The sequence below is a fragment of the Pelophylax lessonae genome (assembly GCF_965119305.1).
Source record: "Pelophylax lessonae genome assembly, chromosome: 1".
Classification (NCBI taxonomy): Eukaryota; Metazoa; Chordata; class Amphibia; order Anura; family Ranidae; genus Pelophylax; species Pelophylax lessonae.
Window position 1 is genome coordinate 210,730,250 of NC_138768.1, and position 141,924 is coordinate 210,872,173.

Below are 141,924 nucleotides of genomic sequence, written 5' to 3' on the forward strand. Positions count from 1 at the left end.
AGTTGAGCACCCCACCCCCCACACACACCTGTACTCTATCAGTGTCCACTATCAAGTAGATATAGGAGGAGTCCCTTGTAGTGCAGTTGCACATCTCTCCCAGCAAGGAGTATTATCTCCAAGGGTTAGAAAGGCTGGATTCATCCTTTTTTATGGATAGTGTAGGACCCACTGACAATGGGGTACTTTGATGTAGTGGTGGGCTTGAGCACGATATGGCCATATGGTGGGACCAAATCCTTATTATTATTTATGGATTGTCTCCATATTTGATAGTCATTTCTTTTGCATATTCTTTTTTAATGTATATGTGTATATATATATATATATACGTATATATATATATATATATATATATATATATATATATATATATATATATATACGTATATATATATAAAAAGTACAGTAAAACTGCAGGAAAGGGCACTGGGGGGCAATGTAATGTGAATTTATTTTATTTTGAATGGTATCAGTGTGTTTGGTGTGTTTTACATTTGAATTTGCCGCCGGTTCCCCCCCTGCGATCGTCACATCGCAGGAGACGGAAGTCGGGGCACGGAGAGGATCGGGAGGAAGATCCGCCTCCGCATACCGCGGAGATACATCGCTGGATCCCGGTGACAAGGTAAGAAACCTTTTTTACAGGATCCAGCGATGCTTTTGGCGGTACCCCGAGTGTGGCTCGGGGTTACTGCTTTTGGCTTTGAAATGTAACCCCGAGCCACACTCGGGAATACCGCTAGGAAGGTTAATACTTACCTGAGCCTCATTAGCTCCCGCTGCTGTCAGTCAGTCAGTTGGCCAATCAGGAGAGAGAGAGGGCAGGGCAGGGCCCCAGCTCTATGTCTGAATGGACACAGGGAGCTGTTACTCAGCTTGGGTACCCCCATAGCAAGCTGCTTGCTGTGGGGGCACTTGACAACAAGGAGGAGTCAGGAGAGCCGAAAAGGGCCCAGAGAAGAGGAGGATCTGGGCTGCTCTGTGCAAAACCAACTGCAACAGAGCAGGTAAGTATAACATGTTTGTTATTTTTATCAAAGTATACAAAATTAGACTTTATAATCACTTTAAATATGGCATAATAGTTAAAGTAGAACTATAGGCAAAACGTTTTCACTTTGGATAGATTAAGGAAGAGTTATAACCCCTGTCAGATTGTTTGCCATCTGTGTCCCATCGTGGAGATTTACCTTCACTTCCTGCCTCATAGCAATAACAGGAAGCAAAAGGAAATCCCTGCAATTTAACCACTTTAAGACCTGAAGGATTTGCTCCCTTAATGACCAGGCCCTATTTTGCGATTCGGCACTGCGTTATTTTAACGGACAATTGTTGCGGTTGTGCGGCGCTGTACCCAAACAAAATTTACGCCCTTTTTTTTCTCAAATAGAGCTTTCTTTTGGTGGTATTTGATCACCTATGCGATTTTTATTTTTTGTGCTATAAACAAAAAAAGAGCAACAATTTTGAAAAAGAAACAATATTTTTCACATTCTGCTATATGACATTCTCAAAAAAATTTGGGCTTTCTGCTACATATTTTTGGTAAAAAAAAAAAAATCGCAATAAGCGTATTTTGATTGGTTTGCTCAAAAGATATCGCATCTACTAACTATGGGAAAGATTTATGTCACTTTTATTGTTTTTTTTTTCTTTACTAGTAATAGCGGCAATCTGCGTTTTTTTGCGGGACGGAGACATTGCGGCAGACAGGTCAGACCCTTGATTGACAATTTTGAAACTTTTGGGGGGACCAGTGACATTACTACAGTAATCAGTGCTAAAAATATGCACTGTTACTGTAATAATGACACTGGCAGGGAAGGGGTTAACACTATGGGTTATCAAGGGGTTAAATGTGAGCCTAGGGGAGTGATTCTAACTGTGGGGGGAGTGGCTTATGAAATGACCATAGAGACATGTGATCCTATATAGAAGGATCACATGATCTCTATGATCATTTCAGGGAGAAGGACGGTCGGCTGTGTTTACAACACCCGACTGTCCTTCTTTCTCAGTAGGCAACGATCAAGAGTGTCAGGCGGCAATTAGAGCTGCCTGACACACGCATCGGCTTTCCTGCTGACGAGCCCCCTAGCCTTCTTAGAGTGAGCGACGTAGCCCTACGTCGTTCTGCCTGTAGGAGCCAGCTTGCCGCTGTAAATATATCGTAAGCGGTCGGCAACTTGTTAAGAGAATCCCTTGCCCCCCAGCCCCCCAAAGGTTACTAGAACTAGTGGCCTCCTTGGAAAAGTTTCCCTTTATTATTTTTCTAGGGACAACCCAAAATTTGGGAATTTCTTTTACTTTCCATGATAATGTTAAACAGGACAAAAAGAGGCAGTGAATCTCCCTAATGGGGGCACAGAAAGCAGTGACAACCCAAGAGGTGTTCTAAACCATCTCCACTCTGTCTAAAACTGCCTTTAGTTATAATTTAAAATGTATCTAAAGGTAATATATGTTTTGTTAAAGTTGAGCTCCAGCCTTGCCTTCAGTTTTGCACAGTTGGACAGGCTCCTCTGATGTACTGAAATGGCTTACTGATTTCACTGCATACAGCAAGCTTCTCACAGTATGCACAAGAAGTTGCAGCAAGTCAGTTAGAGCCTGTCTCATTTCTTGGCTGAAGGACATCCAGCATAATGTAGCACCCTCCTAGGTAGGTGCTAGAGAGAAAGTATAGTTTTGAATCCTGTCTAGTTACCAAAGGGATTGCCGGTAAATCTATATTGTTCTCTGCCTACAAGATAGCAGGATCTGCTAGTGAGGTCTGCTCAATGTGCTCAGGTGCAACTCAGTCTGTCTGTAGAGAGTTTTACACTGGTCCAATAGGGAGGCATATTGGACAGTGGGAGGAAACCGGGCAAATGAGTGCACAGGCTTTTAATACAGCCCTGGTGATTTGGCGGAGGAAAATTCCTCGATGCATGCTGGGATACTGTATAAAATCCCGGTGCACATGTGCTCGGAGTCTTTCGTCTGGATAGCGGAGTCCCGGATGAAAGGATGGCTGCAGAGGTGCCATGCGGCCTCAGGTAGTCGACCTGAGGGCCTAGAGAGCTAGAGAGGAACTGAACCCGGAGGACCTGTGGAGCTGACTTAGTGTGGAGACACTGGAGGACCCGATTCTGCAGTGCAGTGGGTACAGATCTGTACAAAGGGGCCTTACTTGAGGGGGCACCCCTGCAGCTAGAAGAGTCAGTGGATGGGTGTCAGTAAAGGGGATGCTAGAGAGTATCCTGAAGATAATATAGTTTACCAAGTCTGTTGCTGGAGAGAAAAAAGAGCAAGGAGACGTAACCCTTTCCATACATGTGGCAGCATGGATTAAGCAGTGAGACTACTTCCACAAGCAACCTGGTGAGGCCAAGTGAGAGTTGTCCTTATCCAATGTACATAGTTCCAGTCGGAGTATCCCACTATTCCCTTCTCTCATCCAAGTTCCACAATATATACTAAAAACCAATATCCCTGGACTGTTTATTGAGCAACAAGTCATTGGGAGTAGGGATGAATGCGTGATCTGTACCCTAAGTGACTGTGTGCTGGTAACCAGAGGAGGCCCAACAAGTCATCATACAGCAAGCCCTACGGGGACAGTGCTACAATAATTGAACCCTTTATCTTCCCAGACTGACTTCCCTCACCCACTCCTTACATTCTTTAGATTTTAGTTCTTTCAACCAAGTGGGCTCAGCATCACATGTGACCACTACATGGAGCAGTCTGCATGCAAATACAGCTTGCCTAGAAGGCCGACTCCTTCATACTGATTTTCACCCACCACAGCATTTTCATTTTTGCACAGCTTCTCCCAAAAGCCAGCCCACTGCTTACATCAGGAGAGGAGTACTGAGGCAGGGTGTTAGAAGACGCTAATTGGCTAATACGCATGCGCGAATTAGCGCCTGGCTAATACGCATTAGCCAATGCGCATGCGCATTCGCTAACGTGCGTGACCCCACGCACATTATGCGTTTTCACATGTTGACCCGGACGTTTGGCGCCAAAGGAGGCCTATTTAAAGGCAGCTGGTGCATTTGTACTTTGCTGTGTTGTCTTCAGCTCTCCTGTGTTCCGAACCTGCTTCCTGTTGATTCCTGTCTGACACCTGTTGACCTTTGGCTCATCCCTGACCTCGCTTGTTTGCTGCCCGTCCTGATCCCGGCTCGTTTTGACTACTCTTCTGGATTCTCCTTGTCGGCTCATCCATCTTCGGACCTTGACCGGTTACCCTTTGGTGGGGCGACCCTGGGGACCGCGACCTGGTATCCACCTGCAGCCAAATCCATCCTCACCATCAGAGGCTCTGGTGAAGACCGTTGGATGCTTAGACCTCGCACCTCAGGCTAGCCTGCGCTACTCACCTCTGGTTTCCATCCAAGCTCCGCCCACCAGCAACGGTAAGACTTCTCTGCACGACAGGCTTCCACCTGCCTCATAACACAGGGTGCTGTGATGTTTACAGCACCCTGCCTGTCCCTACCCCCAGCCATGGTCTGTCTGAATTGCATAGAAAAGAACAATGATTCAGTAATGACAAGGTAAAAAGGCATGTAATGAAAATTAAAAGATATTATTTAATAATGTTTGTTACCGGGGGCGGAGCTTGCAGTCGACAGAGATGACCGCAGCCTGAGCGAGCTCCGAGGACACCAACAGCCTGGGGAGCTATTACAGCGACGGAAGTTAACTCCACAGCCAGAGCCTTCACAGTTAGAGCAGGCACAGCGGAACACAATGGGGAAGAGGAAAACCTCCTCCTGTCTGTGGAGACTTACTGATTTCTTCCCCGCGGCCAGAGGCACACAGAGCCAAGATGGCGATAGCGGCCCTCATCCTCCCATGTGCACTATCAGGGCAGAGGATGGAGGAAGCAAACACGGCACTACAGGTCCCTGGGGGCGCCCCCAAAGCCCTTCTTATAGTGGATCCCCTCTAAATAGCCCACAGAAAGCTAAAAAAAAGAGTTCCCCTGCACCAGGGGAGAAACATGGGGAGGACATACCCCCAAGTCTAGATGACACTAGGGATCTGGTGGACGCGCTAGAGGAATTCCCCACATTGGGCCACCCTATCAATGATACTACTATGTAAGACATGCTTCTGTCGCTTAAAGGCTCATTACATAAAGAAATGATCTCATTTATGGCCCGTATTAACGTAGATGTTACAGAATTGGGAGATAGGGTGGATCAGATGGAACGCAAAATGGACAAATTTGCGGGAGCGCATTATGAGCTAGTAGATGCTCATAACGACAGGGAGGAAGATATGGATTCACTTAAAGGACCGCTCTCAGAGGAATAATGTGAAGTTCAGGGGATTATCGGAGACGTTTTTTACCTCAGATCTTTGCCGCTATATACAACAAATGATAACCACTCTCCTGCCGGAGACCCCAGATAGGGAAGTGGTAGTCAACAGAGCTCGTAGACTTCCTAAACCCTCCCATCTACCGGATAATGTCCCTCATGATGTTATCGCTAGAATCCTCTTTTACCACGTGAAAGATGATCTTATGCAATTCTCAAAACGCAATTTCCCCTTGCCAAATCCATATGCACATATACAACTATATTCAGACCTGTCGCAGCACACTATCCAAGTGTGGAAAAAATTACACTCCAATATTGTGTACAAATGGGGGTTCCCAGCAAAAGTGATCATCACAAAAGATAGGAAATCGTTCACTATCCCCTTGATAGAGGACGGTATTAAACTGACAAAGAAATGGGGCCCTTTACCACCCTCTGATGATCAGCCCACCTCTAGCAGATCCCCAAGCTGAGTAGAGCAGGAGTGGCAGTCCATCCCAGGATGAAACGCTGTCTGTTGACTTCCTTCATACTGTACAGATTCTACTGCCAGATAGAGGGAATACCCCAGGAAGTTGTCAAAGTCCTTTATCTGCAGAACTCCCTACTGTAGAACTCGGTCCAGGCCACCCGTTGAGCTGGTGCTCAACTTTTCTTACGAGCGTTATGTCTCTTTTATTGACTTTTCTGTTGGTTTGTGTTTGTTTATCTTACCCCAGGAAGTTCTGAGGGTTTGCAAACCATCAATCCGAATATCCGTTGGAGACTACCATAATTCTTACACCCTGATACCTCCCTCTTCCGGCCAGAAGACCACCTACACTTTGTAAGTCACATACCTACCTGAGCCTCTTCAATCCAATAGTAAGTCTCCACTACTGCCATCTGACATATATCCTGTACAATGACACTTAAAATAATCTCATTAAATGCCCACGGACTGAATAGTTCCTATAAACGCAGGACCTTGTGGACAGATGCAAAAAAAACTGTGGGGAGATGTATTGTGTGTCCAGGAATCTCACTTTCAGCAAAAAAAAAAAAGTTGTTTTTTGTTGCCATTGGAAGCTCTGTAGCATTCACCCTGCATAACTCTGTCGGTCACCCTAAATGCAATATCAACAATACCACATACACTAACATAAAGGTGTACACCCCCCAACACTGGCCAACTCAAGTTCCTGCGGAAGGTCGAAGGCGTGTTGAACTTCTACAAAGAGGCCTGGTGTTGTGGTGCGGAGACTTCCGCTCTTTAATGGACCCCAAATTGGACACCACAGCTAGTAAACCAACATCTCAGTGTCATCTTAAGTCTTTGTGTCAGAATCTAGATTATATGATATGTGGAGGTGCCTAAACTCTAATGGACATGATTACTCATTTTTCTCTGCAGCGCATAAATCTTTCTCGAGGATTGATTACTTTCTCTCTGACCTCCATTTGCTACAAAATGTTATATTTTCAACTTAATGCTTTACCCTCTATGGATGTTTTTATGACTTGTTGTATCCATAAAGCGGTGGCTAGGGGCTTGCTGATCCAGTAGGCCTCTAGGTCATGGGGGCAGAGGACACAGGCTTTAACTGACCCATTGGATACATTTCAAAACTTAGAGAGAAGCACTAAGACGTTCCCTGAGAATGGAGGCCTTACTACGAGCTGGCAGGAACTGCTCCTGTTGCTAATGTCAGGACAGGAAAAGATTTTGAAATCATTAAACGCTAAATATTACTCCCAAAGCAATAGAGCAGGGAAATTTTGGGCTAGGAAACTGCAGAAACAGCGAACAAAAACTAACCTGACATCTATTCAAAACCCACTAGATGGCAGTGTAGTATATCATCCCACTGAAATAGCTAAAGCATTTAAACATTTCTACCATTCCCTATACAATCTGCACGAGTACCCCACTACACCCCAACCCACAGAGGAGACCATAGTGGCTTACCTATCCTCTATACACCTGCCACAAGTAGAATCAGACGTCCTAGAATTGTTAAATGCCCCTATGTCTACTGCTGAAACAACCAAAGTTATTAAAGGAAAAATAACAAGGCATCCGGAGCCGATGGCTTCTCAGCAGAATACTATAAAGCCATGAGCGATGTCATCGCTCCTCATTTGACCTTGGTGTTTAATGAAGCAGCATCCTCTGGTTCCTTTCCACAACAAATGTTAAAAGTGATTGTGATTACACTGCCTAAGCCAGGAAAAGACCCCAATCATTGCAAGAATTTTAGACCCATATCGCAGACTTAAAGATATATGCCAAAATATTAGCAAATAGGTTGGCCACAGTTACTCCTTCCCGTATAAAGTCAGACTAAGTGGGTTTAGTGATGGGACGTCAGGCCCAGGTGGTACCAGACTTATGTTCAATTTGTTAAAGAACCTAGATGGCAGAGGTGAACCATCAATCTTTCTGAACCTAGATGCCAAAAAGGCTTTCGACAGGGTTTGCTAGGAATTTCTGAGAGCAGTTCTTACTAAGCTTGGACTTATGGGATTGATACAATCTGGGATAATGGCATTATACTCCAAACCATCGGCATGTATCTACACCTCAAATGTCCTATCTGAGGCGTTCCCAATAACCAATGGCACCCGCCAAGGATGCCCTCTATCGCCCTTTATATTTACAATGATTATGGAACCACTGGCCTCTGCAATCAGAATGAACCCCCTGATTTTTGGGGTGAAGGTTGGAGGAACTTAAATAAAAAAAAATAATTTTGTGGATAATGTTATGTTAACCCTAAAAATTCCCAAATGTCCTTATGGGAAGTCCAAAAAGTGATCTACGAATTTAGTAAGGTATCCTACTATAAAATCAATGTCACTAAATCATCTATACTCCCAATACAGGTAAATAAAACCGCTCTCCATCACTTAAAATCACGGTTCAACTGCACACTTCAAACCAGCCTCTCATCCCTTTGTTACTTCATGGTCACACACAATATTTTGATATTTCCTTGACCATTTGACAAATGATCTATATGATATAGGAATAGAGGGGGAATGATGATGTTTGATTGATTTTATCCATGTGTGTCCTGTATGTGTTGGTTTGTCTTGTGGTTGGGTGTGGTTTTTTTCATCACGCCAGAATTTTTTGACATGAGTTTTGTGATTTTTATGAGTTTTTTTTCTTTTTTCAATAAATAAATTATTTCTATTCCAGTGAATTTTTTTATTTGGATTGGGTGGTTGTAGTATACAAATCCAGTTTCCTTTTACTTAGTTTTCCTCATTACTATGTACTGGTTTACTCCCCTCCTTTCCTCTTTTGTCTTACTTTAGACACTTGATATGCCTAACTCTTACTGATGATACAAGAACATCCTTGAGTGCCCATCATCTATTTTTTCACAGTTCAACTACCAGTGGGAAACACATTCCTTAAAATACTTAGGGATAACTCTCTACTACCCCACCGCTAAAACTTATGACCTAATTTTATACCTCTTCTGGAGGAGATGAGGGAGGACTTACACTCCCTATTGCTTCATGAGATGTTCTGGATAGGAAGAGTGGCGGCATTTAAAATTATGACGTTGTGCAAAATACTTTATCTTTTTCAAACTATACCCTTCCCCCATACCTAGTAAATTTTTCAGAGATTCCGATATTATGCTAAGAAAATATATAATTAATTAAATTAAACATAAATCCAATGGAGGGGTAAACCTACCAGTGTTGAAATATTACCAACACTCCGCACTTCTTGACCAAATGAAGGCCTGGTTTCATCCTGCCTCTGACAAATGATGGGTCTCCTTAGAGAAATCGCTCCTTAAAGATAGGGACTTTCCCTCTCTCCTTCAAGCTACAGCCTTTGACCCGAACCTCCAAATTACTGATATCCCTAGCATACAAGCCTCTCTAGAGGCCTGGCGAGCCCTCTTAACCATAAAGTCCCCCGACTCTGACTCATTCCAAAATCCCTTATCGCTAAGGATATCTGAATACCTTATCCCCTCCTTGGATGCGATTCATTGGTTAAAACTAGAGATCAGGGACTTGTCTGAGATTCCGGAAAACCAGTGGGACAGTGAATTTGCAAAAATGCAAATCCATTACTTCCACTCCAAGTTCCTTGCTATATCTGTGACGCTAAACCAGATGATTTGGAAGTACTTAGGCGCTAAAAAAACAGTGAAAGGAGGGATCTCTTGGTTTTATCGGGCAATCCAATACCCAGATCCGACCCAAAAAAGTCCAATATTGATTTGTTGGGATAAGCAACTGGGTGAATCTTTCCCTTTACAAACTTGGCTGTTAGCAGTCCAACAAAACTTTACTGCTTCCAGATGCATGGATCATTGGGATAGATACCTAAAGATCTTACATAAGGGCTATCGTACGCTGTATAAATTGTCGAAAATGTATCCAGACTACTCTCCCCTCTTCTGGTGCCACTGTGGGAGCATAGGGAACCTTAGCCATATCCTGTGGGAATGTCCTAACTTACGTAGTTTCTGGAATAGAGTATTCGCAATGATCTCTCAACTCACAGGTATTCTGACTAAACCTTCCCCAGGCATGGCACTACTGTACCTTCAGATTTCTAGCTTCCCAGAACAATTCAGAACTAGTGACCCATATTCTTATAGCACCCAGATTGATTATCACCAAAAAATGGAAGACCGACTTTGCCCCAGAACTTTCAGAAGTTATCCACAGGGTAAATCTCCCTTTTTTTATATGAAAGAACAATAGCTTGTAACCACGACTCCTTACGTACTTTCCATCACCAGTGGCCCCAGTGGATCCAAACATTCTTAAAATAAAGAGCTCTAAGAACCAATAATAAAACCCAGGTGTTGCTCCTTACTCTCAGAAGCAACACTTCTAAAGTCCTAAGTACCGATAACCACTTAAAGAAGGATCCTCCTTCCTAGAGAAGATACCTCATACTTCCTGGAATACCCCTCACCTTTCCCTATGTTGATTGTTTGTTTATGTTTATTCCTGCGTTATGTTTGGCTACGCTATAAGCCAGTGGTCGGTGAAAGTATACTTTGCTGGCCCTTGACCTATTCTGACAAACAAGTAAGTGTATGCACCAATATAATGGTTTCATCCTGCTGAGAATTGGATGAATCTGTTAACTGATTAAACTGTTTGATTGCGTTTGTCGATGAGTGCATAACTTATGTTAAAACTGCCTCATTTTCTGTAAAAATGTAAATTCTGCTGTTGATTGTTTATTCTAAAAGCTGTTCATAATAAAAAATATTGAAACATAAAAATGTTTGTTACCATGAAAGGAAGAGAAAGGAACCAGGAAAGGCAAAATATATGTAACGGGGTTTTGAGGGCGCCCACTAGTGTCTTTGGGGTCCCTAAACCTAGTTAACTCACTATGCCTGACAGGCGGATCCTGAGCCTCCGCTATCTGGGAGCTGGGGTACATGTCTGCGGCAGTGCCTCCACCCAGTGGGGCATCCAGGGTAGGGATGTGGGGTCCCACTGGGAACATACTTGGTGCAACGAGACTGACACAGCCTAACTGGAACTAACTTTATATAGTAAGTAGCAAATGAATCAACATACATGGGAAAATACAATAGAGTAACACGGATAACAATGCAATGTGGATTTTCCTCACCCACCCACTAGAACACCTGCGTCCCAACCCCTTATCTTCACCCTAATGGCCGTTGGTGCACAAGGAGAGTTGGGGCCCTTATAAGTCCTGCTCCGCAGGGTCACTGAAGCAGCCTGAGCTGTGCAATGTCCACTCTGGACCTCAGAGTCTTTACTGAGAGTGAGGAGACAGGTGCCCTGGGGTGATACAGGGAGAGGCTTGGCTTACCCTCAGAAACGCAATTAACCAGGTCAGTCCACTGCAGTCTCCTCTCACTGGATTCACCAGACGTCTGGACTCAGTGCGTGTCTTTGAAAGCAGGTCCCTCTCTCAGCTGGTGTGGTCTGAGTGAAGTAAGTTCTCTCAGCAGGGTTCTATCTCTGTGCAGCAGTCTTTCACAGCTAGTCACATGTCCTTTCTCTGGCTGAGCATGTGGTAACTTCTAGAAGTCTTCCATGACCTCCTTCCTCAGAGCTGTGCAGGAAGTCCTCCCAGGACATTAATAGGTGAAAATCCTGAGCAGAAGGATAAGAAGAAAATCCAGAGCTGGTGTCTATCTCCCTCAGTCTTTCCTCACACACCACTTCCTGGTCACACTGTGATGATGCCACAATCATGTGACTGAAAAAGCCAAGTCCTGTGATCAATGCTCAATGTTTATAGCAGGGGGGGAGTACCGCGCTTTAAAGGTGCTTAGTGCCTAGTGCTTAGTGAATATTATTCATATAAATACATTTGCTTTCAGTGCTATTCAGATATTAATAATATAAATTCCTATGTGCTTAAACAAATTTTTTTTCTTCCAGATCCCTGGAAGAAGCTGTGTGGGCACGCAGCGTAACGCGTAGGACGCCAAACCGGAAGTGACGTAGCGGCAATAAGAATGTTATGCATTTGGAAAGACGGAGTATAATGTGAGTCTGTTATTTAAGTCTATTTTTAATAAATTACCAAACTGTACTTCACTATTGTGGCCCATTTATTTTGGAGATACAACGGCTCCACATATGCCCCTTGGAATATCGATCTATAGAGGAGAATTTGGGGTATTAATAACCGGACCTCCACGCCATAGAGAAGGAGGAAATACCATACATGAGCAAAATAACACAAGGCTTTTTGTAAAGGCAATTGAGGTGAGTGCTTAGGACACCTAGTGGCCACTGCATGGAAGAGCACCTGCATGAGATTTTGGGAAAGAAGAGTCGTTTGAACACACACAGCTTTATTTATTTATTTATTTATTGAACTTAATTTAAGGACACTTTGGCACTTTACCACCTTTTGAATGATATATTTATTGATGGTTTAAAAGCACATAACTTTATCACTGGCACTTTATTTATAATAACTTTTATATAAATTTTTTGGATTGTATGAAGCACTAATTTTTACATCACTTATAAGAAATATTTATATATTGGAGAGATATTAATTTATTATCAATTATTTATACACTGGAGAAATTTATATATTAGATAGGGAAAAAATTTTGTTTAAGCACATAGGAATTTATATTATTAATATCTGAATAGCACTGAAAGCAAATGTATTTATATGAATAATATGCACTAAGCACTAGGCACTAAGCACCTTTAAAGCGCGGTTCTCCCCCCCTGCTATAGATATCTGTATTGTGTAGGTTACCAATAATAGTACCTGCAGCATTAAAGGAGATAAGGATTTATATAGAGTGACAGCGCGAGAATTTCACCAACCCATTATATAATGCTCAATGTTTAATTAACAGCATACTGAGTCCATCTGCCATCTACTGGGCATTTCAGATAATACAGCCTGTGCAACTCTACAGGGCTACATGCTCCCCCTTGAAAATACTTGCCTTCCACTGGCAAGTCCTAGCCAGGGGGCTTAACAAAAATTCAACAGAAAAAGGTTTAGCATACATATAGTACAGTTAGCACAGTAACATCCTAGCTAGCTAGTTATCTAGGGTAAAGAGTCACTAACATTTACCACTTCAGCTAGTGCATGTAGGAAAGTGGCCATTTTGGATGCCGCTTGTGTCAGCGGGGCATAACTGGGCTTTCCTATATTATCATAAACTAGGGCCCTAGGGGGTTGCCGCACTCTGGTGCTGTGTCTCAGTTCTCGCTGTGGGAGAGGATCTTGGGACATCAACTGTGGAACTTCGACTCCTGCCCTCGAACTAGAGTCTCTAAGGGAAGTTCCAGGCACAAAACATGGACTTTCTGGATTCAACCTTGGAGAACTTTGTGAAACCACAGGAGTTAAAGGAGGCAATTGCTGTGTTTCTTCAGCGGGTGATGACCACCACTGATCCTCTGCACTGGGAGTTCCTGGGGTCTCCTCTGCCCCATTTCCAGGACTCTCTGCTGGGTTTTCCCTCAGTTCTTCACTACTCTCCTCCTCTTCATCAGCATACACAACTGGAAGCAGATGGTTTCTATGCCAAGCCTTTATTCGGCCCTCCGGGCCCCTAATGTTGTACACTGGCAGCCCTTCCAGCTTGGACACAACCTCAAACAGGGTATCTTTCCATCTGTCAGCCAGTTTGTGTTTTCCAGGCACACCTAGATTCCGGAGAAGAACTTTATCCCCTGCTTGAATCTCCCGATATCTCACCTTAGCATCATACCTTCTTTTGTTCCGTTCTTCAATTTTTGCTGCAGCTTGGGTGGCCAACTCATAGGCCCGATGAAGGTTTTGTTTGAGGTTCCTCACATATTGAAAGTGTGAAGTTGAATCTGTTCCATCAGGAGACACTCCCAAACGGACATCTATCGGCAATCGAGCTTCTCTTCCGAACATTAGGAAATAGGGTGAGAACCCTGTAGATTCATGCCTTGTACAGTTGTATGCGTGGACCATGGCTTCCACATGTTTACTCCAAGACCGCTTCTCGACTTGCTTTAGAGTACCGTTCTGGCTGTGCATTGCCCTCCGGATGATAAGGTGTGGTTCTGGACTTCTGCACCTGCAACATGTCCAACAGCTCCTTGATCAACTTACTCTCAAAGTCTCTACCTTGATCAGAGTGTATCCGATTGGGTAGTCCATAGTGAATGAAATACTTCCGCCAAAGGACTTTGGCTACAGTCACAGCCTTTTGATCTTTAGTGGGGAAGGCTTGAGCATATCTGGTGAAATGGTCCGTTACCACCAGCACATTTCCAATTCCCGCTGTATCGTTCTCAATGCAGAGATAGTCCATGCACACAAGATCCATGGGTCCCGTACTTTTCAGATGACCCATAGGGGCAGCTCTCACAGGCAGGGTCTTCCTCTGGATACACCTCCTGCATGTCTGTACATGTTGCTCGACATGTTCCCTCATGCGAGGCCAATAGAACCGATCTTGTACTAGGCCATAGGTCTTGTCCACCCCGAGATGCCCATGTTGATCATGGAGAGCTCTCAGGACCATGCCACGGTATCTGTGCGGTAGTACCAATTGTTTTCTGTCAGGGTGATCATGATACTTCACGACCCTATAGAGTACTCCATCTTCGAGATGTAGTCGGCTCCATTCTCTTCGGTATAATTCTCTTTGACTCACAGGTAGAGAAGTCAGCAATTTAGGATTCTTAGTCTTTATTGCTCTGATAACTATCCCAATATACCAGTCCTGCGCTTGAGCCTTCCTCTTGTCTTCTGTGGTTATACTGGACCACTGTTGAAGCATGACTGGAGCATGGAACACCTCAGGCACAGCTTCCGGAGAGTGGCTAATGGAGTCTATCCCTCTTAGCTCGGCAAATTCTTCTTGACTCTCGGCCACCACATACATCTGACAAAAGGCTCCTACCCCCGACCCAGGGATCTCTTCCCACTCCTCTTCTTCTCGGTGAGGAGGGAGTCTAGGTCTGCGGGACAGGGCATCTGCGCTGACATTCTTGGGCCCAGGCTTGTACTTCAGGCTGAAACTGTAGCTCGACAAGGCAGCCAACCACCTATGTCCTGTGGCATCCAGCTGTAACGTTCATGCGTTTTTGGTTGTGGATGGATTTACAGCTGCAGAATTATTACACTCAGTATCCTTGTAGAGAATCTGTTGAACAGCATATCCAACTCTCAGGACTTCATCACCGTGTACAGCCTGTTATATACTATATATGTATTAATAGATGTTTAATGGAGGGATAGAGTATATGAGGATATATAGATGAGAGACAGGCTATTGTATGGTGAGCACTAGAAGTAGTATTAGGAGAGTTGCAGGTGATGGTAAAGCAGATAGGTTCTGATGTCAAGTATAGTGCAGATGGTAAGAGGACACAGATGGAGTATACTTAGATAGAGTAACCTAGTGCAAGGATAGTTCAAGGTAGTCCCAAGAGCTAACAGTCTTATGCAGATGATAGTGAATAGATAGGTACAGATAGTCTTGGTAATTGCAGTAGATGACAGTAGGAGATTGGTTAGCAAGAATCCCCTGCGGGGTACTTATCACTTAGATAGGTTTAGGAATAACAGTGTCCATTGGAGAGGGGTGATCCCGTAGCGAGATACGGATCACCAGCGAGGTTTCCGGCTTCAGTTCAGCAAGGAAGGTATGTCAGCAGCTCCGACTTCTCAGGCGTAGGTGCGATGAACATGTGGGTGAAGGTGAAGACAGCATGCCAGGAGTGATCGGGTGGCGAGACACAGGATCCGAAAACAGGTTTAGGTAGCGAGATACAGGAACGTGTCGAACTGGTATGCTGACTTCAGACAGCGGGACGCTCCAACCATGGCGGTTGAACGAGCGATGAGTGAGAGCAAACCGGCAATTGAAATAGCCGCTCATAGCGGCGCTCGGCAGTGATGTCATCCGGTCTTAAAGGTATATGCATCCTTTGTTATACAAGATGGGACGCAATTAAGAGAGGAGAAATATGGAAACAAGGGTACCAGAGGTACCGGAACATTACAGTACCCCCCCCCCCCCTTAAGGCCGGCTCCGGAAGGCCTCTAGAACTGGTTTTTCCGGATATTTCGAGTGGAAATTGCGAATCAGTCTAGGGGCATGTATATCGGAGGTATCCAGCCAGGTGTCATCTTGGGGCCCATAATTCTTCCATCGTACAAGATACTGAAGTCTTCTTCTATTGAAACGGGAATCCAAAATTTCTTTTATCTCAAATTCTTCTCCACCTTCCACTTGTACAGGAGGTGGAGGTGAGATAGTAGGCCTTATTCCTTGGTTAGGAACATGGGGCTTCAGTAGAGACACATGGAAGACAGGATGTATCTTGAGGTCTACTGGCAATGTGAGTTGTACTGCAGCTTTTCCAATAAGCTTCTCTATTGGAAAAGGTCCCAGAAATAGAGGTCCAAGTTTTTTACTAGGGATCTTTAGTCTCAGATTTTTTGTAGAAAGCCAAACAAGATCCCAAATGGCATATTGGGGAGAGGGTTTCCTACGGAGGTCGTAGTACTTTTTTTGTTGGCTATGAGCATGAGATATGGTATTGTTGAGTAATCCCAGAGAATCCTTTATCTGGGCAAGATAATCAGATGCTACTGGATTACTTGATGGCAAGATACGTGGAGGAAGGAGTGTGGGATGAAACCCATAATTCAGGTAAAACGGACTTTGCTTAGTAGTGCTATGAGTAGCGTTGTTATAGGCGAATTCCGCCAGTGGGAGGAGATCTGCCCAATCGTCCTGTAGATACGAAGTATAGCAACGCAGGTACTGTTCAATGCACTGGTTAACTCTCTGTCTGTCCGTTGGTCTGAGGGTGATAGGGAGAAGTAAGTTTACGCTCTATTCGTAGTATCTGACTTAGAGTTAGCCAAAACTTTGAGATGAATTGTGAACCACGGTCAGACAGCAGTGTTTTTGGAATACCATGTAACTTAAAGACATGTTTCACAAGTAATTCCGCTGTTTGTTTGGATGAAGGTAGTTTTCGGATAGGGGTGAAATGTGCAATCTTGGTCAGATGGTCCACTGATACCAAGATGGTGTTGAATCCTTTAGAAGGTGGTAATTCCACTATGAAGTCTAAGGATACCACTTCCCACGGAACCTGGGGTATCGGTAAACTACAAAGTAATCCTGATGGTTTCGTGTTGTCAATTTTTGACCTTGCACAGATATCACAAGATGAAACGAACTTTTTTACGGTTGTCTTCATGTCTGGCCACCAAAATTGCCTAGTGAGTAGATTGAGAGTTTTAGTCATACCCATATGTCCTGCCATAGGTACATCATGCGACAATTCTAAGATCTTGGTTCGCATAATAGGGGGTATGTATAATTTATCGTTGTAGTAGAGGAAGCCTTCTGCGTCAGTAGTTAGTTGTGGTGGAGGTGAATCCAACCCTATGCTGTGCAAAATCTCCTCCTTCAGTGAGCGAACGACTCCGATAATGCGTTCAAGTGGTATTATAGGAACTGAGGGAACCTCAGTGCAATCTTTCTCGGCTAGTCGTGAGAGTGCATCCGCTTTTTTATTTTTGTCTGCGGGCGTGTAAGTTACTAAAAAATTAAATCTCAGAAAGAATAACGACCACCGTACCTGCCGGTGGGAAAGAGTTCTATTAGTCTGAAGGTATTGGAGGTTTTTGTGATCAGTATATATCAGAATTGGCAATTGAGTGCCCTCGAGTAAATGTCTCCAATTCTCTAATGCCAGTTTTATGGCTAATAACTCCTTCTCACCTACTGGGTAGTTCACCTCGGGGCTACTGTCACGGAACCATGAACCAGACGTACAACAACAGATAAGTGAAAATAAGAAGGCTTTATTGAAAATCAAGCAGTAAAGCAAAAGTCCAAACGGATGGCAAAACCGAAGCAGAGTCTTTGTGAAGCCAGAGGTCAGGAGCCAGGAGGGTAGTCAGACGAAGCCAGGATCAGGAACCAGCAGGGTAGTCAGATGAAGCCAGGATCAGGAACCAGCAGGGTAATCAGACGAAGCCAGGATCAGGAACCAGAAGCAGCAGCAGTCTTAGAAGCATGTGAACACAGGAGGACCAAGCAGGGAACTGAAGCCACAGACCTCCTATATATATGAGCTAGGCATCCAGCTCCTCCCAGTGGGAAGGAGGAGCCGCAGAGTGGGAGGCTACAAGAAACCCAGAAACCAAGATGGCCGCCAGCACATGTCAAACGAAGGAGAACAGCAAGAAGGTAAGACCATGACAGTACCTCCCCCTCAAGGGCCCCTCCTCCGCAGAGTAAAGAACGGTTTCTGAGGGAAGCGTGCGTGGAAGGCACGGAGCAAGGCAGGAGCATGGACATCTGCGGAGGGAACCCAGGAACGCTCCTCTGGACCATAACCACGCCAATGAACCAAAAACTGCACCCGACCGCGGACCAGGCGTGAGTCCAGGATATTGCTCACCTCATACTCCTCACGATTGCCCACTTGGACCGGACGAGGCCGAGGAACCGAGGAAGTGAAACGATTACACACCAGTGGCTTCAACAGGGAGACATGAAACACGTTGGAGATCCGCATGCCAGGAGGAAGCGCAAGGGCATAGGCTACCGGGTTTACCCTGCGAAGCACTCGGAAGGGACCAACAAAGCGAGGCGCCAGCTTGGGAGTGGGCACTCGAAGGTTGAGGTTGCGGGTGGACAACCATACACGGTCTCCGGCCTGGTAGGAAGGAGCAGGCGCTCGTCTGCGATCAGCCTGGAGTCTCTGGCGCTGCGCAGAGACCTCAAGGGACTTCTGGATCTGTACCCAAGAAGCACGTAGGACGGAAAGGTGATCCTCCACAGCCGGAATATCCTGGGGAGAGAATACCTCCGGTAACACGGCAGGTTGGAACCCATAATTGGCCATGAAGGGAGACGTCCCAGAGGAAGATTTCACCGCCGTGTTCCTGGCAAACTCAGCCCAAGGCAGGAGGTCAGCCCAATTGTCTTGGTGATCGGAGACATAGCAACGAAGGAATTGCTCCAAGGCCTGATTGGATCGTTCTGCGGCCCCATTGGACTAAGGGTGGTAGGCCGAGGAGAAGGAGAGATGAATCCCCAACTGGGAGCAAAAGGCGCGCCAGAACCTGGACACAAACTGACTCCCCCGATCCGACACAATCTCCTTGGGCAAACCGTGCAACCGGAAAACCTCCCTGGCAAAAATCGTGGCCAACTCCTGTGCAGAGGGTAACTTCTTGAGAGGAACACAGTGGCACATTTTGGAAAACCGATCCACAATCATGAGAATGACCGTATGGCCTCGGGATGCAGGGAGGTCCACAATGAAATCCATCCCCAGGTGTGACCATGGGCGCTCCCCGGTGGCTATGGGTTGCAGAAGGCCCAACGGAAGGTGCCGAGGGGACTTACTCTGGGCACAAACGGAGCATGCCGCTACATATGCGGCGATGTCGGAACGTAGGGAAGGCCACCAGAACAGACGTGAAACAGCCCAGGACAGCTGATTCTTTCCAGGATGCCCCGCGGTCTTGGAGTTATGGTAGGTTCGCAACAACCAAATGCGCAACTCCTCAGGCACAAAACATCTGCCGTTGGGTCTCCCAGAGGGAGCACCAGATTGAGCCGCCAAAATCTGCTCACCCAGGGGAGAGGTCAGGCTGGTGCGAATGGCGGCCAGGATCTGATTCGGAGGTATGACCGAAGTCGGAATCGACTCCTCCCTGGACAGGTCGGAGTACTGCCGTGATAAGGCATCCGTCCTGATGTTCTTGGAACCGGGTAGGTAGGAGACCACGTAATTAAAACGTGACAAGAACAGAGCCCATCTGGCCTGACGTGGTGTCAATCTCTTGGCCTCAGAAAGGTAGGTCAGATTCTTGTGGTCCGTCAGGATGAGGACCGGAACCACCGAACCCTCGAGCAAGTGCCTCCATTCTTTAAGGGCCTGCACGATAGCCAATAACTCCCTGTCACCAATCTGATAGTTGCACTCCGCGGAAGACAGTTTCCGGGAGTAAAACCCACAAGGAAGCAGAGGACCCTCTGGTGTTCTACGCTGAGACAGAAGGGCGCCTACTCCCGTCTCAGACGCGTCCACCTCGAGGACAAAGGGCAACCCAGGGTTGGGATGCGACAGAATTGGAGCCGACACAAAGGCGGACTTTAGAGCCTCAAAAGCTCGGATGGCCTCGAGCGGCCAGACCTGGGAATTACTGCCCTTCCTGGTCAGATCCGTGAGAGGCTTGGCTAGCATGGAAAAGTCCCTGATGAACCTCCGATAATAATTGGCGAAGCCCAAAAAGCGCTGCAGGGAGCGAAGACCACTGGGCTGGGGCCACTGTAAGACAGCCGAAACCTTCTCAGGATCCATGGAGAACCCCTCAGCGGAAATGATGTAACCTAAGAAGGTTACCTGGGATCGGTGAAATTCGCATTTCTCAAGCTTACCGAACAGCTACGTATTCAGCTACGGATCGTGAACCCTGTCTGATGGACATAAGGAGCTTCGCAGCAGAGGCAGCACGAGCCGGCACATCGAATACCCTCCGAAGAGAAGCAACAAAACCGGAAAACTCGGCAACCACCGGATTGTTGTTCTCCCATAAAGGGCTGGCCCAGGCCAAGGCCTTGTCCGAGAGCAGCGAAATTAAGAAGCCCACCTTTGATCTCTCAGTAGGAAAGGCATGTGGCAGCAACTCGAAATAAATGCCCACCTGGTTAAGGAAACCTCGGCACTGAGTTGGCTCTCCCCCAAAGCGCTGTGGAAGGGAGGCAGAACCGGACATACCCCGAAACACCGCAGGCGCAACAACAGGTGTCGGGGTAGACTCCGGCGCAACAACCGGAGCGGCAGTAGGAGCGGGCCCAGGAGCGATAACCGACCCATCGGCAACGGGAGCGAAATGAGCCGTGCGTTCAAGCAGGATTTGCAACGCCACGGCGAACTGACCCAACAGGTGATCCTGCTGATCAAGTCTGGCAACCAGTGTGGGTAGCGAGGATGGCCCTGTACCGTCAGAATTCATGGCTTGGTCCTAATGTCACGGAACCATGAACCAGACGTACAACAACAGATAAGTGAAAATAAGAAGGCTTTATTGAAAATCAAGCAGTAAAGCAAAAGTCCAAACGGATGGCAAAACCGAAGCAGAGTCTTTGCGAAGCCAGAGGTCAGGAGCCAGGAGGGTAGTCAGACGAAGCCAGGATCAGGAACCAGCAGGGTAGTCAGACGAAGCCAGGATCAGGAACCAGCAGGGTAATCAGACGAAGCCAGGATCAGGAACCAGAAGCAGCAGCAGTCTTAGAAGCATGTGAACACAGGAGGACCAAGCAGGGAACTGAAGCCACAGACCTCCTATATATATGAGCTAGGCATCCAGCTCCTCCCAGTGGGAAGGAGGAGCCGCAGAGTGGGAGGCTACAAGAAACCCAGAAACCAAGATGGCCGCCAGCACATGTCAAACGAAGGAGAACAGCAAGAAGGTAAGACCATGACAGCTACTTAATGACTTTGAAAAGAAAGCAACTGGGTGAAGAGGTGAGGTGTTTGTTGGTCGTTGTGAGAGAACTACTCCTACTGCCATATTAGACGCATCTACCTCCAAGATGTATTGAAGGGATGGGTCTGGATGGCATAGTATGGGGGCAGTAGTAAAGCTTGATTTCAGCAGAGAGAATGCTCCATTTGCTTCTTTTGTCCAATTAAATGGTCTCTTCGTGCTTGTAAGTTGTGTGAGAGGTTTCACAATCGCAGAGAAGTTTTTAATGAATTTCCTATAGTAATTAGAGAATCCTAGGAACCTTTGTAATGCTTTGCGAGTGGTTGGCACAGGCCAATCCAGAATGCAGGATATTTTGCTCATGTCCATTTTGATTCCACTTTTAGATATAATATATCCCAGGAATAGTACCTCCTCTTTATGAAACAAACATTTCTTCGATTTAACATATAAGTTATGTGCAAGTAGTCTTGACAACACAAGTCTCACATGTTTTATGTGCTCAGGTAAGGAATGAGAATAGATAAGTATATCGTCCAAATAAACTACCACACAAACATCAAGCAAGTCTCGGAATATCTCGTTTATAAACCGTTGGAAGGCTGCGGGGGCATTACATAGCCCAAATGGCATTACAAGGTACTCAAACAGTCCGTATCTGGTTCTGAATGCCGTCTTTCATTCATCCCCTTTACGGATTCGAATTAAATTGTATGCCCCTTTTAGGTCCAATTTTGAAAAGAAAGAAGCCCCACGCACCTGTTCGATAAGTTCAGGAATAAGAGGTAAAGGATAACGATCCTTTATTGTGATGGCATTTATTTGTCTGAAATCAATGATAGGCCTAAGGCTAGAGTCCTTATTGCAGACGAAGAAGAGACCAGCAGCAGTGGAGGAAGTAGAAGGTCGGATGAATCCTTTTGCCAAGTTTCCATCCAGATACTCCTTAAGGTGAGAGAGTTCATCCTGTGAGAGAGGATATACATGTCCGTAAGGCAACTTGCTATTAGGGAGCAGATCGATACAACAATCATAGTCCCTATGAGGAGGTAGCATTTGAGCGTTTTTCTCAAGGAAAACCTCCGATAAATCTTGATAACACTTGGGAATAATGTCATCCGGCAGTACAGACAGGATCCTATCATGTGTGGGGAGGTTACATGTCGTCTCACAATAGTGAGAAGAGAAGGCTAACATTTTTGTTTTCCAATCGATGATTGGTTGATGTATGTGTAACCAGGGAAGTCCCAAAATGATTGGAAAATGTGGTGAAGTTAATACATCAAAGGTGGTGGTCTCCACATGAGACTCGTCAGCAGTTACAAGAAGTGCCTGGGTCTGACTGGTGATAGGACCAGAGGATAAAGGGGTACCGTTAATAAAACTAACGGAGACAGGTTTGGGTTTTGAAACAATAGGTATTTTATTAAGGGAGACAAAACAAATGTCAATGTAGTTTCCACAAGATCCTGTGTCAATCATAGCCTTGGTGGTGATCCTAGTTTGGTCCCACTGCAATGTTAATTGAACAAAAAGATAAGGATTAGAGAAGGAAGTTGTGAGTCCCCCTAGCAAGACATTTGAACACTCACCCTCTTTTCTGCGGACAAGAGGACAGTCGTTTACCAAATGATTCGGGGATGCGCAGTACATGCAAAGATGTTCGGTTTTCCTCCTGGCACGTTCAGAAAGGGTCAGAGGTGGACGTATCATTCCTATTTCCATAGGAGTAGGGTCAGCAGGCAACATCCGAGAAGGACTGGAAAATGGTAAGCCCATCTTCTTAGCCTTTCTTTCTCGTAGTCGTCTGTCAATATTGATACTGGTCTGGATCAGTCCCTCTAGAGTGCCAGGTAAATCCGCTCGGGCGAGCTCGTCTTTAACGGCCTCAGATAGGCCGAGTCTAAACTGCGTTCGCAAAGATGTGTCGTTCCACCCTGAATCAGGGGACCATCTTTTAAAATTCGCCACGAAATCTAAATCTTCAACAGGTCTCCTTCCTTGTTTTAAGGCCCGTAATTGGGTGTCAGCGGTACTCTGCTTGTTGGGGTCTTCATATAAAGTAGCAAGTTGTGCTAGAAATAAGGAATAAGAATTAAGGAGTGGATCATCCTTTTCAAAGAGAGCATCTGCCCAGGCCCGGGGTTCACCCGTTAAATAGGAGATGATGGTACAAACCTTAATTTGGTCAGTGGTGTAGGTTAGAGGTTTTAACAAAAAAAACAATTGACATGCGTTTTTAAATTCACGGAATTTGCTCCGATCACCAGAAAACACTATAGGAGGGTTTATCTTAGGCTCACGGGGCTGAGCAGCAGGAGGCTGTGTGAGACGGCCAAGCTGCTGTCTCAAGGTTTGATTGTCATTTTTTACCTCTGTAAGCTCATGGATCCATGCGTCTACTTGCTGTTTTAATTGTAGTACATGAGTGGATAATTCTGCTGAATCCATATTTTTTTTTAATGGCTCGTTCAATCTGTAACGTTCATGCGTTTTTGGTTGTGGATGGATTTACAGCTGCAGAATTATTACACTCAGTATCCTTGTAGAGAATCTGTTGAACAGCATATCCAACTCTCAGGATTTCATCACCGTGTACAGCCTGTTATATACTATATATGTATTAATAGATGTTTAATGGAGGGATAGAGTATATGAGGATATATAGATGAGAGACAGGCTATTGTATGGCGAGCACTAGAAGTAGTATTAGGAGAGTTGCAGGTGATGGTAAAGCAGATAGGTTCTGATGTCAAGTATAGTGCAGATGGTAAGAGGACACAGATGGAGTATACTTAGATAGAGTAACCTAGTGCAAGGATAGTTCAAGGTAGTCCCAAGAGCTAACCGTCTTATGCAGATGATAGTGAATAGATAGGTACAGATAGTCTTGGTAATTGCAGTAGATGACAGTAGGAGATTGGTTAGCAAGAATCCCCTGCGGGGTACTTATCACTTAGATAAGTTTAGGAATAACAGTGTCCATTGGAGAGGGGTGATCCCGTAGCGAGATACGGATCACCAGCGAGGTTTCCGGCTTCAGTTCAGCAAGAAAGGTATGTCAGCAGCTCCGACTTCTCAGGCGTAGGTGCGATGAACATGTGGGTAAAGGTGAAGACAGCATGCCAGGAGTGATCGGGTGGCGAGACACAGGATCCGAAAACAGGTTCAGGTAGCGAGATACAGGAACGTGTCGAACTGGTATGCTGACTTCAGACAGCGGGACGCTCCAACCATGGCGGTTGAACGAGCGATGAGTGAGAGCAAACCGGCGATTGAAATAGCCGCTCATAGCGGCGCTCGGCAGTGATGTCATCCGGTCTTAAAGGTATATGCGTCCTTTGTTATACAAGATGGGACGCAATTAAGAGAGGAGAAATATGGAAACAAGGGTACCAGAGGTACCGGAACATTACACCAGCTTAGCTGTAGTCTGTATGTAGGTAAGTGGATTGTTGTCAGTCCTTACTTCGAATGTTGCTCCATACAAATCATGCAGCTTATCCACGATGGCCCACTTGAGTGCCAGAAATTCCAATTTATGAACTGGATAGTTCTTCTCTGTACCTGTAAGACTTCTGCTTATGTAAGCCACCGGCCTCAATCCTTCTGGATAACTTGCAGTACACCCCCTAGGCCTTCCATACTGGCATCCACATGGAGGATATATGGTTTCTCAGGGTCTGCATAGGCTAAGACAGGAGCTTCTGTAAGTCTCTTCTTCAATGTCAGAAAGGCGTCTTCACATCCTGAAGTCCATTTTTCTCCAAAGGGGTCTTTAGGATATGGTGCCTTAGCACCCCTTACGTCAGGGGTAATCTTCAGCAGGTCATGTAACTCTCGAGCAATCTTTGAGTAGTCTTTCACGAACCTTCGGTAGTAACCACAGAATCCGAGAAAGGACCGCAACTCACTGATGTTATTTGGTCTTGGCCAATTCAACACTGCTTCAATTTTAGCAGGATCTGTGGCTACTCCTTCAGCGGAGACTATGTGCCCCACATAAGTGACAGAGTTTTGGGCAAATCGGCATTTGTCCACTGATAGCTTCAGGCCTTCAGCTTGAAGTCGATCCAACACCTTTAGCAACCCTTTGTTCATGCTCCTCTGGCGTCTTCCCGAAAACAATTAGGTCATCTAGATACACTAGACACTCTTTGGGATTCATATCCCCCACAGTTTTCTCCATCAGCCTCTGAAAAGTAGCAGGAGCTCCTGTGACTCCCTGTGGCATTCTGGTAAACTGGAAGAACCCCAAAGGGCAGATGAAAGCTGTCTTTTCCTGATCCTCCTTCTTCATGGGTACCTGATAATATCCAGACCTCAAGTCAAGCACACTGAACCACTGGCTGCCAGATAGGGCGTTCAGGAGATCCTCTATCCGGGGCAAAGTGTACTGATCTGGCACAGTCCTCTTGTTCAGAGTACAGTAGTCCACACATAGCCGAACTGAACCATTCTTTTTCCTCACTACCACAATAGGTGAGGCATAGGGGCTCCGGGACTCTGCGATGATGCCTGCTCCTTTCATCTGCTGAAGTATGTCCCGGACATCTTCCACATCTCGAGGGGGTATCCTTCTTGACCTTTCTCTGAAAGGAGTAGAATCAGCAAGTCTTATAGCATGGGTGGCACTCTTAGAACACCCCACGTCCACCTCTGCTCTGGAGAACACTCCCTCTCGGGTGGCCAGTTTTGAACGAAGGCTGTCTTTCCACTGCTGTGGTAGAGGAGAATCTTCTAGATCAAAATCTAAAGGTGTTTTCACATGATCCTTCTGTTCTGCACTCACAGACATGATGGACAAAACTTGATCTAAAAGGTGTATCACACCAATCTTCTGATGACGATCAATCCGGATTTCTGTGGGGGTTAAATTCTGTACCATCACAGGAAAGCTCCGACACCACCTTTTTCGCCAATCTTTTACCTCAGGTATGAGAGTCCAGCCCTTCTTCTGATCCTCTTCAGGCAGAGACTCAATAAGGTATTGTCCAGTTCCCCCCAACATTTCATGGTGCATTGAGGCTATGGCTCGTAAAGTTTTGGTCTCACCAGGCTTCACAAATGCAGGTTCTGTTCCTGAATAGTGGCACGACCCTGGTTTTGTTTCAAGGGCTAGTCGTTGACACTCTTTTCCTAGGACAGGGCTGACCTCCATCAATCTGTCTAAAGAGACATCTCCCACTTCTGTCAGATAGGCCCTGAATACATCCTGTACCATCTTTGCATTAGTACCCAATATTATTGGGGCACACACTTTCTTGGCTGCAGGGCATATCAAAGCTTCCAGCTCCATAGGATATATCATCCCGGTGTTTAACTGGGGAATAGTTATGGTCACTTTTATGCATCCCTCCACAGGTTGAGCTTGAGACCCAACGCCCCATAGCTGAAACTCTCCTGCAGGTTCCATAGGAATGTGTTTCAAATGACGTTCATAGAAGTCTCTGTAGATAATGGTGACTTAAGAACCTGTATCTAGCAACGCTGAAGCATGAATTCCTTCTACTTGCACGTGTATCAAAGATTTAGGCCCAATCTTGGCCCCAACAGATAGACTATATGTAGGCCGGGTCTTCCTCCGCTTTTAAGACCTGGTCATTTGAGTCTCCTCGAGCTCGGTTGCCAGGTCCTCCACATTCACCTCCATGGAATTCACAGGGCACTCCCGCTGAAAATGCCCTGACTTTCCGCACTTAAAGCAGTCCCCTCGGCGGGGTGAATCCTCAGGAAACAGCTTTTTCTGAGTCTTTCGGTGTTGCCCCCCACTTCCAGGGGGAGGATCTGCTCTCTCTGGTGGTGATTTGCATAAGCCAATTCAGCCACCTTCTTCCTAAGAGCTGACAGTTCTGTATCCTCTTTCTCCTTCTGTAGGGGTGGACACATCTGGTCTTCTAATCTCCTGGCTGTATTTATTAATGTGGAATAAGGCAGAACTTTATCATCCAACTTGTCTCTCAGCAGAATCATAACTGGATTATTGGTCAAACCACCTCTCTGAATTTGTTTAGATAGCCGAGCATCCAACTCAGAGGCAGTGACTGCTCCTTTATGGAATAACTTTCCTAGCGATAGCTTTAACCGGTTGATATAGTCAGTGGCTTTTTCATGCTCCTTCTGCTTAGTGGCTAGGAACTTAACCAACAGATCATCCAAATCTTCTGATTTCCCATAAGCATCCTGTAAGACTCGTAGATAGTCGTGCACAGTAGCTTGCCCATTTACTCCCTTGTACAGTCTTATGTCTGTAGCGGGAAAACCAAGACTCTCTACCAACCGCTGTTTCTTTATGGTATCCGTACAAGACCATTCCTCCAACAACTGCATAGCATTATCCTTCCAGACCTCAAAAGGCTCTTCTCCTGCAGGAACAGGCTGATTCCCAGAAAACACCTTTAGTTTGCGGTAACTATGGGTGTGGTTTGCCGTCACTATGGCTTCTGAGAGTTTCTGTAGTATGTCCGATACATCACTACCTCCTGTAGGCAGGGTGCATACTTCAGGGTTGTCTGGTTTCAGTAATGCTGCAGATGGATGAAATTCTGCTTTAGGAGTAATCATCCCCTGTCCTGTAATAGGATGGGCAGCTTGTTTAGCTCCGGCCTTTCCGGAGATGGGAGTCAGGTGCTTAGAATAATTTTCTGTGACATAGTCTTTCTGTTTTAATTTAAAGGGTGGTTGCAGTGAGACCCTTTCTTCCTTATCAAGGAGAGAGTACACTAAGGAGCATCCTTCATCCGGGGCTCCATATAAATGAACGTTGGTAGGCATCTCATGGTCTCCCAAGTCCGTATGACAATATATTAACATGTAAGTTTGGCCTTCAGAATCCTGCAGGATATCCCTGATGGTCGCCATTTCTATTCCCAGTCGAATTTCTATACACAAGATGACGTGATTCATCTCACAGCAGGAGGGGACTTTGCATAACATCACAGCTTGCTGTAATGGTACATTTCTTTGCTGGGCCCACTGTTTTGCAAAGGAGGGAGTGGCCTGAGGACTTAACCTATTCTCACTGGTTGTACCCCAATAGATCTCAGCAGTGCCTCCATATGTAACGGGGTTTTGAGGGCGCCCCCTAGTGTCTTTGGGGTCCCTAAACCTAGTTAACTCACTATGCCTGACAGGCGGATCCTGAGCCTCCGCTATCTGGGAGCTGGGGTACATGTCTGCGGCAGTGCCTCCACCCAGTGGGGCATCCAGGGTAGGGATGTGGGGTCCCACTGGGAACATACTTGGTGCAACGAGACTGACACAGCCTAACTGGAACTAACTTTATATAGTAAGTAGCAAATGAATCAACATACATGGGAAAATACAATAGAGTAACACGGATAACAATGCAATGTGGATTTTCCTCACCCACCCACTAGCACACCTGCGTCCCAACCCCTTATCTTCACAATAATGGCCGTTGGTGCACAAGGAGAGTTGGGGCCCTTATAAGTCCTGCTCCGCAGGGTCACTTAAGCAGCCTGAGCTGTGCAATGTCCACTCTGGACCTCCGAGTCTTTACTGAGAGTGAGGAGACAGGTGCCCTGGGGTGATATAGGGAGAGGCTTGGCTTACCCTCAGAAACGCAATTAACCAGGTCAGTCCACTGCAGTCTGCTCTCACTGGATTCACCAGACATCTGGACTCAGTGCGTGTCTTTGAAAGCAGGTCCCTCTCTCAGCTGGTGTGGTCTGAGTGAAGTAAGTTCTCTCAGCAGGGTTCTATCTCTGTGCAGCAGTCTTTCACAGCTAGTCACATGTCCTTTCTCTGGCTGAGCATGTGGTAACTTCTAGAAGTCTTCCATGACCTCCTTCCTCAGAGCTGTGCAGGAAGTCCTCCCAGGACATTAATAGGTGAAAGTCCTGAGCAGAAGGATAAGAAGAAAATCCAGAGCTGGTGTCTATCTCCCTCAGTCTTTCCTCACACACCACTTCCTGGTCACACTGTGATGATGCCACAATCATGTGACTGAAAAAGCCAAGTCCTGTGATCAATGCTCAATGTTTAATTAACAGCATACTGAGTCCATCTGCCATCTACTGGGCATTTCAGATAATACAGCCTGTGCAACTCTACAGGGCTACATATAGAATATAGATTAAGCTTTAACATTTGAAAGCTTTACATTTTTAAGTAGGTAATGGTTAAAACCTCTGTCAGGTGTTGATTGCAGTCTGCGTCGCTGCTGGGAAGGTATATCATCTCTAATTTTCTGTTGTGGGTGATAGGAAATCTAAAATATTACAGGCATCTCAGGAACGGGAAACAAGAAAAAAATCCTCCAGTACCAGGGAATACCTGTTCTGGTGATGAAATTCTTAGGTTTTCTTCTTTTTCTCATTTTAAACCCAGTAGGATTAGAGCAGGGCATGATGATCCAAGTGGTGGACGTTGCAACTTCTTATCATAGTTGGTCAGCATCTGGCCAAACGTAGCTCTGCACACTGACTTGTGCTCACCAGCAATTTAGTGCAGTGATCATGGGAAGTGTAGGAGCTTCTAAATGAAATAGTGTGTAAACTCTGCTGTAGCCCACCTATCTTTTGCTCCATCATCTGGCAGTAGATGCGTGTTAGTCATCCAGTGGCTATTTTAAAGCTTTAAAGCAAATGCTAATAATTCGACTAAGTATTCCTAATCTTTCAAGAAAGTGTGGAGTGTTTTCTTGAGAATTTTGGGATACTTTGCATTCTCATGGATCTCACTGGAAGAATAGTGTTATCACCCTCTGCTGTGCAGAAGCCAGGGGTATGGTAAGTATATTACTGTAGTAATGTCACGGGTCCCCCCCCAAAAGTGTAAAAAATGTCAGTTAGGTGTCTGATCTGTCTGCCACAATGTTGCAGTCCCGCTAAAAATCGCTGATTGTCCACATTACTAGTATAAAAAAAAAAGACATAAATCCTTCCCCTAGATTGTAGACGCAAACCAGTCAATATACACTTATTGGGATTTCTTTGCCAAAAATATGTAGCCAAATACATATTGGCCTAAAATGGTGAAAAAAATTGATTTTAAATTTTTTTTATTGGTAATGTTTTATAGCAGAATGTGAAAAACATTGTTTTTCAGAATTGTCACTCTTTTTTTGTTTATAGCGCAAAAAAAATTAAAAAATCGCAGAGGTGATGAAATACCACCAAAAGAAAGCTCTATTTGCGGGAAAAAAAGGACATCAATTTTATTTCAGTACAGCGTCGCATGACCATGCAATTGTCAGTTAAAATAATGCAGTGCTGTATCGCAAAAAATGGTCTGGTCATCAAGGGGGTAAAACCTTTACGATCCAGAAGTGGTTAATGTAATATGGCAATTTATTATGGTGTAATAAGTGGACCTTACTTTTTTTTAATGCAGGGCTTGCTTTAACCTAAAATTATTGATGCAAATGTTGGCATGAATGCATGCACAGCACAGGGGCAATTTAATACCTAAAGTGATTGTAAATTCTTGTGTTTTTGTTAAATACCAAACATGTTATACTTACCTCCTCTGTGCAGTTGGTTTTGCACAGGGCAGCCAAGATCCTCCTCTTCTCGGGTCCCTCTTCGCTGCTCCTGGCCCCTCCCTTCAGGCAGCATGCTATGGGGGCACCCGAGCCGAGCTGCAGCTTGGTGTATCCATTCAGAGGATACTGAAGCTGCCGTTCGGCCCACCCCCTCTCCTGATTGGCCAACTGACTTTGATTGACAGCAGCAGGAGCCAATGGCACTGCTGCTGTGTCTTTGCCAATTATGAAGGAGAGTCCCGGACGGCCGAGGGACTCGTGGACATCGCTGGATAGAGATGGGAGTCAGGTAAGTACTGGGGGGGGGGGCTGAGGGGGACTCCTGCACACAGAAGGCTTTTTATCTTATTACATAGAATGCATTAAGATAAAAAAACTTCTGATTTTACAACTCCTTTAAAGTTGTGCTAAAGGCTAAATAAAAAAATGACATATGTAATGTAGTCTGTCATTAACCTTAACAAAGCAGTATTTGTTTTTGGAGCTGCCACTATAGCCTAGTTTTTTTTTTTTTTTTAATTTGTTTATTGAACATAAGAAAAATACAAAATGCGTATAAACAGAATCCAAGCACATCAAAAATAGCCAGGATAAAGTGCATTAACGAAGTTCAAGCAATTGAAGATTCATAACACAGGTATACTCATCACATATAAAAAAAAAGAACCCAGGTGCGAGTCGTCAAAGACTTAAAACACCTTACGAAAACTGTGGGTAATTTAGACAGTAATGCCAACATAACTTAAAAGAGCATGCTCTAGGAACCTGATCCATTGAGTTCATACGCTGATAGTATGGGTAAAGAGATTAGTTATGCATGTAGGGGGTAAATGGGGGAAAGGAAGATCAGGAAAGACAGGGATGGAAGGAAAGGTGGGGAAGCAGGATAGGAGCGGGGAGCATCAATAGTTTCAAAAAACTATTAGATGGGCACCTTAAAGACAACAACGTACAGGGGAATATAATGTACGGTTAACAGCAAACACACACACACATCATAGGTTGAACTGGATGGACTGATGTATTTTTTCAACCTCACTAACTATGTAACTATCAAGTGGCAAAGCAGTAAGAAAAGCACATGGAGATGGGGAATAGGTCTGAAGGAAGTGGTGGAGGAGAAGGGGTACGTTCATCCGGCGCAGAGGCGTACCTAGGGTCTCCAGCACCCTTGGCGAGGAGCTGTATTGCCCCCCCCCCCATGAAAAAGTAAAAAATTAAATTTTTCTTGTTTAGATCTATTTCAATCCTTCTTTACATTTTTAAAGGCGATGTTCCTACATAAGTTCTACACCATGTAAAGGGAAACTAAAAAAAAATATGTAGCATTACATTTTGATTCCTAATCCTCCCTATCCCATAACAAAAATGTATAAAAGTGAATTGAAGGTTTCTCAGGTGTCCCTTGTTGGCCCAGTGTAGAACTCTCTAGTGGGCAAACATTGTGTCAGGTGTGAACAACAAGAGAGGGGGGAGAGAGAGAGGGAGGAGAGAGGGGAGGGAGGCAGAGAGGGGAGGGAGACAGAGAGGAGGGAGGGAGAGGGGAGAGAGAGAGGGTGAGGGAGAGAGTGGGGGATGGAGAGAGAGAGGGAGAGAGAGGGGGAGAGAGAGGGGGAGAGAGAGAGGGGGAGGAGAGAGAGAGGGGGAGGAGAGAGAGAGGGGATGGAGAGAGAGAGGGGGAGAGAGAGGGGGAGAGAGAGAGAGAGGGGGAGGAGAGAGAGGGGGGAGGAGAGAGAGAGGGGGAGGAGAGAGAGAGGGGGAGAGAAGGCGAGAAAGAGAGAGAGGAGGGAGAGAGAGAGAGGGGGGGAGAGGAGGGGGGGAGAAAAAGGAGCAGTTTGACAGAGAGAGAGAAAGAGAGGGGGTGACAGAGAGAGGGAGAGAGGTGAGTGACAGAGACAGAGAGGGAGGGGTGACAGAGAGAGAGAGGGGGGTGAAAGAGAGAGATAGAGAGAGGGGGGTGATAGAGAGTGAGGGGGTTAACAGAGAGAGAGAGAGAGAGAGAGAGAGAGAGGGGGGGAGGGTGACAAAGAAAGAGAGAGGGGTGACAGAGAGAGAGAGAGGGAGAGAGGGGGTGACAGAGAGAGAGAAAGGGGTGACAGAGAGAGAGAGAGAAGGGGGTGACAGAGAGAGAGGTGACAAAGAAAGAGAGGGGTGACAGAGAGAGAGGGGGTGACAGAGAGGGAGAGAGGAGGTAACAAAGAGAGAGAGAGAGGGGGTGACAGAGAGAGAGGTGTGAGAGAGAGAGGGGGTGACAGAGAAAGAGAGAGGGTTGGGGTGTGACAGAGAGGGGTATGACAGACAGAGAGGGGGTGACAGACAGAGAGGGGGGGTGACAGACAGAGAGGGGTGAGGAAAGAGAGGGGTGACAGAGAGAAAGAGAGAGAGAGGGTGAGAGAGAGAGGGGGTGACAGAGAGAGAGAGGGGGGTGACAGAGAGGGGGTCCCGCCAGTCAGCCTGTCCTTCGGGCCTGGGAGTGGAGAGGTGGTTGAGAGAGTCTAACCGTGCTGAGCGGCGGTACTGGCTCCTGTGACAGTCCCAGTGCAGTCACCATCCCCTCCCCAGCCTGTCGCCGAGCTGGAGCCGATTGATGATGTCACGGTCATGTGACCGCTGACTGGCTGCATATGTGGGCGGACAGAACTCCAGAGAGCCTGTCACTGCAACCACCTGGAGTGGATACAGAGCTCCGGGATAGGAGCAGCATGCTGCCTGGGGGCGCCGGGGGCACAGGCTGAGCGGAGGGTGCAAAAATCACTGCTAACACTGCCAATTTTTTTGCGCCCCCCCCTCAGCCTGCGCCCCTGGTGGGTGCCAATCTCACCAACAACTTGGTACGCCCCTGATCCCGCGCGGGTGACCCCGCCACCAGTCATGCAGTAGGTAGTGTAGGGGAAGCGCTCAGAGCCTGTCCCTCAACTGATAGAATAAACGTGTTCCAGCATGCCCATGTTTTAGCATACTGTTCTCTTCTACCCTGTGCGGTGAGTACCAAGTCGTTAATCCATTTCACTCTGCGCAACCAGAGGGAAGTCTTCGGAGGAGTCATGCTTTTCCAGCAGAGGCTAATACATGACTTTGACGCATCTGTGAGGTGTCGGATCACAGAGCGTTTGTACCGTTTCAGAGCCATCCCCGAGCAATGTAGTAAGTCATCTGGGATAGCATAGTCCGTCATCATTTGGGTAATCCTGCACACCTAAGTCCAAGAGTCCCTAAGCAGAGGGCAGTTCCAGAAGATGTGGGACAGAGTATCCCTCTCTTGTTGACAACGCTAACACCTATCAGACGTCTCCAGGAAGATATGACTAAGTCTAGCCAGAGACTAGTACCAGTGAGTAAGGATCTTGTAGTTAGATTCCTGGATGCGCGTGCATATAGAGGATTTAAGGGAGAACCTAATGATGTTGCATCAGCCTAGTTTTATTTTACCTGTTTATTCTGCTGCTATGTTTGAACTTCCCTTAACAGACCAAGCTGTCCAGCAACAGTGCAAGTTAGAGGGTTGAGACAACCCATTTACAATAACAAGGGGGCTTTCCATGGGGTCAGTATTTATTAATTTATGTTAAACCTTTATCCCAAAAGTAAAAAAGTGTTTCTGAAACTGCTTAAAAGGTTATCTGAAGTTCAGCATTAATTTGTTAGTCACCTATGTAAAGTCCATCTAGCAATATCCCCTTCAGACAGTGCTGAAAAAAGTCTAACAGAAAACCAATGCAACCACTACATCTAAGGTTTGGTAAGTTGCAATATATTACATTTTTGTTTTTGTGCTTATATGTGCACTGATATACCGTATTTATTTTGTTCTTATTTTTTTTTTTTTTTTGGTTGAGGCCTTCTTGGTAAAAAAAAATATGTTTTCTTGGATCCTAGTATGTTAACATTTTTCTTATTTGGATCCTCAGATTAAAAAGCTTTTGGATAGACCAAGGGAGGGTTATAACCCCTATCTTTTTTATGCCATTGTGGAGATGTTCCTTCACTCTCCTATCCCATAGTCAAAACAAATGAGAGAAACCCCCTCCAAAGTGATGGAATTCTGGGTGTCCCAAGGGTCACCAGAACTTGTGTCACCATTCAAAGATTTCCACTCTATTTCTATTCCGGTGCAGGCCAAAATTTGGGATTTTCTTTTACTTTCAATAAATGGTAAACAGGATAAATAGAGAGGGTCAATCTTCCCAACTGGGACACAACGTGTTCTAAAGCTTCTCCACTCTATCCAAAAGTTTTCCTTTAGTTACACTTTAATCAGTCCTGTTGAAATTCTGAAATGCCTATTAGCATGCAGCTTCTTTTATAGTTTTTACCCTCCAGTGGTTAAATTGTAGCATTGCACCTGTTTAAAGCATGGTTTCCACCTTATCCACTCCTGCTTGAAATGAAAAAAATATAGTATATATATATATATATATATATATATATATATATATATATATATATATGGTAAATCTGATGCACAAACAAACACCTCACAAGGGAAATCTCAGAAAGCAGTAATCCTTTTCCTGGAAACATAAAATTAAGCCTCCCTTGAACCTGATCAGGTATACACATGCTCTAAAGCACACAGGTGCCTGCTAAAAAAAGACTAATTCTTCAGTGCTAAGCATTCAATATGCATTTATCCTGTTGAAGTAATTATTCTGACTGATATCCAGGGCTTTTTTTTTCAGCTGGAACTTGGTGAAACTCAGTTCCACCACCTCTGGCTCAGGCCCTCTGCTCCTCGCTCACCACTTTCACTTGTAAATACAGAAGTACAGCTTGTCTCCCAACAGCTCCTACAAATCTGATCTCCTGAACAGCCCCTACTGAGTGCAGGATGGGGACAAGGGGGGTGCAGGTGCCCAGGGTACAGTGCAGATGCCTGCACCCCTAATGGATGATCTCCCTACAAATGAGGTGGAGCCCCCTACAGTGTAGGGAGAGGTAATAGAGCCAGCTGAGTGCTTCAGCTTAATAAAGAAACAAAAGTAAGACGTTGTTGAGGAAGATGGTGAAGCTTTTAAAGCGGAGTTCCAGCCACAAAATCGACATAATCTATTTTGAGCCATCCGCTTGCTATTGGTCACCTGAAAAATAAATGGATAGTTACGATTTTTTTTTTGTTTACTTACCTTGTTATTGAAGAAAAATATACTCACCTTTCTTCCATTTCCTCCCTCTGCGGCCGCGGCCCGCGCCGTCACTTCCTCTTTGCATTGATTCCTGGGAGCTGAACATCATCGCTCCCAGGAATCAATGCGCCTGCACCAGCCCCGCTCGTCACTTCCGATGCGGGTGCCTCGTTCCCTGCTAAACAGCTTCTGGGCATGCCCAGAAGCTGTGGAGGGATGACGCGCCCGCACCGGAAGTGACAAGCGGGGCCTGTGCAGGCGCATTCTGGGAGAAGAGGACACGTAAGAGGACGCAGAAGAGAACGCGCTGGCTTGGCAGCGCTGGAGAAGAAATTTTCAAGGTAAGTATTTCTTCTAAATGGTAAGTGCGACCTGGGACAGTACAGAGGCTATCCATTGTGGAATGTACTAGCCCTGACTGTCCCGGGGGTATTTTTAGCTAAATTTCACCCCTGTGGCCGGAACTCCACTTTAAGGAGGAGGGGTGGAGAAGATGGGACAGTGGAGGTGGGGGTTGCATGCAGAGGTCACAGTTGAAGAGGGGTGAAAGTGAGATGTGGATATGGGATGAAGTTGTGGAAGAAGGCTGAACTCTGCAGTCTGTATGCAGTGCACTACTGAACTCTACACTATGTAGATAACGCACCCCCAAATTCTGCATGTAGCACACCCCTGAACTCTGCACTCTGTGTGTAACCCCCACCCCAACTCTGCACTTGGTATCTAATGCACTCCTGCCATTTAGCACCCCTTTAAGATCCTCCTACTGTTAGTGAAATTTGACCACAGCCACTATTTTATACAGTTTGGAGGGTGTGTGTGTTGGGGGGGTCGTAGGTTTGAGTTCCTGCACCTATTTTCAGAGAAAAAAAACCCAGCTGCTATCTATACTTAAAAAAATAAAAATAAAATAAAAAAAAACACAATAGCACTACCTAAAAAATTAGACCTTTTATGATAACCTGTACCACTGACAATTCTTCTCATCTTGGCTGTGTTACAGAGCTACAGCCTCCTGCAGAATATTCACTGCAGAATATTCACATCTGTCACTTCCAAAAGCCTGGTTCACTGCAGTTTGTGGTGGTTCCCTATGCCAGCCTGATGGCAGGTTGAAATATGTTGCTTCCCGTGAGTTAGAGGCTGGCCCAGGCCAGGGGAAAGGGTTAACTGCTGTAAGCTCAGTTCCCAGGCTTTTTAGTCTTAGCCAGCGCAGTATGAAAAGGGGGAAGGCTGAGACCAATTTGGTTGGTTCTAATCCACTTACAGTGGGAGATACCGGGGCTGCTGCGCCTTGCAGTCCACTGAAGGCACAGGGACTTTTGGAGACATCCAAGCCATGGAAAATGCTAAGATGAACTCTCACCTCACGGAGGTATGCCTTGGCAGCCAAATAGTTGTAGATATGGTCAGGATAAGGACGTTGCTTATATTCAACTGTTATGCTGCAACTTGTTCAGTAAATTTACATTAACCGTTTTGACCCTGGTATGAAATGTTTCAAAGGGGTGCATGTTGGTTCTGGGGTATCCAAAAAAACAGGATCTGTAAAGCACTATGGGGTATAAAGTTACACCACTAAAGAAGGTTTAATTAGCAAGAGAAAAAAAGGAGTTTAGTTGCAAAGAGTAACCAAGCACAAGTTCAAAACACAAGGCAACCAGTCAGGCATGGTACCTGGTAAGGTGACAGGTCCTCCAGTAGCGAGGGGATCGACATTCTGGCTCCCTCCCTAGCGGTCGGTATCCAATAGCAACCAGATCCGTACCTACGTTATGGAGATCTATGGCCTGGTCACGAGGTACGAGAAGAAAGGAAGTAATAAGTGCATGAGGTCCGCCCTAGATGCACAGCGGGACCCCATTCTGTTACTGGGACTGATGTAACAAAGGTGTAGTGGATTTGGCGCAGGCTCAGCATGTCCCTCCTAATGCAAAATAATTAAGTGACAGGGTGTAGTGACATAGGGCAATACACTTTTCAGAGGAACTCTGCATTTTACTGCACACAGTGAGGGCTCATCTCTAAGTGTGGGAACTGCCTTTATGTTTTTACATGACCGCAGTCTCCAACTGGTCCCGGACATTGATGCGTGTGGTCCACGTGAAAGGTGCCCCACCTGCAGGTGGAAGTAGGCCCCACCCACAAACCTCTATGCCACTACTGTGTCCTGTAGTGCCTTAGGTTCTGGATGTGAAAAGGCAAATACTCTATAGGATTGATTCAAAAATCATCAGGATATCATCAGGATGAGTAAAGTAAAAAGGTCTTCTTTTGCAGGTTGTGTTTTAAATTATTATTTAAAAAAAAACAAAAAAAATAAAACAATAATTTAAATACTACCATTTAAAGCCTTATTCCACTTTTGTTGAAAAAAAAAAACAAAAAAACATTACCCTCTGGGTGATCTATGTACATTACAAGGATTATAACAAACTTAGTTGCAGATTCCTACCTTTTGTTATTCTGAAGAAATCACTGTTTGTTCCTCTGTTCGCCTGTGGTGAGTGGGTCGAATGGGAGTGGTTTCATAATTTACTGTACCTATCAGCTGTGCAGCTGCAGAGCACTAATGAGGAAATCTGCTGGGTCAGCATCCCTTTAGACGTGTTCCTATTGAGCGTATCTCTCCAAAAATTATATTTTTGTTGCAGGGGATGCCAGAAATCTGACTTGTATCTTAGTGCAGACTTCCGGGTAAACCAGTGAGCCAATCACACAAGCAGGAAATTATGTTTCTGGGGTGTGGTCAGTACACATTCTGTGTACAGAACAATCCAGGTAGCCATATTGCATTGCATTTTCTGAAAATGACAGCGGCTGCAGATTGAAAAGCAAAGGTATTTAATAACATTCAATTACAATATGACTTGTGTCTCAATTGGCAATTGTATACATTATATTATATTTTCTTAATTTGCTATTTTTTTTCACCCATGAAAGGGGGAGTTACCATTTAAGAATGAATACTCTATTGAACCAAGCTGCCTATTCACAATTGCCAAACATTCAGTGCGTGTTCAATCTGAAATATGTTGTGGGAAACCTGTGTTCGGCGCACGTTTACTGCACCACGCTCCAAACTTGATGGGTGTGCGAACTGCTGCGGGTGTCAATAGATTCCTAACGACACCTCAAATGCAGATCGCAAATGCAGTGCATTTGCTTACACCGGATTTCATGGTACCACCGTACCATGTAATCCAGTTGCAGTGCGTTTTTTAAGGTAGTGCATGCACTAGTTTTGGTGCAATCCAGTGCAATATCAGCCTCTTCATTTGAATGGGCCAAAAATCACATTTCACTGAATCACACATGGATGTGGCGCGCGTTCCTGTGTGATTCTGGTGTGAAGTGGCAATCACATGAAAAAGGAACTGAATCTTGGAATTAATATGGTCTGTGGTCTTCCTGCAGCTGATCATTTTCCATTACTGATATACTGTGCCTTGTCTTTTACTGTGTCTTGGTTTGGAGGTGGCCATCTTGGTAGAGACAAGGTTTTGCTTTTCTTTGTCTCCAGCTGAAAAGTAGGCAGCAGGGACATTACGAATCTCATGAGACTAGCAGTCAGAGGCAGCAGTACCTGAGATCTCACATTGCAGATAGACAGCTTTTAGGCTGTAGATACCCCCACATATCTGAAATTCAAGACAAAAAGGTAAATCTTTCAGGGTACTAATTAGGCTCCATTAACATTTGTAGATGTTCGCTATAAAACAAATCTTTACTTTTGGATTTCAGTTTCAATTAAGATTAATAAAAACAATGTAGAATGCTTGTATTCTTCAGAATGGCAAATTTATTCAGTTTTGTAAATGTAGTAATTACAGTTTAAATAATACTATGTTAAAAAGCATTAGTCCAGTCATTAGGTCTGTGCTATACATTTTTCAGAGCTTTGATTTTCAGTGCACACTTCAGCTGTTATGGTCATTCTCAATGTTGTCAGAAGCCTACATATGGGAGAACCACTACTGGATGGAGCAGTCCTTATGTAAATCAACGTCCTGAAACGATAGCATCCGCTTAGAAGGAAAGGTTCTTTATCAGACACAAAGAGCAGCATTGATGTGAGTCCAGTTGATGCACTTTGATTGATTGGCTTGATAATGCTTGCACATTGGCTCATTAAATAAGGACTATATGTGTTTTGTTCAGATAAGGTCATCATTATGACTAAATGGAACCAACTTCCTTTCCGGAACAGTTCATAATTTCACTACAAACCCAATCTACTTATCTTTCATGGTTAAAAATCAAGATAGTTATTAAAAGTAAATGGCTAAAATGGTTTCTGTAAGTAACACTGCTGTTCTTCTGTTAGTGTGTTCATAAATCTGTATTTTGCAGCTTCAGGGCTCTGCAAATTACACATTTTTTTAATTGAATCAAGCCCATTAATTAATACTGTTTAAACTATTAGAGTGCTGATCCAATGCATATCTGTGTTGTTTATCAAAAGGTATTTGGCACATACTGAAGGAAATCTAAAATTCTAAAAAGTGAGACCAGTTTCCCTCAAATCTGATGACAACAGGTCATTCTAGTGGTCTTTGCTGCTTCCTATTGGGAGTTAAGACGCAGGATGATCTTCTCTCTGTCTGCAGGCTTATAGTCAGCAATGCCTAAAAAACAGAAGATAAAAAAAAGGCAGCAAAATAAACTCACACAATCAGCAGCTTATTATTGTTTTTCATAATAATGATTTATGTAAAATACATCGAGTACAAGAGTGGAGACTTTGCGGGTAGCATATTACACGTGTCAGTTTACTAGCACAAGCTATAAAATGATGGAGTGACTGCTGTAGTGATATAGTGGTGGACAGATCATAATTATTATTCTAGTTATTCCTGCAGCATTTCTATTCTACCAGAAAGATGCATTTATTGAGTCCCAGCACAGAACAAAGTTCACAAGATACTTGCTACAGATTACAAAATCCAACAGAGTTATTTCAATGAACAGTAGCCTTCAGAGTCCCATTCGTCCTAGCATATATTAGCAAGCATAGAGACACTACAATACAGCATATGTCCCATCTATAATATGCACCTATAAAGCTTCAATGCATGCAAGAATATGTATTATAATATAGACTTGTGCTCTCATCTTGATGAAGAAAGAATTGGTGTGAAAGAATGAATGCCTTCTTACCAAAATTGCAGTAACCACCCCCATGGACATTTTTACTATTCTACTATTATTCATATTGTACTATTCTTTTCAAGTCTGATTTACATTTTACAGTCCCCTGTAAGTAACTCTTCTGGCCCTTGCCTGCCAGCTGTGTTAGGCCATAAATCATAGCCTACAGTACACACCTATGTACACATTAAAAAAAAAAACTGTATGTGTGTAGATATAGAATATCCTACATAAATCAGCCAACAACTGGTCACTATGGATGAATAATAGGGCTAAACAGTACTATGCCTGCGCAAAATGGACAAAAACTTGTGAAAACAAAAATAGTGTTAAACAATTGTACCATACACGCCCCCTGAAGACGTCATATCTCTGACGAAACCGGTAGGGGATCGGGCACCGCACTTGCTTCGCGCATCCCTATTGACTTACCGATCGAGGATGGAAGTATTAGCTACCCACGGCCCTACCCTCTGAAAGGAAGACCTCCGCAGGACATTATCTATGCTTTCAATGATTAGTGACATGTGAGTGGAATACTTTCTGTTTTACTACTATTAAAGTGTCCGTACATATTTCACGTTGTGGAGCTTCCTTTTATTTTCTTTATTACATATCCCATGATCTGTCTGGTGTGGGGCGACCACTACTGTGAGTGTGTACCTCTGGAAAATCCCTGGAAATATTGAAGCTTCTGGAGCCAATTCCTTTTATGAGCATTGTGCTTTGAGGATATCTATTTTGGAGTTGGTGTTGGTCTCTGTTATGGGGATCAACACATTCCGGTAAGGGGCCACACTGTATGGTGTTTGGTGGAGGTCTCTTTAACCAGCACATGGTGGATGGAATTTCCTATGAGGGTCTATCTATGAAGATTTTATATGGACTTTTAAACATTTGTTTTTATGTCAATATTCAGTCTGTGTAAGATCCCAGGATTTTTTTTAGCTTTTTTGTTGGGTTTTCTGAGCACTGCACCCCTTGTTTCTAATTGTACCATACAGTGTACTAAAAAAATTGTGTATTTTAAATGTAATAATTAAAACTAAAATTAGGAGCTGCTCATTATATGGCTAACTTTAGCCTAAAGAGCGTGGAAAGATAATTATTAAACGCGCTCTGAATTTCACAAAAAATATTCATATATAAAAACTGTGTTGCTGTGCATGTTAGTGCTCAAGCCGCAGTGAATGTTCCAAATCTGTCACCATCTACCGTGAACAATCAGAAATTGTCCATTAATTACAACGGTTGAGAAAAAAGTCCAAAGTGAATCCAAATAAAACCACGATGATTTAACACGAAAGTGACTAATTGTGTATCCTCTCCACCAGCATCCGTGCACACAGCTCACTCCTTCCTGACCCCAATTACAGGAAGTCAAGAACACAATTTGGTATCTAGTTGATGAATAGTGGGTTCAGAACATTCTTCTAATATCCATTTGCATCAATCCAAAGATCTGAATGTTAGGAGGGTGTTCCAAGCCAGACCAGCAATAACGGTGCTCCGTTATTTTAAACTCTCAGTGCAGGGCTTGCATAAAGAGGGGGGCAAAAGAGGAACCTCTCATGGAGTTGTATTTGGAAAATGTATTAAAGTAAAGGTAAATTTACACTTACAATATTAAGAAAAAATTCCAGCATTAAAAACAGTGTGGAAACGCCAGTTTGGGTTCCACCTGCGTTCCAAGGGGCCCTGATGACATCAGACGTGCACTGACACAATGCATTGGGCAGGACTTCCAGGACATGTCACTTCCTCCATCTTGGAGCGCAGGTGGAGTGCAAACAGGCGTTTCCACCCTGTTTTTAATGCTGGAATTTCTTCTCAATATTGTAAGTGTGATTTTACCTTTACTTTAATACATTTTACAAATACTACACCATGAGAGTTTCCTCTTTTGCCTCCCTCTTTATGCAAGCCCTACAAAGAGCCTAAAGGTGCAGGAGCACCGTTATTGCTGGTCTGGCTTGGGACGCCCTCCTAACACTCAAATCTTTGGCTTGATGCAAGTGGGTAATAGAAGAATGTTCGGAAAACACTATATATCAACTATGTACCAAATGCTGTTCTTGACTTCCTTTAATAGGGGGTCAAGAAGTTCTAGTGAGTAAGCTGTGTAAATGCATGCTGGTGGAGAGGATACACAGTCAGTCACTTTGAATCATTGTGGTTTTATTTAGATTTACGTTGGACTTTTTTCTCAATCCTTGCAATTATTGGACATTATTAATTACTGTTCAGCATAGATGGTGACAGATTTGGTACATTCACCATTTGTGGTTTGAGCACTCAAATGCATAATAACTCAGTTTATATACGAATATTGTTTGTAAAATTGAGATGGCAGTTTAGTTATATTCTCTCCACTGGTCCTACTGGTCACTATGTGCCTTCTTACAACTTCTACATACAACAAAAAATAAATAAATACAGTAAATGTGGTAGTGTAGTTAGAATTTACTATACACTATAGTATGTACATGTGTGCACAGCCTACATTGTACCTATAATTATAGAAAAAAATGTGGTTTACAATGCATTGTACACTCCAGCACCTAAGCTTTTGTTGGCTAAGCGTTGACATGCCTAAAATAAAAGTTGGATCTTCTCTAGTGCTAAGATGCTCTTCAACTCACACACTTTGGTAACAACCTTATTTAATCAATTACAATGTAACTGCGATCATTACTGCTGAACTACACACAACCACACACTGTACCACACAACTAGAACTTAGTATTAGCCATAATCAATATAGTATTATCCAGTTGCCTTTCAGCGAACCCATTATGAGGAGTACATTTACACAGTAGCCCTATATTCACACCTATGCTTTTTTAGTGCATTCCGCAGTTTGCAGAAATGCACTACAGTCTATTTAACGCAGTTTCCTCTAGTACTCATTCACATCTATGCGTTTTACAGTTTGGAAAGGGTCGGGTACTTTTTTCCCCCACATTTTATGTGTAATAAACTTAAATGGAATCACACCAGAAGCACAAGTGTTGCGTTTGTGATGCGATTTTTGATGCATTTTGCAATTCTTTTTTTCCCTTTAAAAATATCCTATATAGCTGGTTGCTAAGGGAAGCCACCTGCTGCATCCCTAACAACCGAGGAGTCATCAGCTGTCAGCGGGGTTCCCTAATGACAGCTGAATGTATAAGGGTAAGAAGTCAAAAAGGGGTACAAAAGCTGCACAACACCTGTCCCCGAATCACACACTATCACAGGCACCAATGGTGGATAAAAGACTTTTGATAAATAACTCAACGGGCTGTAAACTAACCAAGTCCGTGTCAAGTTTCTAACTTTTTATCTTGATTCACTCATATCCAATTGCTGTTAACTATTGCAATTCTCTTAAATTTCTTATAGTGTTTGTAAACCTCAGACATTAAATATGAACAAAGCATATCCCTCTAAAGTGTGTAATTGTCTCTATCCAGAGTATTATTCATACTGCCGCTTCTGTCCTCTGCTATATGCATAAGTCACTTCTTACAAATTTTCCTGACACCAAGAGAAAAATGGTGACAGGGGAGGGCACAGTCTATGATTGACAGCCTGAGCTCTGTTTCTGTGTGCTGTGGGAAGGAGGTGTGTCTCTTCCCTCCAATCAGCCCTCAGAGCTCTACTCACTGATGTAACTTCAGCTCTCCACCCCTGCTTTTCAGAGCTGAGAGATCCTGTGTAAATTCTGCATTTTGAATGGATGCTTGGGAATTTATGTAGGAGAATTTGTTTTATGTCTGTATCACCTGAGGCCAGTCACGTCACTGGTTATATGTGAGAGTTTACAACCATGAATTTTTTTTTATTTTTTATTTTATCTTATGGAACACAAACCCCTTCCAGAAAACTTACCTTCTAACAAAGAGATATCAGAATCTTTAAGAAGCTGCCAATGGCCTACTACATGGTTGACAGTTGTCAGGTAAGGTCCATGCAGAGAACTTTTAGTTTCAAATCTAAATTGGGCAAAAGGAAAGTAATAAATAATTAAAAAAACAATTTGAAAACAATGTGAATTAAAAAAAAAAAAGCAAATTTACATTACACACAGTTTGACAACATTTTATAGTTTACTGAAGTTAGAGAAGTAAAAGATGAATTACAATTAAGTAAGCATCAGTCTGTTAAAGGTTTTTTTAGTGAAATCGAATTCTTCGAAATGTCACAGGTACTCATTATAAAAGGGAATTTGAGACAGTCACTGGAGGTGTATAGAATTTATTTATAGGCCAAGTCAGGGGGATCACTGCGCTAGATCCTAGCAGGATGGTAATTGAAGACAAGCAGATGTCTCACCCTCCTGTTATCTGTAGCCGTAGGATTGTTCACATTTGTATTTTAATTACGGTAGTTTTTCTTTTGCCCAAAAAAAGAATTAAGAAAATCTATCTAAATTCCTTTATCCATGTTGCTTTGGCTACTCTTACTGAAGGTTTATGAAAAGACTAATCCTTCTGTGCAACAAAGGATTCTCCTGCCAGCACTAACTTTTAAGGCTAGAAGTAAATCTTGCATTGCATTACCATGTTATTAGCTACTTCAGTTTTGTAATCCAGAAAACCAAATACTAACAAATCATGCAGCTGCAGATCATTACATAAAGCATTATGTTGTTCTTCATCCAAACAAAATGGAGAAAATGGCAATTTTGCAAAAATTATCGTGAAATTATTGTTGGTGCCAGACGTATTTTTTTGCAGCATCGCAGCACTGCTAATCTCCTGATTTCCTCCTAAAGTGGTTGTTAAATCAGTAAGCACAGTTACTGCCAGCCCCTATGTTAGAACAACTTATACTACACAGTGGCTGTGTTTTTTTAAACTTTTCAGCTAAACATCCGATTCCACATCTCCGATGTGCGGTTATGTGACCTCCCGCCGCTCTCCTTCCCTGATCTACGGACTTCAGCAGGAGGGGCTGAGATTCCTTTCTGACGTCACCTGGGAGGTCATGTGACCCCACATCAGCGCTGTGAAATAAGGAGTTTAGCTGCAAAATTAAACAAAAAAAAAAATCACAGACACTGTGTAGTATAGCTTGTTATAACAGAGAGGCTGGCAGTAATTGTGCTCACTAACTTTACTGCCACACGAAATAGCGTCAGGAGGAGAGGGGAGGGAAGGGTTTGGAGATCAGCTCACACACTAAAAACTGACAGGCACGGAGGGAGGGAGAGGAGAGGGAGAGATTCGCAACACAGAGGCATGTAAATGGAAAATGGTATCATGGAGCAGCAGTCATGATTACCATGGTCAGCACACCTAGGGGGACATGGGAACAGGCAGGATCAACCAGGTATTTTACAGCATAGAAAGGAACAAATGACACCACACTATGCTGTTAACAAATGCTTTAAAAAGGAACAGGATCTTTTTTTTTTTCTTTTTCAGAGTTACAATCTCTAAGTTTACAAATAATGGTGCAAAAATACCCCCCAAAAAACTTTAATAAGAAGCAGTTCTGTGGGTGAACATACCTTGTAAAAAAAAAACTTAGGACTAAAAAAAACTAAAAACAAAAAAAAGGAGCACAGCCTGCTTCAACTTTTTGTCTTGCTGTTACTGTAGAGCAGGGGTGTCCAACCTTTTGACCTTCCTGGGCTACATTGAAAGAACAGGAATTGTCTTGGGCCACACGTAAAATACACTAACAGCAAGAATAACTGGTGAGCAGAAAAAGTCGGGCAGATCACAAGTTACCGATCACGAATATATAGATAATGTACCTATCTGAGTAATACATTTTTTTTTTGTATTATTGTTTATTATAAAAGTAAAAGAGGGAAAATTAAACAAGAGCAATATTTGACACGTTTTTAATAAATGAACGTTCCAATATCTGGTTTGATGGATGTAGTAGCAATTCTCAAGGTGCTCATCAGATATTTTTGTCCAAATGTTGCCCTTCATGTGCTTCATCCTTGAAAATAGTTGCTCAAAAATATAGGTGCTGAAGAAAACTGATGACATGAATAAGGCATGATTGTGATGAAAGGGAGATTGGGAAGATAAAACTTATAAAAGTCTAGTATGGAGACACTGTCAAGTTTTTGTTCGACCGCATTTGTTCCCTAGGTGTAAACGGATTTTTATAAAAAATCCCCCCCCCCCTCTCCAAATAAAATAAAAATAAAATCAACATTATTAAGTAGATTTAGAATTTTGTGTTGGGCTGTATTCATATTTGTCATAGAACACGTGGCTTGTGGGCTGCAGGATGGACACCCCTGCTGTAGAGCATCAGTCCAGCCTAATCCCTTTAGTCAGTGATCTGCTGACCTGACAGTGCCGTCTTTTGATGCAGGAGATCTATTTTATATATATATTTTTTTATAGGAGTCTGGAAAGCATTGCACCAGCGATAAGCAGATCGCTAATGCCATGCAGGTCTCCTTAAGACTGTCAGAGTAAGCTGTCTACTCATTGCGGCAGGCAGTTTCACACTGACAAGAAAATGAACGAGCACATCCATCGCTTAACAACGCTGTGATAGTTCATTGAGAACTACAAGCCGACAGCCGTAAAAGCTGTCAGTAGTTGTAGTCCATTCATTCACTTTGAATAAATGGCACGGCCTGGGCGGGCAGATCCCCACACAGCCTAATTTTTTTTAAATTGTGGCAGCTAGAGGGTGTGGGGGTAAAAGATTCTTGCAACCAAAATAAATGGGGGATAAGGGGGGTACGGAGGCCAGCACATTTGTAGCTGGTTACATATTGCACCCTGAATATGGGTGTAACATGTTACAAAAGGTGAACTTATCATTTACGAACTAAGATTATTGAGCAAACTTTCTGACAGTAACATAGTTGTAATATTTGCTGTATAGCATTATTGGCTTGCTGTTGAACTATTTATATATATATATATATATATATATATATATATATAGTTGACCTGTGTGTGTGTGTTTGTGTGCGCTGTTCCTGGAAAGCTTTGTATGTATGTAAAATGTAGAGGAAAATAAACATAATTACCAGTATTTGAATATATCAATATGTATAAACCACAAAGTTATGAAAATATAATATTTTTTTAAATGATGGTCCTTTAAAGCGGGGCTCCCCAACCACTGGGCTGCAGCCCAGTACCAGACCATGGCCTCTCTACAGCTGAGCCACGAGCTCGACGGGTCGTTGAGTGGGCAGGGAAACGAGCGGGATGGCGGGCGAGTGAGCGAGCAGAGAGATGAGATCATCTGTCACCGTCCACCCTGCATCATCGCAGTTCCGCCCATACTGTACAGCCGAGGGCAGCAGAGAGATTACTTAATCTCTCACTGCCTGCTCTCACTCTAGGACCCAGCCAATGCGCATGTGCTTAAAAGCTGGGGAGAGACCACCAGAAGCCTCTTTTTCTGCTGTCACTATTGCCCGCCCCATTTTGTTTTTAAATTTAAAAAGTGACAAGCTGCATCTAGTATTTTTTGGTTGCAGGCAACAGTGGGAAGCTTCAGCTGGTGGCAGGCCATGTGGCAAGTGACAATCTGCATCTGGTGGCAGGTGATGTGACAACTGACAATCCGCATCTGGTGGCAGATAATGTGGCAAGTGACAATCCGTATCTGGTGGCAGGCGACATGGCAAGTGACAATCTGCATCTGGTGGCAGGCGACGTGGCAAGTGATAATCCGCATTTGGTGGCAGGCGACATGGCAAGTGAAAAGCTGTATCTGGTGGCAGCTGACAAGCTACATCTTGTGGCAGGCGATGTGGCAAGTGACAAGCTGCATCTGGTGGCAGGTGACATGGCAAGCAAAATGCTCAGGGCTCCCACTGATTCTGCATTATGGTGAGTTAATCGATTTCATTTTATATTACAATGTAATAATATAAATAATGTGCTTCAATCATCCTGATACCATATCAAACATGGTATCATGGTGATTGAAGCACCAACACCAGCCATTGCCCAGACAAATTGCCAGCGAAAAACCACCTACCCACATACCTGCCACCCACACCCGGGGCCTTGGCATATTTTTCTTCCATGCAGTCAGTCCCCGCTGCCAAAAAGCCGGTCCCCACTGTTTTAAAGAGAAAGACCAAAGGAGAATGTCCAGCCAGAAGTCTACAAGTGCCAGAAAAACCTCCACTTCATACAACAATGATGAGCATGAGGGCATCTACTCATGCACAGCACATTGGACTTTGAATACCATGTGCTAGTGCAGCAGAAATCCACTCCTGTTTGCTAAGAACAGAAAAATTGGTTTACAGTTTTTACAGTTTTCATCAGATTACCGAACTGTACATATTGTCTGGTCTGACTTTCTAATGGGATATAAATCCACTACTTGTGCTCCAAATGCCTTTGGGAACCCAGATATTACCTTACTAAAGTATTAGTGACATCATCACTGTGCTGTACATAGCCTGTTCAGAGAGCAGAGCTGTGGGAGTGGCCTAACAGGCTCCACCCACTGCAGACTTCCTGCAGAAAACAACAGGAGTGAGCAGATACAAGAGCAGTCACCCTACACAATGAAAGAGCAGCTGTGATCGGTCTTTGTTACAGGAAGCTCCTGTAGGGAGGCAAACTTTCACACTGAATTACTGCACAGATCTGGAATAAATACACAAAGCACACCAAGACTGAAGAAAGAATAGATATGCCTCTTGATATGCCTCTTGTATTTAAACAACATTTGCTTATCCCTGAGTTCAGCTTTAAGGGACAAAACTCGTTAGAAAAAATAAAACATAGTGCATATGTCGAAATTAGGTAATTATTGAGAACTTACGAAAAATTTGAGTTCTCCTGTGCAGTATTGAGGACATCCAGAAGTGATGATTGTGAAGGGACCTCAATGACTTTTTCGAAATTATGGCCTTCCACTACTAGTCGGACACGAATTGGCTTATCAGCAATGGCAACTTCAAGAAGGGCTGGAAGGGGGGTAGGGATTGACAAAGGCGTATCTAAATGAAAGAACAAGGTTTACAAACAATGTACATCAGTTTCAGATATTACAACTGAATATTAAGGCCAAGGTGAAGGGTCAGCATAGACAGCACAACAATTACAAGCAATGGTCAGGATTTCAACAACAGGACACTTCTGAGCTCTAAGAGGGTAATAATAAATGCCTCGAACAGGACGATCCTAACACACAAGGAGATGTTCCAGTTTGAAGACTCTGCTTACAGGAAGATTTTCCCAAACATTCTTCTGACATAGTGACAATACTCAATCCCCATGCAGCAATACAGGCTGCTCTATAATCTACAACCTAAGAGCTAGGGCTGCACCAATACCGATTACCCAGCTTGTCATAGCCTGGGTGCACACAGAAGCGGTGCGGTGATGAAAGGAATCGCACCACCTTCCTGTTCAAATGTCATGCAATTCTTTGCAGTGCGATTTGAACCTACTCATTTTGTTTGGGCTCAAGTCGCACCACAAAGGTATTGGAATCGGGGAGTATGAGTATAGGTACTCTTACTTCCTGATAAAAAACCCCCCAAACAACAGTATCGGTGCAACCCTACTAAGAGCTGTTAACCCCAAATGTGATTCACACAAGAAATAATTTTATATATTATATTATATAATATGCAGTGCTCAAATAATCCCTAAGTAAATTAGGGTTATGGGAAACTCCCAAAAACAAATATCTCAAAATCCCGCCAATAACAGGACTGTGGTACATCAAGCCTTCTGTGCATAAACCTATAAAATCCAGTATTGGTTAACACAATTGTTATACCCTCTTAGGTAAGGCACCGTAATCCACAAATAAAGTAAAACATATAAAGTCCACATATAGTGAAAAAAACACATACCCAAGAAGTCCAATTAAATCACGTGTATTGGCATTCAGTTATTTATAATGTAATCAGATTTATTGAATAATCATCAAAAAAAAACATATTTCCACACTTTTCCACCTTACATGCCTTATGGGTATTCTCTCACCTATGATATCTTATCTTATCTGTGACACCAGGTACAACTCAAAAGCAGGTGGGTCACATAAGCCATCTTTCTTATATAGGTTAATCCTCCCTAGCCTCCCAATTACCATCCATCCAAGCACAGCTCAATGAAATATTGACAAAATATTGTGCTTTCCATTGAAACTGTTAAATCATAAAAACACATTCACATTCTCTTGGGCAATGGATTGCTCATAACACAATATCATGTATCTCTTGAAAAACACACATAAACCACTTTTCTCACCTCAGGTACTTCCTCTAACCCGTGGGCATACCCTTTAGCATGATGATGTCACGCTCATGGCTCCACCTCACCTCATGTGTTACGGCCTTTGGATTTCATCAGAGGGTATAGCAATTGTGTTAAACATAGATAATCCCCTACTAGGGGTTATGTACAGAAGGTTTATTGTACTGACCACAGTTCTGTTATTGATGGAATTTTGAGATATTTGTTTAAGGGAGATTCTTATTACACTGTATGGATAAATTATATATATATATCTATCTATATATATATATATATATATATATATATATATATATATATATATATATATATATATATATATATATATATATATAAGTAATTAATTAATCTGACATAGAATAGTACAGTATATGTCCTATAGTCTCCATGAGCTAAGGATCACAACAAGCCCTTCATTCAAGGGTGGGAAAATATTTACATTAACTTTATTGTTCAGGAATAATCTTTATTGAATCAGATCTAGAATGAAATTTTAGCTAAAACCTATAAACTTTAACTTTTAAAACTAATGCATGACATACTGTAACCTTTTAAGAAAACCAAGGCAGGGACTTGAATATTGTTAAAGGAGTAGTCTGAAGCAAAGTGTTTCTGGGGGAAATAGAGCATCACACAAAGTTATAACACATTCAAATATACTCACGTTTTCCTTATGGTCTTCTTCCCGGTCTTCTCCTCGTTTTTCTCTCCGGCCGGAAGCTGGGTCTTTTGATGACGCTCGACTTCTTTCTTCTTCATCCGCCGCCATCTTCGCCCGGTGACTCATCGATCTCATGAGTCACTGCGGGCTGCGCCGGCCTCCACGCCCGGAGTCGAATACTCCCCCTGACCTAATTTATGCATATATGCGCTGAGCTGAGCTGTCATTGGCTCAGCTCAGCAAACGCCGATTGGAGCGCTGTCCAAATAGGAAATAGGTGTGAGAGAAGGGGGCGTGTAATATTATAATTTAGGGAGGGGGCCGAGCGGAGGAGTCACAGGGGGAGGGCAGGAGATTACCGGAAGAGATGAGCGGGCATGCTGGGAGAGGTAGTTTTATCATGGCGGCCATAGAAGAAAACCCGGAAGTGCTGAAAACTTCGGGAGGGAATAAAAGAATAACCACTGGGCCGATTTTCTTGAAAGTGGCGACATTGAAAAGGTATTTCAATTGGCTAAATTCTGGCATTTTGTGGAATGGGGCTACAGACTACTCCTTTAAACAATTGAAACCCTAAAGAATACTTGGTTTTAAAAAGCAAAAAAAAAAAAATAAAAATAGTGTTGCATTAGTTCTTGATACAAAAAATATTGTTCTATCCTATGCTTGCTCACGTTTTCTCTCCCTGTACTGTGCACATACTGCTGCTCATAACTTGGATGGGGTTAGGGATTATGGGATGTCCAACTTGACATAACAGCAATAGAACCAGGGACAACTCCCTCCCTATTTACAGCTCCACTTGAACCTTCTGCACAATCTCTTGATCCTTTGTACAGCTCTGCTGGGCTCACTCCTTTAGGAAACTAACAGTTTTTTTTTTTTTGTTAGCTTAGCAACAGCCCCTTAGAGGCTAGGAACTCTCAGTCCCTTGGAAAAATAGCACACATGGAATGACCTGCTTCCTGAACACCTTCTTCTCTGTTGACAATGATCCGAGCTCTACTCCTCACAGAAATGCTAGCCCACCTGGCTGCTGCTTCACCAGCCCACCTGGCTGCTTATTCTTCCCAGTCCTCCTGACTGACACACTGGAGAGTTCCCAGAGCAAGGATGAAGATTTAAAGTGGATGTAAACCTAATTCATGAAATTTGACCTGGGCACATATATCTGTAGTGTTTTCTTATCCTGGTAGAGCCCCTCCCTGGCAGGGGTCCCTCAAGGGGCACTGCATCCTCATTTTCCAACCGACTCCCCTTGCCAGCCTGACTCATCCAATATTTGAGGGCTCCCTAGTTCCCTGCCGGGACCACTTCCTGGGGATTGGCTAAGGGCCCCTAAATATGCAGAACAGCTTCCCCCCACCTTCGCCCACTAGTTCCAGAATGTTCTCTAACTTTCCAGAACCAGGGGGGGGTACCAGAGGGCTGCCTGTATGAGTCATGCTAGACCAACCTCTAATAACCCTAACCCAGATTCCATGGCTCAGGCTTAGCCCTGGACCAGACTATGGTTTTCCTGCGCTACCACTAGTATGACCCTTGTTCCACATTGTGCAGGCAGTTGGATCCTTTAGAGAAATCCTCTGTGCAAGGGTTCCCCATTCTGTACCTGTTGCTGAAAGTCTGGCACTGCAGTGATTAATAGCTCACAGTTTTCTGTGAAGCTGCCATGAACAAACTCCTGAAAGGGACCCCCCCCCCCCCTCCTCCTTCACTGAGAATTTTTTTTTTAAGTGTATATTGCGTGTAACATGATTTGTGAAAGGTGGAGAGAATCCTGTGACTTATCGGACTCTCCCCCATTTATGGAGCGTGTTACAGGCAGTGGAAGATTTACTAAAATTGGTACACACAGAATATGGGGTAGCTGTGCACAGTAACCAATCAGCTTCTAACTTCAGCTTGTTCTAATAAGCTTTGGCAATAAATCCTAGAAGTTGTTTGGTTACTATGCACAACCTGACCAGATTGTGTGTGCACCAGTTTTAGTAAATCCCCCCCTATGAAACAACATTTCCCAATGGGGAGGGAGGAGGAAACGGGTCCCTGTAAGAAGCTTGTTCACTGCAGCTTCACAGAAGACTCAAAGCTTTTAATCATCACAGTGCCGAAAGTTAGGCAGCAGGAAAAGGAAGGGGCATTCCTGCACAGAAATTTTCTACAGAATCCAGCTGTCTGTATAAAGTTTCTAAGATGCAAAATGCACATTTATTTGCAGCAAAGCAATTCTATGTTGCAGGTGTAGCACCCTCCCAGGTAGGTGCTAGGTAACCTATAGGGGAGACTTTGTCTGTTTATTAGCAGGGTACAATTGTTCAGCTAGACTGTCATGTGTTCCCAGGTGTGCCTGTTGTGTTAGGGAGTCTCCCCACTGCATCCAATCAGGGCTCTCATTGCACGGTGGAGGAAACCTGGCCAATAGCACACCAGGGCTTGTATCTATCCCAAAGAGGGCAGATTCTGCCGCAATGCATCCTGGGAGGGGATATAAGTCTGTGGGGAGCACAGGACAGGATGTCTTTGACGGGAAGCAGAGTCCCAGGAGGGAGGTGACGACTATCTCTCCTCCTGTCAGCAGAGAACGGGTGTCCTAGGCAGCTGGCCTAAGAGGACAGAAGCTGCAGAGAAGGATCCAGTGTGCTGAAGAGCTGTTGGGGCTGGAGTTTCCAAGAAAGCAGTGTCTTGAGTACTGTAAACTGCCCCTGGGGTCTGCCTAGGATAGGAGACCACTCCGGAAGGTCAGAGGGATCCAGGAGCTAGCTAGCCTGTGCAGAAGTGGTAGTAAAGGGGGTGCCAGAGATTGACCCTGAAGAGAAAGAGGGTGCCAGCGGCTGGGCCCTGAAGAGTCAAGAGTTGCAGCAGTATTCACAAATAGCTACCTCAGCCAGGAAGGCTAAAGGAAGCAGTGTAGAGGACTTTTGTATCACCAGGGAGTGTCAGAAGTAAGTTCAAGTTAGCAAGTCAGCGTTAAGTAGCGCCAACGGGCGTTGACCGGCATTCAGCCAGCGTCAAGTCAGCGTCAGAAGGCATTTTTCTCAAAGTCCCTTTGAATTGTGTATAGTTGAGCCAGAGGAGTATCCCACTCATTCCCGTCTCCCATCCAAGTTCCTAAATAAATACAAAACCAAAGATGCTGGACTGTTCCTTGTCTCAGTGCTCACACTTGGAGAACAGGCTTAAGTGCGCTGTTGTCGATAGCGGTAACCCTGGCAGACCCATCTCCAGCAAAACAGCTGGGAATCCTGCTACATTTGGGGGCTCCTCCGGGATTTTGCCATGGGTTACTGGGTCTGCTATCAGGCATTGGAAAGCAGGGAAGAAAAGAGTGTCAGTGTACAAAAGCTGCAGCTGCTTAACAGTGAAAGGTCCGGTGAAGGACAAAGAAAATGGCGGCCAGGGGCACGAGGAGCAAGGTGCCAGGGGCCAGGTGTGTGTACAAGCTATATGGACTGATGTTGACCGTGCTTATGACAGCGGGACATTCATTCTATACAGTGAGTGCATGGATACTGTGAAGATTGCAGTCGGCCATGCTGGGAGGGGCAGTGGGACTATCTTCGGAGACAGTATGGAGGGCCTTACTTGCACATGTGTTGGGGAGAGTACTATTGACCGTGCTTATGACAGCGGGATATTTCTCTTGCCTGGCAAAGAGGGACGGCTGGCTCCGGGAGAGGGAAGTGCAGCTGGGGCCCTGTTGCAAGTAAGAAGAGTGGATGCACGTCTGGCGAGGGATGTGGTCCACTTTACAGTAACTTCCCTGTGGGCTGGAAGGAGAGAGCATGGCAGGGGAAGAGTTACTGTACCGCGTGGGAAAGTGCGATCCACACAGCACTGCCTAGCTGGAGGAGCCTCTGCCAAACATGGAGAAAGGGTGGAGACATCGGTCACACCCAGCCAATCAGGAATGACACAGGGAGACCACTTAATACCCCCCCTTCAGGTGTGGCTGAGAGGGAGACATGTGCAGGAGAGAGCAACATGGAGCTTGCTAGTGAGAACAATTGTGTGACCGGAGTAACTTTACCATTCAGCAGGGAACCTGCTAGGCAGACACCGGAGCAGACCCGACAGCCCAGCCAGACATTCGTATGGGACACAGACATTCGGATGGTGCCTTAAGGAGGACTCGTGCTGTGCACAGGTGGCGGCCTGGAATACCTGGGAACGGTATGTCCACAATGTACTAGCATTACTATGAAAGTGCAGGCGTGGGTTCAGTGCTGGCAATGTGGCTATCTGCTGCTGTGGGAGGAGCGGGGTGAAGGCCGGCCTAAGAAGATGTGTGTTTCTTGGGAGTCCGGGTTAATTTAGGAGGTGACTGGATCGGAGTCCAGGTTCCTCCGCGGAGGTGGGAGGGGCATGATACGTGTCATAATGAAGCTGGAGGCCATGCACACTGACAGTGGGCCAGCATCAACAGCAAAGGGACTCGGTCACTGGGAGCTCTGGGGAGAGGATGCATGCTGGTGCAGACAGCCAGGAGGTGGCCAGAGGATGCATCAGTCACAGCAGCAGTAGGGTCTGCCCATATTACAATTCCACAGCGAACATGGTCTGCGGCTATTAAGGCCTCACCCACAAGCACCAGTGGTGAGGAAGAAGCTGGACTTGTGAATATAGGATCCCCATCATTCCAGTACAAGTATGGATCCATAGAGGAAGGGATTAATGATTGGGGATCCGCTGATGAAACAGAGTGAGACTAGGGGTCAGAGACTGGGAGCAGTTCTCCAGGCCCTAAAGTTACTATTACTCTTGACAAAGAGGCCAAGGAGGCCATTGAAAGAGGGGAGCTGGCACACAAGCTGGGGTTTTGTGAAGCGTATACTAAAAGAATCCCAGATTTGTCCCCTCCTACAAACTATGCCCGGGCTCGGGATCAAAACACGGGCCTATGATACTTTGATCAAATGGGTAGAGACCTCTTTTTCCCTGCCTGGGAGAGGTAACAGAAAGACCCTCCCTCGGATGTCCAGAATGCAGAGGTGGATGCAGTGCAAGGTGGTGCTCGAATACGGATATGATTATCCTTATGCTCCCAGAGAGGTCATGCTGCTTATTGAAAAACAGAGGGACTTTTGGAGTGATGAACCTATTTGGGACTTCCTTTTCATTCCCAAACCCTATAGAGACTCTCCGGAAGCTGAGCTTGAATTGTGTATAGTTGAACCAGAGGAGTATCCCTCTCATTCCCGTCTACCATCCAAGTTCCTAAATAAATACAAAACCAAAGATGCCAGACTGTTCCTTGTCTCAGTGCTTACACTTGGAGAACAGGCTTAAGTGCACTGTTTTCAATAGCGGTAACCCTGGCAGACCCATCTCCAGCAAAATGGCTGGGAATCCTGCTACACAGGTTTTCTTTTTTTTGGTAAAACAGCCCTTAGACTTTTCGTCAAAATACACTGCAGAGGTCATCTGTGCGCTGTGTGAAAGCAAGTCTTCTCTGCAGCTGTCTAAGGTCAGCCATAGGCGGTTCAGCTGGACTGAAACTAAGCATGGAAAGGCTGAATGTACCAAGTTGATCAATCAACTTAAGGCCCGTACACACGTACCGATCGTCGGCATACAAACGTCGGTGGACGAAGGATCTGCCGATTGTACGCGTGTTAGTATGGTGCCTCCGACAGATGTCTGCGCACAATCCGCGGACAAAAGTCTTTCTTGCAAACATGAAAATATTTGTATGCCGACACCAGAACGGACGATTGTTCGCCTGTCAGTACAGAATTCGGCCGACAGACCGCAGATTTGCAAGACTGGGCATGCTCAGAAAATAGAAAACACAGGGAAAGTTAACCATTACATGACATCACTTCTGCAGTCGGCGGACAAAATTCTTGTGCTGTCCTTGTGCTGTCTTTGCACTTTTCAGCAGACACCGACATCCCGGGGAGAAAAGAGGAACATTTGTAAGCCGACCATCGGTACGTGTGTACGGGGCTTTAGGTACAACCAGTCTGCCGGATTTTGTATGTGATTATCGCTAGCGGCATAGCAATAATCACTGTCTTCTCCCGGCAGGGATGGCTTCCCACGCCAGGGGAATACAATGCCTCAGCGGGAGGGATTCCCCTGTCAATACTGTCTGTGTTGATGGGGGAGTCGAGTCCAAACCCATGGTTTCAGGAAAGAAATTCTCTCCATGTATGGGCTGCTTAACACAATTACAGACCTATAGCTCCCCAATTACACTAGCAGCGCTTTCTTTCCTACAGCTAATATTAAAGCTGTATGTCTGCCACAAAGTACAGCGGCTCTCTCAAGCATACTGCAAGGAATTTACTTTTCTGCTGGGGATGATTTATGCAAAAGAAAAAACAGGCATAGAACTGTTATTGTTTTGCTGTACCCTATTTTACACCATTTGGGCCACAGCTTTAAAATCAGGATTAAAATGACATATTCACAGAAGGGTATGCAACAGTATTGGTGTTAGCGTATAAAATTTAGATACACTATAGAGCTTCACTTTCAAAAAAAACATTGACAATTTGCAACTTTTATGTTATTTTTTTTTTTTAATTTAACCCTGGATCACTCACGTACTTGTGGAAGTGTCGCACTTTATATTTGCCAGATTTAGGTAGGTCTTCTGGTGGAACACAGGTAATAACTGTGACATCATCATTGGATTGGAGAACTTCCCTTGGACAACAGCTTCCAGTAAGGCTCTTATTGCTTTGGAACAAGGTTCTCTGCCGCTTTGACCACCAAGTGCTAAGAGGAACTTGGAAAGAACAATTTTACTGATGTTAATAAAATCTTAAATCATCCTCAGTGTTTTACAAGGGGCTTTTTACTGTTTGGTGGGGCACTGCTTTCTTCATTGTATTGGGTCATTACACCTATGCCCTGCAAACATGATTCTTATACTTAAAAAAGGATTTGTCACTTTTTTTTTATGTATTCACCCGTTTATTTGAATATGTGGAAATCCGAAGTTTGTCTAAGCAAGTTAAAATCCCGGCAAATATACATATAAAAAAAATTACTACTGTTTTTTTTTTTTTTTTTTTTTTTTATAATGCAACAAGCCTAAGCCCTTAAATTACTTAATATTAGCTTTATGTAATCCTCTCTACACTAAAATTTAGACTTGGGGATGAATGGTCAGAGCTAAGAGCCAATCAGGTGCTGTGGGCCAACAGGTAATATGCAGACTGGAGGGGAGAGCAGAGTGATGGCCTGATCAGTATGTGATTTTTCCTTCACTATCCAATCACAGGGTGGAGGTGGGAAGGTGACCTAGCTGCAATGCTCAACTGTAATAGAAAAAAAGTCAGGTCACCAGCCTGGCTGTACAAATGTCAGGACTGGATGGATAAAACAGCCACTATATAAAAGGATTTTTGACTTACCATTAAAATAGGTTTCCTATAGAAACTGTGCACGTACAAAGTGCGCTCCCACTCAATATAAACAGCTCGAAGCAGCCACTATTCAGCCCCAATGGTGCAATGCAAGCTTGCAGTTTGACCGGCCCAGAGTGGCCGCTAAGAATTTCATTATTATGATATTTAGCTCATCCAGCAAACAGCAGGACGGAGGGGGATGAGGGACCAGATGTTTGTGTGGAGAGGTCCCCAGACAGCTGGATCACTAATGGGAGGGCGTTGCACCATTTAAAACAGGAGAAGTACTGGTATGTGCAATTTACAGGATATGGACTTTCAAGTGGGGGGGGGGGGGGTTGGAAAATCTTGCTTAAAGTGGTTGTAAAGGCAGAAGGTTTTTTCTTATCTTAATGAATTCTATGCATTAAGATAAAACGCTTTGTTTGTGCAGCAGCTCCTCAGCCCCCCTAACACTCACCAGAGGTCCCTCTAGCTCCAGCAATGCTGTAGGAATGGCTCGGCCATCTGGGACTTCCCTCCTCATTGACTGAGACAGCAGGGTGGCGCCATTGGCTTCTGCTGCTGTCAAAGTTAGTCAGCCAATGAGAATAGAAAGGGGCGGGCCACAGCTCTGTGTCTGAATGGACACACAGAGCTGTGACTCGGCTCAGGTGGCCCCATAGCAAACTGCTTGCTGTGGGGGCAACCAATAGGAGGGAGGGGCCAGGAGAGCCGAAGTGGGACCCCTGAAGAGGAGGATCAAGGCTGCTCTGTGCAAATCCACTACACAGAGGAGGGCAAGTATGACAAGTTTGTTATTTCTAATTAAAAAAAAAAAAAAAACACACACACACCCAAGAGACTTTACAATCACTTTAAGGTGAACTTACACTTTAACAAATGTGTGAACAGAAGCCCAGGTGGTAGCCTTCCGAATCTGGAAAACCAATGCCAGATGCTAAAAAGCCCATGAGGAGCTAACAGATCTAGCATTTAAGAGGTGACAGTATAAAAAAAGGCTCTTTTCACTCAGGACCCTGCCTTCAACAGCCATGCCAGTAAAGCCAGTGTCTGAGAAGCAGACTGGAACACTGGCCCATGGGACAGCAGTCAGAACTTCCCATGGAGCATCTACCAGGAGTCCGAGTATGTTTAAGTTAAGTACCAGGTGCTCTTGGACCAATGTGGTGTGATGTGCATCACTAGGATGCCCTCAATCTCCATCCTGCAATGTAGCTGAGGAAGACTCTGGAGGGGTGCAAAGGCATAGATCAGGCTAAACTGATACCATGGCGTCACCAGAGTGTCCACTGCAAATGCCTCACATCCCAGAACCTGGTGACAAACCTGTCTAGTTGGTATTTGAAAGAGTTCCACATCTGGCATCCCCTAGTTGTGGAAAAGTGCTTGAAAATCATATGCATGAAGGGCTCATTCTTCTAAATCCAGATGCTGACAACTGAGAAAGTCCACCTGCCAGTTTTCCATGTGTGGGACAGACAGGGCAAAATTCTGCCCAAGGGAGAATCAAGTCTGCCTCTTTTAGAGCAGCAGGACTCCTAGTTCATTCTTGATAACGGATTTAGGCCAAGGCATGGTCCAACTAGATTCTTGTCTGGTGTCCTTAAAAAAGAGTCCACATTTGAAAGGACAGTTGTATCACCCTGAGTTCCAGAGTGCTGATGGGAAGGGGAGCTTCCGCTGACAACCATGTCATCTGCACCAAGAGGGTGTACAAGACTGCACCCCAGCCTGACAGGTTGTCACTGAAAATTTTCCAGGATTGAAGAGGAAAAGATTTCCGTAATTCCAGCCCTGGAGGGGTACAATCCTCCACAGTAGAGGGGTGGGAAGAGGGGTGCTTCATTAAAAGCACCTGTAGGCCACAATCAAAGAGTATGGGGCATCACTGCTAATACTGTGCTCATCAGGCCACGATCAGTCTAAAAAGACAGGGACAGGCTACACTGGTGTAGAAACTGCCTCTGACATGATGAGGCAAAGGCACAGTATGCACCAAAGGCCACCCAGGCACCATTGCGCCCAGCCAAAGTAGAGTACCCCTCTAAAATTAGAACAGGTGCAACAGTGCCATTGCAAGTGCCTTCTAATACTACATGGTCCTCTACAGGACTATGGCAGCAAAATGTTACCCCTTGCCATCCCAGGCTTACTGCAATCCACAGGGGAATAGCAGTGGAAAATAAACAATTATGGAAATAAACAATTATGGCACTCTGGAATGAATCTTTAAAGGGCTTCTGCCCTGTACTCACCAACCAGCTGCAGGAGTAAGGGGGATTTAACTCCCTTCTAGTTTCACCCACCACAATGGGTGGGTATACCCTCAAGGGCTCTTCCCAGTGGTTATGGTGTAACCATGCATTGTCAGAAGAATCCTCATTGAAAAAGGAATACAGATAAAGATGGAAAAAAGATCCATATAAGAAGGTAAGCTTATCTCAGGAGACAGAAGAGGTCCCCTAAGGTTGCTAGCAAAAGGAGTGGGAAAGTTTATATGGGGGGGGGGGGGGGGGGCGGGATGTCTCAGCAGCTCTTTTTTGTCAGTGAAGGTAGCTGCATGGGACCCAGATTAAATGATTTTAAAAAGCTATACTGTTCAATCAGGAAGTATATTTTATCTGTATATTGTCTGGAGTTAAGCTTTAAATTCTTGTGACTACTTCTTCCAGAATTAACTGCTAAAAACGACACGACCTGCGATGCTTGCTATATGTAATCACAAAATTAAGTCAGGATTGTAAAATTTCAAATATTGAGCAGTATAATAGATAAAAATATACAGTATATGACTGGAACAATTTTTGAATCTGGATGGCAAGCTGTTACATCCAAACAATTTCTGCAGGCTTACCTGTACTGCAAGAGGTGTGCTATAGATGTTTCCCAATTGCCCATCAGTGCCCTGTGAGGTCAAAATTTTGTCTTTAATGCTTTTTATAGCCTTTTTCATGTAGACGACCTCTTCACGAGGATACTTATTAGAATTTTTTAAACATAGGAGCGCTAAACCAGCCATGGCTTCTGTGTCTGTAATAGTATAACATGAGGAGTTCTATTACCAAACGAATCAGAGATACAGGAAAAAAAAAAAAAATTGTGCCACAAGTTGCTTCTTGTTGACCATAACAGCCATTCAGATTCTCCCTTTCATTCCAGCTAAGGCCTCATTTACATGGGGCGTATCAATGTATATATCTGTGCGAGATCAGTGTTTACCCGCATGGACATACACAGGTGTTCAGAGCATCCCGTGTAGGCAGCCCCAATCATGTCAATTGGGACTGCACAGATATAGCCACTGCTACCAAAGCTAACATCTGTGTGTGTGCATGGCACAGAATGCATACATTTGTCCGTTCAGCAACTGCGTCCCACTTAACATGAAAATGACTGCCTACACAGAGATGCATGTAACACTTGTGCATCCTTGTTTGGGTAAACATGGCCCATGCATGGATGTACTCATTGGTATGAGCCGTGTGAACAAGGACTAAACCACATCTGTGTATAAAGTATGAAGGTCAGAATCAAAACTGGTATGAGCAGCAAGAAAGTGTTTTTTTTTTTTTTTTTTTTTTTAAACATAGGAGCAACTCAGCAAGTTGTATGCAGCGGAGAATTTACTAGCAATAACTTACAACTCAATTCAAACATAATATACACATTTTTTTAATTGATATCAGTGGGTTGAATTACATGGTAGCTTATTGTGACCTTACACTGCACTGGTGAAATTTCCCCCACAACACTGAGGGGAACATGCAAGGAAAAAAAAAACAAAAAAAAAAAAAAACACAGCATTTTTGCTTGCACATGATTGAATGATAGAAATCAGCAGAGCTTCCCCTCAAATATAGAGCAACTGCACTTGCAGTGCACTTCTAGTGCACAGTATATTTGCCTTTAGTAAATCAACCTCTTTGGGTCTCTGTCCTCAATAAGAATTTGCTTCAGCTGGACTCTGCAATAGTTTATTCTGTCTAAGGCAGGCATGTCCAACCTGCGGCCCGGGGGCCACATGCGGCCCAGAACCGCAGGCAATGCGGCCCACTGTCCCCTGGCAATTTTTATTTATTTTTTGCTGGGGAGGAAGGAAGTTGGGTCAGGGGCATGGCCACAGCAGCTTCTAACTAACTGTAGGCAGAGGCTGCCTCGGAAGGGATCATCCTCTAGTTGTGTTAAATTAGTGCTGGGGGGGGGTGGCTGTGGCACGGGAAGGGTGCGGCGGCGTTTTATTACTTATATACCTTAACTATAGTATATATTTTATATGCGGCCCTAGAAAATTTCTCTACACTCAATGTGGCCCAGAGAAGCCAAAAGGTTGGACACCTATGGTCTAAAGTAAGATCTATTAGGGCACTGTGGCTGTTGGGTGAGAATTAGAAGTTTGGACTTTCCCATCCAGATATAAGAAGGCAGTGTGTGATTTAAAATAGAACTTTAGGCACATCTTAAAAAAATGCAATCTAAAGCAGCAATGCAATGCTGTCATCATTTCCTCCGGTCAACTGACCACTCTTCCGCACTACCCCAGAAAATTTGTGGTTGCAATTTGCGTCTTCTGTAGTCATTAGAACTACAGCGCGATGTGGTGCTATCTGCTGTCATGTATTTAAGATGGTCAGCAAGGCACTCCATCTTTCTAGTTGATTGGCCATTACTTTCCTAATCTTGTCCGACACACAATGCCTACTAAGAGGAAATGGCACAAAAAAATGATGGGAAATGTAGTAATTTACAGGGTTTTGGGAGCGCAGGTTGAAATGCAGATTGAACCTGTCCATCAGACCCTTTACATTGAAACTGGAGGTGGCAATCCTGCCTGCTTCTCCCATCAACGATCCGCCAGCCCCCTCCCCAAGCCACCTTGAGCAGGAGTGGAGGGTAGTCACAACCAAGAATTCTAAGAAACATAAGTGAAGGCTGCTCGATTTCCCCTACTGTAACTGAGCCTCTGGAAGTGGAGGTTCCTGGTGCCTCAACTGTTCTTTTTTTTCCCCCCGACCATAGCAGCGTTTGGCTGCACTGCCGTTTGTTTTCATTTTTTATGCCTTATTATCCTCACGGATGTTTTCCACTGTTTTGTTGTTTTTATTTTGTTATTTCGTTCCTCTCTTCCCTTTACCCCCCTGCCTACAGTCATGACCTTCTGGAGACCCCCATGAACCGTTTACTGCACAGTATAAGTCTGGACCATGTTCCCCAGCTGAAGGACCCCGGACCAAGAGAAGCACATCTTCGAACTGTGAGTACCATGGGATTCTCAAATCCTCCCAGCACACACCATCAGATCTCCCATGGGGCTTACATTTTTATCCTTAAACTCCAAGGGACTAAACCATCCGGCTAAACGCAGGACACTTTGGCATGAAGCCATCTCCCAAAACTGCGATGTACTAATGGTACAAGAAACGCACTTCTATAGCTCCAATCCCCCCCCCCCACCCTCCCTGTTGCTCCCATCCTGGCTTTCCAAACACCTTTTTCACCAACGCGGAAGTTAAAAAGAAGGGGGTTATGACGGCCATCAGAGATTCTGTCTCTTTCACGCTAATTAAAGAAATCCCAGATCCGGGAGGCCGATACCTCATTCTGGTCTGCCAGCTGAACTCGCATATGTATACTATAGTCAACGCCTATGCCCCTAATACACGCCAGCTACGTTTCTTCAACAAACTTATGCGAGTGGTCCAGAAGGAACAGCAGGGTTCACTTTTGCTTGCCGGAGACTTTAATGTTACTCCAGATTTTGAAATGGACTCTACCTCCTCACCTAGAAGAAGACCCCCAGAACTGAAGTTGCTTATCCTGCAGTATGGCCTTTTTGATGTCTGCAGATGTCTTAATGCGACTGCCCGCGACTATAGTTTTTTTTTCTACTTCTCATGTTAGTTCCAGTAGTTCCGGTGACTTTCAGTCACTTGCTCTCTGCTCTGACCCCCCTGCGCTCACTGGAGCACTGGCCTGTGGAGGGGCAGCCAGGCTCTGAGCAGCTCACTGAAAGGCTATGCCGGGTGCTGGTTCAGGTATGTGGGTGGATCCCAACCATATGTTTGCGATCTTTCCCGTGCCTAAACAGGCTCTGTGATGATGTCAGCCGTCAGCGGGTTGCCAAAATTAACACTTTTTTTGCCTCTAGTTTTACTTTAAAAGTTTTCACTTTATGATGTATTTTGTGGGTGCTGTTTCTGTGCTGAGCCATGTTTGCTAAAATCGTAACAAAATAACGCACATGGAAATAATTAAATCACCAGTGTTATTCTCGATGTATTCCATTTAAAATCCTTTCTTCAAGTCTTACCAATAGTTCATGTTTTGTGGATGTCCACACACAAATCATACCTGAGACAATGATTGCGCATATACAGTATAGGGACATCTGCAGAACATGCACTGTTAGCAGGAGTTGAGAACTGGTTTGGGAGAATTCTTTGCTAGTCACTCAGAGTGAAGGTAAATCGGAAACCTTTTTTCATACATTCTACATGGTCCCTATTCCTTACCTAAAGAGATGGTTTTTCCATGGATAAACTGATTATGTTCTTCAGCATAGATGATCTTGTTGATAAAATGTTTATCGATTAACTTATCATTGACACACAATGCCAGAATACCAAGGCTGTATTGATAATAGCTGGTTAATGGTTTACCATATAGCACTGTTAAGTGGAAACAGAAAGAAACAAATTTACCACTAGTACAGAGTTAACACCATTAGCATTTGACGCTGTCAGGAATTACAGGAAAGTAGGTAGTTTGAGACAAAAATGTCAGTTTTGGATAGAGTAGTGTGGGATTAGAACCTATGCGGCCACAAAGAAGCCCTGATCCTCCTCTTTTGGGGTCCCCCGCCAGCACTCCGGGCTCCTCTCCACTGCTGAGTGCCCTTATAGCAAGCTGTTGCCTTTAGAGAAAGAAGATTCCAGATGGCTGCACACCAAGCTGATATCTAAACGCCTTTATTTGTGTAAAACCATGAAAAACATGAAGAGCACTACATGTACAAGCAGGGGAGGAATGGCTGTATATGTAGTGCTCTTTATGTTTTTTATGGTTTTACATGAATAAAGGCTTCTGGATATCAGCTTGGTGTGCAGCCATCCGGAATGCCTCAGCTGCGACTGGGCGAGCACCCTGAGGAGATCATGCCGCTGCAGCCGGCTCACCCGTGAGCAGCGTGGATCTTTGTAATCGGTTTGCCTTGTGGGCACTTGTGCGGGCTCGATCCACACACAGCGCAGAGAATGCATTAAGGTAAAAACCTACCTTTACAGCCACTTTAACTATCATATCCAGTTATCTACATTTCTACGGTCAGATTTTCCATCCAGACTGATCAGAATAAGTTCAATTATTTTGATAAGTTTTGCTCAAAAACAACCAATGACAAACTATGCATCTTTTCCATAATTCACAGATCTGACCATATTTATGTGATTCTGTGAAGGAAAGTCTTGATCAGGTTGTGACATTTATGGCAACATTAGATGATGAAAAAGGAGACTGGTGACAGGATAGACTACTCTTCAACTATTACGGTCTTCAACTATTACAGGTACCTGGATAATGTACCTCCAGCTAGGCAATCGGTGGCTAATTTACTATATGTATGGCCATACACTGAAAAATTTGCTATGCAGGTGATTATGTCAGTCCTTCCTGCTTGACATCCCAGTGGAAAAATGTCAGCTGAAAAATGGCAGCTGTTGTTAAGTTTTCTGACAGCCGCCTGAAGAAGCTGCCAGAAAAACAGCCTGACAGGAGAGATTCATCCATATGCACTGGTAGCGCAGGTGGAGGAATCTCAATCAGAAATCTTTTGTTAAGCCTGCAGACTGATGGAAAATTATCTAAGAATGTATGATCAGCTTACCAGGTTTGACCACTACCCATTTTAAATTAATTATTGCCTAGATAACAGGATTTACCACAAATAGTTTGGGTTCTTTTCAATCAATGCCAATATGTCCAGTAGGATTTTACAGTACAGCAAAGTTTCTAACCCATGCTACGCAAAACTGAAAAACGTAATTCTATAGCATCGTGTATACATGATAGAAGAGAAGGCTAGAGATGTCTGAGCCTTATTACCTAAACTTTCTTTTTCTTTGAGGAGATGATGTTTCAGACACGTGATTAACTTGATTCTATATGTGATATCACAGGAAGCCTTCTGAGCCATCAAATGAAGAGCGATTAGTCCTGTCTTTGGCTCAACATCCTTGGTATTCAAGCTGCTACAAAGAAAAATATTGTGCTCAGTTCATTTTTAACAGAAAAAAAAAACACAGTTAAGAGACAAGAAAAAAAAAAAAAAAAGTCAGAACAACTACTACATTTTCAATGAAATGGCAAAAACGTATATGTTAACCTACAATTTAGATTTAGCTGCAAAAGCATACAACGGTTGGGATCATGCATCCATAAATCATAAAACATGGTGCACAATAGTTACTCTGTGTTACCTGCTGCAAAGATCCTCAGGCTTCAGTCTTTGAACGTATTCCTTCTCTTTTTCCAGATTGTGCTCTTCAGAAAGACGAAGTCCAATATACACACTGGGATTGGCCTCTTGATCATGTGTTATCGTCAAAAGTTTTTGATTTAATTCTGTAACCAAATGTTTTTGGTTTTCTGGTATTTCTTTATAGAAAAAAAAAAAAAGTCAGTTCAAGAATCATTGCAAATTAGTAAAACCTCATTCACAAAGTACATCTGTACAAGTTAATTGAAATGGTACAGCAGCCTAAAGAGACCCGAAAAAGTGATAATGATTGCTTATTGGGGTTCTAAAGTCTAACAGTTTTTTTACCGTAATGCAATCCCTGCATTAAGGTAAAACAACTCCCCACTAACTGTTCCCTCTATGCCACACGCTCCCGAGTCCTGTCAGCGATCGAGCGTTGTCTCGGCTTTACTTCTTGGTCTCACAGAAAACACAGGTGTGACGCACACAGCCCCGCTTGGGAGCGTGGCCATTTGGGTTCCCCCAAAGCACACACAAGAATAAGTAGGAGGTCAGCTCCAGCTGGGGACTACAGAAGATGAGGCCATTGCAGGCTTTAATATCATTTTGAATCCCATCCCGGACCACCTTACATTCACCCAGTAAGCTGTGAAGACACCCCCTCCTCCTGTGACAGTTGCACCTTGACTAAGTATGGTATCATGAGAAAAGACTACATGCTCCTTCATACCTGAAAGCACTGGGTTTTTGTGGTGGATGTTATGGAAGAAGCAGTAGGGTAGCTGAAGGTGAAAGTGAGTGTTACTGTATGTGTTTATGACATTTTATTTAGCTAAAGCGCTATGTATCATAACCAGTTACCTTATATTTTTAAATAAAGTATTTGTTTTCACTTATTACATCCTCTGTTGCATATCAGCACTGCGGTTATCCTGTAGACTCTAAGCAGCCACTTCCTGTCTACATGGTTGCACTCCAGCAACGGCTGAATGGCATTTTTCAGGATGAGCTTCCTGATGGTGACAACATTAGACCATGCCTGTGCAATGAGTGTCAGAACATATAAGATTTTGATTCACGTGTACTTTAAAGCAGCTTAAAAGTAGAACACAAGCAGCTGAGATGGTGGTTAAAACAGGTCAGAAAACTTCAAATGGAATTCAGAAACCTCTAAAATACATCTAAATTCCACCTGAAAGCAAACTCAACATTTCAGTACTATGTAATTGTTTTATTGGCAGTGTAACCCTTTAAATAGGTCCCAATTTTGGGCAACTACACAGGTGGGTCCCGATTTTGGGCAACTTCACGGGTGGACTTGGAGTATTAACTTTTGTGGTTTAACCACTTGCTACCTGCCCTCCATCAAATGACGGCGGAGCAGTGTAGCTATTGTTCTGGGACGCCGTCATATGACGGCGCACCAGAACAGCCGCTCCCCGGGGGTGCGCGGAGCGGCGATCGTGACCGCTCCGTGTTGCTAGGACACGGCGCGACCCCGATCTCAGTAAAGAGTCAATGACATGACTCTTTACCCATGTGATCGGCTGTGTCCAATCACAGCCGGTCACATGTAAATGAGGAAGTGCCGTTATTCAGTTCTCCTCACCTCATACTGTCAGTGTGTGAGGCGAGGAGAGCAGATCAGCAGCTCCTCCTCAGAGGGGAGACAAGTAAAAGTAAACAGGGCACTGATTATCAGTGCCCTGATTACACAAAATGTAAATAAACTGCCAATTACTGCCCACCATCAGTGCCCACAATGCCCTCCATCAGTGCCCACAATCAGTGTCCACAATCACTGCCTATAGTGCTGCCAGTCAGTGCCTGCTCATCTAGGCACTGATGGGTACTGACTGGCAGCACTATGGGCACTGATTGTGGGCACTGATGGTGCTGCCCATCAGTGTCCTTCAGTGCCGCCCATCAGTGCTCATCAGTGCCACCCGTCAGTGTCCATCAGTGCCACCCGTCCGTGCTCATCAGTGCCGCCCATCAGTGCCACCTCTCAGTGCCCATCAGTGCCACCTCTCAGTGCCCATCAGTGCCACCTCTCAGTGCTCATCGGTGCCACCTATCAGTGCTCATCAGTGCTGCCTATCAGTGCCCATCAGTGCCACCTCTCAGTGCTCATCGGTGCCACCTATCAGTGCTCATCAGTGCTGCCTATCAGTGCCACCTATCAGTGCCCATCAGTGTGGCATATTAGTACCTCCTCATCAGTGCCCATAAGTGCCACCTCATCAGTGCCCATAAGTGCCACCTCATCAGTGCCAATATGGGTACAGTGTAGCATGACCGCGCAATTTTCATTTAAAGTGTGACAGCACTGAAAGCTGAAAATTGGCCTGGGCAGGAAGGGGGTGAAAGTGCACTGTAGGCAAGTGGTTAAGGTATGGGCAGCACAATCATAGTACATCCAATTGTATGTAAATAATTGCCCTGTATGTGACAGTCTACCTGAACCTGTATTCAACATTTATACATGTAAACGAAGTCCTTGAAAAGGAGAAGTTGTCTGGTCTTGTTTACTAAGTACAGCCATAGTTATCCCTTTGGGTTATGAATAAGATGGGAACCTTTATTGTTTAGAAGGAATCAGCTGTTAGGAGAAGCAGTCAGCTGAGAGTGGAAGCAGTGATGGAGGCTGGTGATGGAGGTTCTGGTAGTGAGGGGCAGCTTAATACTTTATACACCTCACTAAGTGGCAGAAATAGACCATGTCACTAGCTGAGTAGAGACTCCGTCCTTCTGGATGGGAGTGTGGGGCTCTGAAGTGTAATGTGGCCTCCATCTTCTTGTCTACCCACACTAAACTTAAAGTGGTTGTTAACCCTCACATATACCCAGTGGAGTGAATAGCCTCAGATGATGAGGCAAATCCTCCTACATAAGTTTTACTTGTTTATTTGCAGTCTTTTCTTGTCTATGAAGCAATGCCCCCTAGAGGGCTGCTGGATATTACACTTTAGGGATTCAACTGTTTCAGAAACGTAACACTTTAAGTTCTCGGCCCAGTCAAAGATCAGTCCAGGGGATGTTGTTTTTGTGGTTTTATTGAAATTGGGATGGGAGAAGGAATGAATGAGTGGTATACTCCAACTATTAACTATTCACAATGCTGAGGACTTCTAATCTGAGAATGCAGCTAGGCAAGGCCGCAATTTCATCCTGCCACTTTAATGAAGATGAGGCAAGTGTTCCTAAAGTATTCTTCTTCAGGGTACTCACCTATTACCCCCTTTCTCTCTGGGCTAGCTGACAACCGTCCACTGACTGCACTACCCGGAGTGGTCCCCTTCCTGGGCAGACCCCTGGGCAAGATCCTCTGTAAATCACTGTTTTTCCAGAGTCTCGCAGTTCCCCAACTCCTTAGTCAGCTTGCTTGGACCTCTGGGTTCAGCCTCACACCACCGGTACACCAGGCCGACTGCCTGTGACCACCATCAACTGCTGCAGAAGAGGAGGCAGCCACCACCCTCCTTCTGGGACTCTGCTTCCCGCCAAAGACGTCTACCTCATGTGCCCGTTGCTTTTTATACCCTGTCCCATAATGCACCACTCTCGTGCCAACCCCTGGGACAGTACCAAAAGCCTGTGTGTCATTGGGGTCAGGACTAGGAGGTGCTACATCTACAACCCTGCAAAAGTGCAGATTTGTAATAAAATCACCTGTGACCCCATGCATCTGTGAGGAATTCAGAGGAGGGGGTGGAGAACTGTAGTTATAGCTCTTATACACTCAGAGCTGATTGGAGGAAAGGGATATACATCCCCCCTCCACATTGGAAGAGGATCATGCAGAGCTGTATTCTGAATAGACAAGCAGTATGCTTAGAGCTTTGGAGAGAGAAGTAAACAATGCAGATATATGTGCTTAGTTCAATTTTCATAACTGGGGTTTACAACCACTTTAAGTCAATAGTGTACTGTAATTGCTTGTAGAATGCCCCACTGGCCACTAGGTGATAACCTGCTAACAAGTTCACTGAAATAATATCATTTTACTCACCAAACACTTTTGCTTGAACAATAAAAACTTGCACAGAGATCACCAGGACCAGCCAACTGAGAGCCATTATCTGCAAAAAAAAGGCTACGTCAATAAATCAAACAAAATTCTTGAAAACAGAGATGTTTTCTACATTTATTAATGCGACCTTATCATCACTTGTGCTTCTTTTAGCAGGTATGCTTTTGAATACATCTGCTGCTTTGATGCTCCCCTGCGGCTGCAAGTTTTCTAAACTTTTGGGTGTGTGAAATATCTGCTCCTGCACTGCATGCTGAGGTTCCTTCTGATGACTCATATACATCACTAAAAGACATGCAGTTTGGGAAAGTCTTTCTGCCCATGAAACTAGCAGAATACTTGCAGTGGCAGGGGAACAACCAAATGGCAGCGTTTTTTCAAGGCACAGACTGCTGGAAATGAAGGTACAGTATCTCACACAGGGTTCATACACATTTTAACCAATAAAATTCCATGACTTTTCCATGACTTTTCCATGACTTCACGTAAATATTCATGACCTAAAGTTTCATGAAATGTCTATGTATACATGTTAAATAAGAAGAAAATCCATGTCACACCCAGCATATTTTTACTAAAATAAATGACAATCTTTGTAGTGTACAATACCTCTGCAGTTAGGGTTTCGTTTCTGGATACAGCGCGACTAAAAATGGTCCCTTGTTTTACAGTGGATGAGATGGAAGCACCACTGCCGCAGCTGGGAGCGGGTGTCACTTCGAGCGCACGGGTGAAAAAGCTGAGAACTCTGATGTAGGGGGGGACTCTGGTGACCAAAGACCACTTTCCACAGAGTGAATGCACTAAGGAAGGGAGGGGGGGGGGTCCTGATACAAGGAGGAACCTTTATAACAGTGCCCTCTTAAATCAGTGACCCCCCCCCCCTCAGACTGGCCAGGCAGCACTGTCACTGACCTCCTCTTAGGTGCACCATGCTCTGGTTTTATCCTGTAGTCTCCTCTCCCCAGTCCACACATGTCTGACTTCTCCTGTGATCCCCATCCCGACAGCACTCCCACTTTTGACTCCTCTCCAGACCCCCTCAGAGACTGCAGACATGATAAAAGACAAGAGATGGTCAGAGATTACGGACATGATAGAAGAGATGGTTAGAGGCTGTGGACATGGTACAGGAGGTGGTCAAAGGCTGCGGACATGGTACAGGAGGTAGTTAGAGGCTGTGGACATGGTACATGAGGTGGTTAGAGGCTTGCAGGGGGGTTGGAAGGCGCAGGGGAGCGGAGAGCACTGGGGGGGGCAAGCAGGGAAAACCAGGGGGGATGTAGAGCACAGGGGGAGGGGGGGAACTGGAGAGCACTGTCTGGGGGGGGGACAGGAAATCACTGAGGGGGAGCCAGGGGGGGGGGGAGATCACTGGGGGAGCCAGACTAAGAGCACGGAGGGGGCTAAAAGAGCACTTAGGGGGGCCAGCAAAGGAAGTTGTATAGGAGGGGGATGGGGCAGCTGCATATAGAGGAATTTAACGTTCCATATTCCTAGTGCAGCTTCTGAGAGGAGGAGAAACAACATTCAGTGACATGAGGAATATGAAAGTTCAATTCCTCTCTATGCAGCTGTCCCATCCCATCCCCCTCCTATCCAGCACACGAGACTCCTCACTGACATTCCACAATAGACTCCTCACTGACATTCCTCACTGACATTCCACAATAGACTCCTCACTGACATTCCACAATAGACTCCTCACTGAAATTCCACAATAGACTCCTCACTGACATTCCTCACTGACATTCCACACTGACATTCCTGACATTCCTGACATTCCTCACTGACATTCCTCACTGACATTCCTGACATTCCTCACTGACATTCCACACTGACATTCCTGACATTCCTCACTGACATTCCTGACATTCCTCACTGACATTCCTCACTGACATTCCTGACATTCCTCACTGACATTCCTGACATTCCTCACTGACATTCCTGACATTCCTCACTGACATTCCACACTGACATTCCTGACATTCCTCACTGACATTCCTGACATTCCTCACTGACATTCCTCACTGATATTCCTGACATTCCTCACTGACATTCCTCACTGACATTCCTGACATTCCTCACTGACATTCCTCACTGATATTCCTGACATTCCTCACTGACATTCCTCACTGACATTCCTGACATTCCTCACTGACATTCCTGACATTCCTCACTGACATTCCTGACATTCCTCACTGACATTCCTCACTGACATTCCACAATAGACTCCTCACTGACATTCCTTCTGCCGCTGCCTTCTTCACACAGATGCGGGCGGCCCGATGGACACCGGCCTGACACCCCCCAGTGCACGCGCCCCCCCCCCTCGCTGGTACGTCCCTGAGAGCGGGACAGTATAGCCACGATTTCTTAGTTTCAGTTTCAGCGGATCAATCTGCCGCAGAGTTCCGAGCCTGTCACGGTCTATTCATATTGAAGAGACCAGTGATCAGGCTTCAGCTGTGCGCTGCGGCAGATTAATCCGCCTAAACCCGAAACACAGAAAATAGTCCCACTTACTGTCCCCGCTCCCACAGAATACAGGGGGCCACGAGACAAAAATAAATAGTTGCACAACACAATTCCATGACTTTTCCAAAACTTAGTAAGTTATCCCATTTTCCAGGACTTTTCCAGTCCTGGAAAGTGTCATGTCAAAATCCCATGATTTTTCCAGGATTTTCATGACCGTACGAACCCTGCTCACAAAAGTGAGTACACTCCTCACATTTTTATACATTTTTTATTACATCTTTTCATGTGACAACACTGAAGAAATGACACTTTGCTACAATGTTCTTTGCCATGAGGTGCCATGTTGAACTTCCAGTGACCAGTATGAGAGTGAGAGCAATAACACCAAAATTTAACACACCTGCTCCCCATTCACACCTGAGACCTTGTAACACTAAGGAGTCACATGACACCGGGGAGGGAAAATTGCCCAATTTGGACATTTTCACTTAGGGGTGTACTCACTTTTGTTGCCAGCAGTTTAGACATTTAGCCTGGGTTCACATCAGTACGATGACAGACATTGCATGTGATTCGGAGCGCACTGCTCTGAAAATCACATGCGATGTCTGTGCGAAGCAAATTCAGCCATACAGATTGTATGGCTGAAATTGCATCGGATTTGGACACAACACGCACAAGACCCTTTTTTGGGTCCGCAGCAGAATCGGATCGTATGGTGGTTCACACCAATGCTATCCGATTCATGTCTGAACTGACAGTTCGCACTGTGATATGCGAACTGATCTGGGGGTGTCGTTAACTCTGTATTGACACCCCCAGCGATTCGCATATAGTAGTGTGACCTGCCTGCGATTGGAATGCGATGGATGCAGTGGATTCGCACGGTTCCCACATCGAATTTATGTGAATTGCCAGGTGAGGAGTACAAAGACAAGTGTGCCTTGCCTACAGTTTAGCATGGTGGTGAGAGTGTCATAGTCTGGCGCTGCATGAGTGCTGCCGGCACTGGGGAGTTACAGTTCATTGAAGGAACCATGAATGCCAACATGTACTGTGACATACTGAAGCAGAGCATTCGGAGACTGGGCCGCAGGTCAGTATTCAAACAAGATTCATCCCCTCCCTTCGGAGACTGGGCCGCAGGTCAGTATTCCAACAAGATAACGACCCCAAACACACACCTCCAACATGACCACTGCCTTGCTAAAGAAGGGTAAAGATGATGGACTGGCCAGGCATGTCTTAAGACCTAGACCCTATTGAGCATCTGTGGGGCCTCCTCAAATGGAAGGTGGAGGAGCACAAGGATGCTGTGTGTAATGGCTGTGTGTTTGGTTATTTTGAGGGGACAGCAAATTTACACGGTTATACAAGCTGTACACTCACTACTTTACATTGTAGCAAAGTGTCATTTCTTCAGTGTTGTCACATGAAAATATATAATAAAACATTTACAAAAATGTGAGGGGTGTACTCACTTTTGTGAGATACTGTATCTTTACACAAATGTTTATCTTTTCATTTCTATATTAAACAGAATAGGTTGTTTTACAAGGTGATCATTTACAATCATTTTAAACTTTTTCTCCCAGAATAAGAGTGAGAATAAAGCTCATACACAGTCCAGTGTCGGACAGCCTGAATAAAATGTATTCTTATCACTGAATCTCTCTTTTATTAGAATTAAGCCTAATATTTTTAGACAGGGTTGCTCAACTCTGATGCAAGCCCAAGATGTGTGTCCATGACAGCTTTTGCTCACATAAAATGGTTGATTACAATGGTTACCATTCCAACAAGAAGCAAAGCAGCCGCAACTGGACAGGGTGTCTGCAGGGCACAGGAAAAGGGTGAGTATTGGGGAAAAAAATAAATTGGAATCTTTCAACAACAAAAAAATATTTCCTGACGCCAACATGGCATACATTTGATATAGCTCTACCCCTATATCCACCCACAAGAGTTGTTTAAATCTATAAAAATTTGACTGAGAGCAACCTCCCCATTCTCCTTTTTGTCCTCAAAATCTACACCCGCAAGACCGTGATGTTGCGATAAGTCCCTATCTGCCGACTGTGTCAGAGTCTGTCTGGGTTCAGCCTCTCCCAGGCGCAGTCCCACATCTTAGGTTGATAAATGCACCAACAAGGTGGGGAGCCCCTTCTGGTGGTCTTTTGGGGCTGAGGAGCTCTCTAATTGGAGAAGTCATAACCTCATGTGGTGCACCTGAGCTGGTGTTTGGTTGCTGCAGTCCATGATGCATGTGTCTCTCTGCACACCTGAGCTGAATTCAAGTGCTGGAGTTAGTCTTGCATTTTCTTTTCTCCTACAGGTATGTGCTATCCCTTTTTGTTTTCCTCCTTTGCCTCTAGCTTCATAAGAGCCCATTCACACTGAACCGACTTGGACCGCGACTTGTCAGCCTGACAAGTCGCGGTCCGTCGCGTTCCCATTGTTCGGTATAGGAACCGTTCTAATAGGAGCGACACAAGTCGCTCCACTTAGAAAAAGGGTCCTGTACTACTTCGGGGCGACCTGGAGCGACTTGCATAGACATTCATTTTATGAAGTCCGTGCAAGTCGCGCCGAAGTCGCGGTGCACGCGACTTCACAAGTCGCCCCCGAAAGTCGTGCCGTGTGAAGCGGCACTTAGGCTTAAAACTTGATTGCAGATCTTTTTCTGCTTGTTGTTCTGTGCTGCCTACACACCACAAGATTAGTTCTGTACTTGTAATTTTGCCACTTACTGTAGGTTCAACCAATGGCCCCATGCACTATTATTGTGAAATGTGTTTTATGGTCACAAAACAAAAAGACACAAGTTCACTGTTGAGATTTCAGTTCATAACTCTTAACTCATACTGCACGTATTTTTTATTAGATGGGGTCAGAATTTCCTTTCATATCTGGATTGAAAAGATCACATCACACACTGTACAATTTTCACATGATAATAATCTCACAATGGGCTGGTACCAGAAATTCGTTTTTCTTTTGTCTGCAGTTTTTTCCTTCATCTGAGGCTTTTCCTGTGACCAGGGTGTGTGCACGATCTGGTCCAAGTTTTGTGGCTGTTTCCAGTCTCAGGGCCGTTGATGGCATCCATGCATGCACTGTGCAGAGGGCATGTGGTGACTATCTTTGCTATGGCATTGCCAGGCTGTGCTGACATCCTTGCTCCAAAAGGAAATTTCTAACACATAACCAAGACCTCCATGTTCCCAGGTAGGGACCATCAGTCTGGTAAGTAAGAAGAGGAAAAAAAAAAAAAGGAGTGCCTTTTCATGAGCATGGCCTTTGCCTTCTGATGCAACTTGGCCTGCTCTCACTCTTGCTTAAGGTCAAGCTAAAAGAGCCTTGCCATGTCATGACAAGTCCAGTGTGGACAGCGGCTCATCTATCCCAGCAGCTCTCACCCAGGAGGTGCAGAAAGTTACCTGTGAGTGTCCCCATTCCTCCCCCCCCTTTGTGCTAATAGCAAAAAAAGGGTAAGAAGTGCTGGGCCTGCGGTGCAGAGCTGTTACCAGACTAACATGTCTGTGGATATTGCCCCCAAGGCCTCTCTAAGGACAAGGAATGCTGTAAGCCAGCAAGTCACGGCCAATCATGGGCAAGTAGTTGGTGAGTAAAGAACAAACCAACAGGATCTACCTTTGTGGGACCACTCTATTGGATCAGGTCGTATATACTACACCTAGTGGTCACTGAGGGTAAAACAGCACTATCACCTCTGAGGAATATATCACTCCAGGATTTTATTTGTTTATATATTTTCACCACTTCACCACCAGGGATTTGCATCCATATGTCTAAATCAGCATTTCACTGTATCACTTTATTGGAATAAACCCACTATAACACTTGTTCACTTGTGGCACAATTATTATTTGCAGATAAAATTCACCATACATTGACAGATTACATTGGTTGTTTACCGACACGGAATTGTGTGGTTTTTAACCCTTCGAGAATTTAATTAATATTTATATTTTAGATTAATTGGTATCACCCCCTTTTTAAAGGGGTTTTTCTGCACATTATTGCACTTTAATCAGCACCTTATTAATTTTTAGGTAGCGCCGTCTCAACCCCTTTGCACACTCACTCTAAGTAGTTGGTGAGTCTCTGAGTTCTCCAGCCATTTATGCCAGCAGACTCCGGGCACAACGTCAAGGACACAGCCCTGAATATGAGTTCAGGGCATCAGAATTAGCTCTTCTAATAAATGAGGCCCTGAGCCCATTACAGCTAACTTTGTTCCTGGCTCTGAGGGCACCTTTATCTAAGCCATTCACCCTTGCCTTACACCTGGCTTTATCAGAGGTAGAAGAGGGTCGGTAGTCCTCCTTGAAGGGGCTAAGCAGGTTTTGAGTGTCTAGGGTCCAGTCATTTATTAGGGCAGTTAGGGAGGCCCGGAATGGGATGACTCAGATGACTGCCTTCAAAGACAAAACATACTTCATGTTTTCAAGACATGTCCTTCCATACTCCAACCAATGGAAAGGTGAAGAGGCTGATTCAAGAGGAATGGTAGTAGTGATGTGAAGTTTTTCATAAGTAAGCAGCAGCAAAATTGTACCCTACTCAGGAGGGAAGTGTGGATTCTCTGGTCAAAAGAATGGCACTGCATCGAGCTAACGCATTTAACATGCCTTGCAGTAACACACACTTTACTGCACTACACCCTATTGTAAAGGTATGGACTCTACCACTTTTATTCTTCCCAGGGAAGATTCACTTTCCATTGGTTTTATACACGAACAGTGAATTGACAGATTTCTGGGAGATTCATGTAGAGTTTCAGGGTTTCAGGGGGTGATTGTAAGCCAGTGATCGCAGTACTTTCAGGCAAGCGCAATACAGTTGGGACCCAGAGTGGAGGTCTGCATCACCCATGAATCACTGAAAGAGCAGATTTATAGTGCTCTTGGTGAGCTTAAAGTGGTTGTAAACTCAAATGCCCAAAACAAATTTATCTTCCATGCTTTTGCTATTTTAACAGTGCAGTGTGTGTGTGTTTTTGTAATCATAAATACCCTTTTCCTGTGTTCTGATTGATGATCAGTGTCCTCCCTCCGCTCTTTATCCCAATCTAAGGGAGCCAAGAGGGAGGCCAAAACAAGAAAAGAATATTCAGCGCTGAACCCAAATTTTGAACAAAGATCAGAAGCCAAGCACCAAAAGGTAATCCTTAAATCCTTTCAAAATAATCAAAAAATTCACAGTGCAGCGCAATCTGAACGATTTCAATGTAATAGAATTCCATACAACCCTATAAAAGGTAATTCAAAAGTGCAATGCAGTCCAAATATCTATAAGGAATATATAGAAAAAATACCATATAACAAAATGCAAACTGGTAAGCAGTCTCTTAATAGCATTCAGAAGCCCAGGTGCTGGTAGTTGTAGCATGCAATGACACACATGAAGTGCTTAATCCCACCACCACAGCTCTCTCTGCCTCTCACCTCCAGAATGCGACCCTACAGGGTCAGTAAGCATTGATAATACACTTGTACTGGATCCTCCTCCTTTTATCCTTGGTTCCAACACGGACTTCAACCGCACCAAGATGGATATTATAAGAATAAAGGACAGGATCTAAGTGCTCTCTGTTATATACGGGCATTAATTTAAAACAAATCATTGCACTTACATTGTAAAGCAGAGTTTGTACGTGTAAAATTACATGAAGCACAGCGGTGATGGTGAGGTTGGCGTCTCTCTGCCCTCTCTCTCCTACTTCCGGGATAGCTACGGGTCATGTGACTTCCCCCGTACGCGTTACGTCCTGTGGGCGGACTTCATCAGCGGGAGAGGAGAACTTCCGCTGGAGCCGCCTAGGTGGCCTGAGCAGAAGTGGGAGCTGGGTACCTGCCAAAACTAGGTACCCACTCCCCACCCCCAAAAAAATGACATGCCAAATGTTGCATGTAAAAGGGGGGGGTGGGAGGAGTCCTTAAAGCAGAACTTCCACTTTTGGGTGGAACTCCGCTTTAAGTTCCTTAGAGCGGCACACTTCCTAGGAAAGTTAAACAGGAGCAATCGATGGTTAGTCTTGCCTTCCTCCTCATAGGAGGCCGAGGCTCTGGTGATTTATTTCTGCTAGTTTGGTCCACTCCACATTCCAGCACTCAAGATCTTTTTGCCAGAATGGAAAATTTCAAGAGCGAATGGAAGGGTGTGCAAGGGCATCTTTTTAAAGGACGCACAGCCGAGGTCCTTTTCAATCCCTTCATCTCCTACAGGAGTCTGGTTGACGTCAACCCCCCTCCACCAGGATAGTGCGCACAGATGGTAAAGCCCCTTTTTTGGGACCCGTGGGCACCATCTACAATAAAACTCTTTTTTTTGGGTGCTTAGGACATCACCCTTCAGAACATTTTTTCATCCTGACCAGACTAGCACATTCCACTCAGTAGGTGGATGTCCGCTCTGATTACATCAATATTATACGACTGCAATGGGGAATGATTCGAAGTCTTCCCTAAGTGAGATTTACAGGCTTTTATTCTCCTCTGTGTCTTGTACAAAGAAGACCGTTGTTTAATTTTAAAGAAAGGGGGTCTTGGTGTGAGATGGACATTTTCAGTTTGTGTGTCTTCATTTCAGGGCTCTCCCCCTCACCAATGACCTTTATGGAGGTTCTAATCTCTGTGTAACCCCTCTGAGGAAATGGGGGTGATTCAAATCCATCATTACTTGGCTGGTTGTCTACTCCTGATATAGAGTCCAGATGACCTACTAGTTCAAAAGGGGATTCTTCTGGCCAGCCTGAGAAATTTTGGTTGGATAGGAGGTGTCAAGGCAGTTGGAGCAGACCTGACCAGTCAGCAATATGGCCCAGTTCAATGCTCACGCGAGCACTTTTCTCCTCCTTCTTTAAATGGGACAAGCAGTTATCAGTTTCCTAATGCAGGGGTCACCTGTAGACATCATTTCTTGCATCCTTATGCAACCTTGGGCACACTGGATTCTCTGGATGTTCCAAAGAATTTCCTTTTTTCAATGCAGAAGGCAGCACTTGAGCCAATTCAACGTGTCTCTCCCCAGGTGTGCAGAAGCCTCTGGTGAGGGGTATAGCAAGGGACCCTCACTTTATCCCGTCCAGTAGGTTCAATATCCGGTACCATTTTCACCACTGATGTCAGTACTTGGCTCCCAATAAATGGTTCTCGGAAGATCTTTCCCATATCACTCAAGTATGGGGCCACCCTCAGCTGAGTCTGTTTGCATAACCATTCATTCACAAGGTGCCTCTCTTTCTACCCTCACCTGTTGGTGGAGGAAGTGGATGCCCTCACTTACCCAAAGAAATAGTCACCTAGCAGATACCTTTCTTCTACTGCCTTTAGTCATGAAGTTCCATGGGAGACTGTTGTCTGAGGGTCTCACTGTGATGCTGATTGGTCCGCAGGCCTTGTGTTTACCCATGGACCTAGTCAGGACCAAGCACTTCAGCTACCAGTGTTTCCACAAAATCTGTTATACAATGGACTGTAAATTGAGGGGGAAGGATTGAAGGACTTGGGCTGTCCTCTGGAAGTGGGTCAATCCTGACAAGGCTCCAGAAAGGACATCAACAAATGCTAATTTACTCTAAAGTCTGGAACAGGTTTTCAGCCTAAGCAGAATTCTGATCCTCAAAAGGTTGCCATCATTGTTATCATTTCCTCACATGGATCTGGATTTGGATTACCTAGTTCTGTAAGGGCTCAAATGTCAGCCATGTCAGCTTTCACCAGGGAAAATGGGCATGTAAGCTGCCAGGGGAATGCTTCACTAGGTCAGTCCTGAGACTTTGCTCTGAGGAGGAATAACGTTCCCCAGTAGGTTTTTATTCTGGTCCTGGATTGCCTTGCCAGGACTTTCTTTGCATCTTTAGAAAGCAGTCTTCAGTGGGACATCACTCAAGAGGCAGTGTAACTCAACTGCAGGCGATAACTTCAAGGGGCAGAGTATCGGCTCTGCAAGCATTTGGAGCTACAGAGTCCTACTTCTTACTCCTTGCGGACAAGTTGCGGCCTATGCCCTTTGAGCTCCTTTGTTCCCAAGGTGGCTTCTGTTTTCATTTCATAAACAAAGTGGAAGTTCCAACCTTTACGGCAGAGACAGTACCTAACCTACACTGGATGCACCAAGTGTCTAAAATGCCTATGTTCAAGCAGCTTCCTAGGTAGAATACTCTGGAAGGTGGTTTGCGTCTCCATTAAGAAAATTTAAAGGAGGAACCCACAGGAAAACCTTGTCATCTTGGAGAGTCAAGGTAATCCAGAAAAAACTTAGAGTGCGGCAAGGCAAAGCCTCCAGAAGTGATACAGGCTCATTCAGCTAGGTCCATTTTTACATCTTTAAATCAGACATTTGCCTATGGAGGCATCTGCAAAGCGGGGGGGATGGGTCCATGGGATGCAACAGAGACTACAATTAAAAGTATTACAGTCTTTGTTTATGCTTCCTTCTATTGTTTTGTTTAAAAAAATAAGATATCACATTAAAAAAAATAAAATACAATATTTCTCTTTTAATGTAGAATCATACTTACCTGGGTGGATGCAGCATCTGTCCCCCACTGGCTCTAACACTTAGAACCGAGCTCAGGGCTCCCTGAGCAGAGAGCTGGTGACTGTCAGTCACTGCTGTCTGCTCTGCCCCCTCGCTCCTCCAACCTCGCTCACTGGAGCGCTGGGCTGTGGAGGGGCGGGAGCAGCCGACTCAGGCTCTCGAGTGCTGGTCCAGGCATGTGGGCAGATCCTGACCATACGGCCGCAAACTTTTCTGAGCCTGGACCAGCTCTGTCACATCAGCTGACAGTGGACTGAAGCCTTTGATCCACAGGAGAAGCTTTGGCTCTACTTCTCTTTTTAAGCCCCGTTCACATACGGGCGACGCTACTTCGCACCACGATCTCCGAGGTCGCGGTGCGAGCAGCGCGCCGCGACCTCGAAGCGGCCGCCACGGACTTCATAACATTGAAGTCTATGGCGGTCGCCTCCTGGTCGCCCCAAAGAAGCTCCGGACCCTTTTTCTAAGTCGGAGCGACTTGTGTTGCTCCTATTAGAACGGGTCTGCAGCTTCCCTATGGGAGGCGACCTGCGGCGACCTGTGAGGCGACCAGGTCGCCTCACAGGTCGCCCTAGTGTGAACCGGGACTAAATATCAGTATTTCACCAAACATGTGTCCATGTACAACAATAACAAATTATGGAACTTTAATGAACATTTGAGTATGATTAGCAAAAAGAAAAACAAATTCCCCACTGATTGAGACTATAATAAACGTACATATGAAGTATAATATGAAGTATAAGGGGTGAGTATGAAAAGTTGTATAAAAATAAAAATGTTATTAATAATATTGGTAAAAACATGTATTTGAGAATGATGGACCATGTATAACATTATAGCACACTTAGCAAAATATTTCCCTGCTGAGGGCTTTATAAAATTGGGCACATGAGCTGTCTGTTAACAGGGAATATACTGTAGTGATCCCGTGGGATATCCACCATCTAAAGGAGGGTGTGTCATCCATTCCCTGTGGAAACAGAAGACAATGAAAAAAGACGCAGTAAAAGGAAGATGGGGGGGGGGGGGCTAAGACTGAGAAAGTGTGAGAGAGGATTAAAGCGGAGTTCCAGCCACATTTTCAACTTCACATCATGCATACCTATATCCCTTTCTAAACTCAATTTGGCTATTTTTTTTTATGTTCCCTTACTTTTTTTTAATGAAAAATAACTTCCATTCCTCCCACTTCCTCCTTATGCAGCCGGGGCTGCCGACGTCATTTCCTGCTTTGCATTGACTCCTGGGAGATGAGTGTCATCAATCCCAGGAGTCAATGTGCCTGCACCGGTGTCCCTCGTCACTTCCGGTGCAGGCGCGTCATTCTCTGCCGATGGATGGAGAACAGCTTCTGGGCATGCATCCCACAGCTGGACCCGGAACCAGCTGTGGGATGACGCGCCTGCCCCGGAAGTGACGAGGGTATAGCATTCTGGGACTCGCAAAATCCAGGAAGAGGGACACTGCGGCTTCAGCTGCCCACACCGCAGATGGCCGCGCTGGACAAGAACTTCACAAGGTAAGTAATTCAAGCTGCATGTACACTAAACAGGGGACAGTTTAGAGGATATAGTTGTTTAAATGCACTAGCCCTGACTATTCTAGGGGTATTTTTTGTAAAAAAAAAAAGTTGAGCTGATCCTCCACTTCTGGGGTCCCCTGCTTGCATTCTTGCTCCTCTTCTGTGTCTGCCCCCATAGCAAACCGCTTGCTATGGGGGGCAGATGTGTGGGCTTGAACTAGAGCGTCCATAGACTGACAGGGCTGCTTGGCCCCATTCCCCACTCTCAGGATTTGATTGACCGCAGCAGGAGCCAATGTTCTGTGAATGTAAGAGGACGTGGATTGGCAGGACGTGGAGAGGATACAGATACAGAAACTTAGGAAAGTAAGTCATTTTGACAACATGAATGTTGCCAAACCAAGATATATGGACTTGATCCAATGCTACGAGCAGGTCTTTTAAGGAATTGTAGGAGGGGTGGTATATTGGCTTTATAAAGTGATATATAAGTGCGGGTGAGTACAATATCCAGATATGGAAGGGTCCATTTAAAAGGAATAGTGGGTTGAAGGAACAGTAAAGTCCACAGAGAAAGAGAAACATTTAATGCCACAGATTGATGGATTCACAGAACCTAGACAGGGCTGTGAAGAGTGTTAGTAGATTGGGAAGGGATGTGTGAGGTGAGGTTATGTATAGAAGGATATCATTTGCAAATAGAGCAATCTTATGGTGGATGCCAGTTATTCCCAGTCCTTAAATGTCTGCATGCTAGCGGATATGCGCCACTAAGAGATCCAGGGCTAAAATGAATACCAGAAGGGACAGGGGGCATGGATAAAGGCATGGACATGAAGACATTGTATCTGATAGTTGTGGAAGTACATTCATAGATTGCAGCTATCCACTGTAGGATATGCAGTTGCAATACCGCATTCAGGTAAGACCATGACAAGGTGTCAAATGCTTTGCTCATATCCAATGAAAGCATCATCATTGCCCAAGAGCGTCTATGTGCCAGGTAATTGAGAATTGGGCACCTAATGTCATCAGAGGCTTGGTGGTGAGGGACAAACCCGACTTGGTCTTTGTGGCTGAGGATATGGAGTAGAGCAGGGATTCCCAAACTGCAGCTGCAGGGCCGTAGTTTGGGAATCCCTGGAGTAGAGAGTTTAACTGCTTTACTAATATTCAGTTAATATTATAATGTCAGTGTTTAATAGTGAGATTGAGCGGTAGGTCACCCAAGTTTGTAGGTCCTTACCAGGGGTGGGGAGCATCATGTTTGCCTTTAACATATTGGGGGAGAGGTGGCCATTCTGTTTGAGTTGGTTGAATAATTTAGTGAAGAAGGGTGCCACCACCTTGTTCAATTTTTTTTTCATATATATTAAAAAAAAAAAAAAAAGGGTGTAGAACTCGCCAGGACCGTGGCATTTTTAGCTCTTTAATCATCTGAAACTACTGGGCTGGCTTCTGCTGCTTACAGGCAGTTCCTTTCTTTCAGTGCTAAGAGCTGCTCACTTACCAGCCACTCACTGTTTCCTCAGTGACTCACCTGGTTACCATTACCTGCCCGGGGGGCGCCCAGAGCTGTATTATCCTGCCGCCGTCATATGACGTCCGGTCAGGATAATACAACCACATTCCCGCCGTCAATTGCCTATAGGGCGGGCGGTAAGTGGTTAAGCAGCTTAGATCATTCCCTCCTCGCCCTTGCATGGTCAATTATATCCACTGTGCTCCTGTGTTTGACCTGGCCTGGCTGACTCCTCTTCCGATACCTGTTCCTGCTTTAGCTCCTTTTCTGGCTTCCTGACCCCGGCTCGTCTGACTACCCATGCTGGCATCCAAATCCTGGCTTTGGTTTTTGACCATGTTCCAGTACTGTTTTTTTTTTTTTTGCCATTTCATTAAAAGGTGTGATTTTAACTGCATTTTCTTTCTCCACCTGGTTTATGGTTCCTGACTGCTACTTCCTCTACACAAATGTCTGTTCAGCTTTTGATGCTGGTTTACTGTGATCTTGGGTAGAGGAACAGAAGGAGAAGGTGTCTTCCAGGGTAGCATTATTAGATTTAGTGTAATTTGGCAAGGTAATATCAAAATTCTTCGAGAATATGCAAAGGAGAGAAGAGAGAGAAGAGATTAGTTCGGGGTGAAGAAGCAAAGAACTGAATTTCATTACATAAAGTTCCATAAAAGATCTGACACATCCAGCAAATGTGACATTCTGTATGGTCTGGTAAACACCAGTACAAGTCTATACAGAAACGTTCCACTATTTGTCTATTAAGAGTAGTTGGCGAGTGTTTGAATAGCCTAGAAGCCACATCTAATTCCCCTTCAAAGAGTGCTATGTAGGACACGTTTTCTTTTTTCCAGCGCAACGAGTGTTGTGCTGTGATGAGATGGCGCAAATCACTGCTTTATAAGCTTTGCAGAGTATGGCGTAAGAAGAAACCAAATGTTTTGTTAGGTGACAATAGTAAACTGAATGCAGCCTAAAGTGGTTACAAGGGCAGAAGTTTTTTTTTTACCTTACTGTATGCAGCTTCCCCCCCTAGCCCCCCTATATACTGTAGATACTTGAGCCCAATCACGATCCACCAATGTGCATGAGAGCAGAGGCTCTCTCGGCTCTCTCCTTCCTCATTGGCTCAGATACCATTGGCTCCTGCTGTTGTCAATCAGAGCTAATGACAAGAGAGCAGGGTCAGAGCCAAGACCCGCTCTGTGTGTCTTACTATGGGGACACTCAGCAGGTGGAAGAGCTAAAAGCACCAGCGGGGGACCCAAGAAGAGGAGGACCGGGGCTGCTCTGTGCACGACCATTGCACTGAGCAGGTATACATAACATGTTTGTTATGTAAAAGAAAAAAAAAGCTGAACCTTTACGATCACTTTAAGATCTTCCTGAATATGGAAAAATGACACAAGGGAGTAATTTAATTTCCAGGACAAGGTGCGTGGCTTTTGTATCAATGAATTGCACCAGACGAGAATAGGATCGTGTTCTGGCCATGGCACTGTCAAAAGAGAGATGGAAGAAATAGGGGAAAGAAAAGAAGGGGAAGCAAAGATGTGATCAATTCTAAAAGGGGTGAGAATAGGGGTGGGAGAAATGTGTGTAATCACGGGATGTGAGGTGGAATAAACTCCATGCATCGACAAGCCCATGTGACTGTAGTACTGCAGCAAAAATCTGAGAAGCTAAGGTTGAAGTTGAAGTATGTGAGGGAGACAAAGTTATATTAAAGTTGAACTTTACCCATACCAGTTGGATAACAAATTAATGTTCTTTAAAGAACACACATTCCACATGAATAATTATGCTACCAAAATTTCTGTGTGCTGTAAATTGACTGCAGCATTGCTCCTATTTCTTAGGACTAGGGGCCACCATTTTGTTGAAGCCCAGAGCAGTCACTTCCTTATTGGAAACTCTCCATCTCCTTGGTCTCACAAACTATATGTCGCTGTCTTCAAATGAACATTTCCATTGCCTTGATTTTATGACTTGGCTCAATTAAAGAAGAGGGTTAACAGATGCTTTACAGTGCTGAAGTTCACAGGCTGCCCATGAGGATGAAAGGACAGAATATCAGGGAGATAAGACACTGTCCTTGTAAACTTAACTCATTTGTGTCTCCCTGGCATCAGTTTGTCCTGTCACTTGTCTTGCTTTTCTTTTTTCCCTCTCTAATCTGTGTTCCCTCTTTACAGTCTGTCATTCCTGCTGTCTTCTTCCCCCTTCAGCAACAATAAATCTTAACCCGGGTACACAAGGGCTGAATGTCAGGAGACATTTGCCAGGTTAAAAAAAAAAAAGAAAACGACGACATTCGGCCCGTGTGTACGTCGGTCTGTCTAACAGAAGCAGCCAACAGACTCTCGATCAGCGCTCCCAGCCAATGCCAGAGAGTACTGATCAGAGTGTTCTAGCAGAGGGGGGGGGGGGGGGGGGGACGTCCCCCATCAGAACACAATAGCTCAGTGGGGGAGATTGCTGTAATAACTTTGCATAGGGAGTACAGCGGCTCCGACCAGAGCTGACAGGTTTTTTCTTCTCGTTCAAACCGCTGGGTTGAAAGAAAAAAACCTACAGTGTGTACCAGGCTTTAAAGTTGTCTAGTGGCTCTAATTTTAGGCACAGTGCCGAGAATAGAGACCACCTGAGTCCACCTGGGTTTTAACCACTTGCCGACGTGCAGACAAAGTGACGTATGGGTACGTCACTCGCCTGTGAGCCAATAGAGGGCGAGCGCATGCCGCCGGAGGCGCGCTCCCGCCCCAGCTTGTTCACGGACACCTCCGCACGAGTGACCGGCGGACCTAATGTCCGCCGGTCACTCGCGATCGACAGTTACAGAGGGAGAAAGGCAGGCGGCTAATGTAAACAAAGCCACCTGTCATTTTCCCTTGTGTAACAGCAGAGATCATACGGTCCTGCTATGTAGGATCGTAGATCTCTGCTGTTACATGAAAAGCCACATCCCTGCACAGTAAGAAGCACGCCCCTAGGGACACACTTAGCCACTGCATCTCTAATAAAGTTAACCCCTTCCCTGCCAGTGTCATTTTTACAGTAACAGTGCATATGTATAGCACTGATTACTGTAGTAATGTCACTGGTACCCCCAAAAGTGTCAAAAATGTCAGTCAAGGGTCCGATCTGTCCGCCGCAATGTTGAAGTCCCGCAAAAAAAAAATCGCAGATCGCCGCCATTACAAAAAAAAACAACAAAAATGACAAAAATTTTTCCCTTAGTTAGTAAACGCAATAACTTTTGAGCAAACCAATCAAAATACGCTTATTGCGATTTTTTTTTTACCAAACATATGTAGCAGAAAACAAATTGGCCAAAAATGTTAAAAAAATTTTGATTTTTACATTTTTTTGGGGAATTTCATATAAAAAATTTGAAAAATATTGTTATTTTTGCAAAATTGTCGCTTTTTTTTGTTTATAGCGCATGATCAAAAAAAATCGCATAGGTGATCAAATACCACCAAAAGAAAGCTCTGTTTGTGGGAAAAAAAGGACATCAAATTCGTTTAGGTACAGCGTCGCACGACCGCACAATTGAACGTTAAAGTCACGCAGTGCCGAATCGCAAAATAGGGCCTGGTCAGGAAGGGAGTAAAATCTTCCGGGGCTAAAGTGGTTAAACAGCATAGCCACTTATTTTAATGTTTTACATACTGTAGCTTTACCTGCAAAAGAGGCCAATCTGAAGTGATCTATCAAGAGAAATTCAGGATTTTTTTTTTTTTTAAAGAGGTTGTAAAAAAAAAAAAAAAAAACCTGTAAGATAAAGGCAAAATAAGCTAGTATGCATTGCATACTAGCTCAATATAAAAAATACTTCTCTTATACTTACCTCAGTGGCGCCCGCACACCGCTGAGATAGCTTACATCTTCCCTGGTGTTTCTTCTGGGTTTGTGGGCTCCAGCGCTGTGAGTAGCGAGAGCCACGATGACGTCACTCCCACGCATGTGTGCTGGAGCCGCCATTTGCGGCGTGGGCTCTGAAGGTCCCGGCACAGTAAGCCATTGGCTGCATGCATTCAGAATATCTCCTAAACTGGCACAGTACCTACAGATAAGCCTTATAATATGATTACCTGTAGGTACACTTAAAAAAGAAGGCTTTACTTCCTCTTTAAGAATCATAGGTCCAATGATGCATATGTCCCCTGCCAGCTCTAAGACTAGGAACCGAGCGATCAAAGACCGCTGATCACTCGGTTCTTAGAGGCTGGCTTGGACTCTCAGTGGCTGACTGGGAGGCTGAGCCAAGTGCAGATTAAGGGTTGTGGGTGGATCCCGACCATATAGTCATGATAATTCCCCAGCCTGGACCCTCTCTGTAATGTCAGCCAAAAAATGGGCCTCAGCCCTCTGTCTGCTGAAAACATGTCACAGGACTGCAGACCAGACTGCGATCCTTTCCTTTTCTTACTAAAGCTGCCCTTTAACCACTTAAGCCCCGGAGGATTTGGCTGCTAAAAGACCAGGGGGTATTTTGCGATTCGGCACTGCGTGACTTTAACGGACAATTGCGCGGTCGTGCGACGCTGTACCTAAACTAATTTGACGTCCTTTTTTTCCCACAAACAGAGCTTTCTTTTGGTGGTATTTATTTGATCACCTGTGCGATTTTTTGATCACGCGCTATAAACAAAAAAAGAGCGTCAATTTTGCAAAAATAACAATATTTTTCACATTTTTTATATGAAATTCCCCAAAAAAGAAAGTAAAAATCAAAATTTAACATTTTCGGCCAATTTGTTTTATGCTACATATGTTTGGTATAAAAAAAAAAATCGCAAAAAGCGTATTTTGATTGGTTTGCGCAAAAGTTATTGCATTTACTAACAAAGGGAAAGATTTTTGTCATTTTTGTTGTTTTTTTTTTAACGCGTTATGGCGGCGATCTGCGATTTTTTTTGCGGTATTGCGACATTGGGGCGGACAGATCGGACCCTTGACTGACATTTTTGACACTTTTGGGGTTACCAGTGACATTTCTACAGTAATCAGTGCTATATATATATGCACTGTTACTGTAAAAATACACTGGCAGTGAAGGGGTTAACTTTATTTGAGAGGGAGGGGCTGTGTGTGTCCCTAGGGGCGTGATTCTAACTGTGATTGGCTGTTTCTTGAGCTGTAGTTACACTGATCAACGGTCCTACATAGTAGAACCGTATGATCAGGGTTTCTACACAGGCGAGAATGACAGGCAGCTTGTTTACACAAGCTGCCTGCCTTTCTCCTCTCTCCCCCGACGATCGCTGAGTGAGCGGCGGACATCGGGTCCGCCGGTCACACACGCGGGAGGGCCCGTGACCGCGCTCGCTCGCTCCCCAGAGCCTCACAGGCTAGTGACGTAAATATACGTCACTTTGCCTGTGAGGGGCTGACTGCCGCAGTAAATCTACTGACGGCAGTCGGCAAGTGGTTAAGAACCAGATTTGAATTCCTATATAACAGTAGAAAATTCAGAATTTTTCATCTTTACAGGTGTTGATGAACACAAGCCTCATTAATTACTTTATACCCCACCATCTACCCCTCGTTAAACCACCTGCAACTGTTAAAAAAAAAGAAATATTATTATTTTGTATGACTTTAGGGGGTTCCCTTTTTCCTTGGTGGAGGCAGCGATCATATAAGTATAAGCTCACAGAAGTGGACTGCGAACACTGGCATCATTCAACCAGGAAGACTGGTGGTATCTTGTAGTGGAGTGGAGAAGAAATATTGCAGTAGACAGCTCCAGATTGGCCAGATTGAAGGATTTTTATTGTTTTACTTGCTAGGCCATAGTTTTTTTTTTCCTTTTTTGAATTTCAAAAGGTGGAGTCATATATCTGGGCAAGGGCATAAATGAGCTTCAGCAAAACCATAAAGATGCTACTTTTTTTTTTTTTTTTGAGAACACAGTGACCAGGAATAGAAAGACCAAATTATTCATCATCTTCGTGTTCACAGTAACCCCTATTAATGTCTGTGACCAAAATGGAGGATGCTCACCTTCTTTAAGAATCTAGTGCCTAGCAACCTTAATGAATCTATCATTTTTTTGAGACAAAGCTTTCTTTTGGTGGTATTTAGTCACCACTGGGGTTTATTTTTTTTAATATATAAAAAGGAGTGAAAAAAAAATGCCAAGACAGTATGAACAGTACTAAAATGACCCCCATTTTGGAAAGTAGGTACCACAAGGGGATCTCATTTTTTGCCACAATTTTTGATTAATGACGAAATATATAATTAGTTGAATTTCATACACTGATAAAAAGTGTCACATGGTACAGACCGTCAGCAGAATACATAAAGGCGCAGTCAGCATTTGTAAAGGGAAGTAACGGGGAAAATGTGCAATAGCTGCAATAAACTGTGGCCTTTGACTTCAACGAACGTGCTGACCTGAATTTCAGTTTGTGTCATCCTACACTCTATAGTGTCAAACAAGGCAACACAAAAATATATTGTGCACATATAGATACCGGTATAAATGAATGAAATGCTAGATGTTAGCTTATAATGCTTAAAAAGACCAGTCAACCTATTTATATAGAGTGGACAAATTAATCACTGCTTACTGTATACTTAGCCATGAGTCTCTACTGCCTTAACTTATGGTCTAGTGTGCCTCAACAATTATACGGACTTGCAAAACAGCACCAAATTCTAGAGGTTGGTTTGAGGGCACTGACGAAACCCTGAGCACCCAGATAAAAAAGTTTAAACAAAAAGGAGAGCATACAAAATTCCACGCAGGTGGTTCTCTTGCTGGGAATTTAACCCTGGCTTCAGTGCTGTAAAGCAAGAATATCCAACTGGTACAAAGCTACCAATGTATTCCCATTTTGAGTAGAAGCACATGGTTTGATTAACCTTCTAGCTCTCTACAAAAATTGCCTACCCAGGGGCACATTCAGCCTTTTAAAGTTGCCAGCTCTGAATTTCTGTATGTCAAAAAGTTTCACTCCTCCCGGTTTCATCAGGTGCCATCACCATATTGCAGAATACAGGGTGATTACATCTATTGACGTCTTTTCAAAAATGTAATATAATTTTTGGGAGGACTGACCTTTTATAGTATCAAATGACTACTAAAAACAATTCAGCATATCTGGTGCAATCTGCTTACATATTGCTTTAGCCTTACTATAGTAAGGAAAAGTGTAATTTCCTGATTTCCAGGAACAGTCCAGGGATTGAAGAGATGTCCCTGAAATGTCTCTGGTTTTTATTGCTGACGGATTTTCCCACAACATTCTACTTTTCCTGCCTATCAGATTCATTTCCTAACACCTATTAATTGTTCATTTCAAAACTCCAACTAAAGCCTCCATTCACACCTTGGCATTTCGTAGCTCAACTCTCAACAACGTTCAAATTGACAAATTGAATTTTTCTCAATGGGCCTGTTCACACCTGGGCATTGTGCTGCTTGTCTCAATAAAATAAAAAAATAAAAAAAACTTCTTTGAGCAGAATTCCATGTTATTGGCCTAATGTGAGCATTTGTACACACAAATTGTCTTACAGGAGCAGATTATGTGCGTATTTGGCCCTTTAGACTTTGAAATGGAAGTACCGTATTTTTCGAACTATAAGGCGCACTGAAAATCCTAAAATTTGATCAAAAACCGGCAGTGCGCCTTATAATCCGGTGCCCCTTATATATGAAAATAGTTTGAAAATTTACCGTTAACTGGATGGTTTGACCAAAGGGGTGCAACCACTGGACATAAGTATCAATCGTTCCTTCAAGGCGAAACTGCTAATCACGTGGGAAAAATGGATGATGGAAGGAGAGCACTCCTTCATGAAGACGGGGAGGCAACGCCGGGCCAGTTATGCCACTGTGTGCCAGTGGATGCCTGGCATAAAGTATCCGCCGGAACTGTCATCCGAGGGTTCGCGATGAGCACCTGTCAGTAAACCTCGCGCGGATCAACGTTCCAAAAAAAAAAAGTGCGCCTTATAATCCGGTGCACCTTATAAATGAAAATAGTTTGAAAATTTACTGTTAACTGATACTGCGCCTTATAATCCTGTGCGCCTTATAGTCGCGAAAATACGGTACCTGAAATACAAGCGCAAACAAGCGTTTTCCAGACGCTCCTACTTAAAAGTCTACGGGGACAAAAATGCAAAAGCCTGCTCCTGTACTGCAAATCAAACGTAAAAACGTGCACAAAAAGCCTCTAAATTACCTAGCTACCCTCATGCTAAGTGTGAATGTTTGTGAAAAACTATATCTATAATTTATAATGTATTGTTCATAAGTTAATAAAAAAAAAAAATCTTAATTTTACTTTTAGATAAAATATAAAATCAAAATTACAAAACAACAATCAGTACAAAAAGGATGCAAAATTGTTTTAATATTGAGCGACCTCACAAATTCTAGATGCCCCATCATGGCAAAGATCAATGTCAGTTCTGCAGCTACCAAGCACAATAATAAATTGGACTACACTGCATTGAAATCAGATACAGTTGCCACCGGTTATTGAGAAAATCAACACTATTTCTTTTCACAATATATGCAGGGGGAACAAAAGAGTGATCATACCTCCTTCTAGCAAAGCATGGCTTTTTTGTAGGATTTTAAATAAAATAAAATATCCGCTAGTTACATGGGAAGAACATTACATTTGCTAGCACATACCTGTTCGCCTTATTTTAGATCAACAACACTGGCAAGCCCTTTGGTACAGGAGGATTGAAGAAAGCTTGAACTCAATCAGATCCTGGGATTGTTTTGTTACTTGCTGATCACATGACTTCCTGAAAGACTTCCCACTCACCTATAACAGCCAAGTATTTAAGGTGGAACTGGCAGTTCACAGGCTGTTTCTGATGCTGCAGTTCCCAGCTAGACCTTTATTTTCTTCTCCTGGTTACAATTCGATGACATATTCGAAAGAATAAGCTACAGATTTTAGTTATACTGTTGTATTATTCCTTTACTTGTTTTCTTGTTTGAGAAGGATGTTCTTCAGTTCTCTACCAGTTTTGAGTCAACTTGTTTTAATTTCATTTTCATGCAGATCTAAAGACAAAGCATTCATTTATATATGCTGTACATTTACATTAGGATCTACCTAAATAGCGATCAGCACTTTCACACATTTATGTGTATTTAATAAATATATATATATATATATATATATATATATATATATATATATATATATATAGGGGTGAACTGACAACTCATGGGGCCCCTGGGCAATAAGAGATCATGGGGCCCCCTGTGTCCCCGTCCACACTCAAGCCACACCTACACAAAGCCCCACCTACATCTTGCACTGTCCATATTACATGTGTTAGTCACAGAATTTCTCTACACTATGTTCAAAAAAAAGTTTATTATAGAAATAAAAGAAAAACAAACTTACATTAAATAAAGTGCAACATAGGTACATTTCCAAAATTAAGGTTTTCATAAATTAACACAATATAACAAGAGCAACAAATGTCTTCTTAGCTGAACGGTTTAATAAAAAAGACCACCATTGTAGGGAGCATTTTTCCCACTGACCAACAATGTAAGGAACCTTCTTCCCACTGACCACCAATGTAAGGAACCTTCTTCTCACTGACCACAGATGTAAGGAGACATTCTTCTCACTGACCCCCAATGTAAGGAGCATTCTTCCCACTGACCACCAATGTAAGGAGCATTCTTCCCACTGACCCCCAATGTAAGGAGCATTCTTCCCACTGACCACCAATGTAAGGAGACATTCTTCCCACTGACCACCAATGTAAGGAGCATTCTTCTCACTGACCACCAATGTAAGGAGCATTCTTTCCACTGACCACCAATGTAAGGAGACATTCTTCTCACTGACCACCGATGTAAGGGACATTCTTCTCACTGACCACCAATGTAAGGAGACATTCTTCTCACTGACCACCAATGTAAGGAGACATTCTTCTCACTGACCACCAATGTAAGGAGACATTCTTCTCACTGACCACCAACGTAAGGAGCATTCTTCCCAATTTTTGTTTATTAAAAGTCTTGCAATCAATAATCATAAAATCAATATACATAAATAAATATATACATATTTACATGAAAATGGAAAAAAATACATAGCAAGTTCTGCTCTCAAATAAAGAATGGCTTTACAGCAAAAACAAAACTCACATCATGAAACTGTCATTACCGGAGAAAATAATCTTAGTAGGACTCACACCACCACACCAGACATCAAACCTGCGAGGTCAAGAAACAAAACCACCCCCATTATGCATGCAGCCCTTCTTCAAAAATGAAGATATTAACCAACAAAAGCTAAGGGCGTGAAAGAAATAGCATAGGAAAAAAGCTTTTCACCCAGAGATGGACAGTTCACCAAAAGCAGGTCTGATATTCCTCCACGCCCTTATCCAGACCGCTCGAGGCTCCCTGCCCTTCTCAAGACCCCGAATCTTCCCAACCTCACCAAGAATATCGTACACCACCACCTCGACAGGGAGGACTTTCTTCCGCAGGGTAATCTGGCACCGTGCATTCCACGTGAAGTAACGGACAACTATACTAACTAGAAAAAGTGTATCCAAATCAAAATCCCAGCGAGTCGGGAATGCCCCGTACACCCACTCCGCATAACTCATGCGATAGAGAAAGGGGATGCCTAGAGCCCTCCCCACCCTTTTATACACCTCTATGTTAAAGGGACACTGGAGCAAAAAGTGGTCCATAGACTCCACTTTACCAACACACTCCGCTCTAGGACAATCCCGATCATCCACAGGGCGATGCTTCAGGTTCCCTCTCACATAGAGCCTTCCATGGAAAGCGAGCCAGGCTTGATCCCTAAACTTCAAAGGGATTCTTCCTAAGTTAATTAAACGCAACCCCTCCCTCATTACGGGGCCTGGGCAATCCCTTAAGGTCAGCGACACACTGAAAGCAGAGCCCAAAATCCTCTTCTCCAGAAGCTTTCTGGGGAGGGACTTGATATCCCCCACTGTCACCTGCCACTGCCTAAGTATTTTCAGACACGGGGCAACATAAGCCGGAAGCTTGCCATGTCGGACTCTCAGACTTTTCACTGGCCCGTCATCTTCCCAGCATCGCAGAAAAGGCCTAAACCAAGATTGAAAAATACCCACCCATCCCGGCGGGGTCTCTGCTAACATATTACCAAGATTATACTTTAAAAAAAGCAGAGAAAAGAAAACTATAGGGTTGACCATTCCTAAACCACCCTCCCACCTGGACAGGTAAGTTACATTGCGTTTGATCAGGTTCAGCCTATTTCCCCATAACAGTTGGAAAAAGCAGCTGTACACCCTTGCATAGAGAGATTCCGGCAAGATACAGACAAAGCTGACATATAAAAAGATTGGGATCAGGTAAGTTTTAATCAAGTCAACCCTTTCCCTCAAGGAAAGTTTCCATTTCTTCCAGCTTGCCACCTTGGCATTGGCATTCAACAACCTGCTTTCCCAATTTCGATGACCATAGTCACCAGGACCAAATTTGATGCCCAACACTTTAATTTCCTGCTGGGGCTCTGGGAAGGCATCCGGAAGTTCGAAGCTTTCACCCTCCTCACCCATCCAGAAAACTTCACTCTTTTCATGATTGATTTTAGAGCCAGAAGCCTCAGTGTACTGCTCTATCACAGAGACCACCTCCTGCGCCTCCTCCATCCCAGAGATAATAACAGACACATCATCGGCATAGGCCACGACCTTCAAAGGCGGCACACCAGCAATGCCCAAAGGCACCCCACACAACGACCCACTCTCTAACCTTCTTATGAAGGGGTCGATTGCGAATACATATAGCAGGGGGCTCAAAGGACACCCCTGGCGCACACCAGAGCCAACCTCAAAAGGCCGTCCAACCCAACCATTAACAAGTGGGAAGCTCTCAGCCCCTTTATATAATGTTTTCAGCCAATCAATAAACCTCCCCTGCAGGCCGTATCTACCAAGTAGCAAATACAGGTACTCATGATTGACTCGATCAAAAGCCTTCGCCTGATCCAATGCCAGCAAGTACTTTCTCCATCCAGCAGCCCTGCATCGCTCCAAAGCCTCCCGGACAGCTAAAATTGCTGAAAAGGTACTTCTGCCCTGGACCGAGCAGTGCTGATGATTGGACAACAAATCGCCTGCTACTGACGACAAGCGCCAAAAAAGAATCTTTGCCAAAATCTTTCTATCAACATTGAGAAGACTGATGGGGCGCCAGTTCTCAATTATTGAGGGGTCTTTACCTTTTGACAGAAGAATCACAGCGGATTGCCTCATGGAGGGAGGGAGAGAACCCTCTTCTAAACAGCTGTTATAAACCTCCGCTAAAAAGGGAGCCAGAATGGACTTAAAACACTTGTAAAATTCAGCTGTCAACCCATCTGGCCCAGGCGACTTTTTGGTAGCCAGCTTCTCTATAGCACGAACTACCTCATCCGCTGAAATTGGTTCTGTCAAATCCATCAAAGGCAATGTATCATTTCCCAATCCTGGAGTAGAATCCAGAAAGCTTTCCATCCTGTCCCGACTAAGGTCCTTTCTTCCCAGAAGGTCTGCGTAATATGACCTGAAGATCTCCAGGATCCCTGATCTGGACTTCACCAGGGAACCCGTACGATCCCTCAGACCTATGACCGTCTTAACTGCTATGCCTTGCTTACAGTTCTGGTAAGGATCAGGCGAGTGATATTTCCCATAATCTCTCTCCAGAACCAAGGAGGCATGCCGGTCGTATTGACACTTCCTAAGAAGAAGCTTTACCTCCGAGATCTCCCCTGGATCTCCTCCATACGAGACAAGACGATCAAGCTTCCTCCTCAAATGCTGGTAGGCAATATACATACCAAGCTGCTTCTTCTTACTTATGGCCTTGAAAAGTCCAATCGCCCTTTGTTTCACAAGCTCCCACCACTCTGACTTACTGCTGCAAAAGTCCAGAATAGAAACCTGTGCCTGAAAAAAATCCTCAAAGGATTGTCTTACCTCTACATCTTCCAGGAGAGCCGAATTCAGTTTCCAGGTACCCCTTCCCCTGGGTGGAGTGTCCGAGGCATTCAGAGTCACAGACAGCATACAGTGGTCAGAGAACTCCACCGCCCTCAACTCAGGAGCCGAGAAAGCAGAGTTCTCCTTTAAAAAAAAACTGTCTATCCTACTCTGACTATTCCCTCTCTGAAATGTGAATCCTGTGCTGCCAGGGCAGTGCTTAATGTGCACATCTACCAGGCCTGCTTGTCTAACCATATCTCTAAGAAAAACGCTATCATAACCCAGCCTGTCTATGGAGACCCTCCTGTCTTCAGGCCTAATTATGGTGTTAAAGTCACCTCCAAAGACAACCTGCTGGGATGTAAAAAGGAAGGGCTTGATCTTTGTGAAGAGGCATTTCCTGTCCCATTTTGACTGCGGTCCATAGATATTGATCAGGCGCAGGTCCTGCCCCCTAACAGAGACGTCTAAGACCATGCATCTCCCCATTTCTACCTCAATTACCCGCCGGCATGTTACCATATCGGTTTTAAAAAGAACCGCAACTCCGCTGCAAGGCTCAGCCGCAAGAGACCAAAAGGAGGGACCGCATCTCCACTCCCTTTTTGCTAGATGGACATCGGCCAAAGTATTGAGCCAGGTCTCTTGCAAAAATAAAATCTCAGCATCAAACTCACTGAGCAAAAATAAGGCAATATCACGAGCTCTTGCAGATTTCACGCTGGCGACATTAATGGTCGCCACCTTTATCAGAGCGGGCACTGCCATCAGGATGATTGGGGTAGTCGTTTCTTAACCTCCACCACACTCTCATCACCCGAGACAGCTCTTTTTACACTATGTGACTCCCCCTCATCCATAGATGAAATGGATAAATCGGATACTAACTCCTCCCCTGATAACACAGAAAATGAGTTGCCAAGAGGAACCCCTCCTGGCTCTAACTGTAAGGAGGAAACGACCGCTTTACTGGTTTTCCTCTTTTTCTTTTTCTTCCTCCTTGTCCTCTCCCACCCCTCCTCATCCGAATCCTCCACAACAGAGGGTGAGACATGGGACATGGACACCCCTCCCTCAACCCCATCGACCCCACCACCATCCAGCACCCCTGCACCCTCTTGGCCGCGTTTGCGGTGTCGAGAGACAGGGACTGGAGGTGGAGTAGGCCGAGGGGGAAGATCCACTATACCCGCCCCCCCAGCCGCTTCCGCTAGTCTGGAGGATCTACGCACAGTAGATGTAGGAACAACCACAGGAGGGACAGACTCAGGGACCACATCACCAGGGGAAACAAAATCTGACACAACAGACACAGGAAGGACAGACTCAGGGACCACATCACTAGGGGAAACAGAATCTGACACAACAGACACAGGAGGGGCAGCAACAATTTCCTCTCTAACTTCAGCTGCTTCATCTTCTTTATCAAGCCTCTGCAGCTCAGTCTCCAATCCTGGCAAGTTATGCAGTGCTTCTGGGCACTGGCTATATGGATGACCCAGCTGCTGGCACAAATTGCACCGAATCTGGGTGCATTCTCTGGCCAAATGGCCTAAATCCTGGCACAGTGAGCACTTCTTGTGGGTGCAGGACGATGCAAAGTGGCCTTTATCACCACATTTATTACATACCTTAGGCTGACCCTGGTAGAAAATGGCCAGCCTATCCCTACCCAGAAAGGCTGAGCAGGGAAGGTGCTGAACTACATCGCCCAGCACCCCCAATTTTAGTGACACTGTCCAGGCCCCTGTCCATATCCCATGCTCATCAAGGACCTTCCGCAGTGGAGTGAGGACCTCGCCATATCGGCGTAGCCATACTAATAAATCAGCCTCTGGTATGGATTCGTTACGCACCAAAATGGTCACTGATTTTATCAGAGGCTGCCTTGAAATCACTTTTGGCACCAAACCACTCCACTGCTGAAGGCCCTTGCATCTCCTAAATCTCTCCCAGAAGAGATCCAAACTTTCAGGTTTTACAAACGACAAATCAAATTCATAACTCCCCACCGGGCAAATTAAAGCAAAAATATCACAGGCTTTAAACCCCATTTCCAAAATCAACTCAGCCACCCTCCCCCTTACTGGTGGAGTTCCATCCCCCACCCACCTCAACTGTACCACATTCCTCCTCCTATACCCACCAAACCTCCCTGAATTTTGACTAATAACAGAATTCCCACCACCCACCCTGGTGTGACTCCCCAAAGCTGAAGCATAGCTTCCAACATTCCTCCCAGCAGAAAATCCATCAGTTTTTTTTAAATTATCTGACACAGATAACGATTGCACAGATTCGGGATTGATCTGTGCAATCTAATCTTTCCTCTGCTGAGCAGGAGGAGAAATTTCATTTTTATTTTTCCCAGCATTACTAACCCCTTCACCACCACCCACCACATTCATTGCTTTAACATTAATGTCATTTTTTATACTTGCTGGGATATTTATTATTGCTGTTGTCTTCACAGCAGAATCCATAGTTGCTGCTGCACTGGTAAGAACTCCAGCTGTCATCTTCTCTTCCACTAGGACAGGGTTTTCAGCTGTGGAAATAGCATTCTGTTTTAACACAGCAGCAGGTAAAGCATTGCAGGATACTTCCATTGCTACTTCCACTTCACTTCCAGCACTATGTTGATCCCCTCCCCCACCAGAAATCAGCTGGTCAATCAGCACTGGAAGACTGGGAGGCTCAGGTGAACATGAAGCATGCTCTTTGGAGCTGGCAGCCATTTTGCTTGCTGTGGGACTACTGGTCTCAGCCAGACCAGCAAAATCCATGCCTGGGGTGTTAGATGCAGGTCCATCCACATTCATCTGATGGTCCAGGGATTCCTTGGTCAGGGATTTTCCTTGCATGTCTCTCGGTTTCTCCACAGCGGTAACTCCAATAGGTAGTTGTATGCAGAGCTCCTTCTCACCTGGGACACCATCCACTACAGCAGATGGGGCAGACATGCTGGAAGGCAGCATGGTGTACTGGGATTTCTCCACCAGTACTGGCTTTGCTGACTTGAATCTCCTCTGCTCATCCTCAGGGACTTCGGATGGATCATCAGAAAAGACAAACTTGTCTGCTTTCAGGGGTGACTCCATCTGCTGGATGAATGTCAGGGATCCATGTCCACTCTCAACCCCCTGGCTGGTTGCCGCTGGTGATTCCCAGTTCTGGCATGGGGGGAGAGGTGCAGAGGCAGATGGAGCCGGGTCATTCATTAACTGAGCCTGCTGATCCACAGAACTTGCTGATGCTTGGCTGGTAAAACGCCTCTCATTGTCAAACTTTTCTTTAAATGCTCCACTTCTATCTTTCAGCCTTTCCAATAATAAAGATTGTTCCTTTACCTTTTCTTCCAATTCCTGTAACTCAGGCTTCATGGCTGTGCGATTTTTACTCCAGGCCTGGAAATACTTGGTTTTGAAGGATATGTGTTCAGCCTTCAAAACTTTAAGTTTTTCTTCCGCTCTCCCAATCGCCCTAAAACGATTGATAACCTTCTGGCTGAAGACATCCGCATTCTCACCGGGGCCTGGACCCACAGACAGGTCCTCCACCTCCTCCTCACTAGGCCCCGTGTCATCAGGGGGATCCCTCCCAGGGCCTCCCCCAGGATCAGGCATTGTTCCTGGGCCAAGCTAGCAAGCAAGGCCCAGGCTTGAAAAGGGCTGGATCTCACAGAGAGCTCCTTGGGTGTGTCCTCCTCCTTCTTCCCACTGACCACCAATGTAAGGGACATTCTTCCCACTGATTACCAATGTAAGGAACCTTCTTCCCAATTTTTGTTTATTAAAAGTCTTGCAATCAATAATCATAAAATCAATATACATAAATAAATATATACATATTTACATGAAAATGGAAAAAAAAAATACATAGCAAGTTCTGCTCTCAAATAAAGAATGGCTTTACAGCAAAAACAAAACTCACATCATGAAACTGTCATTACCAGAGAAAATAATCATAGTAGGACTCACACCACCACACCAGACATCCAACCTGCGAGGTCAAGAAACAAAATCACCCCCATTATGCATGCAGCCCTTCTTCAAAAAGAAGATATTAACCAACAAAAGCTAAGGGCATGAAAGAAATAGCATAGGAAAAGAGCTCCTCACCCAGAGATGGACAGTTCACCAAAAGCAGGTCTGATATTCCTCCACGCCCTTATCCAGACCGCTCGAGGCTCCCTGCCCTTCTCAAGACCCCGAATCTTCCCAACCTCACCCAGAATATCGTACACCACCACCTCAACAGGGAGGACTTTCTTCCGCAGGGTAATCTGGCACCGTGCATTCCACGTGAAGTAACGGACAACTATACTAACTAGAAAAAGTGTATCCAAATCAAAATCCCAGCGAGTCGGGAATGCCCCATACACCCACTCCGCATAACTCATGCGATAGAGAAAGGGGAGGCCTAGAGCCCTCCCCACCCTTTTATACACCTCTATGTTAAAGGGACACTGGAGCAAAAAGTGGTCCATAGACTCCACTTTACCAACACACTCCGCTCTAGGACAATCCCGATCATCCACAGGGCGATGCTTCAGGTTCCCTCTCACATAGAGCCTTCCATGGAAAGCGAGCCAGGCTTGATCCCTAAACGTCAAAGGGATTCTTCCTAAGTTAATTAAACGCAACCCCTCCCTCATTACGGGGCCTGGGCAATCCATTAAGGTCAGTGACACACTGAAAGCAGAGCCCAAAATCCTCTTCTCCAGAAGCTTTCTGGGGAGGGACTTGATATCCCCCACTGTCACCTGCCACTGCCTAAGTATTTTCAGACACGGGGCAACATAAGCCGGAAGCTTGCCATGTCGGACTCTCAGACTTTTCACTGGCCCGCCATCTTCCCAGCATCGCAGAAAAGGCCTAAACCAAGATTGAAAAATACCCACCCATCCCGGCGGGGTCTCTGCTAACATATTACCAAGATTATACATTAAAAAGAGCAGAGAAAAGAAAACTATAGGGTTGACCATTCCTAGACCACCCTCCCGCCTGGACAGGTAAGTTACATTGCGTTTGATCAGGTTCAGCCTATTTCCCCATAACAGTTGGAAAAAGCAGCTGTACACCCTTGCATAGAGAGATTCCGGCAAGATACAGACAAAGCTGACATATAAAAAGATTGGGATCAGGTAAGTTTTAATCAAGTCAACCCTTTCCCTCAAGGAAAGTTTCCATTTCTTCCAGCTTGCCACCTTGGCATTGGCATTCAACAACCTGCTTTCCCAATTTCGATGACCATAGTCACCAGGACCAAATTTGATGCCCAACACTTTAATTTCCTGCTGGGGCTCTGGGAAGGCATCCGGAAGTTCGAAGCTTTCACCCTCCTCACCCATCCAGAAAACTTCACTCTTTTCATGATTGATTTTAGAGCCAGAAGCCTCTGTGTACTGCTCTATCACAGAGACCACCTCCTGCGCCTCCTCCATCCCAGAGATAATAACAGACACATCATCGGCATAGGCCACGACCTTCAAAGGTGGCACACCAGCAATGCCCAAAGGCACCCCACACAACGATCCACTCTCTAACCTTCTTATGAATACATATAGCAGGGGGCTCAAAGGACACCCCTGGCGCACACCAGAGCCAACCTCAAAAGGCCATCCAACCCAACCATTAACAAGTGGGAAGCTCTCAGCCCCTTTATATAATGTTTTCAGCCAATCAATAAACCTCCCTTGCAGGCCGTATCTACCAAGTAGCAAATACAGGTACTCATGATTGACTCGATCAAAAGCCTTCGCCTGATCCAATGCCAGCAAGTACTTTCTCCATCCAGCAGCCCTGCATCGCTCCAAAGCCTCCCGGACAGCTAAAATTGCTGAAAAGGTACTTCTGCCCTGGACCGAGCAGTGCTGATGATTGGACAACAAATCGCCTGCTACTGACGACAAGCGCCAAAAAAGAATCTTCGCCAAGATCTTTCTATCAACATTGAGAAGACTGATGGGGCGCCAGTTCTCAATTATTGAGGGGTCTTTACCTTTTGACAGAAGAATCACAGCAGATTGCCTCATGGAGGGAGGGAGAGAACCCTCTTCTAAACAGCTGTTATAAACCTCCGCTAAAAAGGGAGCCAGAATGGACTTAAAACACTTGTAAAATTCAGCTGTCAACCCATCTGGCCCAGGCGACTTTTTGGTAGCCAGCTTCTCTATAGCACGAACTACCTCATCCGCTGAAATTGGTTCTGTCAAATCCATCAAAGGCAATGTATCATTTCCCAATCCTGGAGTAGAATCCAGAAAGCTTTCCATCCTGTCCCGACTAAGGTCCTTTCTTCCCAGAAGGTCTGCGTAATATGACCTGAAGATCTCCAGGATCCCTGATCTGGACTTCACCAGGGAACCCGTACTATCCCTCAGACCTATGACCGTCTTAACTGCTATGCCTTGTTTACAGTTCTGGTAAGGATCAGGCGAGTGATATTTCCCATAATCTCTCTCCAGAACCAAGGAGGCATGCCGGTCGTATTGACACTTCCTAAGAAGAAGCTTTACCTCCGAGATCTCCCCTGGATCTCCTCCATACGAGACAAGACGATCAAGCTTCCTCCGCAAATGCTGGTAGACAATATACATACCAAGCTGCTTCTTCTTACTTATGGCCTTGAAAAGTCCAATCGCCCTTTGTTTCACAAGCTCCCACCACTCTGACTTACTGCTGCAAAAGTCCAGAATAGAAACCTGTGCCTGAAAAAAATCCTCAAAGGATTGTCTTACCTCTACATCTTCCAGGAGAGCCGAATTCAGTTTCCAGATACCCCTTCCCCTGGGTGGAGTGTCCGAGGCATTCAGAGTCACAGACAGCATACAGTGGTCAGAGAACTCCACCGCCCTCAACTCAGGAGCCGAGAAAGCAGAGTTCTCCTTTAAAAAAAACCTATCTATCCTACTCTGACTATTCCCTCTCTGAAACGTGAATCCCGTGCTGCCAGGGCAGTGCTTAATGTGCACATCTACCAGGCCTGCTTGTCTAACCATATCTCTAAGAAAAACGCTATCATAACCCAGCCTGTCTATGGAGACCCTCCTGTCTTCAGGCCTAATTATGGTGTTAAAGTCCCCTCCAAAGACAACATGCTGGGATGTAAAAAGGAAGGGCTTGATCTTTGTGAAGAGGCATTTCCTGTCCCATTTTGACTGCGGTCCATAGATATTGATGAGGCGCAGGTCCTGCCCCCTAACAGAGACGTCTAAGACCATGCATCTCCCCATTTCTACTTCAATTATCCGCCGGCACGTTACCATATCGGTTTTAAAAAGAACCTCAACTCCGCTGCAAGGCTCAGCCGCAAGAGACCAAAAGGAGGGACCGCATCTCCACTCCCTTTTTGCTAGATGGACATCGGCCAAAGTATTGAGCCAGGTCTCTTGCAAAAATAAAATCTCAGCATCAAACTCACTGAGCAAAAATAAGGCAATATCACGAGCTCTTGCAGATTTCACGCTGGCGACATTAATGGTCGCCACCTTTATCAGAGCGGGCACTGCCATCAGGATGATTGGGGTAGTCGTTTCTTAACCTCCACCACACTCTCATCACCCGAAGCAGCTCTCTTTACACTATGTGACTCCCCCTCATCCATAGATGATAAAGAAGTAGATAAATCGGATACTAACTCCTCCCCTGATAAAACCGAAAATGTGTTGCCAAGAGGAACCCCTCCTGGCTCTAACTGTAAGGAAGAAATGACCGCCTTACTGGTCTTCCTCTTCTTCTTTTTTTTCCTCTTTGTCCTCTCCCACCCCTCATCATCCGAATCCTCCACAACAGAGGGTGAGACATGGGACATGGACACCCCTCCCTCAACCCCATCGACCCCACCACCATCCAGCACCCCTGCACCCTCTTGGCCGCGTTTGCGGTGTCGAGAGACAGGGACTGGAGGTGGAGTAGGCCGAGGGGGAAGATCCACTATACCCGCCCCCCCAGCAGCTTCCGCTAGTCTGGAGGATCTACGCACAGTAGATGTAGGAACAACAGGAGGGACAGACTCAGGGACCACATCACTAGGGGAAACAGAATCTGACACAACAGACACAGGAGGGACAACAACAATTTCCTCTCTAACTTCAGCTGCTTCATCTTCTTTATCAAGCCTCTGCAGCTCAGTCTCCAATCCTGGCAAGTTATGCAGTGCCTCTGGGCACTGGCTATATGGATGACCCAGCTGCTGGCACAAATTGCACCGAATCTGGGTGCATTCTCTGGCCAAATGGCCTAAATCCTGGCACAGTGAGCACTTCTTGTGGGTGCAGGACGATGCAAAGTGGCCTTTATCACCACATTTATTACATACCTTAGGCTGACCTTGGTAGAAAATGGTCAGCCTATCCCTACCCAGAAAGGCTGAGCAGGGAAGGTGCTGAACTACATCGCCCAGCACCCCCAATTTTAGTGACACTGTCCAGGCCCCTGTCCATATCCCATGCTCATCAAGGACCTTCCGCAGTGGAGTGAGGACCTCGCCATATCGGCGTAGCCATACTAATAAATCAGCCTCTGGTATGGATTCGTTACGCACCAAGATGGTCACCGACTTTATCAGAGACTGTCTTGAGATCACCTTTGGCACCAAACCACTCCACTGCTGAAGGCCCTTGCACCTCCTAAATCTCTCCCAAAAGAGATCCAAACTCTCAGGTTTCACAAACGATAAATCAAATTCATAACCTCCCACCGGGCAAATCAAAGCAAAAATGTCACAGGCTTTAAACCCCATTTCCAAGACCAACTCGGCCACTCTCCCCCTTACTGGCGGCGTTCCATCGCCCTCCCACCGCAACTGTACCACATTCCTCCTCCTATACCCACTAACCAACCCCCCAACAAACCTCCTTGAATTGCGATTATTAACCGAAACCCCACCACCCACCCTGGTGTGACTCCCCAAAACTGAAGCATAGCTTCCAACATTCCTCCCAGCAGAAAATCCATCAGTTTGTTTTGAAACATCCGACACAGACATAACAGATAACGATTGTACAGATCCGGGATTGATCTGTACAATCGATAAATCTTTCCTCTGCTGAGCAGGGGGAGAAATGTCATTTCTATTTTTCCCAGCAATATTATCCCCTTCACCACCACCCACCACATTCATTGCTTTATGATTATTGTCATTTTTAATACTTGCTGGGATATTTGTTGTCTTCACAGCAGAATCCATAGTTGGTGCTGCACTGGTAAGAGTTTCAGCTGTCATCTTCTCTTCCACTGGGACAGGGTTTTCAGCTGTGGAAATGGAATTCTGTTCTAGCACAGCAGCAGGTAAAACACTGCAGGTAACTTCCATGGCTGCTTCCATTCCAAACACAGCAGCATGCTGATCCCCTCCCCCACCAGCAATCAGCTGGTCAATCTGCCCTGAAACACTGGGAAGCTCTGGTGAAAGTGAAACAGACTCCTTGGAGCTGGCAGCCATTTTGCTTTCAGAGGGACTACTGGTCTCAGCCAGACCAGCAAAATCCATGTCTGGGGTGTTAGATGCAGGTCCATCCACATTCACCTGATGGTCCGGGGATTTCACGGTCAGGGATTTTCCCTGCATGTCTGTACTGGTTGTGTTCACAGCAGAATCTCCAATAGGTAGCTGTAGGCAAAGCTCCTTCTCACCTGGGACACCATCCACTACAGCAGGTGGGGCAGACATGTTGGATGGCAGCATGGTATACCGGGATTTCTCCACCAGTACTGGCTTTGCTGGTTTGTATCTCCTCTGCCCATCCTCAGGGATTTCTGATGGATCATCGGTGAATGCAAACTTATCTGCTCTCAGGGGTGACTCCATCTCCTGGATGAATGTCAGGGATCCATGCCCACTCTCAACCCCCTGGCTGGTTGCCGCTGGCGATTCCCAGTTCTGGCATGGGGGGAGAGGTGCAGAGGCAGATGGAGCCGGGTCATCCCTTACCTGAGGCTGCTGATCCACAGAACTTGCTGATGCTTGGCTGGCAAATCTCCTCTCATTATCAAATTTTTCTTTAAACACTCCGCTTCTATCTTTCAACTTTTCCAGTAATAAAGATTGTTTCTTTACCTTATCTTCCAATTCCTGTAGCTCAGGCTTCATGGCTGTACGATTTTTACTCCAGGCCTGGCAGTATTTGGCTCTGAAGGATTTATGTTCAGCCTTCAAAACTTTAAGCTTTTCTTCAGCTCTTCCAATCGCCCTAAAACGATTGATAACCTTCTGGCTGAAGACATCCGCATTCTCATCGGGGCCTGGACCCACAGACAGGTCCTCCACCTCCTCCTCACTAGGCCCCGTGTCATCAGGGGGGTCCCTACCAGGGCCTCCCCCAGGATCAGGCATTGTTCCTGGGCCAAGCTAGCAAGCAAGGCCCAGGCTTGAAAAGGGCTGGTTCTCACAGAGAGTTCCTTGGGTGTGTCCTCCTCCTTCTTCCCACTGACCTCCAATGTAAGGAGCATTCTTCCCACTGACCACCAATGTAAGGAGCATTCTTCCCACTGACCACCAATGTAAGGAACCTTCTTCCCACTGACCACCAATGTAAGGGACATTCTTCCCACTGATTACCAATGTAAGGAACCTTCTTCCCACTGACCACCAATGTAAGGAGCATTCTTCCCACTGACCACCAATGTAAGGAACCTTCTTCCCACTGACCACCAATGTAAGGAGCATTCTTCCCACTGACCACCAATGTAAGGAGCATTCTTCCCACTGACCACCAATGTAACGAGCATTCTTCACACTGACCACCAATGTAAGCAGCATTCTTCCCACTGATTACCAATGTAAGGAGCATTCTTCTCACTGACCACCAATGTAAAGGAGCATTCTTCTCACTGACCACCAATGTAAGGAGCATTCTTCCCAATTTTGTTTATTAAAAGTCTTGCAATCAATAAGCATAAAATCAATATACATAAATAAATATATACATATTTACATGAAAAGGGGGGGAAAAAAAAACATAGCAAATTCTGCTCTCAAATAAAGACTGCCTTTACAGCAAAAACAAAACTCACATCATGAAACACATCATTACCGGAAAAAATTATCTTAATAAGACTCACACCAGACATCAAACCTGCGAGGTCAAGAAACAAAACCACTCCCATTATGCATGCAGCCCTTCTTCAAAAATGAAGATATTAACTAACAAAAGCTAAGGGCGTGAAAGAAATCGCATAGGAAAAAAGCTTTTCACCCAGAGATGGACAGTTCACCAAAAGCAGGTCTGATATTCCTCCACGCCCTTATCCAGACCGCTCGAGGCTCCCTGCCCTTCTCAAGACCCCGAATCTTCCCAACCTCACCCAGAATATCGTACACCACCACCTCGACAGGGAGGACTTTCTTCCGCAGGGTAATCTGGCACCGTGCATTCCACGTGAAGTAACGGACAACTATACTAACTAGAAAAAGTGTATCCAAATCAAAATCCCAGCGAGTCGGGAATGCCCCGTACACCCACTCCGCATAACTCATGCGATAGAGAAAGGGGATGCCTAGAGCCCTCCCCACCCTTTTATACACCTCTATGTTAAAGGGACACTGGAGCAAAAAGTGGTCCATAGACTCCACTTTACCAACACACTCCGCTCTAGGACAATCCCGATCATCCACAGGGCGATGCTTCAGGTTCCCTCTCACATAGAGCCTTCCATGGAAAGCGAGCCAGGCTTGATCCCTAAACTTCAAAGGGATTCTTCCTAAGTTAATTAAACGCAACCCCTCCCTCATTACGGGGCCTGGGCAATCCCTTAAGGTCAGCGACACACTGAAAGCAGAGCCCAAAATCCTCTTCTCCAGAAGCTTTCTGGGGAGGGACTTGATATCCCCCACTGTCACCTGCCACTGCCTAAGTATTTTCAGACACGGGGCAACATAAGCCGGAAGCTTGCCATGTCGGACTCTCAGACTTTTCACTGGCCCGCCATCTTCCCAGCATCGCAGAAAAGGCCTAAACCAAGATTGAAAAATACCCACCCATCCCGGCGGGGTCTCTGCTAACATATTACCAAGATTATACTTTAAAAAAAGCAGAGAAAAGAAAACTATAGGGTTGACCATTCCTTGACCACCCTCCCGCCTGGACAGGTAAGTTACATTGCGTTTGATCAGGTTCAGCCTATTTCCCCATTTCCACAACAGTTGGAAAAAGCAGCTGTACACCCTTGCATAGAGAGATTCTGGCAAGATACAGACAAAGCTGACATATAAAAAGATTGGGATCAGGTAAGTTTTAATCAAGTCAACCCTTTCCCTCAAGGAAAGTTTCCATTTCTTCCAGCTTGCCACCTTGGCATTGGCATTCAACAACCTGCTTTCCCAATTTCGATGACCATAGTCACCAGGACCAAATTTGATGCCCAACACTTTAATCTCCTGCTGGGGCTCTGGGAAGGCATCCGGAAGTTCGAAGCTTTCACCCTCCTCACCCATCCAGAAAACTTCACTCTTTTCATGATTGATTTTAGAGCCAGAAGCCTCAGTGTACTGCTCTATCACAGAGACCACCTCCTGCGCCTCCTCCATCCCAGAGATAATAACAGACACATCATCGGCATAGGCCACGACCTTCAAAGGCGGCACACCAGCAATGCCCAAAGGCACCCCACACAACGATCCACTCTCTAACCTTCTTATGAAGGGGTCGATTGCGAATACATATAGCAGGGGGCTCAAAGGACACCCCTGGCGCACACCAGAGCCAACCTCAAAAGGCCGTCCAACCCAACCATTAACAAGTGGGAAGCTCTCAGCCCCTTTATATAATGTTTTCAGCCAATCAATAAACCTCCCCTGCAGGCCGTATCTACCAAGTAGCAAATACAGGTACTCATGATTGACTCGATCAAAAGCCTTCGCCTGATCCAATGCCAGCAAGTACTTTCTCCATCCAGCAGCCCTGCATCGCTCCAAAGCCTCCCGGACAGCTAAAATTGCTGAAAAGGTACTTCTGCCCTGGACCGAGCAGTGCTGATGATTGGACAACAAATCGCCTGCTACTGACGACAAGCGCCAAAAAAGAATCTTCGCCAAAATCTTTCTATCAACATTGAGAAGACTGATGGGGCGCCAGTTCTCAATTATTGAGGGGTCTTTACCTTTTGACAGAAGAATCACAGCAGATTGCCTCATGGAGGGAGGGAGAGAACCCTCTTCTAAACAGCTGTTATAAACCTCCGCTAAAAAGGGAGCCAGAATGGACTTAAAACACTTGTAAAATTCAGCTGTCAACCCATCTGGCCCAGGCGACTTTTTGGTAGCCAGCTTCTCTATAGCACGAACTACCTCATCCGCTGAAATTGGTTCTGTCAAATCCATCAAAGGCAATGTATCATTTCCCAATCCTGGAGTAGAATCCAGAAAGCTTTCCATCCTGTCCCGACTAAGGTCCTTTCTTCCCAGAAGGTCTGCGTAATATGACCTGAAGATCTCCAGGATCCCTGATCTGGACTTAACCAGGGAACCCGTACTATCCCTCAGACCTATGACCGTCTTAACTGCTATGCCTTGCTTACAGTTCTGGTAAGGATCAGGCGAGTGATATTTCCCGTAATCTCTCTCCAGAACCAAGGAGGCATGCCGGTCGTATTGACACTTCCTAAGAAGAAGCTTTACCTCCGAGATTTCCCCTGGATCTCCTCCATACGAGACAAGACGATCAAGCTTCCTCAGCAAATGCTGGTAGGCAATATACATACCAAGCTGCTTCTTCTTACTTATGGCCTTGAAAAGTCCAATCGCCCTTTGTTTCACAAGCTCCCACCACTCTGATTTATTGCTGCAAAAATCCAGAATAGAAACCTGTGCCTGAAAAAAATCCTCAAAGGATTGTCTTACCTCTACATCTTCCAGGAGAGCCGAATTCAGTTTCCAGGTACCCCTTCCCCTGGGTGGAGTGTCCGAGGCATTCAGAGTCACAGACAGCATACAGTGGTCAGAGAACTCCACCGCCCTCAACTCAGGAGCCGAGAAAGCAGAGTTCTCCTTTAAAAAAAACCTGTCTATCCTACTCTGACTATTCCCTCTCTGAAATGTGAATCCTGTGCTGCCAGGGCAGTGCTTAATGTGCACATCTACCAGGCCTGCTTTTCTAACCATATCTCTAAGAAAAATGCTATCATAACCCAGCCTGTCTATGGAGACCCTCCTGTCTTCAGGCCTAATTATGGTGTTAAAGTCACCTCCAAAGACAACCTGCTGGGATGTAAAAAGGAAGGGCTTGATCTTTGTGAAGAGGCATTTCCTGTCCCATTTTGACTGCGGTCCATAGATATTGATCAGGCGCAGGTCCTGCCCCCTAACAGAGACGTCTAAGACCATGCATCTCCCCATTTCTACCTCAATTACCCGCCGGCACGTTACCATATCGGTTTTAAAAAGAACCGCAACTCCGCTGCAAGGCTCAGCCGCAAGAGACCAAAAGGAGGGACCGCATCTCCACTCCCTTTTTGCTAGATGGACATCGGCCAAAGTATTGAGCCAGGTCTCTTGCAAAAATAAAATCTCAGCATCAAACTCACTGAGCAAAAATAAGGCAATATCACGAGCTCTTGCAGATTTCACGCTGGCGACATTAATGGTCGCCACCTTTATCAGAGCGGGCACTGCCATCAGGATGATTGGGGTAGTCGTTTCTTAACCTCCACCACACTCTCATCACCCGAGACAGCTCTTTTTACACTATGTGACTCCCCCTCATCCATAGATGAAATGGATAAATCGGATACTAACTCCTCCCCTGATAACACAGAAAATTAGTTGCCAAGAGGAACCCCCCCATCAGCTTCCGCTAGTCTGGAGGATCTACGCACAGTAGATGTAGGAACAACCACAGGAGGGACAGACTCAGGGACCACATCACTAGGGGAAACAGAATCTGACACAACAGACACAGGAGGGGCAGCAACAATTTCCTCTCTAACTTCAGCTGCTTCATCTTCTTTATCAAGCCTCTGCAGCTCAGTCTCCAATCCTGGCAAGTTATGCAGTGCCTCTGGGCACTGGCTATATGGATGACCCAGCTGCTGGCACAAATTGCACCGAATCTGGGTGCATTCTCTGGCCAAATGGCCTAAATCCTGGCACAGTGAGCACTTCTTGTGGGTGCAGGACGATGCAAAGTGGCCTTTATCACCACATTTATTACACACCTTAGGCTGACCTTGGTAGAAAATGGCCAGCCTATCCCTACCCAGAAAGGCTGAGCAGGGAAGGTGCTGAACTACATCGCCCAGCACCCCCAATTTTAGTGACACTGTCCAGGCCCCTGTCCATATCCCATGCTCATCAAGGACCTTCCGCAGTGGAGTGAGGACCTCGCCATATCGGCGTAGCCATACTAATAAATCAGCCTCTGGTAGGGATTCGTTACGCACCAAAATGGTCACTGATTTTATCAGAGGCTGCCTTGAGATCACCTTTGGCACCAAACCACTCCACTGCTGAAGGCCCTTGCACCTCCTAAATCTCTCCCAGAAGAGATCCAAACTTTCAGGTTTTACAAACGACAAATCAAATTCATAACTCCCCACCGGGCAAATTAAAGCAAAAATATCACAAGCTTTAAACCCCATTTCCAAAATCAACTCAGCCACCCTCCCCCTTACTGGTGAAGTTCCATCCCCCACCCACCTCAACTGTACCACATTCCTCCTCCTATACCCACCAAACCACCCTGAATTTTGACTAATAACAGAATTCTCACCACCCACCCTGGTGTGACTCCCCAAAGCTGAAGCATAGCTTCCAACATTCCTCCCAGCAGAAAATCCATCAGTTTTTTTTTAATTATCTGACACACACTTAGCAGATAACAATTGCACAGATTCGGGATTGATCTGTGCAATCGAATCTTTCCTCTGCTGAGCAGGAGGAGAAATGTCATTTTTATTTTTCCCAGCATTACTAACCCCTTCACCACCACCCACCACATTCATTGCTTTAACATTAATGTCATTTTTTATACTTGCTGGGATATTTATTATTGCTGTTGTCTTCACAGCAGAATCCATAGTTGCTACTGCACTGGTAAGAGTTTCAGCGGTCATCCTCTCTTCCACTGGGACAGAGTTTTCAGTTGTAAAAACAGAATCCTGTTTTAACACAGCAGCAGGTAAAGCATTGCAGGATACTTCCATTGCTACTTCCATTCCACTCGCAGCACCATGTTGATCCCCTCCCCCACTAGCAATCAGCTCGTCAATCAGCCCTGGAACACTGGGAAACTCAGCTGAAGCAAACTCTATGGAGTTTGCAGCCATTTTGCTTGCAGAGGGACTACTGGTCTCAGCAGGAGCAGAAAAATCCATGCCTGGGGTGTTAGATGCAGGTCCATCCACATTTTTCTCACAATTTGGTGATTCGGTCAGGGATTTACCCTGCATGTCTGCACCGGATTTCTCCTCAGCAGTAACTCCAATATGCAGTTCCTTCTCACCTGGGACACCATCCACTACAGCAGGTGGGGCAGACATGCTGGAAGGCAACATGGTGTACTGGGATTTCTCCACCAGTACTGGCTTTGCTGGTTTGAATCTCCTCTGCCCATCCTCGGGAATTTCTGATGGATCATCAGAAAAGACAAACTTGTCTGCTTTCAGGGGTGACTCCATCTCCTGGAAAAATGTCAGGGATCCATGTCCACTCTCAACCCCCTGGCTAGTTGCCGCTGGCGATTCCCAGTCCTGATATGGGGGGAGAGGTGCAGAGGCAGATGGAGCCTGGTCATCCATTAAAGGAGGCTGCTGATCCACAGATGCTGATGCTTGGCTGGCAAATCGCCTCTCATTGTCAAATTTTTCTTTAAACACTCCGCTTCTGTCTTTTAACTTTTCCAGTAATAAAGATTGTTTCTTTACCTTATCTTCCAATTCCTGTAGCTCAGGCTTCATGGCTGTGCGACTTTTACTCCAGGCCTGGCAGTATTTGGCTCTGAAGGATTTGTGTTCAGCCTTCAAAACTTTAAGTTTTTCTTCAGCTCTTCCAATCGCCCTAAAACGATTGATAACCTTCTGGCTGAAGACATCCGCATTCTCACCAGGGCCTGGACCCACAGACAGGTCCTCCACCTCCTCCTCACTAGGCCCCGTGTCATCAGGGGGATCCCTCCCAGGGCCTCCCCCAGGATCAGGCATTGTTCCTGGGCCAAGCTAGCAAGCAAGGCCCAGGCTTGAAAAGGGCTGGTTCTCAGAGAGCTCCTTGGGTGTGTCCTCCTCCTTCTTCCCACTGACCACCAATGTAAGGAACATTCTTCCCACTGACCACCAATGTAAGGGACATTCTTCTCACTGACCCCCAATGTAAGGAGCATTCTTCCCACTGACCACCAATGTAAAGAGCATTCTTCCCACTGATCACCAATATAAGGAGCATTCTTCCCACTGACCACCAATGTAAGGAGACATTCTTCTCACTGACCCCCAATGTAAGGAGACATTCTTCCCACTGACCACCAATGTTAGGAGCATTCTTCCCACTTATCACCAATGTAAGGAGCATTCTTTCCACTGATTACCAATGTAAGGAGCATTCTTGCCACTGACCACCAATGTAAGGAGCATTCTTCCAACTGATTACCAATGTAAGGAGCATTCTTCCCACTTCCCAATTTTGTTTATTAAAAGTCTTGCAATCAACAAGCATAAAATCAATATACATAAATAAATATATACATATTTACATGAAAAGGGGAAAAAAAAAAATACATAGCAAATTCTGCTCTCAAATAAAGACTGCCTTTACAGCAAAAACAAAACTCACATCATGAAACACATCATTACCGGGAAAAATAATCTTAATAAGACTCACACCACCACACCAGACATCAAACCTGCGAGGTCAAGAAACAAAACCACCCCCATTATGCATGCAGCCCTTCTTCAAAAATGAAGATATTAACCAACAAAAGCTAAGGGCGTGAAAGAAATAGCATAGGAAAAAAGCTTTTCACCCAGAGATGGACAGTTCACCAAAAGCAGGTCTGATATTCCTCCACGCCCTTATCCAGACCGCTCGAGGCTCCCTGCCCTTCTCAAGACCCCAAATCTTACCAACCTCACCCAGAATATTGTACATCACCACCTCGACAGGGAGGACTTTCTTCCGCAGGGTAATCTGGCACCGTGCATTCCACGTGAAGTAACGGACAACTATACTAACTAGAAAAAGTGTATCCAAATCAAAATCCCAGCGAGTCGGGAATGCCCCGTAGACCCACTCCGCATAACTCATGCGATAGAGAAAGGGGATGCCTAGAGCCCTCCCCACCCTTTTATACACCTCTATGTTAAAGGGACACTGGAACAAAAAGTGGTCCATAGACTCCACTTTACCAACACACTCCGCTCTAGGACAATTCAGATCATCCACAGGGCGATGCTTCAGGTTCCCTCTCACATAGAGCCTTCCATGGAAAGCGAGCCAGGCTTGATCCCTAAACTTCAAAGGGATTCTTCCTAAGTTAATTAAACGCAACCCCTCCCTCATTACGGGGCCTGGGCAATCCCTTAAGGTCAGCGACACATTGAAAGCAGAGCACAAAATCCTCTTCTCCAGGGAGGGACTTGATATCCCCCACTGTCACCTGCCACTGCCTAAGTATTTTCAGACACGGGGCAACATAAGCCGGAAGCTTGCCATGTCAGACTCTCAGACTTTTCACTGTTAACAAGTGGGAAGCTCTCAGCCCCTTTATATAATGTTTTCAGCCAATCAATAAACCTCCCCTGCAGGCCGTATCTACCAAGTAGCAAATACAGGTACTCATGAATGACTCGATCAAAAGCCTGATCCAATGCCAGCAAGTACTTTCTCCATCCAGCAGCCCTGCATCGCTCCAAAGCCTCCCGGACAGCTAAAATTGCTGAAAAGGTACTTCTGCCCTGGACCGAGCAGTGCTGATGATTGGACAACAAATTGCCTGCTACTGACGACAAGCGCCAAAAAAGAATCTTCGCCAAGATTTTTCTATCAACATTGAGAAGACTGATGGGGCGCCAGTTCTCAATTATTGAGGGGTCTTTACCTTTTGACAGAAGAATCACAGCGGATTGCCTCATGGAGGGAGGGAGAGAACCCTCTTCTAAACAGCTGTTATAAACCTCAGCTAAAAAGGGAGCCAGAATGGACTTAAAACACTTGTAAAATTCAGCTGTCAACCCATCTGGCCCAGGCGACTTTTTGGAAGCCAGCTTCTCTATAGCACAAACTACCTCATCCGCTGAAATTGGTTCTGTCAAATCCATCAAAGGCAATGTACCATTTCCCAATCCTGGAGTAGAATCCAGAAAGCTTTCCATCCTGTCCCGACTAAGGTCCTTTCTTCCCAGAAGGTCTGCGTAATATGACCTGAAGATCTCCAGGATCCCTGATCTGGACTTCACCAGGGAACCCGTACTATCCCTCAGACCTATGACCGTCTTAACTGCTATGCCTTGCTTACAGTTCTGGCAAGGATCAGGCGAGTGATATTTCCCATAATCTCTCTCCAGAACCAAGGAGGCATGCCGGTCGTATTGACACTTCCTAAGAAGAAGCTTTACCTCCGAGATCTCCCCTGGATCTCCTCCATACGAGACAAGACGATTAAGCTTCCTCCGCAAATGCTGGTAGGCAATATACATACCAAGCTGCTTCTTCTTCTTACTTATGGCCTTGAAAAGTCCAATCGCCCTTTGTTTCACAAGCTCCCACCACTCTGACTTACTGCTGCAAAAGTCCAGAATAGAAACCTGTGCCTGAAAAAAATCCTCAAAGTATTGTCTTACCTTTACATCTTCCAGGAGAGTCGAATTCAGTTTCCAGGTACCCCTTCCCCTGGGTGGAGTGTCCGAGGCATTCAGAGTCACAGACAGCATACAGTGGTCAGAGAACTCCACCGCCCTCAACTCAGGAGCCGAGAAAGCAGAGATCTCCTTTAAAAAAACCTATCTATCCTACTCTGACTATTCCCTCTCTGAAATGTGAATCCCGTGCTGGCAGGGCAGTGCTTAATGTGCACATCTACCAGGCCTGCTTGTCTAACCATATCTCTAAGAAAAACGCTATCATAACCCAGCCTGTCTATGGAGACCCTCCTGTCTTCAGGCCTAATTATGGTGTTAAAGTCACCTCCAAAGACAACCTGCTGGGATGTAAAAAGGAAGGGCTTGATCTTTGTGAGGAGGCATTTCCTGTCCCATTTTGACTGAGGTCCATAGATATTGATCAGGCGCAGGTCCTGCCCCCTAACAGAGACGTCTAAGACCATGCATCTCCCCATTTCTACCTCAATTACCCGCCGGCACGTTACCATATCGGTTTTAAAAAGAACCGCAACTCCGCTGCAAGGCTCAGCCGCAAGAGACCAAAAGGAGGGACCGCATCTCCACTCCCTTTTTGTTAGATGGACATCGGCCAAAGTATTGAGCCAGGTCTCTTGCAAAAATAAAATCTCAGCATCAAACTCACTGAGCAAAAATAAGGCAATATCACGAGCTCTTGCAGATTTCACGCTGGCGACATTAATAGTCGCCACCTTTATCGGAGCGGGAACTGCCATCAGGATGATTGGGGTAGTCGTTTCTTAACCTCTACCACACTCTCATCACCTGAAACAGCTCTCTTTACACTATTTGACTCCCCCTCATCCATAGATGATAAAGAAATAGATAAATCAGGCACCAACTCCTCCCCTGATAAAACAGAAAATGTGTTGCCAAGAGGAACCCCTCCTGGCTCTAACTGTAAGGAAGAAATGACCGCTTTACTGGTCTTCCTCTTCTTCTTTTTCTTCCTCCTAGTCCTCTCCCACCCCTCATCATCCGAATCCTCCTCAACAGAGGGTGAGACATGGGATATGGACACCCCTCCCTCAACCCCATCGACCCCACCACCATCCAGCACCCCTGCACTCTCCTGCCCGCGTTTACGGTGTCGGGGGACAGGGACTGGAGGTGGAGTAGGCCGAGGGGGAAGATCCACTATACCCGCCCCCCCAGCAGCTTCCGCTAGTCTGGAGGATCTACGCACAGTAGATGTAGGAACAACCACAGGAGGGACAGACTCAGGGACCACATCACCACTGGAAACAGAATCTGACACAACAGACACAGGAGGGGCAACAACAATTTCCTCTCTAACCTCAGCTGCTTCATCTTCTTTATCAAGCCTCTGCAGCTCAGTCTCCAATCCTGGCAGGTTATGCAGTGCCTCTGGGCACTGGCTATATGGATGACCCAGCTGCTGGCACAAATTGCACTGAATCTGGGTGCATTCTCTGGCCAAATGGCCTAAATCCTGGCACAGTGAGCACTTCTTGTGGGTGCAGGACGATGCAAAGTGGCCTTTATCACCACATTTATTACACACCTTAGGTTGACCCTGGTAGAAAATGGTCAGCCTATCCCTACCCAGAAAGGCTGAGCAGGGAAGGTGCTGAACTACATTGCCCAGCACCCCCAATTTTAGTGACACTGTCCAGGCCCCTGTCCATATCCCATGCTCATCAAGGACCTTCCGCATTGGAGTGAGGACCTCGCCATATCGGCGTAGCCATACTAATAAATCAGCCTCTGGTATGGATTCGTTACGCACCAAGATTGTCACTGATTTTATCAGAGGCTGTCTTGAGATCACCTTTGGCACCAAACCACTCCACTGCTGAAGGCCCTTGCACCTCCTATACCTCTCCCAAAAGAGATCCAAACTTTCAGGTTTTACAAAAGACAAATCAAATTCATAACTCCCCACCGGGCAAATTAAAGCGAAAATATCACAGGCTTTAAACCCCATTTCCAAAACCAACATAGCCACCCTCCCCCTTACTGGCGGAGTTCCATCCCCCTCCCACCTTAACTGTACCACATTCCTCCTCCTATACCCACTAACCAGCCCCCCACCAAACCTCCCTAAATTGTGACTATTAACAGAATTACCACCACCCCCCCTGGTGCGACTCCCCAAAACTGAAGCATAGCTGCCAACATTCCTCCCAGCAGAAAATCCATCAGTTTGTTTTGAAACATCTGACACACACTTAACAGATAACGATTGCACAGATTCGAGATTGGTCTGTACAATCGATGAATCCTTCCTCTGCTGAGCAGGGAGAGAAATGTCATTTTTATTTTTCCCAGCAATATTATCCCCTTCACCACCACCCACCACAATCATTGCTTTATGATTATTGTCATTTTTTATACTTGCTGGGATATTTGTTGTCTTCACAGCAGAATCCATAGTTGCTGCTGCACTGGTAAGAGTTTCAGCGGACATCTTCTCTTCCACTAGGACAGGGTTTTCAGCTGTGGAAATTGAATTCTGTTCTAGCACAGCAACAGGTAAAACACTGCAGGTAACTTCCATGGCTGCTTCCATTGCAGCACCATGCTGATCCCCTCCCCCACCACCAATCAGCTGGCCAATCAGTCCTGAAACACTGGGAAGCTCTGGTGAAAGCGAAACAGACTCCTTGGAGCTGGCAGCCATTTTGCTTTCAGAGGGACTACTGGTCTCAGCCAGACCAGCAAAATCCATGTCTGGGGTGTTAGATGCAGGTCCATCCATATTCCTCTGACAATCTCCTGAATCCTCTGTCAGGGATTTTCCCTGCCATGTCTGACCTGGTTGTGTTTACAGCAGAATCTCCAATAGGTAGCTGTATGCAGAGCTCCTTCTCACCTGGGACACCATCCACTACAGCAGGTGGGGCAGACATGTTGGAAGGCAACATGGTGTACTGGGATTTCTCCACCAATACTGTTTTTGCCGGCTTGTATCTCCTCTGTTCATCCTCTGGGATTTCTGATGGATCATCAGTAAATGCAAACTTGTCTGCTCTCAGGGGGGACTCCATCTGCTGGATGAATGTCAGGGATCCATGTTCACTCTCAACCCCCTGGCTGGTTGCTGCTGGCGATTCCCAGGTCTGGCATGGGGGGAGAGGTGCAGAGGCAGATGGAGCCGGGTCATCCCTTACCTGAGGCTGCTGATCCACAGAACTTGCTGATGCTTGGCTGACAAATCGCCTCTCATTATCAAATTTTTCTTTAAACACTCCGCTTCTGTCTTTTAACTTTTCCAATAATAAAGATTGTTTCTTTACCTTATCTTCCAATTCCTGTAACTCAGGCTTCATGGCTGTGCGATTTTTACTCCAGGCCTGACGGTATTTGGCTCTGAAGGATTTATGTTCAGCCTTCAAAACTTTAAGTTTTTCTTCAGCTCTTCCAATCGCCCTAAAACGATTGATTATCTTCTGGCTGAAGACATCCGCATTCTCACCGGGGCCTGGACACACAGACAGGTCCTCCACCTCCTCCTCACTAGGCCCCGTGTCATTAGGGGGATCCCTCCCAGGGCCTCCCCCAGGATCAGGCATTGTTCCTGGGCCAAGCTAGCAGGCAAGGCCCAGGCTTGAAAAGGGCTGGTTCTCAGAGAGAGCTCCTTGGGTGTGTCCTCCTCCTTCTTCTCACTGACCACCAATGTAAGGAGCATTCTTCCCACTGATCACCAATGTAAGGAGCATTCTTCCCACTGATTACCAATGTAAGGGACATTCTTCCCACTGACCCCCAATGTAAGGAGCATTCTTCCCACTGACCACCAATGTAAGGGACATTCTTCCCACTGATTACCAATGTAAGGAGCATTCTTCCCACTGACCACCAATGTAAGGGACATTCTTCCCACTGACCACCAATGTAAGGGACCTTCTTCCCACTGACCTCCAATGTAAGGAGCATTCTTCCAACTGACCACCAATGTAAGGAGCATTCTTCCCACTGACCACCAATGTAAGGAGCATTCTTCCCACTGATCACCAATGTAAGGAGCATTCTTCCCACTGATTACCAATGTAAGGAGCATTCGTCTCACTGACCACCAATGTAAGGGGCATTCTTCCCAATTTTGTTTATTAAAAGTCTTGCAATCAATAAGCATAAAATCAATATACATAAATAAATATATACATATTTACATGAAAAGGGGGGAAAAAAAAATGCATAGCAAATTCTGCTCTCAAATAAAGACTGCCTTTACAGCAAAAACAAAACTCACATCATGAAACACATCATTACCGGAAAAAATTATCTTAATAAGACTCACACCACCACACCAGACATCAAACCTGCGAGGTCAAGAAACAAAACCACTCCCATTATGCATGCAGCCCTTCTTCAAAAATGAAGATATTAACTAACAAAAGCTAAGGGCGTGAAAGAAATAGCATAGGAAAAAAGCTTTTCACCCAGAGATGGACAGTTCACCAAAAGCAGGTCTGATATTCCTCCACGCCCTTATCCAGACCGCTCGAGGCTCCCTGCACTTCTCAAGACCCCGAATCTTCCCAACCTCACCCAGAATATCGTACACCACCACCTCGACAGGGAGGACTTTCTTCCGCAGGGTAATCTGGCACCGTGCATTCCACGTGAAGTAACGGACAACTATACTAACTAGAAAAAGTGTATCCAAATCAAAATCCCAGCGAGTCGGGAATGCCCCGTACACCCACTCCGCATAACTCATGCGATAGAGAAAGGGGATGCCTAGAGCCCTCCCCACCCTTTTATACACCTCTATGTTAAAGGGACACTGGAGCAAAAAGTGGTCCATAGACTCCACTTTACCAACACACTCCGCTCTAGGACAATCCCGATCATCCACAGGGCGATGCTTCAGGTTCCCTCTCACATAGAGCCTTCCATGGAAAGCGAGCCAGGCTTGATCCCTAAACTTCAAAGGGATTCTTCCTAAGTTAATTAAACGCAACCCCTCCCTCATTACGGGGCCTGGGCAATCCCTTAAGGTCAGCGACACACTGAAAGCAGAGCCCAAAATCCTCTTCTCCAGAAGCTTTCTGGGGAGGGACTTGATATCCCCCACTGTCACCTGCCACTGCCTAAGTATTTTCAGACACGGGGCAACATAAGCCGGAAGCTTGCCATGTCGGACTCTCAGACTTTTCACTGGCCCGCCATCTTCCCAGCATCGCAGAAAAGGCCTAAACCAAGATTGAAAAATACCCACCCATCCCGGCGGGGTCTCTGCTAACATATTACCAAGATTATACTTTAAAAAAAGCAGAGAAAAGAAAACTATAGGGTTGACCATTCCTAGACCACCCTCCCGCCTGGACAGGTAAGTTACATTGCGTTTGATCAGGTTCAGCCTATTTCCCCATAACAGTTGGAAAAAGCAGCTGTACACCCTTGCATAGAGAGATTCTGGCAAGATACAGACAAAGCTGACATATAAAAAGATTGGGATCAGGTAAGTTTTAATCAAGTCAACCCTTTCCCTCAAGGAAAGTTTCCATTTCTTCCAGCTTGCCACCTTGGCATTGGCATTCAACAACCTGCTTTCCCAATTTCGATGACCATAGTCACCAGGACCAAATTTGATGCCCAACACTTTAATTTCCTGCTGGGGCTCTGGGAAGGCATCCGGAAGTTCGAAGCTTTCACCCTCCTCACCCATCCAGAAAACTTCACTCTTTTCATGATTGATTTTAGAGCCAGAAGCCTCAGTGTACTGCTCTATCACAGAGACCACCTCCTGCGCCTCCTCCATCCCAGAGATAATAACAGACACATCATCGGCATAGGCCACGACCTTCAAAGGTGGCACACCAGCAATGCCCAAAGGCACCCCACACAACGATCCACTCTCTAACCTTCTTATGAAGGGGTCGATTGCGAATACATATAGCAGGGGGCTCAAAGGACACCCCTGGCGCACACCAGAGCCAACCTCAAAAGGCCGTCCAACCCAACCATTAACAAGTGGGAAGCTCTCAGCCCCTTTATACAATGTTTTCAGCCAATCAATAAACCTCCCCTGCAGGCCGTATCTACCAAGTAGCAAATACAGGTACTCATGATTGACTCGATCAAAAGCCTTCGCCTGATCCAATGCCAGCAAGTACTTTCTCCATTCAGCAGCCCTGCATCGCTCCAAAGCCTCCCGGACAGCTAAAATTGCTGAAAAGGTACTTCTGCCCTGGACCGAGCAGTGCTGATGATTGGACAACAAATCGCCTGCTACTGAAGACAAGCGCCAAAAAAGAATCTTTGCCAAGATCTTTCTATCAACATTGAGAAGACTGATGGGGCGCCAGTTCTCAATTATTGAGGGGTCTTTACCTTTTGACAGAAGAATCACAGCGGATTGCCTCATGGAGGGAGGGAGAGAACCCTCTTCTAAACAGCTGTTATAAACCTCCGCTAAAAAGGGAGCCAGAATGGACTTAAAACACTTGTAAAATTCAGCTGTCAACCCATCTGGCCCAGGCGACTTTTTGGTAGCCAGCTTCTCTATAGCACGAACTACCTCATCCGCTGAAATTGGTTCCGTCAAATCCATCAAAGGCAATGTATCATTTCCCAATCCTGGAGTAGAATCCAGAAAGCTTTCCATCCTGTCCCGACTAAGGTCCTTTCTTCCCAGAAGGTCTGCGTAATATGACCTGAAGATCTCCAGGATCCCTGATCTGGACTTCACCAGGGAACCCGTACTATCCCTCAGACCTATGACCGTCTTAACTGCTATGCCTTGCTTACAGTTATGGTAAGGATCAGGCGAGTGATATTTCCCATAATCTCTCTCCAGAACCAAAGAGGCATGCCGGTCGTATTGACACTTCCTAAGAAGAAGCTTTACCTCCGAGATCTCCCCTGGATCTCCTCCATACGAGACAAGACGATCAAGCTTCCTCCGCAAATGCTGGTAGGCAATATACATACCAAGCTGCTTCTTCTTACTTATGGCCTTGAAAAGTCCAATCGCCCTTTGTTTCACAAGCTCCCACCACTCTGACTTACTGCTGCAAAAGTCCAGAATAGAAACCTGTGCCTGAAAAAAATCCTCAAAGGATTGTCTTACCTCTACATCTTCCAGGAGAGCCGAATTCAGTTTCCAGGTACCCCTTCCCCTGGGTGGAGTGTCCGAGGCATTCAGAGTCACAGACAGCATACAGTGGTCAGAGAACTCCACCGCCCTCAACTCAGGAGCCGAGAAAGCAGAGTTCTCCTTTAAAAAAAACCTATCTATCCTACTCTGACTATTCCCTCTCTGAAATGTGAATCCCGTGCTGCCAGGGCAGTGCTTAATGTGCACATCTACCAGGCCTGCTTGTCTAACCATATCTCTAAGAAAAACGCTATCATAACCCAGCCTGTCTATGGAGACCCTCCTGTCTTCAGGCCTAATTATGGTGTTAAAGTCACCTCCAAAGACAACCTGCTGGGATGTAAAAAGGAAGGGCTTGATCTTTGTGAAGAGGCATTTCCTGTCCCATTTTGACTGCGGTCCATAGATATTGATCAGGCGCAGGTCCTGCCCCCCAACAGAGACGTCTAAGACCATGCATCTCCCCATTTCTACCTCAATTATCCGCCGGCACGTTACCATATCGGTTTTAAAAAGAACCGCTACTCCGCTGCAAGGCTCAGCCGCAAGAGACCAAAAGGAGGGACCGCATCTCCACTCCCTTTTTGCTAGATGGACATCGGCCAAAGTATTGAGCCAGGTCTCTTGCAAAAATAAAATCTCAGCATCAAACTCACTGAGCAAAAATAAGGCAATATCACGAGCTCTTGCAGATTTCACGCTGGCGACATTAATGGTCGCCACCTTTATCAGAGCGGGCACTGCCATCAGGATGATTGGGGTAGTCGTTTCTTAACCTCCACCACACTCTCATCACCCGAGACAGCTCTCTTTACACTATGTGACTCCCCCTCATCCATAGATGATAAACAAATAGATAAATCCGACACCAACTCCTCCCCTGATAAAACCGAAAATGTGTTGCCAAGAGGAACCCCTCCTGGCTCTAACTGTAAGGAAGAAACGACCACTTTACTGGTCTTCCTCTTCTTCTTTTTCTTCCTCTTTGTCCTCTCCCACCCCTCCTCATCCGAATCCTCCACAACAGAGGGTGAGACATGGGACATGGACACCCCTCCCTCAACCCCATCGACCCCACCACCATCCAGCACCCCTGCACCCTCTTGGCCGCGTTTGCGGTGTCGAGAGACAGGGACTGGAGGTGGAGTAGGCCGAGGGGGAAGATCCACTATACCCGCCCCCCAGCAGCTTCCGCTAGTCTGGAGGATCTACGCACAGTAGATGTAGGAACAACCACAGGAGGGACAGACTCAGGGACCACATCACCAGGGGAAACAAAATCTGACACAACAGACACAGGAAGGACAGACTCAGGGACCACATCACCAGGGGAAACAGAATCTGACACAACAGACACAGGAGGGGCAGCAACAATTTCCTCTCTAACTTCAGCTGCTTCATCTTCTTTATCAAGCCTCTGCAGCTCAGTCTCCAATCCTGGCAAGTTATGCAGTGCCTCTGGGCACTGGCTATATGGATGACCCAGCTGCTGGCACAAATTGCACCGAATCTGGGTGCATTCTCTGGCCAAATGGCCTAAATCCTGGCACAGTGAGCACTTCTTGTGGGTGCAGGACGATGCAAAGTGGCCTTTATCACCACATTTATTGCACACCTTAGGCTGACCTTGGTAGAAAATGGTTAGCCTATCCCTACCCAGAAAGGCTGAGCAGGGAAGGTGCTGAACTACATCGCCCAGCACCCCCAATTTTAGTGACACTGTCCAGGCCCCTGTCCATATCCCATGCTCATCAAGGACCTTCCGCAGTGGAGTGAGGACCTCGCCATATCGGCGTAGCCATACTAATAAATCAGCCTCTGGTATGGATTCGTTACGCACCAAAATGGTCACTGATTTTATCAGAGGCTGTCTTGAAATCACTTTTGGCACCAAACCACTCCACTGCTGAAGGCCCTTGCACCTCCTAAATCTCTCCCAGAAGAGATCCAAACTTTCAGGTTTTACAAACGACAAATCAAATTCATAACTCCCCACCGGGCAAATTAAAGCAAAAATATCACAGACTTTAAACCCCATTTCCAAAATCAACTCAGCCACCCTCCCCCTTACTGGTGGAGTTCCATCCCCCAATTTTTGTTTATTAAAAGTCTTGCAATCAATAATCATAAAATCAATATACATAAATAAATATATACATATTTACATGAAAAGGGAAAAAAATACATAGCAAGTTCTGCTCTCAAATAAAGAATGGCTTTACAGCAAAAACAAAACTCACATCATGAAACACATCATTACCGGGAAAAATAATCTTAATTAGACTCACACCACCACACCAGACATCAAACCTGCGAGGTCAAGAAACAAAAACCACTCCCATTATGCATGCAGCCCTTCTTCAAAAATGAAGATATTAACTAACAAAAGCTAAGGGCGTGAAAGAAATAGCATAGGAAAAAAGCTTTTCACCCAGAGATGGACAGTTCACCAAAAGCAGGTCTGATATTCCTCCACGCCCTTATCCAGACCGCTCGAGGCTCCCTGCCCTTCTCAAGACCCCGAATCTTCCCAACCTCACCCAGAATATCGTACACCACCACCTCGACAGGGAGGACTTTCTTCCGCAGGGTAATCTGGCACCGTGCATTCCACGTGAAGTAACGGACAACTATACTAACTAGAAAAAGTGTATCCAAATCAAAATCCCAGCGAGTCGGGAATGCCCCGTACACCCACTCCGCATAACTCATGCGATAGAGAAAGGGGATGCCTAGAGCCCTCCCCACCCTTTTATACACCTCTATGTTAAAGGGACACTGGAGCAAAAAGTGGTCCATAGACTCCACTTTACCAACACACTCCGCTCTAGGACAATCCCGATCATCCACAGGGCGATGCTTCAGGTTCCCTCTCACATAGAGCCTTCCATGGAAAGCGAGCCAGGCTTGATCCCTAAACTTCAAAGGGATTCTTCCTAAGTTAATTAAACGCAACCCCTCCCTCATTACGGGGCCTGGGCAATCCCTTAAGGTCAGCGACACACTGAAAGCAGAGCCCAAAATCCTCTTCTCCAGAAGCTTTCTGGGGAGGGACTTGATATCCCCCACTGTCACCTGCCACTGCCTAAGTATTTTCAGACACGGGGCAACATAAGCCGGAAGCTTGCCATGTCGGACTCTCAGACTTTTCACTGGCCCGCCATCTTCCCAGCATCGCAGAAAAGGCCTAAACCAAGATTGAAAAATACCCACCCATCCCGGCGGGGTCTCTGCTAACATATTACCAAGATTATACTTTAAAAAAAGCAGAGAAAAGAAAACTATAGGGTTGACCATTCCTAGACCACCCTCCCGCCTGGACAGGTAAGTTACATTGCGTTTGATCAGGTTCAGCCTATTTCCCCATAACAGTTGGAAAAAGCAGCTGTACACCCTTGCATAGAGAGATTCCGGCAAGATACAGACAAAGCTGACATATAAAAAGATTGGGATCAGGTAAGTTTTAATCAAGTCAACCCTTTCCCTCAAGGAAATTTTCCATTTCTTCCAGCTTGCCACCTTGGCATTGGCATTCAACAACCTGCTTTCCCAATTTCGATGACCATAGTCACCAGGACCAAATTTGATGCCCAACACTTTAATTTCCTGCTGGGGCTCTGGGAAGGCATCCGGAAGTTCGAAGCTTTCACCCTCCTCACCCATCCAGAAAACTTCACTCTTTTCATGATTGATTTTAGAGCCAGAAGCCTCAGTGTACTGCTCTATCACAGAGACCACCCCCTGCGCCTCCTCCATCCCAGAGATAATAACAGACACATCATCGGCATAGGCCACGACCTTCAAAGGCGGCACACCAGCAATGCCCAAAGGCACCCCACACAACGATCCACTCTCTAACCTTCTTATGAAGGGGTCGATTGCGAATACATATAGCAGGGGGCTCAAAGGACACCCCTGGCGCACCCCAGAGCCAACCTCAAAAGGCCGTCCAACCCAACCATTAACAAGTGGGAAGCTCTCAGCCCCTTTATATAATGTTTTCAGCCAATCAATAAACCTCCCCTGCAGGCCGTATCTACCAAGTAGCAAATACAGGTACTCATGATTGACTCGATCAAAAGCCTTCGCCTGATCCAATGCCAGCAAGTACTTTCTCCATCCAGCAGCCCTGCATCGCTCCAAAGCCTCCCGGACAGCTAAAATTGCTGAAAAGGTACTTCTGCCCTGGACCGAGCAGTGCTGATGATTGGACAACAAATCGCCTGCTACTGACGACAAGCGCCAAAAAAGAATCTTCGCCAAGATCTTTCTATCAACATTGAGAAGACTGATGGGGCGCCAGTTCTCAATTATTGAGGGGTCTTTACCTTTTGACAGAAGAATCACAGCAGATTGCCTCATGGAGGGAGGGAGAGAACCCTCTTCTAAACAGCTGTTATAAACCTCCGCTAAAAAGGGAGCCAGAATGGACTTAAAACACTTGTAAAATTCAGCTGTCAACCCATCTGGCCCAGGCGACTTTTTGGTAGCCAGCTTCTCTATAGCACGAACTACCTCATCCGCTGAAATTGGTTCTGTCAAATCCATCAAAGGCAATGTATCGTTTCCCAATCCTGGAGTAGAATCCAGAAAGCTTTCCATCCTGTCCCGACTAAGGTCCTTTCTTCCCAGAAGGTCTGCGTAATATGACCTGAAGATCTCCAGGATCCCTGATCTGGACTTCACCAGGGAACCCGTACTATCCCTCAGACCTATGACCGTCTTAACTGCTATGCCTTGCTTACAGTTCTGGTAAGGATCAGGCGAGTGATATTTCCCATAATCTCTCTCCAGAACCAAGGAGGCATGCCGGTCGTATTGACACTTCCTAAGAAGAAGCTTTACCTCCGAGATCTCCTCCATACGAGACAAGACGATCAAGCTTCCTCCGCAAATGCTGGTAGGCAATATACATACCAAGCTGCTTCTTCTTACTTATGGCCTTGAAAAGTCCAATCGCCCTTTGTTTCACAAGCTCCCACCACTCTGACTTACTGCTGCAAAGGTCCAGAATAGAAACCTGTGCCTGAAAAAAATCCTCAAAGGATTGTCTTACCTCTACATCTTCCAGGAGAGCCGATTCAGTTTCCAGGCACCCCTTCCCCTGGGTGGAGTGTCCGAGGCATTCAGAGTCACAGACAGCATACAGTGGTCAGAGAACTCCACCGCCCTCAACTCAGGAGCCGAGAAAGCAGAGTTCTCCTTTAAAAAAAAAACCTATCTATCCTACTCTGACTATTCCCTCTCTGAAATGTGAATCCCGTGCTGCCAGGGCTGTGCTTAATGTGCACATCTACCAGGCCTGCTTGTCTAACCATATCTCTAAGAAAAACGCTATCATAATCCAGCCTGTCTATGGAGACCCTCCTGTCTTCAGGCCTAATTATGGTGTTAAAGTCACCTCCAAAGACAACCTGCTGGGATGTAAAAAGGAAGGGCTTGATCTTTGTGAGGAGGCATTTCCTGTCCCATTTTGACTGCGGTCCATAGATATTGATCAGGCGCAGGTCCTGCCCCCCAACAGAGACGTCTAAGACCATGCATCTCCCCATTTCTACCTCAATTACCCGCCGGCATGTTACCATATCGGTTTTAAAAAGAACCGCAACTCCGCTGCAAGGCTCAGCCGCAAGAGACCAAAAGGAGGGACCGCATCTCCACTCCCTTTTTGCTAGATGGACATCGGCCAAAGTATTGAGCCAGGTCTCTTGCAAAAATAAAATCTCAGCATCAAACTCACTGAGCAAAAATAAGGCAATAACACGAGCTCTTGCAGATTTCACGCTGGCGACATTAATGGTCACCACCTTTATCAGAGCGGGAACTGCCATCAGGATGATTGTGGTAGTCGTTTCTTTAACCTCCACCACACTCTCATCACCCGAAACAGCTCTCTTTACACTATGTGACTCCCCCTCATCCATAGATGATAAAGAAATAGATAAATCCGACACCAACTCCTCCCCTGATAAAACAGAAAATGTGTTGCCAAGAGGAACCCCTCCTGGCTCTAACTGTAAGGAAGAAATGACCGCTTTACTGGTCTTCCTCTTCTTCTTTTTCTTCCTCTTTGTCCTCTCCCACCCCTCATCATCCGAATCCTCCACAACAGAGGGTGAGACATGGGACATGGACACCCCTCCCTCAACCTCATCGACTCCACCACCATCCAGCACCCTCTTGGCCGCGTTTGCGGTGTCGAGAGACAGGGACTGGAGGTGGAGTAGGCCGAGGGGGAAGATCCACTATACCCGCCCCCCCAGCAGCTTCTGCTAGTCTGGAGGATCTACGCACAGTAGATGTAGGAACAACAGTAGGGACAGACTCAGGGACCACATCACCAGGGGAAACAGAATCTGACACAGGAGGGGCAACAATTTCCTCTCTAACTTCAGCTGCTTCATCTTCTTTATCAAGCCTCTGCAGCTCAGTCTCCAATCCTGGCAAGTTATGCAGTGCCTCTGGGCACTGGCTATATGGATGACCCAGCTGCTGGCACAAATTGCATCGAATCTGGTTGCATTCTCTGGCCAAATGGCCTAAATCCTGGCACAGTGAGCACTTCTTGTGGGTGCAGGACGATGCAAAGTGGCCTTTATCACCACATTTATTACACACCATAGGCTGACCCTGGTAGAAAATGGTCAGCCTATCCCTACCCAGAAAGGCTGAGCAGGGAAGGTGCTGAACTACATCGCCCAGCACCCCCAATTTTAGTGACACTGTCCAGGCCCCTGTTCATATCCCATGCTCATCAAGGACCTTCCGCAGTGGAGTGAGGACCTCGCCATATCGGCGTAGCCATACTAATAAATCAGCCTCTGGTATGGATTCGTTACGTACCAAAATGGTCACTGATTTTATCAGAGGCTGCCTTGAAATCACCTTTGGCACCAAACCTCTCCACTGCTGAAGGCCCTTGCACCTCCTATATCTTTCCCAGAAGAGATCCAAACTCTCAGGTTTTACAAACGACAAATCAAATTCATAACTCCCCACCGGGCAAATTAAAGCAAAAATATCACAGGCTTTAAACCCCATTTCCAAAATCAACTCAGCCACCCTCCCCCTTACTATTGGGGTTCCTTCCCCCTCCCACCTTAACTGTACCATATTCCTCCTCCTATACCCACTAACCAGCCCCCCAAAAAACCTCCCTGAATTGTGATTAACAGAATCCCCACCACCCACCCTGGTGCGACTCCCCAAAGCTGAAGCATAGCTGCCAACATTCCTCCCAGCAGAAAATCCATCAGTTTTTAAAAAAAATTCTGACACAGACTTAGCAGATAACGATTGTACAGATCCGGGATTGATCTGTACAATCGAATCTTTCCTCTGCTGAGCAGGGGGAGAAATGACATTTTCATTTTTCCCAGCACTACTAACCCCTTCACCACCACCCACCACATTCATTGCTTTAACATTAATGTCATTTTTTATACTTGCTGGAATATTTATTATTCCTGTTGTCTTCACAGCGGAATCCATAGTTGCTGCTGCACTGGTAAGAGTTTCAGCGGTCATCTTCTCTTCCACTGGGACAGAGTTTTCAGTTATAGAAATAGAATCCTGTTTTAACATAGCAGCAGGTAAAGCATTGCAGGATACTTCCATTCCACTTGAAGCACCATGTTGATCCCCTCCCCCACTAGCAATCAGCTGGTCAATCAGCCCTGGAACACTGGGAAACTCAGCTGAAGCAAACTCTTTGGAGTTTGCAGCCATTTTGCTTGCAGAGGGACTACTGGTCTCAGCAGGAGCAGAAAAATCCATGCCTGGGGTGTTAGATGTAGGTCCATCCACATTTCTCTCACAATCTGGTGATTCTGTCAGGGATTTCCCCTGCATGTCTGCATTGGTTTTCTCCACAGCAGTAACTCCAATATGCAGCTTCTTCTCACCTGGGACACCATCCACTACAGCAGGTGGGGCAGACATGCTGGAAGGCAACATGGTGTACTGGGATTTCTCCACCAGTACTGGCTTTGCTGGCTTGAATCTCCTCTGCCCATCCTCAGGGATTTCTGATGGATCATCAGAAAAGACAAACTTGTCTGCTCTCAGGGGGGACTCCATCTCCTGGATGAATGTCAGGGATCCATGCCCCCTCCCACCCCCCTGGCTGGTTGCCGCTGGTGATTACCAGGTCTGGCATGGGGGGAGAGGTGCAGAGGCAGATGGAGCCGGGTCATCTCTTACCTGAGGCTGCTGATCCATGGAACTTGCTGATGCTTGGCTGGCAAAACGCCTCTCATTATCAAACTTTTCTTTAAAAACTCCGCTTCTGTCTTTCAGCCTTTCCAATAATAAAGATTGTTTCTTTACCTTATCTTCCAAATCCTGCAGCTCAGGCTTCATGGCTGTGCGATTTTTACTCCAGGCCTGGCAGTATTTGGCTCTGAAGGATTTGTGTTCAGCCTTCAAAACTTTAAGTTTTTCTTCAGCTCTTCCAATCGCCCTAAAACGATTGATAACCTTCTGGCTGAAGACATCCGCATTCTCACCAGGGCCTGGACCCACAGACAGGTCCTCCACCTCCTCCTCACTAGGCCCGGTGTCATCAGGGGGATCCCTCCCAGGGCCTCCCCCAGGATCAGGCATTGTTCCTGGGCCAAGCTAGCAGGCAAGGCCCAGGCTTGAAAAGGGCTGGTTCTCAGAGAGAGCTCCTTGGGTGTGTCCTCCTCCTTCTTCCCACTGACCACCAATGTAAGGAGCATTCTTCCCACTGACCACCAATGTAAGGAGCATTCTTCCCACTGATCACCAATGTAAGGAGCATTCTTCCCACTGATTACCAATGTAAGGAGCATTCTTCTCACTGACCACCAATGTAAGGGACATTCTTTCCACTGACCTCCAATGTAAGGAGCATTCTTCCCACTGATTACCAATGTAAGGAGCATTCTTCTCACTGACCACCAATGTAAGTAGCATTCTTCCCACTGATTACCAATGTAAGGAGCATTCTACCCACTGATCACCAATGTAAGGAGCATTCTTCCCACTGATTACCAATGTGAGGAGCATTCTTCTCACTGACCACCAATGTAAGGGACATTCTTCCCACTGACCTCCAATGTAAGGAGCATTCTTCCCACTGATTACCAATGTAAGGAGCATTCTTCCCACTGATTACCAATGTAAGGAGCATTCTTCCCACTGATTACCAATGTAAGGAGCATTCTTCCCACTGACCTCCAATGTAAGGAGCATTCTTCCCACTGACCAACAATGTAAGGAGCATTCTTCCCACTGATTACCAATGAAAGGAGCATTCTTCCCACTGATTACCAATGTAAGGAGCATTCTTCCCACTGACCACCAATGTAAGGAGCATTCTTCCCACTGATTACCAATGTAAGGAGCATTCTTCTCACTGACCACCAATGTAAGGGACATTCTTCTCACTGACCTCCAATGTAAGGAGCATTCTTGCCACTGACCACCAATGTAAGGAGCATTCTTCCCACTGATCACCAATGTTAGGAGCATTCTTCCCACTGATCACCAATGTAAGGAGCATTCTTTCCACTGATTACCAATGTAAGGAGCATTCTTGCCACTGACCACCAATGTAAGGAGCATTCTTCCAACTGATTACCAATGTAATGAGCATTCTTCCCACTGATTACCAATGTAAGGAGCATTCTTCCCACTGATTACCAATGTAAGGAGCATTCTTCCCACTGACCACCAATGTAAGGAGCATTTTTCCCACTGATCACCAATGTAAGGAGCATTCTTCCCACTGATCACCAATGTAAGGGACATTCTTCCCACTGACCTCCAATGTAAGGAGCATTCTTCTCACTGACCTCCAATGTAAGGAGAATTCTTCCCACTGATTACCAATGTAAGGAGAATTCTTCCCACTCATTACCAATGTAAGGAGCATTCTTCCCACTGATTACCAATGTAAGGAGCATTCTTCCCACTGATTACCAATGTAAGGAGCATTCTTCCCACTGACCACCAATGTAAGGAGCATTTTTCCCACTGATTACCAATGTAAGGAGCATTGTCCCCACCAAAGTATACATATGTCAGTATTATGGGAAAAGCACTAAGTGCTATTCCCTATATATAACAATTATCTCTGTAAATTGAGTAAAGGTACCTATAACACTGATATATGTACTACAATGAGTGCTATTCCTTATATATAACATTGATATGTATACACTGAGTGGCACTCAGTGTACTAGTGAATAGCATCTGGTAGATGGGCACTTGGCAAGAAGGAACACTAATTCAGCCTGGCTATTAATTATAGACACAAACTAAACTGCTGTATTTACACTAAACTATGTGATCAGGGCAGCCATCAGAAATTGAGGCCCCTTAAACAGCTTTAGGCCTGGGCCCCCACGGGCCTGACCACTAACATTCCCAAGGGCCTTCCCACTGGCCATTCCCCGAAATCCACCCACTGCCCAGAGGTGTACACATCATTTGTAGTTGGGGGGGTGATAAAACGCCATATTTGATCCCTATCCTCCCCCCCAACCGCACCCTCTATAACTGCAGTGCCCAGCAGTGTACACATGTCACAGCTGCAGCAGGAATTATACACACTGTAACACAGGTGTAGTGCCTGCCAAGTGTGACCTATACAAGTGACAAAGGGGCCACTCTGCAAATGCCCTGCAACTGTGTGCAATGCATGCTCGTGTGGGATCCCAGGGGTTAAAGCAGATGGTGAGGAGGTGATAAAACACCTCCCCACCACCTTTAGTCACTGTACTGCACAAGGTTGCAGAGCGCTTGCTCCTCGCTTGAAGCGGTCTCACTTGGCAGGTGCTACACCTGTTAAGTGTGACAGGGTGAATAATTCCTGCTGCGGCATGTGTACACCCCTGGCCACTGCAGTTAAAGGGATGTGGTTGGGGGTGGTAAAAACAGGGCTCAACTATGGCGTTTTTTTTTACCATCCCCAAACTGCAAATGTAAGCAAGTCCTTACTGTCCCGAGCCCACTATCAGTTACTTTTTAGGGGACCCCTGGGATGGGGACAGAGAGAGACCCTGGAGGACAGAGGGATGCCATGGGAGGAGGGCAGAGGGATGCCGTGGGAGGAGGGCAAAGGGATGCTGTGGAGGAGGGCAGAGGGACGCCATGGGAGGAGGACACTGTGGGAGGACAGAAAAGGGATGCCATGGGAGAAGGGCAGAGGGGGACGCTGTGGTAGGAGGGATGCCTTGGGAGGAGGGCAGAGGGGAACGCCGTGGGAGGAGGGCAGAGGGGGGACGCCATGGGAGGAGGACACTGTGGGAGGAGGGAAAAGGGATGTCAAGGGAGGAGGGCAGAGGGGAACGCCGTGGGAGGAGGCCAGAGGGGGACGCCGTGGGAGGAGGGCTGAGGGGGGGGCGCCGTGGAAGGAGGGCAGAGGGGGGGGGGCAATGTGGGAGGAGGACAGAGGGGAGGGACGCTGTGGGAGGAGGGCAGACACTGTGGGAGGAGGGCAGAGGGGGGGACGCCGTGGGAGGAGGGCAGAAAGGGGGGCGCCGTGGGAGAAGGGCAGAAGGGGGGACGCTGTGGGAGGAGGGCAGAGGGGAGGGACGCTGTGGGAGGAGGGCAGAAGGGGCGGACGCTGTGGGAGGGCAGAGGGGAGGGACACTGTGGGAAGAGAGCAGAGGGGGGGGGCGCCGTGGGAAGAGAGCAGAGGGGGGGGGGCGCCGTGGGAGGAGGGCAGAGAAGGGGGGGCGCCGTGGGAGGAGGGCAGAGGGGGGGGCGCCGTGGGAAGAGGGCAGAGGGGGGGACGCTGTGGGAGGAGGGCAGAGGGGAGGGACGCTGTGGGAGGAGGGCAGAGGGGGCGGACGCTGTGGGAGGAGGGCAGAGGGGGGGGGACGCTGTGGGAGGAGGGCAGAGGGGGGGGACGCTGTGGGAGGAGGGCAGAGGGGAGGGACGCTGTGGGAGGAGGGCAGAGGGGGGGGACGCCGTGGGAGGAGGGCAGAGGGAGGGGACGCCGTGGGAGGAGGGCAGAGGGGGGGGGGACGCCGTGGGAGGGCAGAGGGGGGGCGCCGTGGGAGGAGGGCACGCTGTGGGAGGAGAGCAGAGGGGTGGGGATGCCGTGGGAGGAGGGCAGAGGGGGGGGGACGCCGTGGGAGGAGGGCAGAGAGGGATGCAGCTTCTTTTAATTTGGGGGAGAGGGGGGTAAGAGGATATGTATTGGGGGGTGCTTTGGAAGGGGGGGTGACCTCCCTCCCCCCACTAGCAGAAGTCCTCTCTCCTCCCAAAGCACCCCCCAATACATATCCTCTAGCCCCCCCCCATCATGTGTGCTACTTGCCCTTCGCCCCTTTATGGTTACTGTCTGTGCCCCCCCCCCCCCTCCACTGTATCTATAACTATACACAGACCTCAGATCATCAGCGTGGCTCTGGCAGTGAAATCTCCCTCCTCCCGGGTTCCTTCTCCTTTCTGTAGTGTTTACATCGGAACATGTGCAGGGGGCAAGGGATGCTCAGTGGGATGTGGGGAGAGAGGAGGATGATCGCTGCGGGCTGCAGATGTCCCCTGTGCCCCCTCCCTTTGGCAGCGCTGTGTGTGATAGTACACACTGACTGACCTTCTGCTGCTGCACACAAGGCTCTGCAAAAACTTTGCTGCACTTTGCTGGCCACTTCCCCTCTAGGGACGGACTGACTCTCTCATGGGGCCCCCCTCTGACGCCCGAATGATCAGTCCGCCCCTGGTACCATCCCTCGTGCGTATTTAAAAAAAAAAAAAAAACTTTACCCTAAACTTTGGCTTTAAATATTTTAGTAGCCCACAGTTTGTAATCAGTAGCCCACAATTGTCCTTTAGTTTCTTATTTCTACTCAGTGAGTGAAAAAGAACAGAGATCAGAGACAGCCAAGCTACTAGCATCCCAGGAGATCAGACAGGACAACCTCCATTAGTTTCTTTATTGGAACTCTCCTGGCAGCCTGGTGAAGGAACTCTCACCCCATCCCACTGAGATCAGATTGTACAGGGTGATAGGGACGAGGGTCTCTGCACAGTCATGTAGCTGGGAAGGTGGGCAGCTGGAAGAAAAAGATCACAATTACTTTGTTTTACGTTTTTATTAGTAGAGTTAAAAAACAAAAAAAAACCTGGCTGCAGTAAGGGAATAAAAGCGGATGGTGTATAATGTATATCATGCAGACTGATGAATGAAGGGAGGCAGCACATTACCCAGCACCAGCTGAGAGGTGACATCCTTCCTCCTCCTCTGCAGACGCTCCCGCAGGTAGTCCAGCTGCTTCTTGTGAGCCTGGATGGAGCTCCACGTATCGGACATAGCGCTCGGCGTCCTCCGCCGAACTGCAATCACTTTACACCGATACACACCGTCCTACTCCCCGACCGGATGTGTACAGCGCACACCGGAAGATGCAGCTAGCGTCATCCGTAAACCCTTCCCCGAACTAGAGAACTCTCCGCTAATAGGTTCCGTAGGGAGGCTGCTTGGGGGGATAACCAATAGCAGGGCGCCTTTCATCTGCGTTCCTTCTCGTGCTTGGCAGGGTGGTGAAATGAGAGCTGCGATTGGTTAAAACCTAAAATTGTATCAGCGTCCACGGCGGGGAGATTGTATACCGTCAGATTACATAACAATACAAGTACTGAGCAGGCTCATGCTGGCTATGGCTTCTGTTCACATTCCTCCTTAAATGGCCCTCAATAGCCCTAAGGCTGGGTTCACACTTATGGTTTCCCCAATTACCCAGTGCCAGTGAACTCATTGAACTTGTGTGCGAACTGCAGACGTTTTTTTTTTTTTGGTAATTCAACATAGCAAAATGTATTTGGATGCTTTTGTTTTATTATGTTCAACTAAGATGTGAAGCACTTTGTAAAATGAAGCTTTAATTGCTATAATGCGCATTTATGAAGATCGCTTTTCACAAATGCGCATTATAGCAATAAAAGCTTCATTTTACAAACTGCTATCTGGAACTTAATAAAAAAAAATATATATATATATTAGCTTGCATTGGCCAGGAATCGAACCTGGAGTGCCCCCCTTAGTAGTTTGGTTAGCTAACCACAACACTAACTTACCAATGCACTAATAACAGCTATCAAACTTCCTTACATTTCTTATTACGGTGATGTCACAGACCATGTGATTGGTCACATGGTACAGAGAAGTACAGGAAGTGGATGGAACTCATCACATCCCATGTGTCTACTCTACAGTGAAGGTCTGTTCCCGGGTTTTTTTCTGCAATCTCTGCCAAGGGGGGGATCTGTATATGGGGGAGATATCTGTATATGGGGGGGGGATGTCTGTATATGGGGGAGACGTCTGTATGGGGGGGGGTGTCTGTAGCTGTATATGGGGGGGTGTCTGTAGCTGTATATGGGGGGGATATGTCTGTAGCTGTATATGGGGGGGGGATGTCTGTATGGCGGGGATGTCTGTAGCTGTATATGGGGGGGTGTCTGTAGCTGTATATGGGGGGGATGTCTGTAGCTGTATATGGGGGGGGACGGAACTCATCACATCCCATGTGTCTACTCTACAGTGAAGGTCTGTTCCCGGGTTTTTTTCTGCAATCTCTGCCAAGGAGGGGGGGATGTCTGTATATGGGGGGAGGTGTCTGTATAGGGGGGGAGATGTCTGTAGCTGTATATGGGGGGGATGTCTGTAGCTGTATATGGGGGGGATGTCTGTAGCTGTATATGGGGGGGGATGTCTGTAGCTGTATAGGGGGGGGGGGATGTCTGTAGCTGTATATGGGGGGGGGGATGTCTGTAGCTGTATATGGGGGGGGGATGTCTGTAGCTGTATATGGGGGGGGGATGTCTGTAGCTGTATATGGGGGGGGGGGATGTCTGTAGCTGTATATGGGGGGGGGGGATGTCTGTAGCTGTATATGGGGGGGGGTGATGTCTGTAGCTGTATATGGGGGGGGGTGATGTCTGTAGCTGTATATGGGGGGGGGGTGATGTCTGTAGCTGTATATGGGGGGGGGTGATGTCTGTAGCTGTATATGGGGGGGGGTGATGTCTGTAGCTGTATATGGGGGGGGGGTGATGTCTGTAGCTGTATATGGGGGGGGGTGATGTCTGTAGCTGTATATGGGGGGGGGGTGATGTCTGTAGCTGTATATGGGGGGGGGGGGGTGATGTCTGTAGCTGTATATGGGGGGGGGGTGATGTCTGTAGCTGTATATGGGGGGGGGGTGATGTCTGTAGCTGTATATGGGGGGGGGGTGATGTCTGTAGCTGTATATGGGGGGGGGGTGATGTCTGTAGCTGTATATGGGGGGGGGGGTGATGTCTGTAGCTGTATATGGGGGGGGGGGTGATGTCTGTAGCTGTATATGGGGGGGGGGGTGATGTCTGTAGCTGTATATGGGGGGGGGGGTGATGTCTGTAGCTGTATATGGGGGGGGGGGGTGATGTCTGTAGCTGTATATGGGGGGGGGGGGGTGATGTCTGTAGCTGTATATGGGGGGGGGGGTGATGTCTGTAGCTGTATATGGGGGGGGGGGTGATGTCTGTAGCTGTATATGGGGGGGGGGGTGATGTCTGTAGCTGTATATGGGGGGGGGTGATGTCTGTAGCTGTATATATGGGGGGGGGGTGATGTCTGTAGCTGTATATATGGGGGGGGTGATGTCTGTAGCTGTATATATGGGGGGGGGGTGATGTCTGTAGCTGTATATATGGGGGGGGGGGGTGATGTCTGTAGCTGTATATATATGGGGGGGGGGGTGATGTCTGTAGCTGTATATATGGGGGGGGGGGGTGATGTCTGTAGCTGTATATATGGGGGGGGGTGATGTCTGTAGCTGTATATGGGGGGGGGGGTGATGTCTGTAGCTGTATATGGGGGGGGGGGGGGTGATGTCTGTAGCTGTATATGGGGGGGGGTGATGTCTGTAGCTGTATATGGGGGGGGGATGTCTGTAGCTGTATATGGGGGGTTCTCTATATGGGGGGGGAGGGGGGAATGTCCCTCGCTGTGTTTTCTGGGGGATGTCACTCGCTGTGTATGGGGGGTGTGTCACTCGCTGTGTATGGGGGGTGTGTCACTCGCTGTGTATGGGGGGTGTGTCCCTCGCTGTGAATGGGGGCTGTGTATGGGGGGTATGTCCCTCGCTGTGTATGTAGGGGGGGGGGAGATGTACCTCGCTGTGTATGGGGAGGGAT

At 45.7% G+C, this 141,924-nt stretch overlaps 1 protein-coding gene across 2 annotated transcripts; it reads right to left on the bottom strand.

The window, feature by feature from the left end:
• Nucleotides 1-40,032: 40,032 nt before the first annotated feature.
• TCN2 (transcobalamin 2) lies at nucleotides 40,033-94,694 on the bottom strand. Of its 2 annotated transcripts, none has more exons than XM_082273405.1 (10): nucleotides 94,556-94,694; nucleotides 71,783-71,852; nucleotides 67,769-67,946; nucleotides 67,395-67,537; nucleotides 65,807-65,962; nucleotides 62,152-62,327; nucleotides 58,489-58,669; nucleotides 49,825-50,002; nucleotides 44,935-45,038; nucleotides 40,033-40,538 (listed from the first exon to the last, which is right to left on the bottom strand). In XM_082273405.1, exons 2-10 carry the CDS (start codon nucleotides 71,847-71,849, stop codon nucleotides 40,477-40,479), a joined length of 1,245 nt encoding a protein of 414 aa, XP_082129531.1. In that variant the 5' UTR covers nucleotides 71,850-71,852; nucleotides 94,556-94,694; the 3' UTR covers nucleotides 40,033-40,476. The 2 variants fall into 2 exon arrangements, with proteins under 2 accessions (XP_082129531.1, XP_082129530.1); XM_082273404.1 differs by having other exon boundaries at nucleotides 67,395-67,540.
• Between the last annotated feature and the right edge of the window lie 47,230 nt (nucleotides 94,695-141,924).

What these genes read in the sequence shown, in the direction of transcription:
- TCN2 (XM_082273404.1), bottom strand. Translation starts at nt 71,849, where the DNA reads ATGGCTCTCAGTTGGCTGGTCCTGGTGATCTCTGTGCAAGTTTTTATT. An exon ending in TGTTCAAGCAAAAGTGTTTG is followed by an intron (nt 67,947 to 71,782) that starts GTGAGTAAAATG and finishes TTTTCTATAAAG; the next exon opens with AAATACCAGAAAACCAAAAA. An exon ending in CCTGAGGATCTTTGCAGCAG is followed by an intron (nt 67,541 to 67,768) that starts GTAACACAGAGT and finishes TTTTCTTTGTAG; the next exon opens with CAGCTTGAATACCAAGGATG.